The following is a 144,179-nucleotide window of genomic DNA, read 5'->3' as shown; positions in this document are numbered from 1 at the left end:
AAGGGGAAGGAAAGAAAATGAGCTGACAGAGTGACCAAGGGCCCAACCCCTTGACTGTGCTTTGCAAATAGCCTCATTTACTTGCTTCAGATCCCATGTCCCTCAGAGGGGACCACAGGGGCTAGGGGTGGCCCAGCAGGGAAAAATATCACCAGGTCTTTTGTTAGATACCTATGGTGAGGGATACTCATTTTTTAAAAATTTTTTTTAGCCTTAGTGACCTCTTCTCTTTAGAAAGGGTCAGCTTCTGAAAGTACTGCATGGTAAGAGTCAGCACTCCATGGAGAAGGCAGGCTGAGAAGCCAAAATCCAAATACATTTACTTCTCCAGGACAGAGTGAATTCAGTAAAGAAAATGAGACTTACTAAGAGAAGTAATTAGATTTTGAGGATAGCAAATCTGGCCCTAAGAGGAGATAATTATGTTAGCTTTTTTTTTTTAAGTTTATTTATATTTTATTATTTTATTTTATTTTATTTTACTTTATTTTTGAGAGAGAGCATGAGCGTTCACACACAGGGGAGAGGCGGAGAGAGAATCCCAAGCAGGCTCTGTGCTGTCAGCATACAGCCCAATGTAAGGCTCGATCTCAGGAACTGAACTGTAAGATCATGACCTGAGCCAAGATCAAACGTTGGACACTTAACTGACTGAGCCACCCAGGTGCCTCTATGTTAGCTTTTATAGGCAAGCCTCTTCACCCTTCTCAGCTTCAGTTTCTCTGTTGGTCAAATGATGGGGCTGCACTGGATCTTCTTTAATACATGGCCTGGTTCTAACCTTCAAAGATGAAATGTGCCATCTTCAAGAAGCATTCACATATGTGTGGGACAGTATCTGTCTTTGTTTGGCTATAGACTTGACATAAAGAACAAACATAATCATAGAATAAAATAGGAATAGAAAAATTCTCTCTGTTTTTAAAAGAACATTTGCTGTCAAATCCAACATTATTCACTTTCTTGATTTTATACTATGCCTGACTTCAATAATATGCTCTGCTTTGTACCAAAAGCCCAGAGGCATGAAATGGATTAGCTCTTGGAAAATTGGGAAGTGAGTCTATTTTTCTATTGATTATAAAAAGTCACATAGTCTAATAGGGAAAATTTTACAGGTACAGAGAAATCTGAAGAAGAAAACTAAAATTGCCTATAACATTACCACCCAGAGGACAGCATTGTTAATATTTTATGTACTTCATTTTTAAACTTTCCTTGGCATATAAATTCAAATATAGAAATCTTAAAACTGCAAAAAACTACATATGTAACAAGCATCCTCCATATAGAATACATAAATCCAACGTATGGAATCAACAACTGTCAATATAGATCTCATTTATCCTATCTTTTTACTTCCTAAAGAATTATAACATAGCATACAGTTGAAATCTCCTTACCCCCCTGCCCCAGGTCAGTTCCAACAACTGTTGTGATTCCATGTTATTTTTCCAGTCTGTGCTTTGGGGGCTTGTATATTACATACTGGTATCCATGAGTAATTTAGAATGTTGTTCTCTGTGCTTCTAAATGCATATAAAAGATATCATACTAAAAGTTTTATTTTTCAACTTTTTTCTTTAAAATTTTTAAATGTTTATTTATTTTTTGAGAGAAAGAGAGAGACAGAGTATGAGAGGGGGAGGGGCAGAGAGAGAGGGATACACAGAAATCGAAGCAAGCTCCAGTCTCTGAGCTGTCAGCACAGAGCCCAATGCGGTGCTCAAACTCACAGACTGTGAGATCCTGACCTGAGCCAAAGTTGGACGTTAACCAACTGAGCCACCCAGGTATGGCTCAGTTGTCAACTTTGTGATTTGTCAACTTTTTGTGATTAAACATTATATTTTTGAGAAATATCAATGTTGATACATAGAGATCTAGTTTTTATTTAAGCATGAATAGCATTTCATTGAATGAATATCCCATGGTTTATTTAACCATTCTGTGAATGGTAAACATTTGAGTTTAATGTATATATGTATATACAGTATATTATATAGTTTTTACATTATGCTTTTATCAAAACATATTTCATAATGAAAATTGCCTTGTATCATTGATGATTCTTAAAAAAACATCACTTTTGAACATTGACTGTTACTCCATTTATGGGTGCAGCAAAGTTTATTGAAATATTAATTGTGTGGTCTAGCATTGTTCAGGATAATCATTGAGCCATTCAGTATTGTGGGCCTACATGAATAGATTTGTTTTGGAGGAAATCTGTGGCATCTATGTATGGGATTCAGGCTGACTTATGATAGATTTCCAGCATTGCCTCTTACAAGCTGGGTGAACTTAGCAAGTTCCTTAACTTCTGGGATCCTCCAAATCCTGACCTGGACCAAGGGGGCCATAGTGATATCTCTCGCTCTTAGGTCTTCAAGGAGTATTATGTGCATGGAAGGTGCTCAGCACAGTGCCAGACATATCATCCACCAACACTGCTCATTATAAGTAGGGTTATTTCTAAGAGCTGTCGAGAATTAGGTTTGCTCTCTCAACTAGTTTTATCCTGGGAGACTTGAGATTACAGGTGTGTTGTTTTGGGGTTATACACATAGTCTGCTCCAAAACTTTCAAATTGTTAGGTGCACTAACATCTCCAAGAAGTCTCACTGAGATGTGGATTCTGATCAGTATCTCTGGGACACCCCAATTCCTACATTTATAAGCAGCTCTGTGGTGAGGTTGGCACTCCTGGTCTGATCAATGGCGAGGGTTGGCACCACCTTGGCCTCTTTCCATCAGTCTCTGGTCCTCTTCCACATCTGTGGGTGGGTGCACATCAGTGAGGGTGGGGTGGGGAGTGGGAAGGTGGTTGGTAAAGCTACAAGAAGACTCTCCCTCCCTCCATTCCTCCCATCCCAGGGAGGAAATTCCCCAGGGGGAGGCTAGGGGGTTTCCTGAGACTTAAGGTTGCTAAGGGGTGTCTTCAAGGAAGACTTCCCAAAAAGAGGCTTTTGTTTTTCTCTGTAATACTCCTAAATTGGTGAGTTTTTGCAATCAGGGATTCTAAGTGGAAAAAAAAAAGAAACTTGCCCTAATAAGTGTGTTATCCTGTCCTGAGTTACTAATAGTTAATTTTACCTAAAGTGGATTCACTCAGTCAACACTTTGATATTATTTAATAATCTGAAGATTTTTAGACCACCGATTAAACATAAAAGAGCAAATCTAACTTAAGAGCCTTGGATAAAGACTGAAGACCGTGAAAATGGGATATTACGTACACATGAGAATAAGAAATTTAGTCAGCCAGAGAACCAAATCCTTGCTTCTATGTATGCTGGAGGGGGAAAGGAAAAGGGAATCTCCCACTTCCTCTCTGCTTGCCCTCCCATCCCAAAGATATACCAGAGCAAAGCATACTTCCCCACTGTGCTGTGTGGCTTCCAGTTGCCCAGAGGCAGTGAAATGAAAGGGGATCTGTTGTCCCACCACATCCTCTGTGTACATTCATCTGAGATCCAGGTGGCAGAAGACCCTGGGCAGAGCCCTGGCCCTCCCCCAGTGCCTTCCTCTGACCTGTCCCCTGTGCCTTCCAGACCCTTTCCCTGAGCTGTTTCTCACTGTCACTTCCTATACTGCACACCCCTGGTAGAGGAGGCCTGCATGGGGTTCGTCTCTGCCCTCTTGCTGCCTCCAGATCATCACTGCTCCACCTTGTGTGCAGGCTCCCTCCCTTAGAAGCCCTACCCCTGCCTCTGCTCCTCCTAACTCACTATCATGTCGAATACCTCCTGACATGTTCCTAGGAGGTCTCAGGTCTCTGGGAGGACCCAGAGCCAGCCATACATAGTGCCCTAGCCTCCTGAGCCCCTGGAGCATCACCTCCTTACTGTCTGAAGCCAGCCCTCCTGTCTTCCCTGACGTGCTCCAGAGCTCTCCATCTCCACAGGTGGTACGTGTGCTCTCCCTCCACACTGAGTGCCAAACTCCTGCTGATCTTCCAGCTGCCAGTCCCTCCTGCCCCCCTCCATCTTCCTGGGGCACCTTCCTGTCACTACCATGGTCATCTGTGTAAGATGTCTCCTCCAGAGCAGCGGGGGAGGGGGCTGCTTATCTGGTATGGGGCTGCTGGGCATAGCTCAAGACATTAAAGCTCCACTGTGCAGCACGGATCCTGATAATTGAATGACCTCTGATCTCAGTGAGGTCGTCACACTTCCATGTGTCTTTGCCCGTATCTTTGTCATGTCCTTCTGTTTCTCGGGACTCTACTCATCCCTCAACCCCTTGTGTTCAGTGGATGATGCTGCCTCCTTCTTTGCTGTATTAATAGAGAGGACAAGGAGCTCTCTGTCACCTTCTGGCCCCTTCACGTCCCACTTCTCCATGATCACACTCAGCCTTATCCCTGCACCCTTCTGGGAAAACAAGACTCCCTGTCTCCATGCAAGGGCACATTTTCTTGTACCTTGGTCCTAGTTGCCTAAGGTTTGAAAGTATGTACTTAACACCCACTCCACACCCTCACCTCCACCCGCACTATGAGCTCCAGAAAATCAGGCATTGATTTTTTTTTTATTCAAGGCTTATTCTTACTCAGGAATTTCTTATTCCTATGCTCAGGTTGCCTTCAACAAATGTTAGTTCCATGAGTGAGTACTATTGACTCTCAAATCTATATTCTATTTTTCTTGCTGGCTCATATACTATTTGGCATCTCTGGGATATGCTGCAAGCAATACAGACCCAAACTGATTCCAAAAGAAGCCATTGTCTTCTTACCTTCTTTCTTTCATTCTTTTTGTTTTTTTAATTTTTTTAAAATTCATTGTTGAGAGACAGAGAGAGACAGAGTATGAGCAGGGGAGGGGCAGAGAGAGAGGGAGACACAGAATGTGAAAGCGGTTTCTGGATCCTGAGTTGTCAGCACAGAGCCCGATGTAGGGCTCGAACCCATGAACCGTGAGATCATGACCTGAGCTGAAGTTGGACACTTAGGTGACTGAGCCACCCAGGTGCCCTCATTGTGTTCTTTCTGAAATTGGTATTTGTCCAGTATTCCCATCGTCCATTGTCCCATCTAGAAATTGGGAGTTATTATTAACTCTTTCTTGACCAAATGAACATTCTCCCACATAATTCCATTTCATGTCCACTCTGTTTCCTCTCCTAGGACTCAGTAATGGGGTCCAGGCAGTACTAGTCTGCCTGATGAGGGTTTGCAGACCCCTGGTTTGTGGAACCAAGACAGGGTACCAGTGATTCTGTTTAGGCCATGAGGCCTTGGGAAAAGCCAGGGTCAGGTCTCAGGTTGTGTTGACAGATAGGTAAAGATGGCAGGTAGATCCCGCCTCCATCATGGTGTCCAGATCTCCTCAGTGCCAGCAATAATCTGGCAAGCAAAAGTTCCAAGCTTCCTCCATAATTTATAGTGGAAGCATAATCTAGATACTTCTACAAAGTAATAAACAACAATTCCACCAATTAACAGTAAATAATGACCATCAAGATATTACAAAAGAACGTACCACGTTCAAATAATATATCAAGAGTGGAAGCCATAGGTAATGTAGTATTAGGGCAGAGGAGCCTCCCCACTCATCTACAATACCAGGTCTTTCTTGACTTATGATAGGGTTATGTCCTTATAAACCTGTTGTAAGTTGAAATGTTTGTTAAGTTGAAGATGCATTTAAGACACCTAACCTACCAAATATCATAGCTTTACCTTGCCCACCTTAAATGTGCTCAGAACACTTACATTAATCTACAGTTGGGCAAAATGTCCTAATGCAAATTGTATTTTATCATTGAGTGCTGAATATCTTGTGTACTTTATTGAATACTGTACTGAAAGTGAAAACCAGGATGGTTGTATGGGCAGAATGTACGCAGGTTGTTTGCTCTTGTGACCTGTGGCTGACTGGGAACAGCTGCTCACCGTTGCTGCCCAGCATCAGGAAAGGATAGTCCCAAATGATGCTAGCCCAGGAAAAGATCAAAATTCAAAATTCGAAGCACAGTTTCTCCTGAATTTGTATTGCTTTTGCACCATCCTAAGGTAAAAAAAAATTGTAAGTTGAACCATCGTAACTTGGGGACCTTCTGTACTTAGTAGTGAAGAATGTCCAATGCTCTAAGGCAGACAAACAAATAAACTCATGCTCCCAAAACCTAAATCCAATATGAGGAGCAGTTGGCAAGAAAATCTTAGACTCCAGTCCTGGACCATTATCATAAGGAACTTTAGAAATATGAAAAATTATATATTTCTGACCAAATTGGTAAGCTCAATTCCCAAATTTAGTCAAGACCAAATAAAGCCAAGATAAAATAAAGCCACTAATAGCACCATTAATCAAGTTCCAGAAAATCAAGGGGATTTGGGGAAATGGGACTCTCAGGCTTCAGAGAATTCATGCATGACTCCAAGGGAAAAGGCGGTAAATAAATGATTGGGGTTGATAGTGTCTCAAGGCAAAGGCATCTACTTTTATTTTTTCAGGATTCTCATTGTTTCTCTTTGATCCGAGGCTTTGCACTAAAGCCCATTTTGTGTCTGAGTTGAGAAGACAGCGAATCAAGAAATCCTGCTCCAGCCTGCTCCATCTTATTTCTAGGGAAGCATTCCTGTACTCCCCAAGGAGGGCACTGCACCCAGAATCTAAGACATGGAGCTCTTTTTGCAGCTTGGCTTCCCCAACGTCCAAGCGGGAGATGAAGGGGATGGGAACTTTCAAAGGTTTCTAGATCATCTGCAAGTGACTTTGATTTGGAAGAGCTGGGAGACCACTGCCCGAGGCCATGCACCCCTGACTCAAGTCTCAACTCAACCCTTGGTGCCAGTTCCAATTACAGGGGCACAGGGCTGCAAGGGGTAATGGCTGCCAAGGGTAGTGGGGAGGCAATAAGGATGTGGGTTATATAAATCTTGCCAGTGAGAGACTTTGGACAGTAATGTAGGCCTCTGTGATTCTTCCTTTGGGCAGTTCTCTGCCTTTATAGCCACATCTCTCTTGGCAAGGGAGTGGGGGTGCCTTTTACTTTGGAACTAGACCACTTTTCTCTACTGCCTACTCCCTCTCTCTGTTTCTGCTTTATCCTTATTAGTAACCTCGTAAAACAACACAGCCCAAAGGACTTAAGTATAGTTTGAGCTCAGACTTGTCCTTCCGGTCGTGGTTGAATGCCATCATCTCTGAGCTACCTTCATGGCCTACCTAAGCCAGGTTAGGCACTCCGGCAGTGAGCTGGGTCGGCATTACATACCAACCCTTCTGTAAAATTTTGCATGTCAACCTCGCAATCACTTGTTGAGTTGTTTATCTCCCCTACCAAACCACAGGCCCTGTGAGGTCAGTGATCCACTTCTAGACACATAACCATGGGTGGGGCCCTAGATCACAGTCCCTTAGGCCAGGTCAGGCTACTTGTAGTACTACTCACATGGGGCCCAGGGAGCTCCCTTGGCCACATGATTATAGAGGACTTTAGGATCGACAGCTGGTCAATGGCACAGGGTAGTCAAATTCCTGTGACCCTGGGATGGGGTGGGGGGTGGGGGGGGGAGTTCAGTTTTTGTCCTTGGCCTCTGCGGATGCCCTGAGTTGAAGGGGCTCATCGTGGTAGAGAAGAATTCTGAGCTGCACCTGGATCGGAGGCTGACTGGAGCAAGGCTGAATAGTGCTTCTCATTGTCTCATGATCCATCACTAAAGTACAGTTCAAGGTTGCTCAAGATGGGGATTTACCTCTGCTCTGTTCCACTGATTATTTGCCTATCTTTATTACAATACCATACTGTCTTAATATTATTCAAAGTTGTTTTGGATGTTCTAGGACTGAATTTTGTATTTATGTCTGAATTTTTAAAAAGATTTTAATGCTTATTTTTTTTTGAAAGAAAGGAAGAGACAGAGCATGAGCAGGCAAGGGGCTGAGAGAGCAGGAGACACAGGATCTGAAACAAGCTCCAGGCTCCGAGCTGTCAGCACAGAGCCCAATGTGGGGTCAAACTTGCAAACCACAAGATCATGACCTGAGCAGAAGTTGGATGCTTAACCACCCAGGCACCCCCTACATCTGAATTTTATAATCAGTTTGTTCACATGTAAAAAAAATTCTGTTTCTCCACATCCTCTCTCTCCCAAAGCATAAGAGACTCTTAAAAACTGAGAACAAACTGAGGGTTGATGGGGGGTAGGAGGGAGGGGAGGGTGGGTGATGGGTATTGAGGAGGGCACCTTTTGGGATGAGCACTGGGTGTTGTATGGAAACCAATTTGACAATAAATTTCATATATTGAAAAAAAATAATAAAATAATAAAATAGAAAATAAAAAAATTCTGTTGGGATTTTGATTGGGATTATGTCAAATTTGTAGATCAATTTGGAGAGAATTGAAGTCTTAACAATATTGGGCCTTCTGATCCATGGACATGACATATGTCTCCTTTAATTTCTCTCAGCAGTGTTTCATAATTTCCAAATCTTCTTGTCAGATTTACCCCTAAGTGTTGCACATTTTATGATGCTGTCAGTGGCATTTCTTAAAAATTCATGATTTTTTATTCCTAGTATATAGGAATACAATTTTTTTTTTTTGGCACATCACTCTTGTGAACTGCAAACTTGTTAAACTACTTTTTTGTTCTAGTAATTAAAAAAATTCCATTGGATTTTCTATATAGATGACCATGTTTATCTGTGACTAGAGATAGTTTTACTTCTTCCTTTCCAAGTATTCTTTCTTTTTCTTGCCTTATTGCGCTGATTCGAACCTCCAGTGCAATGCTGATTGAAGTGGTGAGTAGACATCTAGGGAATGTTTTCAGTTGTTCACCACTGAGTATGATTTTTGGTAGGATTTTGTGGATGCCCTTTAATGGGTGGAAGAAGCTCTCTTTGTTTTCATATGTTTCTGAGCATTTTTTTTTCTTTTTCGTCAGGAATGGATGTTGAATTTTTTTCAAATGCCTTTTCTGCATCTATTGAAATGAACATACAGTTTTTCTGTTTTAGTTTGTTAACATGGAGGTTACATTGGTTGTGTTTTGAATGCTATACCAATCTTGCAATCCTTGGACAAACCCCACTTGGTCATGATGTATTCTTTTTTTTTAATACATTACTGGATTCTATTTACTGAAATTTTGCAAAGAATTTTTACATCCCTATTCTCAGGCGATATTAATCTACAGTTTTATTGTCTTATAATATCTTTTTCTGGTTTTGGTATTATAATAATGCTGGATTTATACAATCAGTGGGGAAGTATTCCCTCCTTTTCAGTTTTCTGGAATAGTTTGTGTACAATTGTCATTATTTCTTTCTTAAATGTTTGGTAGAATTAATTATTGAGTCCATCTAGGTCTGGAGTTTTCTCTGTGGAAAAATTTTAACTACAATTATGTTTCTTTATAGATATAAGGATAAATAGAAATTACCTTTTTTGTGTGAGTGAGTTTTTGGTAGTTTTCATTTTCAAGACATTTGTCCATTTCATTAGGTGAAACCTAAATTTTCAAATCTATTGACATAAATATTTTTATAATTATATTCATTTCCTTAGGATTTATGTAACAAGTTACCATGCCTTGAAACAACAGAAATTTATTGTCTCACAGTTCTAGAGACTAGATGTCCAAGATCAAGGTGTTGGGAGGCTTGGTTCCTTCTAGAGTCTCTGAAGGAAAGAAAATCTGTTCCATGCCTCTCTCCTAGCTTCTGGTGATTGCTAGCATTTCTTCGTGTTTCTTGGCTTATAGGTTTTTTACTACCATCTTTTCCTTCATCTCCACATGATGCTCTCCCTGTGTGTTCCTCTGTGTCAAATTTCCATCTTCCTATAAGGTTACCAGTCATTGAATTTAGGGCCTAACCCAATTTAGTATGACCTTAACATGATCACATGTAAAGACCCTATTTCTAGAAAGGCCACATTGACAGGTTTTAGACAGACATGAATTTTTGGGGGGAGCGCTATTCAACTAGCACAATAATTTTTCATTATTCTTTTAATATCTGTAGAATCTACAGAAATATCAATTCTCTCATTCAAGATTTTGATAATATGTGACTTCTCTTTCTCTCTCTCTTTTTTTCTGATGTCTGGTTAGAGGTTTAACAAAATTAGTAAACTTTTCAAGGAACAGGTTTTGCTTTCACCAATTTATTTCTATTGTTTCACTGATTTCTGTTTTTCTATTTCTATTGTTTCCTTTCTTCTACTTCCTTTAGGTTTAATTTTCTCTTATTTTCTAGTTTCTGAATGTAGAAGCTGAGATAATTGATTTGAGACCTAAATATAGGTGTTTAGTTCTTTTATTTTCTCTAAGTACTTCTTTAGTGGCATCCTGCAAATTTCAATGTGTTATCCTTTCATTATCATTCAGTTAAAAAATAGGGGCGCCTGGGTGGCTCAGTTAGTTAATTGGCCAACTCTTGATTTCTGCTCAGGTCATGATCTCACAGTTCATGAATTCATGGTCCACATCAGTCTCTGTACTGACAGTGGAGACTGCTTGGGATTCTCCCTCTCTGTCTGCCGCTCCCTGGCTTGCTTGCCCTCTCTCTCTCAAAAATAAATAAACATTAAAAATATTTTTTAGGGTTAAAAATCCCATTTTTTAAATTAATTAATTAATTGATTAATTTATATTTAACTATGTTTGACATACAACATTAGTTTCAGGTATACAACATAATGATTTGATAGTTGTCTATATTGTGAAATAACCACCACAATAAGTCTCATTAACATCTGTCACCATACATAGTTACAACTTTTTTTCTTGTGGTGAGAACTTTTAATATCTACTCTGTTAGCAACTTCCAAATACATAATACCCAATATTATTAACTATAGTCACCATGATGTACATTATATCCCCATGACTATTTCTTTTATAATTGGAAGTTTCTACCTTTTTCCCCCATTCACCCACTTCACCCACTGCCCCACCTCCCACCTCTGGTAATCACCAATCTATTCTTTGCATCTGTGAACTTGTCTGTCCTTCCTTCCTTTCTTCCCTCCTTCCTCGTCCTTTCTCTCATGCTTTCTCTTTCTTTCTTTCTTTTCACATATGAGATCATATGGAATTTGTTTTTCTCTGCCTGACTTATTTTACTTAGCATAATGCCCTCAGGGTCCATCTGTATTGTCACAAATGACAAGATTTCTTTTTTTTTTGAAATATATGTTATATTTTCTTTTCCATTCATCCATCAATGGACACTTAGATTGCTTCCTATCTTGGACACTGCAACAATGCTGCAATGGACATGGGAGTGCATATGTCTTTACCAGTTGTATTTTTGTTTTCTTTGGATAAATATCCAGAAGTGGGATTGCTAGCTCATATGGTAGTTCTATTCTTAATTTTTTGAGCAAACCCCATACTGTGTTCCATAGTGGCTGCACCAATTTACATTCCCACCAACAGTGCACAAAAGTTTCCTTTTTTTCACATCTTCACCAACACTTATTTCTTTGTCTTGTTGATAATAGTCATTCCAACAGGTGTGAGGTAATATCTCATTGTGGTTTTTATTTGAATGTCCCTGATAATTCATGATGTTGAATTATTTTTTTTATTATTTATTTATTTATTTATTTATTTATTTATTCTTTACCTGTTGGCCATCTGTATGTCATCTTTGGAAAAGTGTTTATCCAGATTTTCTGCCAACTTTTTAACCAGATTGTTCATTTGCCATTGAATTGTATGAGTTCTTTACATGTTTTGGAGATTGACTCCTCATCAGATACATGATTTGCAAATATTTTCACCCACTTGGTAGGTTGTATTTTCATTTTGTTTATTCATTTGTTGTGCAAAAGCTTTTTAGTTTAAAGTAGTCTTACTTGTTTATGTTTTTGTTGCCTTTGATTTTGGTGTCACATCCAAAAACTCATCACCAAGACTGATGTTAAAGAGATTACCATCTATACTTTTTTCTAGGAGTTTTATGGTTTTAACTTTTAGGCTCAAATCCTTAATCCATTTTGAGTTAATTTTCATGTATTGGTGTTAGATAGTGGTCCAGTTTCATTCTTTCACATCTAACTCTCCAGTTTTCCCAACACCATTTATTGAAGAGACTGTCCTTTTTACATGGTATATTCTTAGCTCATTTGTCGTAAATTAATTGACCATATATGCTGTGGGCTTATTTCTGGGCTTTCTATTCTGTTCCATTGATCTATGTGTCTGTTTTTTTTTTTTAATTTTTTTTTCAACGTTTATTTATTTTTGGGACAGAGAGAGACAGAGCATGAACGGGGGAGGGACAGAGAGAGAGGGAGACACAGAATCGGAAACAGGCTCCAGGCTCTGAGCCATCAGCCCAGAGCCCGACGCGGGGCTCGAACTCCCGGACCGCGAGATCGTGACCTGGCTGAAGTCGGACGCTTAACTGACTGCGCCACCCAGGCGCCCCACTATGTGTCTGTTTTTATGCCTATTCCATACTATAGCTTGATAATTATAGCTTTGTAATACAGACTGAAATCAGGGAATGTGACACCTCCAGCTTTGTTCTCTCTCAAGATTGTTTTAGCTATCTTTGGGTTCTTTGGTGATCCCATACGAATTTTAAGATATTTGTTCTATTTTTGTAGAAAATGCCATTGGAATTTTTATAGGAATTGCACTGAATCTGTAGATTGCTTTGGGTAGTATGGACATTTTTTTTTTTTTTTTTTTTTTAAATTTTTTTTTTCAACGTTTTTTTTATTTATTTTGGGACAGAGAGAGACAGAGCATGAACAGGGGAGGGGCAGAGAGAGAAGGAGACACAGAATCGGAAACAGGCTCCAGGCTCCGAGCCATCAGCCCAGAGCCCGACGCGGGGCTCAAACTCACGGACCGCGAGATCGTGACCTGGCTGAAGTCGGACGCTTAACCGACTGCGCCACCCAGGCGCCCCAGTAGTATGGACATTTTAACAATATTAATTCTTCTAATCCATGAGTATGGAATATCTTTGCATTTATTTGTGTCTTCTTCAATTTCTTTCATCATTATCTTAAAGTTTTTAGTGTATAGATATTTCATCTCTTTGGTTAAATTTATGCTTAAGTGTTTTATTCTTATTGATGCAATTGTAAACTGGTTGTAGGATCTGGAGAGAGAAGGAGATAATCTTAAGCAGGCTCTATGATCATAGTGGAGCCCAACACAGGGATCAATCCTACGACCCTGGGATCACGACCTGAGCCGAAATGGAGTTGGACGCTCAACTGACTGAACTACCCATGCACCCACTGCTATTTATTTCTAATATAATGCCTTTGTGACAGAGAACAGCTTGTGTATTCTTTGAATGATTTAAAATGTATGCAGTTTTGTTTTATGATCCAGAATATGGTGTATCCAAATAAATGGTCTATACACAGTTGAAAAGAATGTGTATTTTGCTTTTGTTGGATGGAGTGTTCTATAAATATCTTTCGGATCAGGTTGGTTGATAGTGTGCTTCAAATTTATTCTTACTGATTTTCTGTCTACTTATTCTAGCAATTATTGAGAAAGGGACATTGAAATATCTAACTCTAATTGTAGATTTATTACTCTTTGAAGTTTTATTTGCTTTTATTCATGTAATTTGATACTCTGCTATTTGGGGCATGAGTGGGTAGGATTTTTATGTCCTTCTAACGAAATAAATATTTTATTATTATGAAATAATCATTTTTGTCCATGGTAATATTTTGTGTTCTGAAATATACTTTATCTGATATTAATACAGTCCCTCCAGCTTTCTTTTGGCCAGTGTTAGCATGATATATATTTTTTCTATGTTTCTACTTTTAACTTATTTGTGTCTGTGTTTCAAGTGTATTTTTGGTAGGCAGAATATAACTAGGTATTGGTTTTTTTATGCAATATGACAATATCTGCCATTTAATTTAGGAGTATTCATTCATTTATATTTAATGTGATTATTGGTATTATTAAGTTTAAATCCATCATCTTGCTTTTTGTTTTCTGTTTGTCCTATCTGTTCTCTGATCTCCTTTTCCTCTTTCTCTGCCTTCCTTGGGATTTATTATATATTTTAAAATGATTTTATACTATCTTCTTTGTTGTCTTTGTTTTATTATTTTCGTGGTTGCTTAGAGTTTTATCTCTCTAACTTCCCTTCATCTGATCTGCATTTGCACAATCTTGAGAGTCAGTGTCTTCTGAAATTTTGTGCCTTATGTCTTTGTGTCTTATGTCTCAATCTAGTACTAGCTCTGGTTTTTGTGTGTTTATTTGCTAACTCCAACATCTGTATGAGGTTGTAGGTTAGATTTGATTGATTTATCTCTTATTGGGACTTCTATTTTCTTGCTTCTTTACATACCTGCTAAGTTTTTCTTGATGCTAGACATTATGAGTTTTATCTTGTTGGGTGATGGATATTGGTTGCATCCCCTTAAACATTCTTGAGTTTTGCTTCAAACAAACAGTTTGATGCTTTTGAGTCTTTGAAGATTTTTTTAGGAGCACTGCATCTTAAGCATCCTTAGCATCCTAAATCTAATATTCACTATTACTGAATCCCCATGACTTCTGATGTTTTCAGTATGGTTGGTGGTAACAGGCTATTTCCTGGGAAATAGTGGGAACATGCTATTCCAAGCATTCTTTTGATGCCAGGAACTATTACCTCCAATCCTTGGGGTCAGTCTTTTCCTGGCCTTGAGTAGTTTGCTTACAAGCATGTACTGATCAGTTGTCAGCTGAGGAGTTGAGGCAGGTCCTCTGTGGTTGCCAAGACTTTTCTCTCTTAGCAGCTCTTTTGTACTCAGCACTCTTCTGTAAACTCCAGAGGACTTGGTCTTCCTGGGTTCTCCATTCCATCTTCTCAACTTAGGGAGTCTGCAAGGCTCCTCCTTAATTTGAACCTCTGTACTTCGCCTTGGAAGTTCCCAGGATGAGAAACTTGAGAAACATTAAGGGTCACTTTACTTTTTATCCCTCTCTCAGAATTATTATCTTCTGTTACTTAAGTATACATTAAGGGTCATTTACTTACTTTTTATCCCTCTCTCAGGATTATTATCTTCTGTCACGTTTAGCACAGTGTCTTGTACATCTTTGTTTCACTTCGTTTATCAGTTTCTGCTGCTGTTATGTTTCAGATGGGAGGGTAAATCCAGTCCTTGCTGATTCCTCTTGGTTATAAGCAGAAGTCCCTATTTTACTCATATTAAGGCCCAGTTTTAAGCATACATACCACTTCTACTTAAAACCAACTGGCAGTAGCTACATGGAGTTCAAATTTGCGTCCCCTTCAGTCTATCCCATCAAAAACATGCTCTTGTCAAAAACGTTTAAACTCTAATTCTGTTACTTGAAAGTCAGAGCATAATTTGTCAATGAGTCATTATAAATTTCAACTGGTAGTTTCACCACACATGAATAAAAATCATCACTTTTGTAAATGTTTTATTTATAAACCATAAATATATTTAACCACTCACTTCTAGTATACATACACACACACACACACACACACACACACACCACAATACATATTTAGGGATGTTTATAGAGAGAGTGAAAAGTGCATTGGATTTTGCACAGGACACATTTGACTTTTTTAACCCAGTCAGCCAAGCTCCGCTTTCCTATCCATTCCTGTTTTGTAAGCATTAAATGCGGTATGTGAAGTTCTAGAACACTCAGTAAGTGTTAATAGCTTCCACTAACCCCACCTCTCCCCATCCTCGCTGGAACCCACCTCTGGTCCCCCATTTTATGTAATTTCTTTTGGCTGAAATAACCATGAACAATGGGATCAGGGTTATTTCTGAAATACATTGAAATCCCTTTTGGGGTGAATATTGGGTGGGTAGATTAACAGTGTCTTGTAGTCAATTTTGGGGCAGCATTTTGCCATATGGATTTGTTTTGCTTCAGGGGACGTGCTTTCCCTTAGTGGTAGATCTGAGTCACCAGTACATTTATGGAGTCATAGCTCCTCAGGGGAGCCAAGATCTTGAGGGAACTGAGAAATGGTGCAGCTCTGGCTGTCTGCTAGAGGGAGGGGTTACCTACAGAGGAAGGTGACTAGAATGGAGGTCATGGCAGGCTGTGGGAGAGCTGGATTAAGAATCTCTTGGTTACTGATGCTGGGATTGCTCTTATGCTGGGAAGAATTCTTTCCTCTTGGAGAATGTGTTTCACACAACTGGCAGCAGATAATTAGAATCATTTGGGGTTCATCTGGACTGTGACTCAACTAGTGGGGGACACAAATGCTTTCAGCATCATTGCAATTCTGTTGGCAGCAAAGAGGACAAACAGAATCTCCTGATTGCGTCCATTATCTTTTTATATATAAGACAAGGACTGCCAAGTTAAATTATGCCCACAGTCCCTGCTGCCATTAATTCACAGTTCAATGTTTCTTTTCCTCTTCATCAAAAAAAAAAAAAAATCACGCATTTTCTCTATTAACAAAAATGTGAAAGTCAGAATTAGAAAGAAGAATTTTTAAATATCCATAGTGCCTTCTACCAAAGACAACCACCATTAACATTTTGTGATACTTTTACCCATCCAAAAAAAAAAAAAAATCTAGGATGATTTTTTTCTTTCTGGTTTTTAAATAGTTGTGACCATAGTCCATATACAATTGCATGTTCTTAAGTTTTCATCCTACATTATAACAGAAATCTTCCCCACATTTATCATAAATTCTTTATAAAAATAATTTTAGTGGTTGTACTATATTAACAACTGGACTTATAACTTTTCCTGTAACTAACTTCTAGGGCCAAAATTACTAGAGAAAGGTGTAGCATGATTGGTAACATATTATTTTAAATATCAAAATAACTGTAAACATGTCCAAAGAAAGTAATCAAATGTCCAAAAGAACAGAAAGTACAAAGCAAAATTAAAAGCACACGCCATGTTCAGCACCCCTACTAACCCATCATTTTTCTGTTAACCGTTTGTAATTTTTGTTTTTCTGGAAATTACCCCTCCAGCTGTAACTAAGAGTTGTCAAGCATTCTAAACCCCTATCTAGTAATTTTAGTCCTCGTAGTCAGTAACAGCAAAAGGTCTATGTTCAACTACCCAGGTACCTAATGAATTGCCCAGATAGGTATCATGCAGCTACTAAAATTATTTTTATAAAGACTTTATAATAAACATGAAATCAAGCATGACTCTATTCTTGATTTATCAACCATGACCCATGTATTCAGTCCTCAATATTAAATTGAAGAATTTAGCTCATTTAAGGTATCCGGTACTTTTCACTCTTTCCTCCTCTCAATTGTTAATATTTATGCTATTACAAGCAGTTGTTATTTTGATGAATTTGGATTATGTACTTACACTTCTATTTCTGGCACCATCCACACTTGGGGCAGTTTATGATTCCTGCATCACACACGAGGAAAAACATGCACCACTTTGCTTCTTCCCATCTTCCTTTCCTCTTTCCTACTGCTGATGTCTTGAAGCATCACTTTTTTACATACTAGGGATGATAGGCTTTCAGCAAGGTTGCTACTGACCTGAGACTGGTTTTGGAGCTGCACTGACTCTAGTCAGGAAAATCGGAAATCCAGGGGTAGGAGAACCAGCCAATAACACACATTTGGGAGAAAGTAGGGCATAAATGACCATGCCCTGTGACTGCATCGCATGAGATGTGCTGCCCAAAACAACAGGTCAGTTGGAGGGACCCTGGCCATGCTTTCTGCTGCTCATCTTTTGGAAATCTCAGGCTTTCCTGGAGGATGTGTTCATTTGTGTTGGGATAAGGGAAACATTGGCAGTGGCTTCCTTCCCCCATCCCCCCCTCCCTGCCCTGTGTAGTTTCAGGGGCTACATAGATGGGTTGGGGGTCTCTCTGAGGTGGCTGTTCCCAGGGAGAAGATAGTGGTGGGTGCCCAGTCTCTTGATGATCCCTGGGTCCAGGACAGCTCCAGATGCTTCCTCCACTGCTGGCTGTGGTGTGGCTGGGGGAGAGGCTCAGTGATTGAGATCCTAGTGTTCTGGTCAGGAGACCAGTAGTATAATGCTTCCATCTCAGAGCTGCATGAGGAACACGGTGGCAAGTGCACAGGGTAAAGTTTGACAAACAGCTGGGAGTCCTTGTGCTAAGCAAAGCCTTGGCCTTCACCAGCCTTGGCTCCTCCTAGGTCATGTGGCATCCATGTCCTCCTGACAGGCCCACACCCATGGTCTGTTTCTGCTCATGCCCATAACTGTTCTAGGCCCTGGGAACATGAACAAAAGGGAAGAGAATCCCTGTAGGAAGCTGAAAGTCATTGGAGAAGGCAGACAATAAGCAAAACCAATGCTGTTGATGGGGTGGGGCATCAGAAGGTGGTGAGTGTGATGGAGACAGTTGCACAGGGAAGGAATGGGCATGTGGGATGGGCCCGGCCTGGATCCTGCCCTTCCTTGGGCTCCCCACTGGCCCCCTCTCCTGAATCACGTCTTCCCCACTGCTCCCTGTGCTCCTGATCCCTGTGCACAGAGCCTCCTGGCAGTGTTGGGGGAATGACGGACCTACACTGCACTGAGAAGAAGGGTGTATACCAGCTCCAGTTAGGTGCTGCTGGGAAGGAAGGGCAGGAGAGGGGGTGAGAGCAGGGCTGCCCCATGAGACCTTCTGGAGGTTGTCCCAGGCACACCCCTCAGCCATCAGGGAGACTCCTGGGTCTGGACTCCTTTTGCATGGATGAAAGGAGGGTGAATCTTCCTCTCCTGCTGGGTACAGCCCCGGAGGGTGAGCTGGGACTGGGTCCCTGCGGGGTTGCTGGCAGGCAGTGCTCTCAGCGTTATCAGGGAAGCTGCCAGCACAGGCAGAGATGGTCCCAGGCTCCCTAGCCACCAGCTCTGTCACTTCAGTCCTCAAATAACCCACCAAGCCTTGTCGGTGAGACAGGAGCCTTCCTCCCCAGCTGCCGTGGCCTGGTGTGAGTCATGTAGTAGGTGCTGACGGGATGTGCCAGGCTCTGTGTGGGTGTGACCCTGTGCTGAACGCTGCTGCCAGGCAAGGAGAAGGCCCCGTGGGTTCTGCCTGGCTGTCATCATTCCTCATCAGTCCTACAAAGAGGGAAGAGTGGGCGAGGGCTCTGGGAGGGTGCCAAGGAGGACATAGGGAAGGAGGAGAGAGCCATTGCAGGCAGGGCAGCTTGTGGACACAGGAGAGGCAGACACTGGTGAACAAAGGCACAGAGCCGGGCCTGGGCACCTGGGTTGGCAGGAGAAGAGAATCGAGATATTTCTAGGACAGCTGGGGACGTCTTTTCATTATTCTTTTGCTCAAAATAGAATTATCTTTCGAAATCAAATTTGACAGGCAGCCTAGGCGTTTTGCCTGGGTTGTCTGGAGGAACTGGCTTCCTCGCCTACAGTTACTTTTTTTCCTTCCAAAGGAAGAGGAGGTAACATTCTGCTGGTTAAAAAGAAAGTGGGAGAGAAGAGGGAGACGTGCAGTAGATGAATTTAGAAGGGTGAGGCCGGGTAAGGTGGGCAGGGGAAGCTGAGATAAAGCCCTTAGCTAGTCAGGAACGCCGAGCTACTGTGCACCGACCATCTGGGCCCTGTGTCCTCCACTGGGGTGGCGAGTCTTGGACCCCAGGAGCTCCCAGGTATGTAGCCCCACAGCACAGGCCCCTGGCCCAGATGTCACTGTGATGACAAGAAGAAAGTTCAGTGTGAAAACCAGGGAAGAAAGGAAGAGGCAGAGACAGGAAGAGGGTGTCAGGCACTTGGGGTGGGGGGTAGGGGGTAGGGAATGAGGAAGAGGTAGTTAGAGATAGCAACAGGGAAGCTAGCAGAACAGAGAGCAAGAACCCAGGCCTGCTCTAGCCACTGCTATTCTGTTTCCTCGTCCGGAAGAGACCCTTCTTTCCCTTGCTTGGGTGGTCCAGGCAGCAGATCTGGGGAGGCTCCGCACTGTCCCTGTCACCCTCTGTAGCTCCAGATTCTCCATCTGGGATGGTGTCTGTTCTCACTGTTCTCTCTGGAGCTGCTCTGGGTGAGCACTGACCCCAAGTAGGGGTCCTCTCTGGGTTTCTTGCTCTCTGCTGAGGGGGTGGGCAGCCCAAGGCTTCTCCTTTGTGAAGGTGACCAGAGTGGGCTGAGCCCTCCCTGCATGCTCACCAACAGGGCCTGGACCTAGGAAGCATGATGCAGAAAACTTACTGCTACAACAAAAACAGATGTGATTTCTTGCTTGGCCTTGAACCTGAAATGAGGAAAATACTGTCTATATCCCACATTTGGAGGATTAACAAAAATATCCCACTAAGTGCTCAGGACAGCACCAAGTACAGTGTGAACTTTCCAGAGAGAGAGCTGCCACCCCAGTGACTGGGAGTCACTGTGCATCCAGTGCTGATAGACCTTCTAAGTCCCTTGTCACTGAGGCCTTCAGCAGGTGAGGGGACTGGAATGGAACCCCCCATGGCCTGTGTTGGCCTCTCTGGAGACAGGTTCAGCCTCTTATCTTCCTGGCTGGCCCCGGCCTCTGTCTCCTACAATCCAATGGTCACCTGTGCTCAGCACTAGCCAGCCTTGCCTCTTCTCTGGACACACAGGCCAGTCACGGACCTCATGTAGTGCTGGGCTGTGCCCTGGGGAGGCTGGTGAAGATGACATGAATGGCCAAGGACAGCACTGCTGGCTAATGGTTGGGCAGAATGAGGTCCAGGGACTTGTGGAGACAAAGGACAGGACTGGCTAATGGTTGGGCAGAATGAAGTCCAGGGACTTTGGAGGCAAAGGATGGGCTGAGGTGTTCAGGGCAGAGCTGTGGCGTCTTCCTAGTTGACATGAGATGAATGGGGGGAACAGCACTTGAAGGTGTTCCAGGTGCTGGATCAGCAGGTGCAGAGGCCTGGAGGTGAGATAGTGTGGACCCACTGCACATGGCTGGAGGGCTCAGGCAGAGGATGGATGAGCTGGCAGGGAAGGTGGGGCTCACATTCCAAACAAAGGCAGGGTGGGCAGGCCCAGGGGTCTGACTTCACCCACATTATGGGGCCAGGTAGGGAGAAGTGTGTCCAGATGGTGGGCTCCTGTGCTGCTCCTCCCTGGCCCAGTCCCTCCCAGCACCCCCTGACCCAGAAGGAGTGATGGCTATCCTTCGCAGCCCCCATAGGCGCTCTCTGCTGTGCATTGAGCCGCCTGACCCCAGCTGTATGCTCTTCCCTGCTCCACTCAGAGTTCAGTCATGTCTGCTGTACCTCTGAATCCCCTTTGCACCTGGCACAGGGCCTGTGGCACACTTGCGTGTTTGTGGAATGAATCAGTGCAACAACAAAAACCTCGGAGGAAACTTTCCAAAAGGCAAGAAGGGGCTCCTTTTTAAACAAGGAAAATGAAACATATGCAGTGTTCGGTCTCCTATCAAAATTTCCTTTAAATGACAGTAAAGGAGTAAAAGGAGCAAAAACTTACAAGAACAAAGAGAACCAGGGAAGACATAATACAGGCATGCCTCCAAGACAGTGCAGGTTTGGTTCCAGACCAGCTCAATATGGCCAATGTCCAAACAGTGAGTCAAATGAAGTTTTTGGTTTCCCAGTGTATGTAAGAGTTATCTTTACACCATATTGTAGGCTATTAAGTGTGTAATAATAGCATTATGTCTTAAAAAAACCCAATTACATACCTTAGTTAAAAAATAGTTTATTGCTAGAAATGTTAGCCACTGTCTGAGCTTTCAACAGGTTATGATCTTTTTGCTTGGTGGAGGGTCTTGCCTAGATGTTGGTGGCTGCTGACGGATCAGGGTGGTGGTTGCTGAAGGTGGGGGTGGCTGTGGCAATTTCTTAATATAAGACAACAATGAAGTCTTTGGAATTGATTGAATCTTCCTTCCATGACCACATCTCTGTAGAATATGATGGTGTTTGATAGCATTTTACCCACAAAAGAACATCTTTCAAAATTGGAGTCAGTCCTCTCAAACCCTGACACTGCTGTATCACTAAATTTATGTAATATTCCAAATCCTTTGTTGTCATTTCAACAGTCTTCACATCATCTTCACCAGGAGTAGATTCCATCTCAAGAACTGCTCTCTTCACTCATCCATGAGAGGCCACTCCTCATCCATTAAAGTTGTATCATGAGCTGGCAGCCATTCAGTCCCATTGTCAGGCTCCACTTCTGATTCTAGCTCTCTTGCTGTTTCCACCATATCTGCAGTTACTGCCTCCCCTGAAGTCCTGAACCCCTCAAAGTCATCCGTGAGGGCTGGAATCAACTTTCTCCAAACTCCTGTTCATGTTATTTTTTTTTTTTTTACTTCTTCCCATGAATCACAAATGTTCTTAATGGCACCTAGAATGGTGAACACTTCCCAGAAGATTTCCAATTAGCTTTTTCCAGATCCATCAGAGGAATCACTACCTATGGCAGCTCAATCCTTAGGAGACATATTTCTCAAATAATAAGACTTGAGGGTCAAAATTTACTCCTTGATCCATGGGCTGCAGAACGGATGCTGTGTTACCAGGCATGCCAGCATTAATGGTGGGCTCAAAATATTCAGTGAACCGTTTATAAACAGATGTGTCATCACCCAAGCTTTGTTGTTCCATTTGTAGAGCACATGCAGAGTAGTTTTAAGCATAATTTTTAAGGGCCCCAGGATTTTTGGAATGGCAAAGGAGAATTGGCCTTAACTTAAAGTCACCAGCTGCATTAGCCCCTAACAAGGGAGTCTACTTGTCCTTTGAAGCCAGGCATTGACTTCTCATCTGTAGCTATGAAAATCCTGGATAGCATCTTCTTCCAATAGAAGGCTGTTTCATCTGCACTGAAAATCTCTTGTTAGGTGTAGCCACCTTCATTAATGATCTTAGCTACATCTTATGGGTAACTTGTTGCAGCTTTTACATCAGCTCTTGCTGCTTTACCTTTCCCTTTTATGTTATAAAGCTGGTTTCTTTTCTTGAACATCATGAACCAACCTCTGTTAGTATGTTAGTTCATACTTTCTTCTGCAGCTTCTTCCCTCTCTCAGCACTCACAGAATTGAAGAGAGCCAGGGCCTTCCTCTGGATTAGGGTTTGGCTTAGGGGAATGTTGTGGCTGATTTGATCCTCTACCCAGATCACTCACACTTTCTCTGTATCAGCTATAAGACTGTTCTGTTTTCTCACCATTCGTGTGTTCACTGGAGTAGTGCTTTTAATTTCCTTCAAGAACTTTTCCTTTGCATTCACAACCTGGCTGTTTGGTGCAAGAGGCCCAGCTTTTGTCCTATCTCAGAGTTCACCATGCCTCCCTCACTGAGCTGAATCCTTTCTAGCTTTTGATTTGAAGTGAGAGATTTGTGACTCTTCCTCTCACCTGAGCACTTAGAGACTGTTGCAGGGTTCTTTGAAATTAGCCTCATTTTAGTATTGTTGTATCTTAGGGAGTAGGGGACCTGAGAGGGAGAGAGATAGGAACTAGTGGTTGGTGAATCAGGCAGAAAACACAAGATTTATCGATTAAGTTCACTGTCTTATATGGGCATGGTTTGTAGTGCCCCCAAAACAATTACTATCACATTAAAGATCACCGATCATGGTCACCCTAACAAAGGCAGTAATAATGAAAAACGTTGAAATATTGTGAGAATCACCAAAATGTGATACAAACACGAAGTGAGCAAATACTGTTGGGAAAATGGCGTTGGTAGACGTGCTCCACGCAGGTTCGTCACAAACCTTCAGTTTGTGAAAAATGCAGTGTCTGCAAAGCTCAATAAAGTAAAGGGCAACAAAATGAGATGCACCTGTACCAGAAAAGAGATGCTCAGAACACTTTGGAAGCCTGGGAGTGGATGAATAAATAGTAAGTGACTTTGCACACTGGAGAAAGCTGGAAACAAATTATGTTATTGGTACAAAACCCCGGGAAGGCTCTAGAATTGAGGGTGGGGTATTGGGGGGTGGGATTGGAAGGGAGAACTAGATAAAAGTTTTGAGGAAAGCTATCCCTGATTCAGAACCCAATAATGGCCCACCCTGACTGGCTCTCTGGCCTGTGCCTGCACCTCTCCTGCTCCAGGAAGGACAAGATGTGGTTTCTGTGCCCCATGGAAATTTGGGAAATAAGGCAGACTGGTGAAATCACCAGAACCTGGTGAAATCCATTCAGTAAAGCACAACTCCTATTTTCAGGCCTCATCACTCACCCCTCCCACCACACTCAGCCATGTGGCTTGGGGACAGCACCGTCTCGTTGTGAACCTCCCAGCATCCAGGCCTGGGGCAGCCACAGGAGGTAAAGGAGGCCAGGAAGCCAAGGGCTGCCTTGTGGCAGGTGATGATCTATCTCTGAGTACTCGTTGGGCACTGAAGCAGCTGCTGGTCAAGTCTCACACTTTTCCTGGACTGCAGATGACTTTATCAAGACATGTCTGACACAGGGGGGAACTTTTAGATTTCACCTCTGGGCACACAGCTGGTCTCCCAGCCCAGCTGCAAAGCGCTAAGCTGATTGCTGGGATTGCCTGTGATGTGAACTCAGAATCTTCTCAGTGTTGCCAAGGCTGTGGCCCTCTGACCCTGCCCCTCCATGGTCCCTGCCAGGCAGAACCTGGGTCTGTGTGTGTGAGGCACCACCCAGCAGCTTGGGTTGGCAGTTGCTCTCTCCAAGCATCATCTCACATAGGACAGAGAGGTCCCAGTGTGAGGCTGGCCAAAGAAAGGAGACATGACAGCTCTTCCAGAGCTCACCTGGCCAGCAGCCCGTTTTGGAAGACTCAGGTGAACTGGATCATCCCAATGCGATGCCTCACATCACTCCCACAATGGTGTTTCCAGAGAGGAGAAAACAAGATCTCTTAGGTGTTGAGCGGATCACAGGAACCTTCTTGAGAATGCCATCTCTATCTTTCTGGTTGCTCAGATCGGGAGTCTGGGAATCATCTTGCCTCCTTCTTCTCTGGCATTTCCCACATCAACAAATGCATCCAGAATTGGGCCTCCTGGCCATCTCACCCATTTTCCTTGGTTCAAGCATCCAGCTCCCTGGCCTTGCTGCTTTCACTCCACCTGCTGTCTATATGGGCACTGCGGCCAGAGTGACCCTGTTACACCTGAGTCATATTGGATCCCTCTTCTGCTCAAACCCTCAGTGGCTCCCATCCCTTCCAGAGTGAAAGCCAAAGTCTTCATATGGCCCTTCTGGGCTTTTCCCACAGGCCACCCCCTCACTCTGCCCCAGCCAGACTCACCTCTTCCCTATGGGCACCCAGCTCACCCTGCCCTGAGGCCTCTGCTCTGTGCCCCTCTGCTGGGAATGTCCACATGCTTGATCCCTACTCCCTCAGGTCCTCCTGATATGAGCTGTGGACCATGTCCCCACCCTGCCCTCCCTATTTGGTTTTGTCCACTGGATTTGTTATTAGGTGACCAGGTTTATGTTGATTTGTTCACTGGCATTTTTGAGTCTCCCCACACTGGAACACAAACAACATGTGGACAAGGATCTCATCTGTTCAGTCAGTTACTGTACCCCCAGTGCTACGTCCCCAGCATGCACTGGGCCCTGAGCTCCAGGTCATTACCACAACAGTGCTACCTCACTGAGCTTTCCCTATGGGCAAGTGTACAGGCTTCCTGTGCTGGTCTGCATGGGGCTTGCAAGCCTACAACTTGCAGTCTTTATGTAAAGCTCAGGCTACAGGGAGGCCCAGTCATGTGGCCAGTAAGGGAGACCTAGCATCTCACCACTGCAAGGCTACCTTTCCTGATTCAAGCTTGGCCCCTAGTTCCTTGACCAAGTTATTTAAGTTTTCTTAGCCTTAGTATTCTCATCTGTAAAAGGGGGATAATAACATACCTCCCTCAGTGATAACAATGCTGATGAACAGATCTTCAAAGTGGATGGGCCAGTGGGACTGGAGTTCCTTCCTTTGTCCCCAGTGCCATTGCCCTATGGAACTTATGGATTCTGTGTGAAGATTTTTCTGAGCCCTGGGCCCTGGGCTGTTTAACACTCTGCTTTGTAAGTATCCCTGAACATAACCATTCATGAATTCAGCTGAGGTGAGGTGCAAGGTGCAAAATTGATTTCCTACAGGTTCATTGTTGACTTTAAGTCACCTTCCCAGCCCATGGCTGGCAGCAAAGTGAGAGTGAGGGGCCAGCATCTCCATCACATGCTCTGTGAGCCTGGCTTGCTTTTCTACTTGCCCTCCCAGCTGACCTACAGAGGACCAGAGACAAGCCAGTGCTGAGGGACTCCTTCCTTGCTCCTCTAGTTGCTGGGGGTGGGATTCAGGCCCCATTGCTTTCCCAGGGGTGGGCTGCCATCCTTGACCAGCTCACTGGGGGCGAGGGGGAAGAGTCACAGCATCTTTCTCAGGAGTTCCCCATCCCCCACCCCCGAAGCATGTAGATATCTTACCTTTTGAGAACCTGTTTCCTCCCATCCGACACCTACATTTGCAGACTGACCTGTCTTGGAGAGGTGGGAGTGAGAATGAAGAGTTCTAAGACCTGAGCTACAGCTGAGTAGGCTCAGCTGGATGGGTCCAGGGTGTCTGCAGAATTGGTAACTTCCTGGGAAGGACTAGGAGGCTCTGAGTTCCTCTGTCAGCCTATGGGAGTGCCCACAAATAGCTGTGCTTACAGGCCAGACACTCCTGCTGTTGAAAATGCCACCCTTTGCCTTTCACACAGGGAGTGGGGTGCTCCACACCCAGACAAATTGAGTGGCTGGGTGACATTCTCTAGAGAGGCTGTCTACCTCTTTTGCTCGTGTTGGAAGAGACCCCTGTTCTTAGGGAATATAATCAATAATATTGTGACAGCCTTGTACAGTGACAGATGGTAGCTAGACTTATCTTGGTGATTACTTCAGAACGTATACAAATGTTGAATCATTATGTTGTACACCTGAAACTAATATAATGTTGTATGACAACTACACTTTAATTAAAAAAAAAAAGACATCCAGGGGCACCTGGGTGGCTCAGTAGGTTAAGCGTCCAACTTCGGCTCAGGTTGTGATCTCGCGGCTTGTGAGTTCAAGCCCCACATCGGGCTCTGTGCTGACAGCTTGGAGCCTGGAGCCTGCTTCTGATTATGTCTCCCTATCTCTTTGCTCCTCCCCTGTTCATGCTTGTTTCTCCCTCTCTCTCAAAAAGGAATAAACATTAAAAAAAAGACATCCATTCTGTCTGTGGGACAGGTGCAGTCCTGGTCTCTGAACTTGACGGTTCTTGAGCTTTGTATGGGTTGTTTTGGGATCAGGCAGCTGTGATAGGGGGACTTTTGGTTCCTTTGTCCAGAACAAGAGGTTCTTGACTGGAATGCAGCTGGGACTGGAGATTTACCATGTGGAACATGGATGCAGACACTTCCCATGTCACTGCATTCAATGTCCACCCATTGCCGGCCCCCAGGCTAGTGGGGTCTGCTCCTTAGAGCTTGTGACACCCAAAAGCATCTTACAAAGGCTCAGGACATCACAGACAAGTTTCAGAAGAACTAGAGAGGTGCTAAAAGGGGCAAGTCCAGGCTAGGGAGCCTTGAGTGGCCAAGGGGGGCAGGGAGATGGGGAGGGTGTGGAACTGGACTGCAGACAAGGCTTTGTCGGGGCTGAGTTCCTAGGGTACCTTTTCATAGCCCTGCTTCTGGCCACTCTGGTCCTGCATCTCCTTCTGGGCCCTGGACAAGTCTGTAGTCAGTGAGAGAGACAAAAAACAGATGGACAGGTGCTGTGCTGTGTAATGTAATGGAGTTGTGATGGAAGAACTGGAGTGGAGGGATGCAGGACAGGGGACGGTACTGAAGCCAGGCTCAGGGAGGTCCAGGAGAGGCAGCAGGTGACAGCTGAGGATGAGCTGGAGCATGAGCATGTGCTAGTCAGCACTGAGCAGCTGGCAGCAGCGGTGTGGGGGCCCAGGGACAGGAGCAAAGCCTGGAATGGTAATCAGTGTGTGTGCCAGCAATACTGTACAATGAGGAGGTGTGAGCTGGAGCTAGGGAGGTGGGAGATATCACACAGGGGCTGGAGCAGAGGGTTAACAAGTTTGGACTTTATATTGCAGGGGGCCATCGTGGGATTTCAGGCCAGGCAGTGACAGATCAGATTTGGATTTCACATAGTGGAGAGGTGTGGATGAGGGTAGGGGCAGGGCGGCTGGAGGCACAGAAGCCAAGGAGTCTGTGGCCACAATTTCAGTCAGATGGGATGTGGCCCTTGACTTGATATGGAAGACAAGCCAAAGGGAGGAGTTCTTTGCAGGGGCTATGGGAACGGAGGACACCAGAAGCAACGTAGGTGAGACCTCCTGAGGGAGTTTTCTTGGGAGGGCAAGTGGGGCAGCCAGAGGCTCTCGGGTTGCCAGCTTGAAGTGTTCCCATGCTGCAAGCTTGGCAGGCAAAATGCTTAAATATTTATTACAAACAGAAATTGATGTTGGAGAACTAAATTCTCAAAAAGGAAATTGAAAGGAAAGGGAGGGTGGGCCTCTGAATTCCAATTTGTAGCGCCCGGCCTCTGCATATTTCAAGTCCTCTGAGTGTGGAGGGACCAGATGTTCAGGACGTGAGGAGGTCCGGCTATTCACACTCCAATGCTCTGCCTGGCAGCAGTTCATTATTCAGGGGCTGTGTGAGGAAGGTCAGATGCAAAGATGCTTGAAAAAAGGAAGAGTGAATGAAATTGTGATGGACAGGGGGAGGACTTGTGTCAAGCTGCTGAAAGAATAATAGATATGAGAAGTCAGTTAAGAATTGAAATGAACATTGGAAAAAGGCAATAGGTGTTTGGAAAGGCATTGACTATGAAATAAGCTATACCTTCATGTTTTTACCATCTCTGAGAACTTGAGAAAATGTCTTAATGTCTCTGGACTCTGTGAAGTATAAATAATATAATCTACAACTATCATCATCATCATTATTACCATTACCATTATCACCATCACCACCATCATCATCACCATCATCATCATCATCATGGTCATTACCATCATTATCACCATCATCACTACCATCACCATCATAACCATGACCATCATCATCACCATAATTATCGCCATCATCACTGTCATCACCATAACAATCACTATTATCACCATCATTGTCACCATGATCATTATCACCATCCTCATCATGACCCCACCATCACAGTGATGTTCATTAATCAATATCATCATTATTGTCATTTTCATCCTATTGACCACTTATTGTGTGACCGACACATAATATGATCTAGTTTTCAAAACAAAAGTATCATTATAGACTATTGTCTTATACGTTTCCTTAAACAGTTGAAGAAACTGAGGCATAATAAGTTAGGCTCAAGTTGACCGGAGTCAATAAGTGGCAGAATGGTTCTACCTGACAGCACAGCACCCAACGTCTTCTGAATTGAGTGTTGCTATGAGCAATAAATACAGTGATGTTTGGACATTGCTGGTGTGAAGCAGGTCTTATTACATGGGACTTCTTACTGCATATGTCTTACTTGGTGAACAGTGGCCGTACTATGGCCTGGTCCAGGATTGGAATGAATCAGGTTGAGCCCTGTTAAGCAGAAACAAAGTCTAAAGACATTTTGGGGATCCTGCTGTATGCTAGGCAGTGTGCTGGGAAGCACAGGGCATTGTGGCTCTTGAGACAAGCACCAAGAAGGATGTCTCCGTGCTGTGGGCTGGACAAGAAGGTGGTTCACCTGCATGAGGGACACACTGGAGGGGGCCCGGAGACCCCCTTTCCTGCTTCCCAGTGAGTCACTGACCAGTGGCTGCTGTATCACTTTCCAAGGACAAAGGTGGAGAGAAAGGAACTTGGTCAGCAACTGCAGGGGTGGTGGGAGAAGCCAAAGGCCTGGTGGCTTCTGCTCAGGTGTCGAGGTGGGTGCTTTGCAGCCATATCCAGGCTTGGGTTGGTTCACAGAAATGGCTTGAATCTGAGAATTGGTCTTTGACATTTTGAGAGCAAACGGCTAAGGAATTTGAATACATTTTAATTACTTTAATAAAGTACACCCTATAGAATGCATTTTAATGGTGGAAGGAAGGAGGGAAGGGCCTTGCAATTATTCCAGCCCACTGCATAATTTATTTCATGCACTGTAGAGTCACCTCAGATATAAAGGAATTATCTACTGTGCTATTGGCAAAGGAGAAAACAGGCAGAAAGGGAGACTTTTTTCTTATCCACCTCATTAAACGGTCTAAATTTATTTTCAAAATCTAAGTCAGAGCTTTACCATCTGAAGATGAACCTTTTGTTAATATTTTGTAAATGTACTCTTTCAGTTTTCTTTTTCTTTTATTATTTTTGTTTAAAAAAGGAGAACAAAAGGAAGCAATGGAGGATTAAGAAGTATTTGGGGGAAAGAGGGGCCTGCAGGGTATCTTGAGGGTTGTTCCATGCTGTGGAAAGTGGGTTGTCTGTGACCGGATATATGCAGGTTAAAGCTGCACCCTCCCCACAACTTTGACAGCCACTGAGTCTGTGTGCTTCAGTCTCCTTGTCTTCAAAGTAGTGATTAGAGTATCTATGTGTCAGGGTAGGAAGCACCTGGAGGGTGCTTCAGTGGGTGGCCATCCCTCAGCTGCACGAGGTCTGGGTGCTCTGAATCAAACAGAGAATGTGCCCTGTGCTCCATGGGGGTGCCTGGGATCAAGTCATTACCCTAGCACAGACAGATGTACAGTACATGTGCATGCATGCTTGTGTTGATGTGCACACACACACAGATAAAGAGTGGAGCTGGGGACATAGCTGAAGATGACCAGAGAACCCACCAACAAGCCAGGAAACACTCAAAAGGCGGTGAGCATTCCAGGGCCAGTAAGACATGTGCAAGCCTCTGCTGTCTGTGTCAGCTGTGTTCACCATGGCCAGATCCTTCTACCCCATGCACATCCCTGTGGGAAGCTCCACACTGTCACAGGGCCAAGCAGAGGCTCAACTGGCAGTGACAGCTTCTCTCTTCTTAGCCATGACTATCTATCTTGGTGAGCACCATCAATCCCATAGCCCTGTGAGGCTCTGAGACAGCTCTTGAGACATGGGCCATCATGTATGTGGGGTAGACTGAGTGCCCTTGCCTTGAGAGACACGTGGGATAAAATGGTAGCTGTGTCTGCAGTGGACAGAAGAGTGGGTTCTGGTCACATTCTTCATGGCTCTGAGGGGCCGGGTGCTGGGCTTCAAGACTCAGAGAGAAGAAGTTAGGCTCAGCATGCCACAGGCACGTTCCTATCTGTCTGGAATGGAGGCAATGCTTCTGCTGTCTGGAATGTGACTGAGAGGCATGCTCATTTGTGGTGTGCTCATTCATTCAATAGGTATTCTTTGAAGCTCACTCCCCTGGGGGCACTGTGCCTGTGAATGTGAAAGCTGAGATGCTGCAACTCCCTGCAGCCTAGTCCCCCAGGAAGGAGTTGTGTATTCCCTCCCCTTGCATTCAGGGCTGGCTTGGGACAGTGTTGACCAACATAGTAGAGGGCAAGAAGGCCCAGCCATGCAGAGAACTTAGAGAGGACTCGTACAGGGGAAGGGGTTCTGATTCCACTGCTCTCCAGATCCAAAGGCACACTCTGCCCACTACGCTGCACTCCCGGCAGCTGGAAGGATGCACCCGACACCTGTCTGGGTTCAGAGTGTTCTGAAGTTCCCAAGCTACCAAGCTCCTCAGGAGCCGAGAAACCAAGCCTCAGGAAGCAAGGTGACTTCTCCAGTGCCCACCTCAGGGCTGACCTTGCATAAAGAAATTCTTCTACCCTAGGCTGTAAAAGTGTGGAAAGTGAGGATTTAAAATTTAAGAATTTATCCAGGCAGGTGGACTTAAAAGGGGAGCTGTGAAAGAGTGGGTGGTATGCACATCTTAGGGAGCCAGGCTGTGGGTGAGAGGTCCTAGAAGGTGCTTTGATGAAGGCATGGATGTTCTAATTCCACTTGCCCCCCTTTCCACAGGGCAGTCGCTATGCGCTTTGGCAGTCCTGGCTGCAGTTTTAGAAGTTTTGTGGTGTGAGTATAGGTGAATGTTTCTGAACATGCATGTGTGCGTGTGTGCCTGTGAGTGTGCAAGGGAATGCTGGGGGCTCAGGCAAACCTGGCCTGCAGACCCTCTGCCTCCATGGTGCAGGCACTCTGCTCACTGCCTGGTTTGGGGCCAGGTTTTGAGCTTCAGCTATGGACACGCCACTGTACTTTGTCAGGTGAAAGCATGCCGAGGTAGAAGACAGGTCCTCAGAAAGTGCCTGGTCATACTCTGATGGGAGACGAGTGCAGGCAGTGACTACCTGGTGGGCAGTGTGGGGCACACCAGCACCCACAGCGGGAGCCCTGAGGGCATCAGACCCAGCTGCAGGGCAGGAGTCCTCAGGTCAGGGAGAACCACGGGAGAAGGAGCTGGAGGGCAGCGGCAGATGTAGGAGGTGATGCTGCCTGGGACAGTGGGGGTGGGGAAGCCAGAGGCAGGCAGGACAGACTAGGGGGCCCATGCACTGTCTTAAAGACTGGACCTTGTCTTGGGTGCCAGGCTTAGGTCTGGGGCCAAGGGCAGATATGTGTGAGGACTGGGTCTGTCAGCAGTGGAGGGCTGTGGAATGGGACGGTGTACGAGGCTCCTGGGGCCAGAATCAGAACAGTGGTGGGTGGGTGGGAAAGAGGAAAACAGCTAGAAAAACCAGGAGTCTCTGTCTTTAGCAGCTGGTGAAGGAGTGGAGTGGAATCTGAGATGAAGAAAGGGGCTGACGCAGGTGTGGAGAAGGGCTTCAGGCAAGACCGGACAGGAGCATGAGGGTCCTGTCCACATGCACTGAGGACCCTTCGGTCTCTTGTGGGCTGAGTGTCCCCTGGGGCGGGTCACTCCATGTCCACCTATTCTCCAGGTCCGCCTCTGGCCTCCAGAGAGTGAGATGGGATTCGGGGATGGGAAAGGATGCACTGTTCAGACACAGACAGAAGTGCCCTGTGTGTGTGCAGCTGCCGGCTGACTTGTCTCCTACTGTGTTGCCCAGCGAGCCATCCAGCAGTGTGCTGGGTGGATTTCTCCCAAGGAGCTCACCCCAGTGGAACAAGACACGAGTGTTGGAAGGAGAGAATCCCAGGCATATTTTGCTTATTACTTAACTGGAGGGGAGACTGTAGGATTTGCAGGCTATGTGTCAGTTACTGGCCAGAAGCAGTGCTACAATCCCCTACACCTCCCCAGGTGAGATGTTGAGCAACCTGTCAGCCTCCCCATGGAGGAGCCTCCCCATGGAGGAGGGTTCAGAGCAGGGCCTACCCTGGACCTCTCCATGGAGCCACTCTTCCTCCTGGGACTGAGCGCAGAGCAGTTTGGGAAGCACCCCTGTCAGTGAACTTTAGGGCTGGGAGGTTAAAGGCAGGCTTTAGCCAACAGACTCTATGCGTCCATTTTTGCGAGAGAGGAAAACAACAGTGAGAGTAGCAGCCCCAACACATCAACTGCCTGAGTTCTTCACCCAGCTGAGTCTCAGAGGGGCTGAAGCAGACTGTCCTCCAGGTCCAAGCGTCTCACCCAAGGCCAGCTGCAAAATCTCTGGGGTCCAGGACACAATGGAAAAGTGTGATGGTGACATCAGAGTATTAACACCGGGGTCTTTCTGAGTACACAGCTTGTATGGTCACACAGGCCTCATGCCCATTATATTGGCCTGACTCACACCCCACCCCCTGTCCTCTTGTCCACATCTGGTGCACAGAGCAGCTGGCCTGCACATCCAGGCTCCCTGGGCTACCAAACCCTCAATGGCACCAGAGATCCTGAGTGGTGGGGTTCTGCCAAGATTCAGGAAAACCCGGCTGCTCCATGTCAACCTAGCATGAGGTTGAGTGAAGCCTAGCATGAGGATTTCCAAGGTGGCTTTTTAGGAGGGCTGCTGACTGGGGATTCTGGGGGATGTGGGGTGGTCCACAGAGCAGGTCAATAGGAGGGAATAGGAAGGAACTGCCAGAAGGGGTGTATGTGGGCACTTCTCTAAGCCTCAGTGTCCTGGCCTAGAAGAGGTCACAGTCCGACCCCCCACCCCACCCCCCTCAGCCCCTGGGGAACCTGAGACACCTGACATCTGAGAAGGGCATCATGGACATGTTCACTGACCAGCTCAGTGCTCAGCACATGGTGGTGGGCAACACAAACCTCCTTTCTGTCCTGGATGGGGGATGGCTTGGGCTGGAGGCAACAGGAAACCAGGCCAACTGAGTAAAAGCAAACAGGAATGAGTTTTGAGGGTATCATAATGCCCAAGGACAGGATTATGGCTGCATGTCAGGTTCAATGAGAGGACAGTACCATGCTGTCTTCTTTCTCCCCTTCTCTTCTTGCACACTGGCTTTTCCATCTGGCCCCTTTGAAGGGACACATGAGGGCAGCCCTGAGATCTTCCTCTTGTGATCAGACACCAAAGAGAGGCTGGCCCAGCTTCAAGGCCCCAACCCGAGAGGGGGTCCTGGACCCCAGCTAGGCCTGTTGCCTGAGGCCAGGGGTGGGTCCTGCTAGGGCATACTACCCCACAAGCCCAGTGAGGGCTGGGGTCCCAGAGGACAGGTGCCAGGAGGATTCTCTAAAGGGAGACTTCCCACTCCTCCTACCTCAGCTCTGCTCAGTTATGGGGCCCTGAAAAACATGCCTTGTTTTGGTCTGTATTCCTAATTCCTTCCTTCCTTCCTTCCTTCCTTCCTTCCTTCCTTCCTTCCTTCCCTCCCTTCCCCCCTCCTTCCCTCTCTCTCTTTTTCTTGAGAAAGAGAGTGAGCAAGGAGAGGGGCAAAGGGAAATAGAGAGAATCTTAAGCAGGCTCTATGCTTACCATGGAGCTCGACACGGGCTCCATCCCACAGCCCTGGCATGATGACCCAAACAGAAATCAAGAGTTGGATGCTCAATTGACTGAGCCACCCGGGTATCCCTGCGTTCCTAATTTCTGATTGGAAATTTGGGTATAAAGGAAAAACAGAAATCATCTGTAATTATCCCACTCAAAGATAACTCATATTATAGCCTGACAACTTCCTTCTTACTCTTTCAAGAACCACTCTTTTGGGATAAGGACTGCAGGCTCCCCAGTAGTGGAGAACGGGAATGCTCACACACTTGTTCTCGGGAAAAGTTTGATCCCGGTGGCCTCGTGGGACATGCAAGGCACTTAGGCAGCTCTGTGCCTCTGTGCCTCAGTTTCTTCCTCTGAAATGTGGATAATAACAGTCCTTACTTCATCGGCTGTCTTTGGAGCATTCATTGCCCTGCTAAAATTGATCCAGGGTCACCATGTGAACATTGGTGCTTGTATGACTGTGCCAAGAGCTGGTGTCCCCCAGTCCCCCTCTTTGGAACTTGGAGTTCCACACCTTTGCCCCAGGAGTGGCACATAAGGGCTGTCTGCTCCAGGGGAGTCCCACTTCTCCAAGCAGTCTGTGCCTGGAGCCTCAATCCCCTCCATCAGAGTGAGAATGACTTTACCTGAGGTCAGCCCATGCTGGCCCTTTTACAGGTGGAAGCTGTTCTGTGCCCCTCACAGAGCTTCTGGGAAGGCTCATACAACACATCTTGACATCCTTGCACATGCAAACCCCAGGCTCTGCTTCTAGGGGATCCAACCCAAGACAGCTGTATGAGCTTCTTGTGTCTACCATAACAAATACCCACACACTCGGAATAGCTGGAAACAACGCAGACCGAATAGTGTATAGTCCTGCAGGCCAGGTGCCTGACGTCAGCTTCACTGGATACTAAGGTGTTACTAGGGCCGGGCTTCTCGTGGATCCTCCAGGGGAGAGTCCCTTCCCTTACATTTCCCAGGGTCCAGAGGCCACCATGCTCCTAGGCTTGTGGCTCTTCTCCCATCCTCATTACTTGTCCTCCAGCCTCTGCCTCTGCCATCAAGTCTCCTCTTTGATTCTTCCTGTGCTTACATTAGGCTAATCTGTTATCTAAATAATCTTCCATCACAAGATTCCTTTTTAAAATTTTTTAAATGTTTATTTTGAGAGAGAGAGAGAGAGAGAGAGAGAGAGAGAGAGAGACTGAGCAGGGGAGGAGCAGAGAGAGAGAGGGAGAGAGAGAGAGCATGAGCAGGGGAGGGTCAGAGAGAGAGGGAATCTGAAGCAGCCCCAGACTCTGAGCTGTCAGCACAGAGCCCAAAGTGGGGCTTGAACTCACAAACCATGAGATCATGACCTGAGCCAAAATCGGATGCCCAACCAACTGAGCCACCCAGGCGCCCCTCCCATCTCAAGATTCTTAATTTTTATCACATCTGGACGTAGAGGAGATAAAGACAGGGACATCTTTGAGGGTCATTACTCAACCGTTACTATTGTCAAAATCCTCCTTCTCAACTGTGTAGACAGGGGCACTTTGGGAGCCAGAGAATTGAAGAGGCCAACGTCTTGAGGCAGTGGTCTGGGGAGAGCTTTGGGTTGTACTCCGTCCTTTTCCTCCTCCACACCAGACATGAAATCAGACCTGGTTCCTCTGTGTGACCATCCTCCAGTGGCTCTCATCCCTTTTGCAAGCCCCAGCCCTGGCTCATGCCTGCTTTTGCCCCACTGGCCACTTGTAGTTAGTTTCCTGAGAGTTCCAAGCATGCTTCTGCCCAGGGTCTTCCCAAACACTGTTGCCTCTGCCAGACACCCATCCCCAGACTTTCCACACTTCTTTCAAATCTCTGCTCAGTTTACAAGGTGGACCCATCCTCCCTGACTCACCTCTTCTAACTGGCCCCACCCCCAGTTTTACTCGCTTTTTCTTCCTAACACTTTGGAGCAGCTGGCATAGGTTTATTTGGTTGTTTGTTTTGCTTCTGTCACCCAGGAGAATATAAACTGTTGAGGCCTGGGACTTTGTATGCTCAGTGCCTAAAACACTGCAAGTCTTAGTAAAACATCAAATGAGTGAGCGAGTGAATGAATGAATGAATGAATGTCAGATGCCTTGAAGAAAAGCTCCCAAAACATGAGATCCAACATCAGCAAGATGAAAAAGAAAATTCTGGCTTGGGATTCCTACCTCAAATCGTGGGGCTGCCTTCCCGCACTTTCAACCTCTCGCTGCCTGGGAACTGTGCCACGTGACCCCTCCTGGAGTTGACCTCAGCGACTGGGGAGGTGGGCTGTGGCTGCCCACTGAGGAAGAAGAAATGGCACTTTTCAAAGCCGGGTGGTATCAGCACCTGCACCACGTGGCTCCTTGGGCATTGTAAGCTTCTTAATGACGTTGGACCTGAAGGGAAAAACCGCACTCTGTAAATATGCTCTCCCAGACTTAAAATTAAATTCTACATTTTCCTGAGCTCTTGGGAACTGACACTGCCATTAGTCTGTAATTTGTTTCTCAAAATTCTTCTATTTTAAGAAATTAAGCAGGAGGAGGAGAGGGTGAGAAACACAAGGGAGGGAGGGGCTGGGAGAAAATGAGGACACTCCAAAGGCGAGACAGAATGGGGGGCGGGAAAGGCGGTGGTGGGGGAGGAGTGGGTGGGAGAGACCGCTGAAGCCTGCATTTTTGGGTCTTTTCCTCCCCATGCTGGCTGTGGATATTTCTAGCTGAGATGTCTTTGCTGCCAGTGCGGTGTGGAGGTCCTGGTAAAGCCAAGGCGGTTGCGTTGGCATTGGGGGACATCTTGGTGAGGCGCAGAGTCCCAGTTCCACTGGCACTCGCTGCCCGCTGTGACCAGCCTGACTGGAGCAGAGCTGCTCAGTGAGGTTAGGCAGAGCACCCTCCCCACCCAGGGCTCTGTGCTTCTCACATTTCTGCTGCCCTCTGGGAGTGTGGTAATGCTTCTGGAGAGCCGGCTGGGCCCTCCAAAAGCACATATCCCACAGCTCTTGGAAGGAATGGTGGGTAGTGGGTCCTCAGATAAGCTGGGATCAGGCTTTCCTGGTGGGTATGGACGGACCCCTTAAGGTGTCAGGAGCGGCTAGGTCCATATTTTGCCCTGGAAATGGATCCACTGATTTCCGTCACAAAGGATCGTTTCCATCACAAAGAATCACCAGGGTCAGCTGTAGCAGGTGCCACACACCTCACTGCTGACGGAGGTAGGGAATGAGCCCCCAGTGATATATTTGGGTTGAGTGCTGTCTGGGCCAAGAATAGTAAGTACAAAGGCCCTGAGGGGACATGCTCCCGGCTAGTTTGAGGAGCAGCAAGGAATACAGAGTGGAATGAGGTGGGAGGGAGAGTAGGGTAGAGGGTGAGGACAGTGGAGATGTGCTCGGAGGCCCTAATAGGATGGGCCAGATGGAGCCTTACAGGCAACTGTGGGGACTTTGCCATCACTGTGAGTGAGACAGTGGCGCTGGGTCTTGGAGAGAGGAGGGCCCCGCCTGACCTGCACTGTGGGCAAGACCCCTCTGGTGCTGTGCTGTAGGGAGACTATCAGGGCCAGGGGTTTGGAGAAGCACAGCAATGCATCAGGAGGCAGGAGAGGAGGGTGGGCTTGAACCAGGATGGCGGCAGGGCAGGCAGGGAAGTGACTGGATCCAGGTTTATGGCATTTGAAGGCTAAAGACTCAGTTGCTGGGGGATGAGGAGTGGGAGAGGACAGTGGAAGCCACAGCTGATGGCAGGCTTTGTTGGAGGCGGCCTGACAGAGGGGCAGGTCTGGGAGGAGGTGGATGCAGAGGACAGGAATGTATGATGGCGTAGGTGTGTGCATTCCTGGGCAGTCCAGGTGGGCTGCCATGGTGGTTAAGGTGGTGGCACTGTGAGTCACGCCTGGGGCCTGCCAGAGTCTCCAGGGCCACGGGGAGAAAGGACATGCTTGCCCTCAGGGCTGTGTGGAGCCACCCATTTTTGGGTCCCATGTGTGGTGACCCAGCTACCCAGGGCCTCTTTGCTGAGCAGCTCTGAGCCTCACTTGTTAAGAGGGCAGGATGCTCGCAGCTCTGAGACCTGGATCACTGGGTGTCCCATCACTGTCCTCACTTCTTCTGTCCGGACCCTATGCAGCTGGGAGCTGTGGTGGTGTTGCCTCTGCCTATAAGCAGGGCCCCCATGCTGTGCTCAGGGGAGCTGGGCCACAGACTTCCTCTCCACCCTCGGGAGCCCCCAGCCTTGGTCAGCTCCATCTTCACTCATACTGTCAAGACCCATAGTGTGTTAAGTTCCATCCTGGACCCAGGGCTGAAGCTCTGTGCTTTTGGTCCAGAAGTGAGTTCTATACTGAAAACAAATACCCACTTTGACTATGCCTCTGACATGTGGGAGGGTGTCCTCTAGCTCTGTGGCCAGTCTGGACCCTCTACAACATTGAGGTCACATGGAGACCCTGCCTCACCCCAGACTGTTCAGATCACTCTGGGCTTTGGTTTATCTTAAATTTGCATCCTGCCTTTCTTCTAAGGGTTTTCCCTTGAAGCTTCAAGTTGTGTTTTTATTGTTATTGTTGCTGTCATTTTTTACTTCTTATGTGTCTTTGTTTTACCCCAAGGCTCTCTAAAGACCCCTCATCTGCTCTGAGACCTCCTCTCTAGAGCCTTTCTCCTCTTGCCCCTGCAGTCCTGGGAGCCTGTCCCCTCCTGAAGCTCAGTGGTCCTCCTGGGTCACCTCCACCTTTTTGGTCCTTTGTCTTCATATATTTTGGTTTTCACTCTTACTTTACTGGACTCTATTAGGAATAACTCCCTACAAACACAGGTTTATTGGGGTTTTATATAGACCTCAAGTTTACAGTCATTGCATTTCTAAAAAGATATTTATTTTGGTCTCACATTTTTCTGATAATTTGGCTAGGTAAACAATTGTATGCCTGTACAAAACATTTCTGCTCAGAGCCTTGCAGGAACTCTCCTCTGCCTTCTGGAAGTCCTTTTTCTGATGTTTGACATTATTAGGACAGTTGAATGTTTATAGGTGATGTGTTCTTTTGTCTGAAGGGCTCATATCTTCCTTTAACTTCAGCAAATTTCCCTCTTAATTTTTAGATTACCTTTTCCCCTTCATTTTGTTTGTTCTGCTTTTTTGGAACTTTTACTGGTAGGTTGTTAGAGCTTCTAGATTGATCTCTTATATGGTTTATCGTTATTTTGCTAATGTTTCCTTCCCTTCTACAGTCTGGGGAATATTTTTGTTTTTATCTTTCTATTAAATTGTTCACTTTGGCAACGTGTGTCTAGTATTCAAGAGTATTTTCTTGTTCCCTGGCTTTTTATTTTTATGACAGCCTATTCTGTGGATGCCTTCCTTATCACATCCTGTTGTCCCAGAACATTAATTGGATGTCTCTTCCTACAGTTATTTGTGGAGATCTGCTTACTGAGTGATAGGTGCTTTGTTTCAGATTGCCCTTCCTCTTTGTGCTGGCCATGATCTTCCAGGCTTTCTTCTTGGGTGGTGGTCCTGGGACCACTCATGTTTGACAGCAAGGCACACAGGCTGCCTGGAAGCTCAGGGTTTGGGGAGCTGCAAGGCCATGGTCAGGAACCCCTTTAGATGATGTTGGCCATTATTTGGGGACATGTTGGAGACATGATGGCTGTCGTGGGGTGCAGACTGCCTTCATTCCCAGCAGCATGCAACACAGCTGGCCACTCCCAGGTCACTGTCTTCTGGGCTGTCTGCCCACCTCTATGGCCACCCTCTGCTGTCTGCTGTCCTGGCCTCTCTTCATCTTCCTGACCCACAAGTGTTGGAGGCCCTGGGACTTCATCCCAGTTCTCTTCTCTCCTCCATCTTAACTCACTCTCTTCAGGGTCTCATTCCAGAAATAAGTACGTGCTAACAACTCTGAAGCATGTCTCTGGAGCTCTTCCCAGAGCTTCATGTGCCCCATCCTGTTCAGGGCCTCTGAGCACACCCCTGCCCTTCTCTCCCCTGACCTTACTCATCACACTGTTCCTCAAACTAGCCAGGAGCATGTCCCCTCAGGGCCTTTGCACTTGCTGTTCTTGGCCCAGACAGCACTCAACCCAAATATACCACTCAGTGCTCATTCCCTACCTCCGTCAGCAGTGAGGTGTGTGGCACCTGCTACAACTGACTCTGGTGATTCCTTATAATGGAAATGATCCTAATTGAAATCAGTGGATCAATTTCTAGGGCAAAATGCGGGAGCTGTTGGGACCTAACACCCTGATTATACTTTCCCTTGGCCCCATGTCAGAGGCAGAGCTGGGAGGAAGAAGGGGGCATAGGTCCTGAGCCATGCAAAGGAAGCCCTATGGGTATAGGTGGGAAATGGGCAGAGTGGAGTTGATTTGCAAAAGCAAATGGGAAGATTGTTTTTATTTGTCTTCTGACTGGAAGAGAAGGAGGCAGGTGACAGGAGGGAAAGGAGTGTCAGCATGGCATGGCCCAACCAGATGTTTCAGTCCAGGAATGTGGACCGTGCCATGGCAAGAGGTTTGTGTGTAGTCACGGGGATCTTCCTGACATCCCTGTGTTTCAGTCACTGCCACATGATGATTATGGACAGCAACATGACTTAGAAACCAGAGAAAAGAGTTCAGTGGGAGGAGGCTGCCAGAGCTACTGGGGGCAATAGTCTGAAAACCACCTAGAGTTTCCCAGGAATATTGAGGAGGGCTTTAGATCTTCAGTGGAGCCTGTCTTCCATAGACAAGCAGCAGGGAGACCTGAGCTGATGTGGCAGCCGTGCCCCACCCACAGCAAACACCCTGCCCCTAGTTCCAAGGATCTGGGAATATGTTATCACATGGCAAAGGGACTTTGCAGATGTGATTTGGTTAAGGATCTCAAGATGGGGAGGTTATCCTGGATTATCCATATGGGTCAAGTCTAAGTCCTTTAATGCAACATTAGGAGTGGGATTGCCCTTTTTGGATTGAAGTTACAGGAAGAGGGCCATGAGCCAAGGGCTGCACACAGCCTCTAGTAGTTTGCAGCCAGCAAGAAAGTGTGGACCTCAGTCCTACAACCACAAGGACACTGAGATCCCCTGGAACGTAAGAAACCCTCCTTGCTGACACCTTGATGCCTGTGCAGTGGACTTCGGACCGTCAGAACTAGAAGGTAATGAATTTGTGTTGTCTTGGGCCACTGAAGTGGTGGTGATTGGTTCCAGCTGTGTACAGTAAAGGATTAGCTCTGCAGGCCTGTGTTGTCCAAACCCTATACTTTCCAAAGACCTGCAACACTGTCCCTTCTCAGCTCCTGGAGCCTAACTTCTGAGCCCTTGGAATAGCGTGCCTGATAGGAGGGTCTTTGTAGATCTTTGTATATCTGAGGCATTGGCCAGGCCAGACTGTATACACTAACAATGTGATTTGGGGCTGTCTCAGTCTGCTCGGACTGCCATAACAAAGAGTCACAGGCTGAGTGGCTTCAACCACAGAAAGTTATCTCACATTCTGGAGGCTGGAAGTGCAAGATGAAGGTGTTGGCAGGTGTGGTTTCTCCTGAGGCCTCTCTCCTTGGCCTGCCTATGGACACTGTCTTGCTGTGCCCTCACACAGTCTTTCTTTGGTACTTACACTTCCCCTGGTGTCTCTGTGTGTCCCAATTTTCTTATAAGGACACTGGTCATGTTGGATAAGGGCTACCCTAACAGCCTCATCTAACTTAATCACACCCTTAAAGTCCCCATCCCCGAATAGAGTCATATTCCAAGGTGCTGGGGATCAGGGTTTCAACATAAAACATTTAGGGGGGGATGCAATTCAGCCCATAACAATGATGAGTGCTCATTTTTCTTTGCCTAGGCCCTGGGCCACACTGTGCATAGTTTGGCTGCTTCAGGGCTAGAGACTGAGTCACTAAGGTCATTCACATGGGCTCGCCATGCCTGGGTGACTGGCCCCAGAAGACACCCTGGATGGCCACACTGCACACACATAGTCACATGTCCTCACTGGAAGAATTAAGTACTGTCCATGTGACCCCACTGGGAGTGGACACTGGACACTTATGCCCAGTCTTTTCTGGAGCCACCTTGTTGCCTTTACCCTGTGTTGGTTTTGACGCATATCCTATCATGGCAACACCCCCTAAATGTTGACATCAACAGCTTTTTTGAGTTTTGTGAGTCCTTGTAGTGACTTATCAACTGAGAAAGGTCCTGGGGACCCCCCAATACTAGTAGCAGTAGAAAACTAATGCGCATTGAAAACAAAGTAGGGCTGTGAAGCAAATCAAGGGGCAGTGGGGACAATACTTCATTAGTGAAAATGTTACCTTCCCCAGAGACCTCCGCATGTGCGTGTGGGTCCAGGCTTTTGCTGGCATGAGTTAACAGTGCTGTGAAGGGGTTCAGCGCACTTGGCAGAGTGGGTAGGGGTCTCCTTCCTGGTGGAGGACACTGTCCCTCCTCCTAGGAACAGCTAGCTTCCTGTTGTATGTTTTTCTTGGAAGGAAAAATGTTCTTAAAGGAATCTGAATCCAACTCTGTGAGAAGGGCCAGGTTCTCCCTTCTCCCAAGGAACCTTGAAATGAGGTGATGGCTGTCGTGCCAGCATCAGGATGCTTGGGAAGAGAGTCAGTGTCTGCAGTATTGATCCCCACTGCCTCTTAGCTGTTCCCAGGAGCTGTGGCAACATCAGTCTCCTGCCGGTTCTGTGGGTCCTGGTGGGTGAGCTGCATGTGAGCTGAGATGTTTCCTTGCTACTGGCTCGAGAGCAACGGAGGCTGCCACCGGGGAGACTACACAGAGCAGCTTCCCTGGTGCTGCTCAGTCACCTGCCTATTGTAGCATCTGGCCCTTTTGCTCTCCATGACTTTTCTCTCCCTTCTTCTTCTAGTTGGCTTGTGCAGGCCCATGAGCTCTGCTGTGCTGGGGACCATAGCTCTGACTCATTCCCAACTGCAGAGACTCTCAGATTTGCCAACACAGTATGCAGCCTGGGTGTTAAAACGATTAAGTCAAAGTGAACACGCCAGAGTCATGGGGTCATGAGACATGAAGTAATGGGATGGCACTTTGCAGATGGCAAAGGGTACATGGCAAAGGGATGCTAGGCAGGACGATGGAGTTCGAGAAGGTGGCCATGTGGGATAGCTCATGGAGAGAGTGCCGCATCCATAGCCCTTCCCAGAAGTTGTGCTGAGGGCTCAGGAATGAGTGAGGAGGAAGTGGGGAGGGGGACGTGGCAGCACCTCCCCAGGCAGGAGGGTCAAGGATCCAGCCTGTGGAAATATGCTGCTCATTAGGAACACACAGCCTGGCTGACCACACACTCAGCTGCTCTCTGTGGAGATAGAGGGATAGCCCGCACCACCACGCCACGTACTCTCTTCAGTGGACCCTCAGCTCTGCTAAATAAACTCCTTCCAGCTGGGTGGCCTGCCCCAAGGGGGCTACACTGACCCTGAGGTCCTGGCACATTCCTGCCCCTACGGCAGGACCTCCTGGGCTGCTGTTTTCCTCTTCCCTACCCTGACTTCTTTGGTTCTCAGGAAGAGAAGGAAATAAGCAAGCACTGAGCGCCAGTCAGGCCCTGCAAGGGTGACTTGGCACAAAGGTCTTTTCTGATCTTGGCAAGATGGTGACATCACCCTTTACTGATAAGCTGCTGAGGCTCAGAGATGGCCAGGGCAACCCAGCCAGGACAGGCTTAGGTTTGTCAGCTCCCAAGTGCCCTCTTGAATGTCTTGGTGCCTAAGAGGCCCCTGCTGGGGCCTGGGAGCCAAGGCACTCAGGCTGCTATACAGATGTGTCCGTGGAGGGAAAGAGCTGCCTGCCTGGGGAAGGTGGAGGCTGCACACTTCTCTGCCCTCCATCCCCAGTGGTCTCTTCTGGGGCTTCTTTGGTTCTGAGCAGCCCTCATACCTGGCAGTGCCATGTGCCCCTGGGCCTGTGAGCAGAGCTTCCTGTCTTACTCTGGAGCACTAGATCTGTGGCCACAGGGCTCTCCAGGCTCAGGTTCCTGGCACTGCCCCTGCCCTGGGGGGGGCCTGGTCTAGCCCCTGCTGCCCCCCTACCACCTTCTCCTCCCTTCCCCAGAACTGCCTCTCTCATTCACCCAGCCATGGTCTCCAGACAACTATCCAGGTGTCTCCCAGGCAGGAACTCCAGCGTGCCACCCTCAATGCCCCCCTCCGGCCCCCCTACATTCCTTCTCAGGTGTAGTCCTTCCAGGCCTGGGCCCCTGGCTCACTCACCTTGGAACCTCTGCCAGTTATCCATGCTGCATAAATATTACCCCAAACTTAGCGGCATACGACCCCCTTTAGTCATGCCCATGACTCTGTGGGTCAGGAGTTCAGGCAGCACATGGTGGGGATGGCCTGTCTCTGTTCCATGATGTCTGGGGGCTGGCCCAGGAGGCTTAAAGATGGAGGCTGAAGTCACTGAAGGCCGGTTGCTCACATGCTCGGCAGGTGATACTGCTGTGGGCTTGGGCCTCGGCTAGGGCTGTGGATGCACCATGTGCATGTGGCCTCTCATGTGGCTTGTCTGGGCTTCCTCACAGCATGGTAGTGGGTTCCGTCTGGGACCAGGTGGAAGTGGTATTGCGTTTTATGACCCTAACTTTGGAAATTGCCTTGTGTCACTTCCCTGTAGTCACAGACATTTCCAGATCCAAAGCAATGGAAACATAGCCCCCACTTTCTCGATGTAAAAGAACCAAAAACACATTGGAAGAAAAAGATGTGTTTTGAAAGAGATTGTGGTGCCATTTAAAAAATACAATTTACCACATTACCCACGGATGAAATGAGTTCATTCAGTCATTCATTCATTCGTTTACTCAGCCACAGTGTCACAGCTCCTCCTGTATGCCGCTGCCTACTAGCCACCTGAAGAACAATGGCAAATGCCACAGACACAGTCCTAGTAACCTTGGAGCAAGCAGTCTAGTGGGGAAGGCTGACAGAAAACAGACTAGAGTTCAGTGCTTGTGTGGACCAGCCTTTCCCCCATATTGGACATTGTTAAAAATCTTCTGGTTCCAAAAGTCTTTTAACTCACAGGTTGAGTCCTTAGCAAGATTCACAGACCATTGAAGCCCCTTACTCATCTCAAATACTCCCCAGCTCTGGTCCATGGGAGTTCTGGAGGGAAGCAGAGCTGGCCTTGGCAAAGTGGGAGGGTGGGTGATCCCATAGGAGGGGAGAGGAGGAAGCAGCAATGGAGCAGTGCACTCCGGAAGATGCCATGGGTACCGGTGGACTGGCCTCAGTACTGGAGTGAGCCAACTCTGTGACTCTGCCCCACAACAGGTGGGCAGCCTGAGCTTGCTCACATCTTATTCAAAACATGTCATTGAGGATTAGACAAAGCAATATGCAAGAGTTAGCCTGGTCTTGTAACCACTCTGTGTAGTTGTAACTACCTTTAGCAGTGTGGTGAAGCTTATGGTTCCCTTCTCAAATAATGGTTTTAAATGCATCAGATAAAATCCATAGGGTTATAAAGGAAGCCAGTTATATTGAAATACAGTTATCGAAACATTTAAAAGGCAAGTTTGAGTTCCAGCAGCATCTGTGTTTCTCAATTAACATGTTGTATAGAAGATTAGCACGGGTCTAATGATTACCATAGTTTCAAAGTAATGATGAGGTAGGTGAAGGATATTTTGAGATGTCTGTGGCACCTGCTGCATGAGAGGAAAATACCAGTGACTTCTTCAGGTGGCAGTCACGGTACTGCTAACCTTACTCTAGTTTGTTGTTCATATTCATGATGAAAGGAAGTGCTGATTTCACTTAGAGCTTGGTGAAAAAAAAGATAAAATGTTTTTGTTCCCCTGTTCCCACATTCAGGGGTCTCCTGAATTCTATCCTTAGATGCCCCAAGTTAAGGTTTCCTGAGGTTTCCCTGTGTTCCCTGGTCAGGGAGGCACTGTGTTGCCAGTGCTCAGTAAATGTTCCAGAACCTTCTCTGCTGTTGCTGCCCTGAGCCCCACCCACGGTGGGGAATCCTATTCCACAAACCCCTTAGTTCAGTCTGAGCTCAGGCAGCAACTCTCAGGATGGCCACGTTATGCCCCCCAGAGACTGATTTTCTCCCTGCTCTGAGCAGAGGCTCCTCAGATTACACTGACATTTGGGGCTTGGGTTTCAGCCACATTTTCAAATTTTTCTTTTCATTTGCACAGAAACCTGAGAAGTCTCTGTGGTCTGTTCGCATCATTAATCATTGTGGGACTCCTGTGCTTGCATGCCCAACTGGGAAATCTGTTCTTTGTTTCATTTTCCTTCTTGGATTTTCACTGCCTCTGAATGAGGATTGGACAACTCCATGCTTCTCTGTGCTGCGCCTGCTATCACCCCACCAGGCTCCTCCTCTCCCCTCCCCTGCCCCCTTCCGCATCTACCCCTCCCTGTCCTGCTATGAGGAGGGTCACACACACACACACACACACACACACACACACGTGAGCATGCATACAATTTATTTGTTCTTTCCAAGAACTGGTTGGCTTACTGCAAAAGTGCTAATTAGTTGGGGTCAGATTCAGTCGCCAGGGAAAATTACACAATGGAGATAAATGGTTTTGTGGAGGTGAACATGAGAATTGCTCTGTCTGGGCTTTCTCTCTTTCCTTTTCCACAAAAAAATTTAGAGAAGACACAAGACTGAGACCTGGCTTTCGAAAGCTATTATGGTTTGATTCTAAAGGGGCTTCTTAACTCCATGTCCCCATCTCCTCACCATCAAGGCAGTCCTGTCCTGGTGGGCAGGTTTTTCACTGCACAGGCGCTGGCCAAGCAGGGGCTGAAATCCAGTCTCTTCTGTTGTTTTTCGCTAGGTCTAACCTCCAGGTCTAGAAGCCTCTCTCTGGCTGAGACCTTGGCCTCCCTACTGCAAGGCAGAGCTCATTCATCCTGTCTCAGACATCTCTGCACATGTCAATCCAGAGCAAACTGACCCTTCTCCTAAAGAAGGTCAGTTCTTCCCTTGGACTCACCTCTCCAAATACTAACCACTGGCCCAGACTCCTCTCCAGATTGATGAGGAGGTGGGGGAGGGGCCTTGTATTCTGTTAGTAAAAGTCCAGGACCTCAAGGAAGTGGTCACATACTTGCAGAGTTTCTGCTTCTTTGCCTGTATCTCATTCCATCATAAATAGGAATACATCATGGGGCCTCACTGAGCCCAGCTGGGTGGGATGCTGGCAGGCTTTTAGAACCACACACACACACACACACACACATACACACACACACACACACACATACACACACACACACACACACACACACACACACACACTTCTCTAACTGAAGAGTACTCTGTCTCTAAACCCAGCTCACATTCTGCATTCAGAATCAGTTGCTGTATTGAGTCTCCCCCAGGGCAGTGGGTGGGCATTCACCACCTCAGCCTCATATTTGCATAACTAAAAGAGCCACCCAGGGTTTCTCTGGAACAAAGGGGGCAGTTGCACCTCGAGGTTAATTCCTGTCTCCTCTACAAATGCAGAATGTGCTGGTAACTTTTGAAATGGCAGATTGCTTTTAGATCCAAATGTTCATTGTAAGGATCACCCCTACAGGGACTGCTTGGGACAAAAGCAGAGAAGGATCAATGCATTTCAGATAGGATCTCCTCTTCTGTCCTCATGCTCTTTGGTGAGAAAGAGCTGGAGTCCCAAGTGGCCCTGAGGTCATCCCTGGTTTTTTTGTACCAGAAAACAAGGAGTGCATCCTAAAGGGGCCTCCTTTCATTAGGGAGTTTGGTTTTATCTTGGGAAAACAGTGTGTTACTCATGTTACTGGTACTTGGGCCTGGTGATTTGAGTCCAGCTTCTCCTGTGCAGAATGAACATGGCCAGGTCATCAGGCACCCACCCTGTGTGTTCAGGTTTGAGGTTGCTCTGTGGAGCACTGGTGACAGAGGAAGCCTTTGTTAATTATATGGAAGGGAGGGGTTAAAAAGCAAAATTCATTTGAGTAAATGAAAAGATCTGATTGACTTTATTCAAGGACTCATGAATCAAGCAACATTCCATCTAGCAGAAAGGAAGGGATGAAATTGAGGGCAAAGGGCAAACTGACACTCCACATACTGTCCCCTCCAGGTGGGAGTGGGGTGTGTGTGACATTTCTCAGACACTCATGACTGCCCAAGAACAAAGAAAGGAAAAAGCCACTGGTCAACTGATATAGATCACAGTCATGAAGGACATGAAACTCCATCAGCTTGTTAGGTCTTAATGATTTACAACAGAAGCACAATCTTGAGAATAGTCAGAACTGCAGAAACCTATAGTGTGCTGGAGCCCTAATGTCACCTTCCCCTCCATAGGATAGAAAACCTTACATAATCAGTCACTCCTCACACTTTGAATGCAGCTCTTTCTGTGTATGGGTTCTGTCCCCGGGGTTTAATAAAATCACCTTTTTGCACTATAAAATGTCCCAAGAATTCTTTCTTGACCATTGGGCCCAATGCTCCCACATCATATTTTGGTGGCCCTGATACAGGGATTCTACATCTTCCTTCATCTGGGCTTCGAGCTTTGATGCGAACTTAGTGACTACTACTTCCTCTTCCTTACTTTCATTCTAAGGGTATTTTGAGGAGTACGGTCTTATTGAAACACTCTCCTGTCAATTGCTCAGGCTGCAATCCTCTAGCTCATGGCTGCTCTAGGGGGAGGAGAAAGCCTGTTTTTCGGCTGGAAGGTAGTGCCCTGACCAGAATGGTAATAAGACCCAGAAACTTGATGCTCTCTCTTTGTTTCTGTACTTAAAGTTGTCTGTCTTGGGCACAGGACAGCCACCTAAGTCCCCAAGGCAGGTACCAATCTTAAGACTCCCATGTGAGGTTTCCCCCTCATTGGTCTAATGTGATCCCCTCCACATCTAGTTAGTTTTCACTGGAGACTAAGGTTTCTAAGAGTTAAATTTCTGCTAAATGTAATTAAGACCAACGGAAATAAGGAAAGCAACTCAGTATGTAAAAGAATAGGTGATGTGTAGATAAAGATGTAAGAAATGGGAATACATTTTTGTCAAGGTAAAATGAAGTAATTCTGTCCTAAAATGAGACTAGCTGTTTGGAAAGAAAAGGCTTGAGACAAAATCTGAATGAAAAAGAAAGTTGTAGAGGATTTGTGAAGGGAAATCTTTGGAAAGGAGTTTTATATGCAGTTAGGATGGACTAAAGTTGAAATGAAAATATTTTAAAAGTACACTGGTATAAGATTGAAATTCTGCTTTACTTTCTATTAAAAAGACAAAGTTTTCTTGGATTGTTGGTTTGCACTCGATAAAAAAAATGTAAACAAAGTTTTTTTCTTTTCTTTGCCTGGAAAACCAAAGTTTCTATGTTTTGTCTTTATCAGGTCTTTGGTTACTTAAGATAGTTAAAACTTCTCAATGTTAGAGGAGCTAAGTTTTGCTAACAACTATATACCCTTTATATATGCCTTTGGAATCTCTTATTGCCACTTTGGTTAAATAAATAATTAAATTTTAAGTTTTATAATGATCCATAATCCTATGTAGGCATGTGCTTTATAACTTTCTGAGTGTTTTAACAACCTTTCCCAAGATGTGAATTGTAAATGAATTCTTTGACCAATTAGGCTTGTTTATGTGGTATGTTAAGTTATTTGGAAAGCAGTCAAACAAATAATGATAATGTTTTGGCAATAGGTAGTCACTGAACTTTCTGATTATTGAAGTGTCACAGAAATAACTGGATTTCCTTGTCAGCTATATTATAATGAACTGAGGAAGATGATTCTAGTTTTGTGACTCTTGTTTGAAACATTGCTGTTTCTGTGTTTGCTCTTCCAGATTATGACAGGATAAAACATTGCTTTGTGAACAAATTGAAGTATTTACCTTTTCTCTCTATTTGAATACTCTGAAAGTCAGAAGTGCTCAGTGAATATTCTTTCTTTCATGGCAATTACAGCTGTTTGCATAAGTTCAATGAGAATCTGTTCTCCTTGTAACAGGACACCACTGGAAACATCTGTTACATTACCAAGGCTTCTGACTGGAATGTCATGTTTGAGAGATATACATAGACTCAGATATGACCATGCAGTTTTAAGAAACTAAGGTTGACTTTTATGAAACATGGAGGCTCTTGGAAATGTTGGCCTGACACCTTGCTTACAGAGTCCCAGCAGCCTTACCAGGTGAGTAAAGAATGTCACTTCTTGGCAGATGCAGGAACTTTAGGATATTTGGGGGGTCTTGAGAAGAGGAATTCACCCAAATCCACAGGGATTGCTGGCAAATATTTGGCTTGGCTTTTGATCCAGAGAAGCTACTAAAAGTTCAATCAAGATTCCTTATAAAAAGCTCCAGCAAAGCCAATTTTAAAAGTTCTATGTAATCAATTACCATTCTTGATGAGCTAATGAAAATACTTAGGCATTTGATAAAATTGAACTTATTTTTCCAACAAATTAGTCTTGATTTGGGTATCTTTGGAAATAAGGGTGATTTTGGAGAGAAAAAGTATGTTTCAATAATACATCTTTGCAGATGCCAAATTCTAGATCTGATGGTCTTGAAATGTTTGTTGTTTGCCTAAGCTAGACAACTTGAGATAAACTTCAGAGAAACTGCCACAATAGCTCATGTGTAGACAAATGTCTTGCTTGTTATTCTGTGGGGATAATAACAGGACCCCATGGGCATATGATTATTTGAACAGCTGGAAAATGGGATGGATTCCCCAGTAATTGTATAACTCAGCTATCACCTTGACCAATTCTGTGTGGCTGGATGACAAAACTGCTCCTTAAAAGCTGGAGCATACCCCACTCCATGGGGCTAACTGTGGACCTGTGGAGATAATGGATGGCCCCATTTCTTTATGATTGGATTGGATGATGCACTTGAGGATGCCCACATTCCCAGGCAAATCTTCTCCCACTTGCCAACGATTCCTTGTAATTAGGATATTGTTAAAGTTAGACATCAAACAAAGAGGGCTTCTTGATGGTTTATCCCTTAGCCATATTTGTCCCAGGATCCACCTCTATTGATATAAAATTGCAAATAGAGGCTTTAGCCAACCATACATTGGCCACCTTTAACCAGATCCAACTCGTAGTCACCCACAAATTCAAAATGTGGTCCTCCAAAACCTTGATATCCTGGCTGCAGCTCAAGCAGGAACCTATGCTTCATGAAAACAGAGTAATATGAATATACTCCAGATTATCACAGAAATGTGACATGATTACTAACTGATGTGAATACTCAAATTGAGGCTCTATAGAATCCTTCCCTCTCTTTCAATGATTGGTCAAGTTCCTGGTTTAGGGGAGGACTGCTGTCAACTATTAAGGGTCTCTTTGCTGGGCTTCTCATTCTTATAGCCATACTAATCCTAATATGTTGCCTTTTTCAATGTTTTTCCACTTGGTACTGAGACTACTTCACTACGTTAACTTCACATCGACAGATGGGCCTTACCACCCACAGAGATACTTCTTTGCTGTCCACATTGGACTCAGCTGCCTCCACCTTATTAACTCCCCTATACGTCCCTGACTTCCAATGTTGACCCATAGGTAGGGACATCTCTATGACCTTATTCAGCAGGAAGAAGCTACACAAGATGGGACTTTTTGTCTTCAACAACCTTAAAAATTTAAAGGTCAAAATTGTTCAGGGGGGGAAATGATGAGATAACAAAAGGCAAGCTGAGGGATAAAGGCAAACTAATACTCCACAAACGGCCCCCCACCCCAAGGTGGGATGTGTGTGACATTCTCCAGGCACTCATGACTGCCTAAGAAGAAAGAAAGGAAAAACAAATGGTCAGCTGATAAAGATCACAGCCATGAAGGATGTGAAACTCAGTTTGTCAGGGTCTTACTGATTTACAAGAAAAGCACAATCTTGGGGTGAGTGGGTGGCTCAGTGAACTGACTGAGGGTCTGACTCTTAATTTCAGCTCAGGTTTCGATCTTACAGTTTGTGAGATCAAGCTTAGCATTGGGCTCTGTGCTAACATCCAGACCTTGCTTTAGATTATTTTTCCCTCTCTCTCTGCTGCCCTCCCTGCACCCACCCCCTGCCAATAAATAAACTTAAGGAAAACAAATAAGAGGTGTCTAGGTGGCTCAGTCGGTTAAGCATCCTACTTTGGTTCAGGTCATGATCTTGCGGTTTGTGGGTTCAGGCCCTGTATCGGGCTCTGTGCTGACAGTTCAGAGCCTTGAGCCTACTTCAGATTCTGTGTCTCCCTCCCTCTCTGCCCCTCCACTGCTCGTGCTCTGTCTCTCTTTCTCTGAAAAATAAATAAATATAAAAAAAAGAAAAGCACAATCTTGAGAATAATTAGAACTCTAAACTTCACAAACCTATAGACTCAGTTTCTTGGAACCCTAATGTCACCTTCCCCTCCATAGGATAGAAGACCCTATATAATCACTCTTCACACTTGTAATGCAGCCCTTTCTGCCCATGGGTTCTGTCCCTGTGCTTTAATAAAATCACCTTTTTACACTGTAAAATGTCTCAAGAATTCTTCCATGACTGTTGGGCTCAACAATCTCACATCAGAAGGAGCCTGGAGGAACTGTACAAAATGGAAGCTTTTTCAGGCAGAAGGAGGTGGGATAAGGAAGTTATTAGAAAAAAAAAAGAATTCTTTCAGGCAAGGTCAACTGCCTTTGGGGACAGCAGGGTTCTATCAGGTGGATTACCTCACTAGTGCCGACCAGAAAATTCCAGACTGACTGGTTACAATTACATTCCTGGAGAGGCTGAAACCGCAATTAGGTTAGACATTAAGTCTTGGTGTGGTGACATGGGCTTAGCACAAGTTACTCAATTTGGAGCCTGTTGCTTCTTTTTCTCTTTTAACAGAAGGAAAAGAGAAGGAGCAGGTGGGTGCAGGTGATGCTTCTCTGACTTAGGAGTGTGTCTCTGAGATCTGGCTTGGACCTGAAGCCTGGACACAAGCCACTCTGCAGACATGTCACCCACCCATAGAAATAAGACATTTGAGACCTCATAGAAAGAAGACATGTGGAGACACCCCCAAAGGGAGCAATTCAGGGTGAAAACAGCAAAGCCCTTTTCATGATCTGTTTGAATTACTGCCTTCTGTCCCAGCTCGCCAGTTCTCACATGGGACCAGATGGGAAGGTGCCATTGGGAGACCCAGCCTTCATGCCAGGTGAGCGCCAGCTGTGCCTCTGCTCCTAAGCCCAAATGAGGGCAGAGAAGCCCTCTGGCCAGCGGCATTACTTATCTTCCTTAGATTCCTGGGCAATCTGGTCCTGCATCTCTGCTGTGAGAAGGGGTAGGCTAAGGCTGGAATCATCTGGAGGCCTCCAGGAGGAGCCACAGAAGATGGCAGGTGTTTCATGTGGCTGCACTAAGGGCTCTCATGGCCTGGGTCCATCCTAACAGGCCCTTTTTTGACCAATCCTGGGAAATCATGTCCACTGCATTTTATTGATTACAGGTGAGTCCCAGCCCCACTCCCTAAAGAACTCAAGGCTCTAAATGGGAAGAGCATCCAGTAAACTGTGTAAAAGAGCAGGTGGGGTGGGGAGCACACTGTGGTATGATTGGAAGATATACTCAGTGGACAGCATTGCTCCATCCCTCTGCTCAGGATGTCCTTCCTTCTGGCCCACCTGGAGTCAATATTTCCTTTCCACAGCTCAAAAAATCCACAGCTGTGATTAAACCATATTCTCCACCCACTTTGTGTCTCCATTTGAACAGCTAAAAGTACTGAAGGAAGCATATGAGCCCCCTGGCTGGTCTCACATTCAGTTGGCAAATCCTGGAACTGGCCTGGCCATCATGCAGTATCTCTTCATCCTTTCCTATGGGAAGGACTTCTCTTCCCTTTCACCAACCTGAGAGGTAAGCAGAACCTCTGTAGGCAAGTTCCCTGCAGGCTGCCCTCCTGAGAAGAGGTCAGAATGAGGGCTGCATTAAGGCCTCCTTCTGGCAAAAGGGGAAGACAACTTCAGAGGACCATCTTCCTCCTCATAAAGTTGTCTCCATTGGGTCTGGGATTCAGGCTATCATCCCAGGGAAGGGTCTGGAACCACCTAAAAATGAACGTTGTGTAACAGAAGACCCTACAGGTCAAGGGGCCATGGAGTGAAGCTGTTGTAAGCAACACCTTGGCAGTCCCCTGATCTTGCCAAGGAAGGGATGGGTGTATCTCTAACCAAGCAGCTTAAGACCCTGAAACCTGAGGGCCAGGTCCTCTCCAGGAGTCTGGTTCAACTCTGCTGACTGTGGGTCACTTTCCCAGGCTGTGAGAGGACAGGTGAGCAGGCACCTGCTCCTGTTTTGAGCTTTGAGAGTGCCCCTCCCCATTCACTGTTCCAGAAACGTTGGCCTCTTGCTGCCCAGTCATGTCCCTGACTGGAGGACACTGCTACATCTCTTCCCTCACCTACAGGCCTTTCACAACTCTATGTGCAAAGGTGGTGTGACCTGTTTTTGTAGCCAATCCCATATATTAAGCTTTTATCCCACCAATAAAAGTCTACTTCTAACATACTCTCTGCTAACTAAGTGTCACCTGGTTCAGACTTAGTGATATCTTTGTAATTGTTTCTGTTTCTGATTAGGGTCTCTTTAATGCTACCTAAGCACCCAAGGGTATAGACTAAAGTTGACTTCTGGCACACTCTTCTCAAGTGTTTTAAAGTATGTTATAGTCAATATAAAATACAAGGAGGAAATGGATGGCTCCAGTCTTACCTTCAGGTTCTGACAAGTGCTCCTGGAAGAGTGCTTGCGTGTGTGTATACATGTGTGCATGTGTGTTTGTGTTATAGCTGTTCATACAGACGGTGCCCATAATAAGCTGGGTAACTTGGAAGCAGTGGCTGAGCTGTCTGGGTAAGTGGATTCACAGGTCTGACGTGGGGGTCCTGGCTCTGATGACTTTCTCTGAGCTCCCAGCAAGATGGAGGAGGAGCAGGGGGAGGAGAGGTGGTGGCAGTTCGTTCACTCCTGGGTAGAAAAGAATGTCTTCCTGAGGATCACTGCTGTCTTCTTCTAAAGCAGCCCTGGCCATCCATTCCATCTGATTCCATGGGCAAACAGGGATGCAGGGAGGGGGTACATGATGTGACTTCTCCATGAGAGGAAGCCTAAGGACTTGCCCCCCCTCCATTGTAATGCCTTAGTGTGTCAGTCTGAAAAATCAGGGGGCTGGACTCTGATCCCTCCCAGTTCTGACATTCTGAGCATATGGTCTGCGGTGGCTGTTGTGTGGGTTCTGGAAGATCTGCATGTGTTGGGAAAATAGGCTTCAGAATCAAGAGTATGCATGTAGCTCTGAGTGTTGATGGAAGGCTGAGAGAAGCATACTCCCTTCTGCTCAGTAGCGTCTGGGCAGTTTCCCTTTTCTGTGGGAACCTGCTCACCTTCTGCTTTTCCAGTGAATACATTTGCAACTTTAATATTGCGTTGCTGGGGATTTACTTGGTTCATTTAACAAAATGATTTACTGTGATGGGGATTGTTTGCTACTTGGCTTCCCTGTGATAGACACCTGAGTCTGTGCTCTTCTGCAGAGACGATTGGGAAGGGACTCCCATCAAGACCCCCTCTTCCTGCCACCATGAATTGTGTCATGACAGACATTGGTGATATAATTCCAACCAATGCATTCACCTTTAGAGCCTTGATTTAAGAACGCCCACACAGATATGACAAATGGCTAGTGTGTAATTTTGGCTAGCAGAATATATGCCCCCAGAATCCAATATATTTCTTAACCTCATACAGTTTAATAGAGGCCAGTGTGAATTTGCTTGAGACCTAACACCCATAACTCAGTCTGTTTTTTATAGCTAAACTCTGGAAATGAACTAATGTCACCGCAGAGCTACAGATTTGCAAATATATGTTAAGCTAAGCCTGCTTTGCAGAGAAGGGTGTCATCCTGAACATCTCTTTAGAGCGTGTTGGGTTTGCCAGTCCTTAGATGTGTGAAGGAGCGATGCCAGTTGAATGCATGAGGCCAGCATGGCCGTACTCTCTGGCGGTCTTCTCTCAGGGAGGATTGTCATGTCTTAAACTCTTGGGTCTGTTTGCCTATAGACCAAGGATAGACTCTCCTAGGGACAAGCTAAAAGATTCTCCACAAGCAGTGAGGGCTTGGCAGGCAGAAATTCACCTTTGTTTCCCAAACTCTGGCCCCTGGCAAGAGTCTGGCCAAGTAGAATGGCCCATTGACCATGCTGAAGGAAGCTTCATGGCTTGCTGGGTACTGCTGGCTGCAGAGCTGAAGCATCAGTATGTGAGTGGCCTGAAGACAAGAATTACAAAGTGGTTCTGGTGTGTGTGGCCAAGGCATGGTGGGATGTTGGCTAAAGCTGAGAAGTAGGCAGGCACGTGACCAACTTCTCTACAGGGGTCTCTGAGTCCCTGGGAAGAAGAGAGGGGTTTTCTGGAAGCGTGAGGCTAGCTCTGCCTGGATGGAGTGTCCTTTCCTCACCTACAATACATCTTTAGCACAGCCCCTTTGTCTTTGTTCATCCCACCTCATTAGATAGACTTTTCTAGAGGGATTGGATCTAATTCTATGATTGGATTGTGACAATAGCTAGCACATGGCTGGCACTTCCTAAATGTTTAATAAATAATAATAATTATCCTAATGATAGGCCTTCTGCTTGCTGACAGTTTCTGCCCTCCTCCCTCCCACGAGCTGCCAGCTCTTCTGAGGGTTCCTTCCTTCCCCTTTGCCTTCTTCACAACTCGGTGGCCACGATCTAAGCCTCCCCTTTGCACTTCCCCTCCCTGGAGGAATCTTTACAACTGTCATGGGCAGACACAGGTCTCTTCCCTTCTAGGATTCATGCTCTTTCTTTTGCAACATTTGTGAGCTACCACAGGGACCCTTGCACAGCTCACAGGACGACCCAGAAGGAGAGTAAACCTCATTTAGTGTGGAGCCTGAAGGAGAGAGTGTTTTCTGGGATGTTCAGAGCAAGTGCCAGCTTCAGCCCATGGAGACCTGTACCCTGTCTCCCAGGGGGGTCACAGGCAGGGTGGGTAAAGCTAACAATTACCCACAGTCCTGCTGCCTTCATTTGAAGACTGTGTGAATAGTTTGTAATTAGCAATTCTTTATTGTTGCTGCCAAAAGGCTTGGAAACTGTCTTATTATTTCCCTCTTGAGTAGAGGCTCTCTTCATGGATTGAGCAATTGGAGGCTGCTGTCTAGGTTTTGCTGGACTATTATTTGATTTCTGAATTTTTTGGAACCTGCATAGTAAAGTTTCAATGGAAATATGTGGCTATTATCTGAGCAGCAATGCAGCTTTTTCCAAATAAGCAATTCTTCACGTATTCACTTAAAAATGTTTATGAGAGGTTGTATGTGATGGTGAAATGTATATGTGTGTGTCAGTTTTGCTGGGACACAGCATTCAGATATTTGGTCAGACAGTATTCTGGGTGTTTCTGTGAGGTGTTTTTTGATGAGATGAAAGCAGTTGCCCTTCATAGTGTGGGTGGGCCTCGTACAATCAGTTTAAGTCTTGAAACAGAACAAAAGCCTGACCATCCCCTCCCCAGTAAGACAGAATTCTTCATGCCAGATAGCCATGGAACTGGGACATCAGCTCTTCGTTCTACAGCATTTTCTACTCTACAGATTTTGGACTTGTAGACTCCATAGTCACATGAGCCAGCTCCTTATTGTAAATGTCTCTCCTGTTGGTTCTGTTTCTCTGGAGAATCTTGGCTGATACACTGTGTGATATTATGGAAACAGCTTGGGATTGAGTTAGACCTTCAGCTCCTCTATTCAGCACTTGGGACCCTTAGGTAGGTCAATGAAGCTCTCTGAGCTTGATTTTTTCTCACCTGTAAATAGGGGATCTATCTTATAGGGTTGTTTTAGGAACTGGGTACTCAGATGAGCACTAGTGTAACACGCTAATGATGATACATGACTGGCACACAGCAGGCATAAAGGAAAGTAGATTGCTTTCTCTTTCTCCAGTCCTGTGTTAAGCATCAGGATTGATTAAACCTAGCTCTGCCACTAGGGAGGACACAGATCTCCCTCCATCTCTGCCACGGCAGTGGAAGCTGCAGACACTTACTGGGGGTGCACTCCAGGCAGGGAACACCTCTGGTGCCTCATGCCTCTATTGGGAGATACCCCTGGGAGATCCAGTGTCCAGTTTGCCATCAGCCATGCCCACTTTTCCTCATATTTCACCTGTATTTGGACCCTGTGTTCCAGCTCTTTTAAACTTTGTTCTCTACTCTGCAGGTGAACAACTAGCTAATTCATTGGCCTCATCCTCAGAAAGCAGAAGGGGATCCCTTGTTCCTACTTTTTCTAGGTGTCATTTCTAATAGTGATGCCCTGGAGACTTCCATGTGGCATGAGTCTGCACCCACTGACATCACTACTGATAGACACTTCAGGAAAGGGATGGGGCATTGGCTTCTCTGTCCACTGCATGGCCACCTCCCCAGTACAAGTCCTGCTCTCTCTGACCTGATCTGCAGCCCCTGTTTGGCCTCCCCCTTCTCCTTGCTCTTGTCTGGCTCAGCTGTTCTCTACAAGTCACTGGAGCCATCATTTGAAGTTACAAGTCTGAGCACCTCATCCCCATTCTTAAAACCATCCAATGTCTTGTTCTCAGGGATAAGACCAGAATCCTTAGAGGCTTGAGGAGCAGTGGAGGACACGACCCTGTCCTCTCACACACCACCTCTGTCTCCCACTGTCCAGAGGGCTCCTCCACCGTGTGTCCTTGCCTTTCCACACAGGGGCTTCACAAGGGCTTGGTGTTAGGGATTCTTTCTCACCATCTGGGTCTGATGATCTAAGAGAAGATTTTAATCTAATGTTTTAATTCTTTTAGTGATACAGGTTTTTTAAAGCTTTTTATTCTTTTTGAGCCTATTTGGTTAAGTATTATTTTACTAGAAATTTGTAAGTTATTTGCTTTACTATTTTTAGACTTTTGCTGTTATCTGTAGTTATGTCCCATTATCAATCCTGAGATTTTTAATGCCTCCTTTTATTAATTTTTGATTATGCTTGTCAGAAATTTGTCTATTTTATTAGCTCTTTCAATGAAACAACTTTGGATTTTTTAAAAACACTATTTTCTGTTGCACTATTTCTGTAGTTATTGCTCTTATTTCCTTTCTTCCTTTTTGGGTATATTTTGCGATTATTTTTCTAACCTCTTTGGTTGGACATTTGACTCATTAAATTTGTAGCTTTTATGATTATTATTAATGCAAATGTAACATACCTATTGTATCCTACTTCAACTTGCTGATTTTTAGAATTCTGAGTTGCTGATGTCGAATTTGCCAACAGTAACATTTATTCATTTAAAGTATATATTTTACTGAATTTTGATGAATATACAGTCCTGTAACTACTATCACCAAGGTATAGAACATTTCTATCACCCCAAAAAGTTCCTTTACGATGTTTTGCAATCAATGCCCTCCTCCCATCCTAGCTCTTAGCAATGACTGATCTCATTTCTTTTTCTTTATTTTGCCTTTTCCAGAATGTCAGATAAATGTTAACTCACAGTATTACCATTTTGTGTTTGATTCCTTTCATGCACTCAACAATATTTGTGTGATTCATCCATGCCATTGCATATATCAATAGTTCATTTCTTTGTATTGCTGAATTGCTAAATAATATTCTGTTGTTTGCATATGTCATAGATATTTATGGATTCATTAGTAGATGGACATTAGGATTGCTTTCACTTTTTGGCTGTTATGAGTGAAGCTGATCTTTATGAGGACAAATGCTTTCCCTTCTTCTGAGCAAATGTACAGGAGTAGAATTGCTAGGTTGTAAGTATATGTTTAACTTTACAAGTATCTGCCAAACTGTTTTCCAAAGGGGATGTACTATTTTCATTCCCACCAGCAATATATGAGAATTCTAGTTGTTCCACGTTCTTGCTGATGTTTGTTATGATTATTCTTTATAATTTTAGCTATTCTAGTAGCCATTCTAATAATGAATGGTATTTCATGGTAGTTTTAACTTAATTTCCTGTATTGACTGAATTGTGTCTCCCCACCAAATCCATATGTTGAAGTCCTAACCCCCAGTATCTCAGAGTGTAACTGCTTTGGGTGATAGGACCTTTAAAGGGGTGATTAAGTTAAAATGAGGCTGTTAGTGTGGCCCTAGTCCAATCTGACCTGTGTCCCTGTAAGAGGGGGAAATTTGAACATATTAAGAGACACCAGGGATGCACACATATAGAGGAAAGGCCAGGTAAGGACATGCAAGAAGGCTGTCTGCAAGCCAGAGAGAGAAGCCTCAGAAAAACTGACCCTGCTGGCACCTTGATCCTGGCCTTGGATCCTCCAGAACTGTGAGATGTAAATTGCTGTTGTTCAAGCCACCTGGTCTGTGTTATTTGTGATGGCAGTCTGAGCAAACCAATACATTTCCCTAATGAAGAATGCTATTGTGCATTTTTGTGTGCCATTCATATATCTTTTTTTGGTGAAGTGCCTGTTAAAATAGTTTGTCCATCTTTAAAAATTGAGTTTTCTTATTATAGACTTATAAATATCCTTTATTTATTCTGAAAAGGTTCTTTATCAGATTAGGTAGATAGATACAGATATAGATATAGATATATATCTGTATGTATTCCAGTCTGTGGCCTGACTTTTAATTTTTTTTAAATGGTATCTTTCAAAAACAGATTTTAATTTTGACGAAGTCTAATAAATCATTTTTTTTCATTTGTGGTGTATGATTTTTAAGTCTCATTTAAAACATTATTGACTAATCCAAGGACCCAGAAATTTTTCTCCTATGTTTTCTCTTTTGAATTTTAGCTTTTGGTTTTACATTTTGTTTTATGCTTCATTTCAGTTATTTGTTGTGTGCATATGATGCAGGAGTCATGATGCATTTTAAAACGCAGACATCCATTTGTTCCAGGATCATTTGCTGGAGAGACTATCCTTTCCCTGTTGAGTTACTTGGCATGCTGGTTGCAGATCAATTGATCATATACGTGTGGGCCTTTTTATGCACTCCCAATCCTATCTATTGCTCTCTGTTTTCTATCCTTATGCCAAGACCACATGGTGTTGATTACTATAGAGTATTTAGGTCAGGTGTGAGATTCCTCCAAATTTCTTCTCTCTCTGGCTCTCTTTTTTTCAAAAAGTGTTCATGGTTATTCTAAGATCTGCTTTTCAATAAAATTTTTAGAATCGGCTTGCTAATTCTAGAGGTTCTTAATGAGTTTGCCTTGAATTTGGATCAATCTGGGGTTAAATGCCATTTTAACAATGTTGAGTCTTCCAATCCACACATTACATTTCTCCATTGTTTTAGGTCTTATTTAATTTCTCTCATCAGTTTGAGAATTTTTAGCATACAAATTTTTCACATATTCTGTTAGATTTATCCCTAAGTATATGACATTTTTAATGACACAATAAATGATTTTTTTAAATACATATTTTAATTTCCAGTTGTTTGCTGCTAGTCTGTAGAAGTACAGTTGATTTTCTCCTCAACTTCCACTCTCTTCCCCTCTCAAGGCAGACTCTCCCTAGTTCTTTACAGTGGACCTGAGACCCAGTTCTGATTCTTTGTGGGGGAGGGGGCAGCAATTAGAGCACTCTTCTGTATTGGTGTATGTTAGCTATCTTTTCTTTTTTTCTTTCAAACTTCTCTTTTGAAGACTTTGATGAGGCCTTGCTCACAGTGGCTAGATGTGAAGGAAAGGCAGAGCCCCCACCGCCCCAGTGTCTTCCCTGTCCTTTTCCAGCTCCTCCCCACCCTGGTGGGGTCATAGCTTCACATCCCGGACTCTATTGCAGTGCTGCAGAGTGTCGGAGGGAAGGACAAACATCCACAGTGGTAGCATCAGCTGACCATGAACTCAAGCCTAAACCTGGAGAGCTTTTTAAAGACACTAGGGAGAAGGAGTACATTGAGTTGTTGACTGAACTGGTTTGGGATAAAAGGAAATTCTGTTTTAGACTGATTTGTTAGGTGAGTTTATTGTGGAGACAAAGGTTTTCTGAGATGATGTCCAATAAAATCCAGCATCTGCAGGAATAAATAATGGACAAGACACTTAAATAAATGGTGAGCCCGAGAAGAAGGCTTCTTGATTGGCAAAGTGTCTTTATCAAAGGCAAAACCTTCTTCTCATGCCCGTGTTCAACTTTTTGCTTTACATTGCTTCCTCTGGTGGGTCTCAGACAGGTAGGGCTCATCTGCAGACTTTCTGCTGCTGGGTATGCATGTCTGCTGTCATTCTTCCAGGTGGAAGACCGCCTTCTGATCCTTGTTGTCCGGACTCAGAAACTTCTCCTCTGGACCTTGATCAGTACTCTGTTGGAGTAGGCTGCTCACACATTTGTCTCTCTCCTTGGAAGAAGTACTGGCCTCCATCATCTCAGGGTTTCTGATGCCTCCATCGTGATGCAGACATGTCATGTTCACTGGATGGACACAGGACATTAAAGGGCCAGACAGGTTGGAGACTTGGCCTGTCTGGATTTCTAGACACTGAACACCTTCCTGTGACAAGTATTCTGGACCTCCCAAGTGCTGGATGGATGAGCACTAGCTTGACAGCTTTGGAGTTTTCAGGGACAGCTAGCTCATTAGAGGTTAGAAGCAAGATGGGGTTACAAAGGACTCATCCAAATGGAGCACAGGATGCAGCAAAAATGTGGCCAGGAAGACCTGTCTTCTTCCTGGGGCCCCTTACAGGTTTCTAAGCTCTCTCACTGCTGGTCTATCTGATCTTCCGCCAGCCCTGGCACTTATAGGCAGTCCCATTCAAAGTAAAGAAATTGGCATTTGCATCACACAGCTACAAATTAGTTCAATGGGAAAGAAACCCAGGTCTCTGGCCTCCTTGTTCAGTGCTCTTTCTAGCAGCAAGCAGGGGCTAGAGACAGGGCAATGTGGCAGAGTGGATAGATACAGCCTCCTTGGGCAGCAAATCTTGATGCAGCCCCAGCTCAGTCACCTCGTTGAGTGACTGTGGGTGAGTGACTTCACCTTTCTACATCTCAGTCTCCCCATCTGAAGCAGGGGTAAAATAATGTCCACCTGAAGATTTCATGTAGGGCATAGTGAGAGATCAAGAACATCTGTACTATTTTGTTTCCTTTGGCTGCTGTGTTTAAGAAAGGGCATTGACCATGGGTGTAGTACCTGGGGTTGCACTGGAATTGTGGCAGGTGAAGAGGCCAGGCTCTCTGTGTGCAGGTGCAGAGTGGAGGTGAGGGGTGACACATGCAGATATACCTGTGTTCTTGAAAAGCTCAGAGGTTGGATCCAGTTGCAGGAGGCTGGCTTGGGTTCAGGAGCATCCAGAGGACTGTATCATTGATCTCTGGTAGTGAGTATGCTGTTCATGCATGTGCTTAAGCAGAAGTTTCATGAGAACTCACTAGGAATGCTGGGGAGGGAGTTTTGGGTTTTTGAGTTGACTAAATCCAGTAACCCTAAAAGCCTTTCCAGACCAAACATATTTATTCATTTCTATGGTAGGCTTAATAGTAGCTCCTCAAGAGGTCCACATCTTAATCCCCCAACCTGTGAATGCATATGTTAATGGAAAAGGGGAGTTAAGGCTGCTAATGAGCTGTCTTTAAGGTGGGGATATTATCCTGGATTACCTGGGTGGGCTCAAGGAGTCATGGGATCCTCACAGTGGGAGAGGGAGACAGAAGGTGAGAGTCAGACAGACTGTGAGGAAGAGTCCACCCACCTTTGCTGGCTTTGTAGACAGAGGGGGGATGGTGGACCAGGGAATGCAGGCACCTTGAGAAGTCAACAGGGCAAAGACACAGACCTTATCCTACAGCCTCCAGAAAGGAACACAGTCTCGGCAACACTGGATTTCAGCCCAGTGAGACTCATTTCAGGTTTCTGGCCTCCACAACTATAGGATGATAAATCTGGGTTGTTTTAAGCCACCAAATTTATGGTAATTTGTTACAAATGCAATAAGAAATGAATACAATGTAATTTCCTATGTAGTGAGAATTTTGGTTATAATGGGAAAATAGCAACTCCTTCAAAACCTACAGCTGTGATAGGCATTTCCAGATGGTTGGGCAAGTACACATCAGTAATAGTAATTTGACAAGAAACAAGGACCATGGCCCAGGCAGGGAGGTCTGAGGAAGACAGCCATATCATGGTAGATTTGAGGCAATTCAAAGTGCTCTATTGCTAAGCTTTGCAAATGGTTGAGCAAATAACACAATAACAAAAGCCATGTATTGGTTCTTGTGTATAGGACGATGGATAGTTCATGAGCCAGGCCTGGCAGTTCATAACAGGGTCCCTGGAATGCAGCTTTACAATTTGGAATTAGATGGTAGGGTCTCAGAGAAGGATGTTCCTTTGTCCTCTTGTCCAATACCTCAGACCCTGCACCACATTTCAGACAACTGCTCAGAAGCCAGATCTCCTTTGTCCTTGCAGGGCACCTTAGACAAGTCACAAGCCTCTCAGGAGCTGGTAATGATAGCCCCTTCCTCCTGTGGTCTGTGCAGACATTTACATGGTGTACTGCATCTGGAATGTTTTGTCAAGGCCTGGATCATACAGCAAGAGCAGTAATTGTGTGGAGTCTAATGTAATCTTCCCAGAGATCTTGAAGGATAGCTGTTACAATTATAGCTTAACATTAGGGGTTGGGGACCCAAGACCCGAGGACCAGGTCATTGGATTTGGATTTGGCCAATGGGTCACACTCAGCTACCTGTCCCTTTTCCCATGACACCTGTACACAGTTCCTCACAAATCTCTGGCAGAATGTAAGGCAGCTGGTGGAGAGTTTGGGGTCTGAGTCCCTGTGACCCGGAGACCCTAATGCTGAGATGCCTAATACCATGGCCATATTCTTCTTCTCTGTGCAAGTGTTAAAGGAAAAAGGAAATTCCTGAGATTTACTAAAGATGGCAAAGCAGACTATTAAAGGAGGGGTGTGGGAAGTTGATAGGAGTAGGGACCACTATAATGGAGTCTTGCAGTGGGAACAGGGATTGGACTCAGCTTACCTGGGCAAGTGGGAATGTACAGCCAAGGAATGGGGGTGGCGGGCAGTGGATGGAAAATTAATAAGAAGAAGCTTCAGGAGTTGAGGAGGGGCTCTGGCTAAACCAATCGAACAGGACTCTGGCTGAAGGCAAGCCTGGGAGACCGTGGTGCATGAAGGACATAATTAGTTATGCAGGGTGGTCTGATACTGAGGGTGGGGGTTCTGGTTAGATGGCCTAGCAGAATTCTTGCTAAAACTGGACAATGCACAGAGGAACAAGGAAGTAGGCCTAGTTGGAAAGGTCAGAGGGGGCTGGGCCGTTTGACCAAGGACAGAATCTGTGTCACAGGCAAAGCTATTCCCCGTGCCAGCTAGGTGGACAGGTCACCTGCAATACTGGCCAGGGACTGACAGACTCCCTGTGCAGACTGGGACAAGAGGCTGGGCCTGGAGAAGAGCTTCCCTCATCCAGTTCCATGTCAGAGCCAGGAGGACCCCCACTGGACAATTGATGGCCTGGACAGAATGTCACTGTTGTGGTGAATACATACACTTGTCATCACACAGAGTCTGCTACTACACAGGATCTAAATGCCCATGGTGACAGGAAGCTCGAGGCTGGTCCACACCTTGCCATGTGTCCAGCTATGTGGAAAGCACTGGTGCCTGTGTGCCTGTGGTGACATTTTTCCAAGACATTCTGGGGACAGAGAAAGTCTCTCTTTTGTCTGTCTGTCTCCCTCTGTCTTTCTGCTTTATGAGGTTTACTCAGGTTTGTAAAGGCTAAAAGTGAGTCACAGCTAAGCTTGCAAAGTCCCTGGTGAATGGAATGTGGCACGGGGCACAGAGTCAGGAGAAATGGGGCCTCTCCCTGCTTGAGCTGTCACATCAGGAGGTGGCCCTGGGCCAGGTAACTACTCTTCCATGTCCTTCCCATCTGTGCACAGCCCACAGGGGCTGCCCCATCTCATGCACAGAACCACTATGGGTCTTGTGTAACTTTGGGAAAATGGCAAGGAGTCAGAAAAGGAAGGAGGAGAATCTAGGAAGGGAATTAGGCCATTTTTTGGGTCAGAGTCACAGTTTGTGAAAAGTCTCCCAGTTATGTAAGGCTCCTGAGTGCCTGGTGCTTTACATAGGCTACCACGTTCAATTCTTACCACCTTCCTATGCCCTAGAGCACACTACTTCATTCCTAGTGAGGCTCGGAGAATGGCAGACATTTACCCTAGGACACATAGCAAGTGAATGGCAAAGCTGGGAATTCAAGCCCAGGCTTATCTGAGTCTCAGACTCATGCTCATGACCTCTCTGTCCCACACCATCCAGGTGGGCTTTACTTGAAGTGCAAGTCCTCTCCAGGCAGCTTTGAAAAGCCTGTGCCAATTTGAGGTGTGAACAGCAGAGTCTGTGCAGTGGGAAGGAAACTAAGCTCCTCCTACATTTTTATTTCTTTTTTCTTTTTTTTTTTCAACGTTTGATTTTATTTTTGGGACAGAGAGAGACAGAGCCTGAACAGGGGAGGGGCAGAGAGAGAGAGGGAGACACAGAATCGGAAACAGGCTCCAGGCTCTGAGCCATCAGCCCAGAGCCTGACACGGGGCTCGAACTCACAGACCGCGAGATCGTGACCTGGCTGAAGTCGGACGCTTAACCGACTGTGCCACCCAGGCGCCCCATATTTTTAAAAGCTTCTCTTGGTGGCAGATGCTATGCTTGGTGCTGGGGACACACACCAGCAGTTACTGATCCCCGTCTGAGGAGCTTGCAGCATGGTGGGGTGAAGAGACCCAATCAGGAAATTGCTGCAAGAAGCAATGGCATGGAACTCTGGGAGCACAGAGCAGTGTGGTCCTGCATAGGACCTGGAGGAACAAGACATGAGTCCAGCAGAATGAGGAGGAGGCGGCCATAGCAGGGAAAGTAGTGAGGAGGGTAAAGACCCCAGAGAGAAGCAGCATGTCCTGGGGGGAATCACAGGCTGTCAAGGTCCCACGTTCTAGCCTGGAAAGGCTGAGTCAGGAGACTGTGGGTTGAGGCAGGACCTGAGGGCTTTGGATGTCTGGGATTTCTAGAGTGGACAGAGAACCAGAATCTCCTGGGAACTTTCAGGATGACAAATTTGTAGGTTGCTTCCAAGACCAGCTGAGTGGGAATCTCTGGAGAACCATGAAGGGCCTGGGAAGAGTGGTGGTGTGTGCACCTGTGTTAAGAGAGGGACGACCTGAGGAGATGGACTTCGGAAGGATCATCTGGACAAGTGTGAGCCTAACCTAGGGAGCCATGTGCTCAGAGACAGGAAGAGAAATCAGGGCTCAGTCTACCTGAGCATACACAAGGTCTGGACAGGGGTGCTGCCGTGGGAGTTGGTGATGGGGTGTTCCGAGGAAACATGTATGAGCACAGAGCCACATTTGGGGCCCAATGTCACCTCTGCTGCCTCTTCATTCATGAGCTAACTTACATAAACTCCTAAATGTCAGTGTCCTCGATTGTAAAATGAGACACAAATGTCTACTTGCTGGGACTGTTGTGAGGACTGAATGAAGAAAATGTATTTAAAGGGTGCAGTGCAGTGCCTGGCATTCAGGTGGTGGCTTGTGTTAGGACATTGATTAAACCTGGGTCTTTATCAGATTTCATCTTGGAGGGTTGGCCCATGCACTGGGAGCTTTCTCACTGGAGTGCAGATGTTAAATACAAGATGCACACACCACCACTCTCCCTCTCACCTCCAGATGTTGTTAACCTCTTAATGCCTGGTTTCCTACTGAGCTCAGGTCTGCACAAAAACCTTCTCCCTGCAGCATCCTCGAAAGCCACTGTCTGTCAAGCAGACCTGAGGTCTGGAACCTGGGACATTTGCCAGCCCAGTACTAGACCTTCAGTAGGCCCCCAGACCCCTCTCTGTCCCTTCATGTTCTCCTCGGTGCCACAGGGCTGGAAGCCTGCGACTACATTCCCTAGATGACTTCTTGGCTGCTTTCCAGTTAGTCCTGCCCAATGGGAGGCCCTGGCAGGAAACAGGAGGGCATAGGAAGAGAGAAACCATCTTTTTCTCCCCTTTATGTGATGCTGCCTCTGGCAACTGTAACAGGTTCCTCGTCTACCTCTGCTCTCCCCACTGACCTGCCCATCAACTCCAGCAGCAGGAGCAGGAGTGTCGAGTGCTCCTGCAGGCTTGGTCACACATTACTCATGGGCTCTGGCTCATGCACTGTCCACAAGAGTGAGGGCATCTCATTCACTGCTAAGTGGTGGGGACGGTGGCTCCAATAGCAACAGCAGGGGCAGCATGTGCTCTGAGCCTCAGAGGTGTGGTGATCATGGCTACAGCTACACTGTTTCTTCTCTTGCTTCTCCAGCTCCAGAGCTATTAACAACTCCCCATGGTTATTAGCATCTGGGTAACCTCAGCTTCTCCTCCTAATTCTGCAGCCTTTCAACACTTTTGTGACTGGCACTCCATATTACATTCCTGCTCTGTGCATCTGACTGGATGCTGGGTGGTATTATAACTACTATACACCGTGGGCTTCGAAGTCAGGCAGAATTGTGGTTAAGTTTGGACTCTGCTCCTTGCTAGTTGTAACACCTGCTGCAAGTAGACCCCAGGAGCTAAAGGCGCTGATAAGACAGAGGTCAGTTTTGTCTCCCACAACTGTCTGAGTTCCAGGCCTGCAGACAGTTCTGCTGCAAGTGCTTATTTAGGAACTCATGATGATGAGTAAAGGAGGATGTGCATAAGGTTCATACTACACTGCCTGGTCCCAAGGAACCCTCAACCAAGGCCATATGCCCAATGTTTACACTGGATCTGGCCCTGGTGGGCTCCAGGAATGTCAGGTGAACATCATCTCCAGGGGGGAGAACCCAGGTGTGCCTGCTTCTGGTGTCTCCCTCTGATTGTTACAAGTTCAGTGTTCAACGTGAGCCGGGAGGTGATGTCTCCTTTTGTCTATTTACGCATGAGTCTTTGTTTACAGCTCTTTGGGTTTATAGTTACAGGCTGCTTTCAAACTGGAGCCCAGGACAGGGAAATTACACCCTGTGATGGAGCAGATGGTGGGTGATGATGGAAGCGTTCCCCATCCATCACTGTGGATGGACCAGGGCTTGAAAGGTGTGATCTGCCACTTGTTTTAAAGGGCTCCTATTCCTTGGCAGCCTGGAAATTGGGGGGACCTGGCCTCTGGAGCACTTACAGTAAGTTACCACTTCCCAGCATGGCTTAGGAGTGGTTGCCATGACAGTAGGTTTGTGCTACTTTCTTGCTTTCAAAGGAAGCTGGGCTGCCCAAGAAAATGAGGGCACCTCCTTCCTGGAAGGTTGGAGGCCTTTGTTCCCTGCTCCCCTTCCCCCTCCAAGAATGCATAGGGCCTCATTATGCTGCTTCTGCCTTTCACAGTATAATTTGGATAACAAAAGAGAGGCACAAGATGGATTGGAGCCATTTCATTTCTTGGCATCATGGCCGGAACATGAACTTGCTTCTCAGGCTCTGATTAATTTGCTCAAGTGTAAGCTCACAAAGTCAAGTTTGATTCTACTCCTCTGGGTCAAATAGCTCTTTTCTCATTTTTGCAACTAACTAAGTAACGAAGTAACTAACTGGCTAACTCCCTCCCTCCCACTTGGTTCCCTTCCCTCCTCTCCTTCCCCTTCTGTTCCCTCCCTCCCTCCCTTCTTCCTTCCTTCCTTCCTTCCTTCCTTCCTTCCTTCCTTCCTTCCTTCCTTCCTTCCTTCTACAAACATGCACTGAACACTTTCATGCTGAGCCCTGCTCTGGCTGAGGTCACAGATACACATAAATAAGGCCATATGGCTCCATCTGAAACTTTACCACCTGAATGGGGCACATACATGAAAAGGTGCACTTAGGATGAGAAACTCTAAGTGTTATGAGGAAGGCAGGTATTTGCCTGGTTGCTGTGGAAGCCCAAAGTGAGAAGGGCCAAAGTGCCTTAGAAGGCACTATGAGCTGAACCTGTCTCCAGTGGACTGAAAGGGAGAGTCTTTGGGGAAGCACAGAGTGCCCAAGATTTGGGGAGTGAGTGATGTAGAAGGTCAGGTCAGTAGGGTACAGAGTAAGCCTGGTTAGTCTGGTAGGCTCTGACTGCCAGAGGCCTGATAGTTCAGCATAAGTTATCTGGGTGCTGTCTCCTGGCACTTGGAAGCCACTGAAGGAGCTTGAGCATAGGCTAGCTATGGCTAGATCAGGCAGCCATGTGCAAGAGAGGTTTAGAAGGTCCAGACTGGGAACCCAGGAGTGAGCTGGATGGGCCAAAGGTCCAGGGAGGTCATGGCAAGGAGGATGGGGTGGCTTGGGGCCAGGAGGGATGCAGTTTGGCCTTCTTCTCCTTCCATTCTATATCCAAGAAACACTAAGCCTCTATTCTATATGAAGCCTGTGCTGGACCCTTTACTCCAAAAAGCCTACCATTTAACCCTTTCAACACCTGAGAGGAGGTGAGGACTTCTCTTCTCATTTTAAAGATGAAAAAACTGAGCCTTGCAGAGATTGAGAAAAATGATCATACAACTAGTGAGTGGCAGAATAACAATGAGAATATAGGTAAGCTTCCCCCGCTTCAAAGCCCATAGACTGCAATGAAAACTGGAATTTTCCATGGTACTGCATCCCATTCTCAGTAAGTGTTTGCTGGAGAGCTGAAATGAGCAAACGAATGCCTCACCTCTTGCTGAAGGCAAGGCCACCAAACCCCGCAGGTTCTGAGCTGGGCTTATCCAGGGACCCTCGATTTCGGCAGTGCCTTCGGGGAGTTCTGGGCTTCATCAAATGTGGGAATGACTGGAACATTTGTTTCTCCTCCCAAGGGATACCAATTATTGGAATTAAAATGCCTGTGGCTCCAGAGGGCCCTTAAGGAATGAAGCTAAGAACTGCCAGCCTTGTGAGGGGCTGGGAGTGAGTACCATGGGGCAGGCAGGTCTTCTGTCTCTGTCTACTTTTCTACTCATTGTATGGTTCTGATATGGTTAATGTCATGTCATGTTGAGTCTTACCACAATAAGCCCTATTTTACAGATGAGGAAACTGAGGCAAAGAGAGGGTGATATATAGCCAGCATCACTAGCTGGTAAATGATAGTGCTGGGATTCAGTCTTACCACAAAGGGTCAGTTGACTCTCCCCATGCTGAAGGCTGGTGCTGACCCTGCCCACACCTGTGCAGCTATCACTGTAGGTTCCTTTGGATTGCTTCTTCCAAGCCCCTGAAGTCAGAGGTCAACTCTAGGTTGTTCCACTGCAGGTGGATAACTTTATAGGTTTTTTCTGTCACATTTGGAACCGCTCTCCATCTCAGAGGCCATGTCTGTGAGCATCTCAGGCTTGCTTCCTCCTCTCTGTCTCCTACAGGGCCTGGCCAAGTCCCAACCTTGTGCATCACTTGGGACTGGAGCTATCCAGCATAATGGTGGACAGCTATTTCCACATCAATCAACTGAGTGGATAAGATGGACTATGAGACCTCAAAAGCTGCCCTAACCTATATTTCTAAGGCTCCATGGTCTGAACAGCCATCCAGGGATGAGCTCCTACACCCCACCTCCAGGCATGACTATGGATTCCTTTTCAGGGGGTAGGATTTGCTTTTCTGATTTCCAGAGGAGCTCAACTGAGTGCAAAGGCAGTCCTAGAATTTAAAACCCTCACACAAGTTAAGAAATATGTCTTACAGAAAACTTAAGCATTGTTTTTGATAAATAGATCTGGCACAATAGGACTGCTATTGCTGTCAAAAAAGAGTCGGTACCTGTCTCAATGTCTGGCACTGCAGTCCCCTCCCTCAGTGTTCCTTGCAGGGACCTATGCATTTTTAAGAATCTGACTTTAGCAATTTCCTAGTGGACATGGTCTACTGAAACCAATCTACATTTCAGGACACACTTGGTGATTTGAAAAAAATCCTAACTTTTATCACTTTCAATGAGTAATTTATTGAAATGCTTATGTGCTTGAATCAAATTTCTCTTCATTCTACTTCTATAGACACATTTTTGGAGATTCTCTTTGACCAGAGAAAGCTCTGGTTGTATTGAAAGTAGCCCTTGTCTGTCCTATGCCCACCATGATGCTGAAGGGGACAGTGCAGAGAAAGAAGGTGCAGATCAGGGCAGAACTGCTTCCCTAGTGAGACTCCTGAGACCCCCCCCCCCCAACCCCATCCTTAACCCCTTACTACCCGTGTTTTCCATTTCTATAGTTTTGTTATTTCAAGAATGTTAAATCAGCAGACTCATACAGTGTGTAATATTTTGGGATTGAGTATTTTCACCCAGCATAAGTCCCTAGATTGGTGTATATATCCAAGTTGGTGCACATATCAGTAAGTTTGTTTCTATTTACTGCTTGGTAGTATCCCATGGTATGGATGTACCAGTTTGATCAACTGGTTATCCATTGAAGAACACCTGGGTTGTTTCCAAGTTTTGGCTGTTATGGATAAAGCTGATAAAAACATTCATGCAAGGCTTTTATGTGATCCTGAGTTTTCATTTCTCTGGGATAAATGTCCAAGTGTGCAATGGTTGGTTTGTTTGGTCATTGTATGTTTAGTTTTGAAAGAAATTGTCAAACTGTTTTCTAGAGCTGCCATCCCATTAACTTCCTACCATAATATATGTTTTGGTCCAGTTTTTATACATTCTCATGAGCTTTTGGTGTAGTTACTAGTTTTAATTTTGCATTTTGATAGATGTGTAGTGATAGCTCATTGTGGTTTTGTTTTGCATTTCCCCAGTGGCTGGTGACACTGAACGTCTTCTCATGTGCTTCTTTGCTGTCTCTATGTCCTCTTCTGTAAAATGTCTGTTCAGGTCCTTGCCCATACTCTAAATGGATTTTTTCATTTTTTACTGTTTTTCTAGGTACTAGTTCTTATCAGGTATGTTGGTTGCAGATATGTTGTACTAGTCAATAACTTGTCTTTTTATTCCCTTAAAAGGATCTTTCTCAGAACAAAAGTTTTTAATTTTAATTTTCTTCCTTTTTGGTGTCAAGCCTAAGACCTCTTTGCTTAGCCCTACATCCCAAAGATTTTCTTTTTTTGGGGGGCTGGGTGGGAGTTTTATAGTTTTACATTTACATGCTAAAATCCCTGTTCCAGTTTGTGTTAATTATTGCACACGGCATGAGGCTTAGGTCAAGTTTGTTTTGTTTTGTTTTGGCTTGGTTTTGCTTATGTATGTCTAATTGTTTACTGAAAGGTTCCTTGATTACATTGCTTCTGCACCTTTGCACAAAAATCAATTGGGTACATTTACTACAGTCTGTTACTGTGTTCTCTATTCTGTTCCATTGTTATGGGTCTGTTCCTCCACCAGTACCATGCAGTCTTGATTACTGTGTGGTTTGAATCAGTTTGAATCAGATAGACTGAAAGCTCCTAACTTTATTCTCTCCCTCTCTCTTTTTTAATGTTTAACTCTTCTTGTTCCATTCCATTTTCATACAAATTTACCATAAAAATCTGTAAAAACCATGCTGGGATTTTGATAGGAATTGTAACAAACATGTATGGAAATCTGGGGGAGTATTGACATCTTCACTATGTTAAGATTTCTAGTATATGAAAATGGCATATCTTCCCATTTATTTAGATCTTCTATGATTTTTTTCATCAGCATTTTGTAGTTTTCAGAATACATCTATACATGTTCTGTTAGATTTACACTTAAGCATTTCATTTTTGAGTCATTTTAAATAGTATTGTATTTTAAAATTTTGTTGTTCAAGTGTTCATTGTTAGACTATAGAAATATAACTGATTTTCATATGCTGATGTTCATTCTTGTGACCTTACTAAGCTCATTTATTAGTTATAGGATTTTGGTTTTGCAGATTCCTCAGGAATTTCTACAGAGATCATAATGTCACACATACATAGTGACAGTTTTAGTCCTTCGTATTTTTCCTGTGTTCCTTTTCTTTCTAAGCATATTCAGTGGGTAGGACTTCTAGCACCATGTTGAGTAAGAGTGGTGACAGGGGCTGTACTTGCTTTGTTTCCAGTCTTCAGGGGGAAAGCCTCAGTCCTTCAGAATCAAGTACAATGGTCCCTGTAAGTTTTTTGGTAGATGATCTTCAGCAAGTTGAGGAAGTTCTACTCTATTCCTAGATGTCTGAGAATTATTGTCATGAATTGAGGTTGAATTTTGTCAAATGACTTTTCTGCACCAATTAAAATGCTAATGTAATTTTTCTTCTTTACCTTATTAATATGATGGTTGGTGTTGATTTTTAATATTTGAACCACCCTTGCATTCCTGGAATATACTTCACTTGTATATACTATTTCATACATTTCTGAATTCTATTCACTAATATTTCATTAAGATTTTTTTGTCCATATTCAGGAAATGTATCAGTCTGTGGTTTTCCTTTATTGTACTATGCTTTTTTATTTTTACTTTTAATATTGAGGTAACACTAACCTCATAAAATTAATTGGGAATTAATTTTCTCTATTTTTCTCTATTATTTTCTCTAATTTCCTCTCCTATTTTCAGAAAATATTGTATAGAATTAGCGTTCTTTAAACATTTAGAATTATCCAATGAAACTATATTGGCCTAGGGATTTTTCAGGGGTAGTCCTTAACAATGAGTTCAATTTCCTTACTAGTTATTAGCCTCTCCAATTATCTATTTCATATTGCATGAGTTATGGTAGTTTGTACCATAGAGTTTTTTTTTTTTAAAGAATTGACTCATTTCATCAAGTTGTCAAATTCATATATAGAGAGTTGTAATATTCTCTATATTTGTATATTCTCTTTATTTGTAATATTCTCTTATTACTCTTTGATGTCTCCCAGGTCTTTGGTGATGTCTCCTATCATTCCTGTTATGGGTAATTTGTGTCTTCTTTTTTCTTGCTAGAGGTTTGTCAATTTTATTGAACTTTTCATAATACCAGCTTTTTGTTTCTCTGTTGGTTTTATGTTTTCAACTTCACTGACCTTTGTTCTTATCTTTCCTTATTGTTTCCTTCCTTCTGCTTCCTTTGGGTTTATTGTGCTTCCTTTTCAAAGTTCTTGAGTGGAGAACTTAGATAATTGATTTGAGACATTTTCTCTTTTCTTAGTGCTATAATTTCCCTCTGAACACTGTTCTATGAACTGAATTGTGTTCCTCCACCAAATAGATGTGTGGAAGATACAGGCTTCAAGGTGACTATCTTGGAGACAGTACCTATAAACAGGTAATTAAGATTACAGAGGTCATAAGGGTGGGGCCCTGATTTGACAGGATTAGTGTCCTGCTAAGAAGAGTTATCAGAGCTTCCTCCCCTCCCATTGCTATATGAGCACACAGTGAGAAGGCAGCCATCTACAAACCAGAAAGAAATCTCTCACCAGAAACTGAATCAGCTGGCACCTTGATCTTAGACCTAGCCTCCAAAACAGTAAGAAATAAATTTCTGTTCTTTAAGCCACCTAGTCTGTGGCTTTTTGTTATGGTGGCCCAAGCAGACTTCCATATATATATTTCTTTAGCTCCATCCCACGAATTAGATATGTTGTATTTTTAGTTTCTTTAACTTCAGTGTGTTTTTAAAATTTCCATTGGGATTTCTATTTTACCTATAACTTATTTAGAAGGTATTGCTTAGTTTCCAAGTGTTTGGGGACTTTTCTGTTATCTTTATGTTCTTTTATTTCTGTTTTTTTTTGTTGTTTTTGTTTTTGTTTTTGTTTTTGTTTTTTTTTTTTTTGTACTGTTGTAGTCAGAGAACACATAATATAGAAGTTTAATCTTTGGAATTTATTGGGATTTGTTTTATGGCCCAGGATATGGTTTAGCTTGGTGTATGTTGCATGGGTGCTTGAAAAGAATGTGTATTCTGTTTTTGTTGGGTGGAGTTTTCTGTAAATTTTTATTAGATTTTCTTGGTTGATGGTTTTATTGAGTTCTATTCCTTGCTGTTTTTGTCTTTTGTTCTATCCATTGTTGAGAGATGGGTGTTGAAGTCCCAACTTCAAAACTAAGGATTTGTCTATTTCTTTTTTCAGTTCCATCAATTTTTGCCCACTGTTTTTGCAGCTCTGTTGTTTGATAAGGACACATTTAGGATTCATGTCCGTCTTCTTGGTGGATTAACCCTCTTATCATTATGTATGTTCCTCTCTGTCTCTGCTAATTTTACCCAGAGTAAACTCTGAAGTTTATTTTATCTGATCCATATAGTCACTCATTCTTTCGTTTGATTAATGTCTGCATGGTATATCTTTTTATATCCTTTTAACACCAACCTCTCTATACCATTATAATGAAGTGAATTACTTGTTGAGAGCATAAATTTGGGTTATTTTTTATCCTCTATGTCAATCTCTGACTTCTAATTGCAGAATTTAGAATATATACATTTAATGTAATTTTGACATGTTAGGGTTTAAGTCTATTGTTTTAATTTTTGTTTTCTGTTTGTTCTATTTTTCATGTCGGTTTTTTAAAATTTTTTTCCTTGTGGGATATTTAAACATTTTTTTAGAATTTTAATTTATCTATAGTGTTTTTATTATATATTACTGAATTATAATAGACATACAATGTTATATTACTGATTCAACAATTCTACACACTACTCAATGCTCACTATGGTGAGTATGTGTAGTCACCATATGATGTTATTATAATATTATTGACTATATTCCCTGTGCTGTACTTTTCATTTCCATGATTTATTTATTTTATAAATAGAAGTTTGTACCTCTTAATCTCCTTCTCTTATTTCACCCATCCATCCCCCCACCCACCTTTCCTCTGGCAACTCAGTTTGTTCTCAGTATTTAAGAGTCTGTTTGTTTTTGTTTGTTTATTTGTTTTGTTTTTTTATATGATATGAAATCATATGTCTGACTTATTTCACTGAGCATAATGTTCTCGAGGTCCATCCATGCTGTCACAAATAGCAAGATTTCATTTTTTTTTATGTCTGAGTAGTATTCCACTGTGTGTGTGTGTGTGTGTGTGTGTGTGTGTGTGTGTGTATCACTTCTTTTTTACCTGTTCACTTATTGATGGGCATGTGGGTTGCTTTCATATCTTGGCTATTGTAGATAATGCTGCAATAAACATAGGAGTGCACATATCTTTTTGAATTAACATTTTCATTTTCTTTGGGAAAATAGTAGTGGAAGTACCAAATCATATGTTAGTTTCATTTTTAACTTTTTGAGGAGTCCTCATACTGTTTTCCATAGGGGCTGTACCAACTTGTATTCCTACCAACAATGCATGAAGGTTCCCTTTTCTCCACATCTATAGTATTTTAAGTACATATTTTGGATAGATATTTTTGTGGTATCTCTATGTATTAAGTTATATATACATAACAAATCACAACCTACAGTTGTCCACACTTTACCAGTTTGAGTATAGAACCTTCTCCTTTTAAGTTCTTTTACCTTCCCAGATTTGTAGTATAATTGATTTACATACATCCTTTACACACATTTATAATTCTGGCTCAACTTTCAAACATAATTTAGAACATTTAGAAGGAGGAGAAAAATGTATTATACTTATTAAACTTATTATATTTATTATACTTATTAAACATCTACTTATATGTTTTGATTCTTTACTTTGTGCTTTTTCCCACTCTAATGTAGGAGCCTTCTTTCCAACATTTCCATTCTGTTCAGAAAACTCCTGGTAGCCATTTCTTTCAGGTAGACTATTGGTAACAAATTTTCTTACTTTTCCTTTGCCTGAGAATGTCTTGATTTCTCCTTAATTCCTGAAGGATATTTTCTCTGGATGTGTAATTTTGAGTTTTTTCTTTCAGCATTTGAAAAATGTTGTGCTATTTCCTCCCTAGTTTGTAATGACAAATATGCTGTCATTTGAATTGCTTTCTCTGATAGGTAAGGTATAATTACTCCCTTGCTGCTTTCAATATTTTTTTCCTTGTCTTTACTTTTCAGAAATTTGATTATGATGTGTTTTGGAATAAATTTCTTTGGGTTTGTCCTGTTTCAAATTCTTCAAGCTTCTTGAATTTTTTTTTTTGTCAAATATGGGGAAATTTTAGCTATTATTTCTTCAAATACTTTTTCAGTCTTATTCTCTTTTTTTTTTTTCCTTTGGATTCCAACGATATGAGTATTATATCATTTGCTATTATCTTGTATGCCTCTGAGGCTCTGTTCATTTTTTTTTCAGTCTATTTTTTTCTTCTATTGTTCTGATTGGGTAATTTCTATTTTACCTTCAAGTTTATTGGCTTATCATCATCATCATCATCATCATCATCATTATATTATTCTCTCCATTTTGCTGTGGAGCCCATCCATTGATTTTATTATTTGGGATATTATGTTTTTTAGTTCTATAATTTCTTTTTGGTTCTCCATTATACCTTTTATATCTTTGCTGAGAATTCCTATTTTTCATTTGTTTCAGGCATGTTTATAATTATTTACTGAAGTACTTTTATGATAACTGATTTAAAATTTTCATAAGATAATTCAAACATCTCTTTCATCTCAGTTTTGATATCTGTTGCTGTCTTTTTTCATTCAAGTTGACATTGTATTTGTTCTTGTTATGGCAAGTGATTTCCAACTGAAACCTGGAAATTTTTGGTATGGTAATTTGGCCCTGCACTAGACCTTTATTGATATTACTGTGGCTAGGAGGGTAGGAATGATTCATTACTATTCCCCAAGGGCCACCATTGAGGCTAGGGGTGTTGGCCTCCTTACCATTGGGCAGTGGCAAAAGTCATGACTCTCTGCAAGGCTGTCTCTGATCCCACCCTTGAAGACAGGCAAGGGTACCTCTTTTCTGTCAGTGAAGAGTGGAAATCCAGACTCCTGCATGGTCTCTACTGCACTGTGGTGAGATCTTACTGCTCAGGGCAATGAAAGACTCAGACCTCTCTGACAACTCTCTGATGGAGGTTAGGTTAAAGTCTAGGCTCTCCACTGGCTCTTGCTAGTGTCCATGCAGTATGACCACAGTTTTCTGTGCTGTTTGGCTGGAGTTGATTGGTTATTGTCTAAAAGTTCTCTGTCTTGCTGGACAGCCCCTTTGCTGGTCTTTGATTAGAGAAAGCAAGCATTTATTGGGAGTTTGAGAAATCTGTGCTTATTGTATTTCTGGTAGTCAGCTTCTTCTACTACAAGTCTGGGATATATGAGGTAAAAAGAAAACCTAAGAGGTATAGCACTGTTTTCCCATGGGTCCCTCAGTCAGTAGCTCATCTTCTGTTTTCTCCCCACTGTTCAGTCTTCTGATGTGTGTTTTATATATGATGTCCAGGGGCTTTAGTTGTACTTAGCAGGTAAACATCTGGAGAATAGAGAGAGATTTATTTACTTCATCTTCCCTGAGGTGGAGACCCTGAAGCCTGTGTGTGTATAGTCTTCAAGCTAATAATGGTTTTTACATTTTAAAGGATTCTAAAAAATTCAGAACAAAATATAACAGACAAAAGTAACTGTAAAAACAAGGAATATGTGACAGAGACCATATATGGTTCATAGAGCATAAAATATTTACGATTTGATTCTTTGCCAAAGAATTTTATTGACCCTTGTTTAAAGTTAAAGCCACTCAGGTGCCCCATTCCTTGTTTAGACATAAGCTAACTTTTATTTTACTTTTTAAAGTAGGCCTCATGACCAGCATGAAGCCCAAAACAGAGCCAAGCACAGACTCTGAGATCAAGACCTGAGGTGAGATCAAGAGTTGGGATACTTAACTGAGTCACCCAGGTGCCCCAACATAAGTTAAATTTTAGAGCAGAATTAGTGTTATGACATTTTACTTATGTCATTCTCAGTGCTTTCATTTGTTTCTGTAGATCCAGGTTTTTGTATCATTTTTTTTCTATCTGAAGAACTTCCTTTTACATTTCTTTTAGAGCAGGTATACTGGCAATAGATTTCTTTGTTTTGTTTGATAAACATGTTTTTATTTTTCCTTAATTTTAACAATTTTTCTTTTTGAGAGCTGGGAGGGGCAGAGGGAGAGGGAGAGAAAGAAACTTAAGCAGGCTCCACACCCAGCATGGAGCTGGATGAGGGGCTGGATCTCACGACCATGAGATCATGGCCTGAGCGAAAATCAAGAGTCAGGTGCTTAAAACACAGAGCCACTCAGATGTCCCTTTCCTTAATTTAAAAAGGTATTTTATTAAATATGTAATTGACTCCACCCACCCCTTTCAATCCTTTAAACATGTCACTGTATTGTCTTCTGGCTTGTATAGTTTCTGATGAAAGTCTTCTGTAATTCTTATATTTTTTCCTCTGTATGTAGTGTCTTTCCCATCCCTGTGGCTGCCTTCAAGATTTTATCTTTATCTTTGGTTTTCAGGAGTTTAAATATAATATGTTTATATTTTTTAGGGAGTGGGTATATTTATTCTGTTTGATATTCTTTGAGAGTTTGGATCTGTGGTTTGGTATCTGTCATTAATTTTTGGGCATTATCTGTTCAAATATGTTTTTTTCTGCACTGTTCCTCTTCTTTTCATCTGGAATTTTGCATTTATATACATTAGACTGTTTTATGTTATCCAACAGCTTTTAGGTGCTCTATTTTTTCACTAATTTTTCTTTTTGTGGTTTAGTTTACATAATTTAGATGGACCTATCTTTCAGTTTACTGAGTATTTCCTCAGCTCTATTGATCCTATTATTGAGCCCATGAAAACACTTTCGATTCTTTTATCACACTTTTCATTTTTAGCATTCCCATTATTATTTCTCATAATTTTTATGTCTGTTGAAGTTGTCCATCTGATCATGCAGGCTGAATACCTTTTCCACTTGAATGTTTAACATGTTAGTTATAGTTATTTTACTTATTTATTATTTATTTATTTATTTATTTATTTATTATTCATTTATTTTTGAGAGAGAGAGAGAGAATGAAGGGGAGGGGGCAGAAGGAGAGGGTGAAAGAGAATCTTAAGCAGACCCCATACCTAGCTCAGAGCCCAATGAAGGGCTCAATCTAACGACTGTGAGACCCTGGCCTGAGTCAGTATCAAGAATAGGATGCTTAACTGACTGAGGCACCTAGGCACCCCATATGCTTTTTTATTTTTAAGATGACATCTTTTATAGGACAGTGGAGACTAATGTAACTAGTGTTATTGCCTGGAAACGGATATTCTCCCTCTCATTTTTCTGAGTCGTTAGTTTGGAATTGAGTCATCTAAGTTGAGCTGTGTTTGGGTTTTCTTATTGCTATGGTCACTCTCAGTCCAACAGGGTCTTTAAATTTTTGTAGTGTTATCTTATTTTAGAGTGAGGTTGTCACATTAGTCCATGTTCAACCTTTAGCAATTCATTTAAAGTTTGAAGGGTGTCCATTGTCTGCTGCAAATAAACAGGGGGTTGTGTCCTGTCTCTCCTTGGAGTTACCTGTTTTTATTTAGATTTTGGGTTAGTTGTTTTGTTCTGCAATCTCAGATCTCTTATTTACTCAATAAAAGTTGTGATTTCACAAATTATTGAGAATTTTTTGGTTGCAAGATGAGAGCAATGCTCTTTCAGTTTCTTACATCCTGATCTGAAGCTTAAAATCTTATGAAGGCCATTTTGAGTCTTTGATCTCTTATTCATGGCCTGCTCAATCTAATTCAAGTTATGTAACTTCTTCTACAAGCCATAGTTTTCTGATCTACTAAAGGAAAATAGAAATACTTACCTCATAGGATTGTTGTTTAGGATTAAGTTAAAGATAAAAAATATGTATGGCCACAGTGCCTGACACAAAACAGTACATTTTAAATCTCCTCTGCTTTCTATCACCTAATGAAATAGATTAAGGATGTTTTACAAGTAGAAATTATTTTAAATTATATTTTTGTCAACCCACAATACAAACAACATAACCTCATTTGCCTGTTTTAGTCAGGGAACGAGTACCATTCTCATAAATTTGGAGAGAATTTTTCAGAAGACTGAAATCTGCCGTTGGGGTTCGAAGTAAATGGTTGCTTTCCTGGCCATTTCCTTTCAATTCTCTCTGCAGCATCTCCTGACAGATTGCCTTTGCCAGTGAACATGCTGTCTACTGAGATAGCTCTTCCCTTTGAAGCAGCTCAGAGGGGTCCTAGGTTTTCTTTGTTTGAGCTGAACTTCTGTGTCTCTGACTCCCCCTCTTTGGTTCTGATGATAGTTCTGAATCCTTATTGCCATTATACCCTTGATTTATGTGAAAATAGCTCTCACATTCTCTCTGACTCTTCTTGCCTTTGGGAGAAACCTCCCAGGTTTTAATTTTTATTCATGTGACAGGATGTCCTGATTCACAGTCACATGCCACCAAGTTTCTTCTGCTCAAGTTGTTCTACAGGTGGGACTCTATGAACTGAGCCTCCAGGTGAGGGCTGACCCAACCTGAGTTGATCAAGATTGCAATTTTGTTGATCCAGACACTATTGTGCAGCCCAAGTTTGTGCTAACCTTTGCAGGGTCATTATTTCTGCTACTCCTTGAGTAAAAGCCCTAACTGTCTGTATCTTCCCCATCTTTTATTCATGCAGTTGGATTTTAGCCCCAAGAACATCTGATATTCATCTTTGTTGACTGCTATCCTATTCTTCAGCACGTCACAGTCATTTTGGGTCTTTGTCTTGTCCTCCATCACATGCTTTCCTCCCTATGGCTTCTTTACATCTGTGAACCTGATAAGCTTAATGGACCCATCCATCCTCTAGTAAAGGCCAGATCCAGAGGACCTGAACAGGAAGCTAGGGTTCCTTCAACCACTTACTGTCCTGCCCACCTCAAGGCTTTGGGGAAGCCTGCCTTGACCCTAGCTCTGGGTGGCCTGTCAGGCTCATAGACATAACCAGCACTTTGGTTCATGCTCCTGACAATTTACTTTCTTTGTGGTCCTTGTTAATGCTCCTTGGGTTTTTCTATCAGTGTCTGCTTCTCCCCAGTACCTCCTAACATAATTTTCCTGGTGTTCTCCTCAGGCTGTCCACTCCCACAGTGGTGGAGGGACCTTGTTAAAGGGGATCTGCCACTAAGACTTTCCCTAAGTTGTTTTCAGATTCTTTGCACCAGTCCAGCTGACTTTGAGTTCATCTGTCCTTCTGAGTTCCAAGTTCTAGTCTTATAATTCCTCTTTTTAGTGTATGACTGCCACCCTCCCCCCTCAGTCCTTGCATACCCCCAAATTCCAGTCCTAGTTCATGTCCCACATCATCCCTCACATATTTCTTGAAAGCAGGTTTCACACAACTTCATACAAGCCAGTGATAATTCAGTGACTAAGAGGACAGTGGAAAGGATGAGGTCTGGGGACATTTGCCAGAAACCGCCCCCAGGCCATCTGTATGGGTTATGCATTATAAAAGGTGACTGGGACAGGTCATAACTGTCCTACATCACCTGACTCATTGTAGGCTTTCCTTCTACCCCTTTACTTCTGAGGTCATTTTCCAGGAATGACAAGACAGAATTATAATAGGAAATGGGAAATCCTGCTTTCCTTATTTCCTCCATAAATTTTATGTCATCAGCCTGAGACTTCAGTTCTGACTTTCCTGAACTTGCTGTGAAAAATAATACTTCCCCAGTACCTACTCTTGTAGTTTAGACATTTGAACTTATTTCATGCTTGCCTGGCTTGAGGTTCTCTTTTTCCCTTTCTTGGTCTCAGAATCGCTCCTTGTTTCTGAGCAAGATAGAACAAAATTAAGAGCAGTACAAATTAATATAAGAATTTTCTAATGAGGAACAAGAATGAAGAATGAAGATCAGTTTATTATAGAAAAGGCTAAGGCATATTAATTTATTTTACAAGTAGGGGAAAAGAGAGGGGGAAGAAGGATTTGTGAGGTAGCTGGGGATCAGAGAAGGTGGAGGGTAGAGAGAGGGGAGAAGGAGGGTATGTGAGGTAGCTGGGGGTCAGAGAAGATAAGAGATAGGGAGAGGGGGGAAGGAGGGTCTGTGAGGTAGCTGGGGGTCAGAGAAGGTGAGTGTAGAGAGAAGGGGAAAGTAGGGTCTGTTAGGTAGCTAGGGGCCAGAGAAGGTAGGGGGTAGACAAAGGGGGGAAGGAAGGTCTGTGAGGTAGCTGGGGGTCAGAGAAGAGAAGAGGTAGAGAGAGGGGGGAAGGAGGGTCTGTGAGGTAGCTGGGGGTCAGAGAAGGTGGGGGTAGAGAGAGGTGGGAAGGAGGGTCTGTGAGGTAGCTGGGGGTCAGAGAAGGTGAGGGTAGAGAGAGGGGGAAGGAGGGTCTTTTTAGGTAGCTGGGGGTCAGAGAAGATAAGAGGTAGAGAGAGGGGGAAGGAGGGTCTGTGAGGTAGCTGGGGGCCAGAGAAGGTAGGGCAGGGGAGCGTTAGGAGACTCTTAAGGTGAAACTTCTTTCCCTGACATTCAGTGCTCTGCTAGGGTCCTTTCTTCCTGGCTCCACTTGGCTCTTTTTTCTTAAATTGTGCATGTGTCTGAAACCAGAGCACCCTTCTTTCAGTTCATTTAGGAGATATGTGCAGGTGGAAGCTATAATAGTGCACTTTAAAGCAACTCACAAAGTTATTTATAGAACACCAACTATGTGCCAGGCCCTTGTAAAGTTCTGGGGATTCAGGAAATGAGTAACATAGTCCCTTCTTCAAGAAGCTTGGGGTCCTGTGGGGACTATGAGCCAATAGACATCCAGCAATAAGGGGTGTGGGCATAATGTAGTGGGGGCAGGAAAGGGTCAGCTGGGATGCATCAGGGAGGCTGCTATGCACAGCAAGGAGCCTGAGATCATATTATTGTGCCAAATGGCAAGAGAAACTGGATTCTTGCATTGACCCATAGGCCATTCTTCAGGGACACATGTCTCCCCTGAAACCCTAGCCCTGGCCTCTGTCTCCTCATCTGCCACCCAGCAGACACTTCCTGTTCCTCCATATTTAATTTGTCCACAGAAGCCCTTCAGCTGGTGATCTGGCAATCTCAAGTCTCCCCACTGGCAAGTGCAGAAGGGGATAGTAGCAGGGGGAGAGGGATGGGAGCAGCAGGACTTCACGCTGCTGGCAGAGAATAAGTTGGCACGCTATCTGGTGAAGCCTGTAAGGGCAAAGATGCCTGCAGCCCCAGCATCCCACCCACAGATCTCTTCTCTGGAGAAGCACTAGCACAGGCCCCAGGTGGCACAGGACTGTTCTTTTCAGCATTACTGCAGCGCCCCACATTCCAGCAGTAAACAGATGGATAAATGAGGGCAAGTGCATACAGTGGGGTGCTGCAGAGGAATTAAAATAGATGTGCACTTACCCACATTGGTTAGTCTTATAATCATCCTGTGGAGAAAAAGGAGCATGTTCCAGAGAGATCTAGGCAGTGTGATACCACTTATACACAGATGAGAACCCAAGAAAATACTTTACGATGTTTCTGGATGAATAAATATGTAGTAAAAACATCGAAACATGCATGACAATGACAAATAGTAAGTTCCTGATGGCCTTTGGGGAGGGAGGGAGGGGCAGGAGATTGAGGAGAGGTCTGCAGGAGACTTTGAGTGTGTCTGCAATGCCCAATTTCTTAAAAGAGAGTCTCCACTTCACACATCACTAGCTACTGACCTTTGTCTCTCTTCCCTTTTATAGCTGAGTTTCTCTGAAGAATTGTCTAGACTTTCTGTCTCCTTGTTCTCAAATCTCACACATTCCTCCATTTACCCTCATCTGGTGTCTGGCCCTAACAAGACATGGAAGCAGCTGTTGCCAAGACCCCCAATGACCTCCAGGTCACTCAGTCTGACAGGGAGCAACAAAACGTTGTGCACACATGCGCATGCACATGCACACACACACACACACACACACACACACACAGTTTCAAGCATAGGAAACAAGTGAATGCATCATCCAGTTTTAGCAAATCTTAACATTGTTTGTTATCTGCTTCTGACTTTTTTCTAAGACCTTCCCTCCCCTCTCTCAGCCCCATCAAATCCATTTCCCTCTGCAAGCTCCTGGGTCCCGTGCTCTCCTCCATTCCACTGCACCATCACCCGGGCTGTGGCGGCCACAGGGTGGGATAGCCTCCACAAGGTGATTCCATCCAGGCTCCACCACTGACCAGCCACATGACCTGGACAGGTTGTAAATCATCTGTGCCTCAGTTTCCTCATCCTGGGTTTATTGGGGGGTTAAATGACCTAACACATGGGAAACCCATGGCACAGAGCAGAACACAGAGGTGAGCATCCATCATGGCACACTGAGGTTGTGTGCACTCTCTTTCTGGCTACTTAGTGGGCATCTGGGGTGCATATGTCCATTCTCCCACCTTCAGCATTTCCCATCCTGAGGGCAGAAGTGGGCTTCCAAAACTCAAACCTGGATAGGTCACCACTCCGTAGGCTCCTTTCCACTGTTTTCAGAATGAATGGTCAGCTGCCTTGCCCACCTCATCCACATCACCTTCCATTCATAGACTATTTGTCAACAAAACTCCCCTCCCTGCAGGACCTTTGGATGTGCTGTTCCATTCTCTTGGCCTTTCTTCACTCCCAACGTGTTGCCTTGTCAGGCTTGAGCCCTTTTAGACCACCAGCTGAGGGTCTGTTTGTGTGATGGGCTTTCATAGTGTGATGTGTTTTGTTTACAATGTTTGCACAGTGTGTAATGGTGCAGTTGTTAATTTATTCAACAATAAGTTGCTGAGCACTTACAGTGTGTCAGGACCTGTGCATGATGCTGGGATGTGGCAGGGAGCACAGAGGCCCAGGCCCCATGTCCAAGGCACCTTTAGTCCCTTAGGAAGCAACACGAAGCGGGCAGCTGGGAGTACCGCAAGGCCTCAGAGGAGAGATGCACACGTCACAGGAGTGTGCAATGGGGGCTGACCTAATTGGGAGCATCCTGAAGCCTTCTCTAAAATAATCTGAAGAGTGAGTCATATCTACCTAGAATGAAAGGGGAAAGAAAAGTCCAGGCAGAAGGAATAGCATGCTCAAAGGCTCTGAAGCAGGAAAGAACATGACATTTTTGAAATATTTTGATTTAAAGGGCAAGTCATGGAGATAAAAGCCTGAGGGATAACAAGGAAGAGTGGTTAGGATGCTGGAAGGAAAGAGCATCACAGAGGAAAGGAGCCCTAAGGACCTTCACTGAAGCAGGGTCAGTGATGATTCCTGCTGTAGAAACAAGTGTCAGCAGAGCAGTAGGAGCAGTAAGAGTGGGGTGTGAGTGCTTGCCATCCACTAGGGAGGAAGACCATCCCCTTCCTTTTGCTGTTTGTCCTCTGTGTGTGGCCTCAGACTCATGTATGTTGCCTCATACTCATAAGATGGCTGCTGCTCCTCCAGGCCTTGCCTCTGAGTTCCAGAATGGAAGACAGAGGTAGGAGAAGGGATAAAGGGCTTTTTCACAGGGAGGTTTTACTGTGATTGTTGCAATTGTCTAATTGAGGAGGCTGCCTTCTGCTGAAACTTTTGTTTACATCTTACTGGCTATGGAGACAGTGCTATCCCTATAGGCTGGGATGTTATTTTTAGTTGGGTACATCACTACCTCTAAAAAGACATGTTTTTGTCTTAGAAGGAATTGTCTACCCCAGAGGAAGTAAGCTAAGAACTGACTTGGGGCCTCTCAGAGTTCTGGGTGGTCTTTGAGAGAGGGGTTTCAGAGCTGGTTACTGGAATTAGTCTCTAGCAGGGTCCAATTAAAGAGAGAGCGCCCATCACTGGCACGTGGATTCCAATGAGCAGGAACATCCCCAAGATGGCTCATCCTTTTTCTCTTTCTGCACAAGAATTCCGGGGCAGTCGTGTACCTGAGGGGTTCAAGTTAAAGCTTTGTTATTCAAAACAGTATTTACTCTTTTTTAAGTTTATTTATTTATCTTTAAGTAATCTCTATACTCAATGTGGGACTCAAGCTCACAACCCTGAGATCAAGAGTCAAATTCTCTGACTTAGCCAGAAATATTTACTCTTTTTAAAAATCATCAAGCCAACCTGACCAAATTGTGTCAGGCAAAAAGCATGAAGAGTGAGTGGCATGAAGAGTGAGAAGCATGACCATTGGCAGGTGGGCCATTCCTTAACCTGCAACAGGAAGAGCCTGGTTGGTGGTGAGACCACCCCCCCCCCCCCCCCCACCAGCTGAACCTGCTTGCTTTTCAGAGTGTAGGGCTGGAGACAGTGATCAACGTTGGAACTGTTGTGGGCAGTGGCCCCATGAGGGAGAGGAGCACCCTCCCATCCTCAGACAGAGGGGTGTGTACTGAGGTGGGCAGAGAGAAGGGTGGGTGCTCACTCACAGAGGAGGGTGCCCTTCTGTTATCCACTCACATGAAGAAAATGAAAGAACAACTTGCCTGAGGACACACACCTGAGTTCAATTTAAGGACACAGTATACGCAAGAGTACTGAGGTATGCTTTCTGTCCCTTCTTATTGCACAGAAGTGCCCCCTTTCTCAGGAAGCCCTCCTGGACTGCTGGGGCCCACACTGTTCTTTTTTTCTCCAGCGGTCACTTGGGCCTCTGTGCCCCAAACAGGTTCATACCTGGGGGTGCATGTCTTTAATGAGACTGATGAGAACAAGTGAAATAGCCTGTTTCTCCTTTACTTAGGGCAGAACAGCTGGGTTGGTGACAGCAAGCTGAGGGAGGGTGCTCTGAACACCAGTAGACATGCCTGCAAGCTTTACCCCAGTCTGCCTTGCCTAAGGGCCTTCGGCAAACGCCCACTGGGGACAGTGCTTCCTTCTTCCTCCAGGGCCTTTTCAGATTGCATTAGGTTCTCCAGAGAAACAGAACCAGTAGGATGTATATGTATGTATGTATGTATGTATGTGTGTGTGTGTGTATGTATGTAGACACATACACATAACAAATATGTATGTATTTATTGTTATAGGAATTATATTATATATATGAATATATATGTATTATCCTTGTTATAGGAATTGGCTCATGCGGTTATAGGGTCGAGAAGTCCCACAATCTGCTGTCTGCAAGTTGGAGAACCGAGGGAGCCGGTGGTATAATTCAGTTCAAGTCCAGAGGCCTGAGGACTGGGGGGCTGATGGTTTCAGTCCTGGTCTGGGTCCAGGTACTTGAGAACAAGGAGCACTGATGTCTGAGGGCAGGAGAAGATGGACAGCTCAGCTCAGGCAGAGAGGAAAGAAGTTTGCTCTTTACCTTTTTGTTCCCTTCAGGCCCTGATGGAGTAGATGATGTGTACTCACACTGGAGAGGCCATCTGCTCAGTCTGCCAATTCAAATGCTAATCTCTTCTGGAAACCCTGTCACAGAAGTAATGTTTTAGCAGCATCTGGGCATCCCTTAGTTCCGTCACAGTGACAAGTAAAATTAACCATGACCAGATGGTGGTCCTGGAGGTGCTGACACTGGGGCAAGTGGGCCCAATTTCACTGGTCCCTGGACACATTACTTCCCTCCCAGTTGGAGAAGTGGCTGAGCAGCAGAGGGCACTGGCCTGTGGTTGAGGGAAATTGCCCAAAGTATGGGGACACCAGGAGACACCCCAGCTCTCTGGGACAGCCTTTCAGGCAGGAGCCTGGCCCCCACCTCCCTGGATTCCCGAGTCCTATCCTTTCCCTCTCAGCCTGTCCCCTCCCTTTCTCGGTCTAGGTTATGAATCCTGGCCACCTGCCAAGTGCTTGAAGCTTGGCAAGGTGAGTGGACCCTAGAGCTGCAGATGCCCCGATGCTGGTGTTTTTCCCAAGCCCTTCTGGAGGCTTCAGGGCTCAGCCAGAATCAAGAGCCTTAGTTGTTTCATTGACTCACATGCATTTTCCTGTATCAACATGCATGTCTGGTTTGGATGGCTACCACATCTGCCAGGTGGCAGTGATGTGGCAGTTCCTCTCCTCCACCTCCTGTTAACTCCTCCCCTCACTCTCTATCTCCTCCTCCACCTCCTGTTAACTCCTCCCCTCACCCTCCATCTCCTCTCCTCCATCTTCTTCCATCCACTTAGGAGAAGATTATTAAGAACTTCCAGTGTGGCAGGCACTGATTAAGATCCTGGGGTGCGGCTGTGAGTAAAACAGCACAGCTGCTAAAGCCATGGAGCATGTATTCTGGTGGAGTGAGATTGACAAGAACAAATACATGAATAAATGTGAAATACGACAGGTGGGGATGGTGCTGTCAGAAAATGTGGAAGGAAAACACAGTCATGAGCTGGTGTTATTTGAGTGAGCTGGCAGGAAAGAGTGGTCAGAAGGTGCTGACAGAGGCCTGGGGCCTGGGGAGGACTCCACATGGGCTCTGGGGCAGAGGGACAGCAAGTGCACAGTTTCTGAGGCAGGAGCAGGAGGGGTAGCGGCACCTGCTCTTTCTTTTTCCTCTACTTCTCTTCCTGTTGTGCTGTCAGGAGGCTGGGCTTTCTCAGAGGGCCCTGTGGAGCAGCTCTGAGCATTGGATGAGCAATGGCTGATGTTTGGTTTTATGGATCGCCCTGGCTGCAGTGTGGGGAGTGGATTCCAGGAGTGGGTAAAGCAACCCTGGCAGAGAAAGCTGTGGAGGGCTGGCAGGCAGCAGGGAGGTGCTGATTCAAAAGAGGCACATTTAGGAGGCAGAAGAGACAGGGTGACTCCAGGTTTCTGATCAGTTCTGCTGACCCAAGCTCACATGATTTGAGCTGCCCATGGGATGCCCAGACGAAGTGGCCAAGGAGGCTGGTGGAGGTCTGGGTCTGAGGACCACAGAGTTCATTCCAAAGGTAAGGCCATGGAGTAGGGTGTGGATGTGATTGCTTGGAGTATACAGTGGGAAGGCTCCCAGAGACCTGCCTTGTGGCCTGAAGGGTGTTATTGGAAACAGACTTTCAGTGAGTTAACTAATCCAAAACCAAATCCATCCATCCATCTATCCTTCCTTCCATGTATCCACCCATCCATCCAACCACTTGTCTATCTATCCACACTTTCTCGAAGTTAAGTATTAAGAATTGCTTGTCTATTCCGAGGAGCTGTTTCCTTCTCTGTGACTGACACTGTTCCCCTTTTCTCTTTAACCACTAGAAAGCTCAGAAACAATATATATTATGTATTTAGTTAAGTCCTTTATAGTTGAATTTCAGTTCTATTTTTCCTGGCTTTGGCTTCACAATAAATATATAGCACATATACATTCATACATATATATATGTTTTCTTAACCCTAATTATTAAATCTAAATGTACCAGTTTAAAGTATAAATTTTCTATGAGTAATCTTTAATGTTGTGTTTAATGAGAAATATTTTACAGTTAAAATTTATACAGCTTACAGAATCTCCATTTGGAGTGGACAGGACTTGGCCAGGTATTAAACAACATGTTAATTTTCAGTCAGGGAATTTAGGATTTAGTGGTGAGTCCAGTTTACTACTATTAGTAAACATACTTATAATTAAAATAATCATTATATTTACAAAATATTGTCCTAGATTTAAAATGTCCTTTCCAAGATAAAGTGATTTCATACTTATATGTTTCTGTTCACCTAGGGTGCCTGTATCTCTGTTACAATTCAAAATCACTTTTGGTAGTGGGGGGAGATGGTAAATTTTGCTAATGCAGGAGATTAGGCAGCAGCACTAGATGATGTTATAGGTTCTAAATCCAAGGGGCTTTAGCCAAATGATTTAACCTCCCTTCCCTGTGTCTTTTTAGGGGTATAACTAGCTGTGACCATGAAAGATTGTTGGGATCATGTAACAGCAGATACAAGACATGGTCTATTGGGGCGCCTGGGTGGCTCAGTCGGTTAAGCGTCTGACTTCAGCTCAGGTCATGATCTCGTGGTTCGTGAGTTCAAGCCCCTCATCAGGCATCTGTGCTGATGGCTCAGAGCCTGGAGCTTGTTTCAGATTCTGTGTCTCCCTCTCTCTCTGACCCTCCCCCGTTCATACTCTGTCTCTCTCTGTCTCAGAAATAAATAAATGTTAAAAAAAATTAAAAAAAAAACAAGACATGGTCTATAAATTCATGCAACACCTATTTCCTGGGTTCCTTCGCTGTGTCCAGGTACTGTGCTGGGCTCTGAGGATGCGCACTGACACTCAGTGAATCCCATTTCTTGTCTGTGAAGTACACTAATAGCCTTTATACTTAGGTGACCTTGTTGATCTGGACTTCTCAAAGGCTCTTGGGGTGCTGATTAAAAGCAAAGTTACAGCATATGAACCTCTATGGGTAGGCTCAGGAGTTCACCTTGAAAATGAGTTCAGAATGAGCCACTGAAGAAGGGTTGGAGCCAGTTATTTCCTGCCTCATACACCCCCTAACTGAATAGTAAGGGCATACAGGACAGGGTTTTTATAAGCAAATCTGGTGGGCAAAGATGTGGTGACCCAGTTCACTGGGTCCTGAAGAAGGTAAGATGAAAAAGAAAGAGGTCATGTCCTTAAGGGATTCAGTCTGTAGGAGTGACTGGCAAGAGGCAGCAGGGTGGGTGAGTGGGTGCCAATGGAGGCAGAGCAGGCAGGGCATCAGGATGTGTCATCCACATGAGGCACCTTTCAAAACAAAGGCTGTGATGTGATTCTGGGACAATAGATGGACTTCTCCTTATTCCTCTTGTAAGTATAGATAAAAACCATGGGTATTATGTATAAAATAGACATACAAAAATTCTGAAGGTGGAGAGAAGGCAGACTGATAGGGTCCTTGAGGACCAACATGGTCGCAAGTTCCTGGGTTTTCTTTTTTCTTTATGTGTCCTGGAGCGGGGACTGGGTGCTGGAGAAACTGGTGGCCCAGAAATACCAATGGACACAGACAATAAAAAGCTCCAAGAAAAACGTACTCTTCTAGCTAAAGGACAAGAAAGGAGCAGCCTAACAAGAAAGAAAGCTTTTAGACAACAATTCTCTAACCCAGTGAAATAGCACAGGAAAAAGCTATGTCCCCTCCTCTCAGCAGAGACCATGTGGGGAACCTCAACTTCTGCAAACAGCAGCTACAAGATGCCCCTCCTGTCCTCCCACCCCTGGGGTGGTGTCAGTTCAGGCAGTGGGGACCTGGACTTCCACCTCCACCTGGTGGTAATAAGGTAGTATTCCCATCTTACCATTGGCACAATGTCAGAGGAAGCCTGTTAAAACAGAGAATTTAATAACTTCCAGAGTCTCAGCAAAACTCCCAAATGTGCAGGATACAATTTAAAAACAATCTTCATACCAAGAATCAGAAACATCTCGGTTTAAATGAGAAACGACAATCAACAATGCCATTGCTGAGATGACAAAGATGTTGGAATTATTGGACAATAATTTTTAAAGCAGCCATTATAAAATTCTTGACAAGTAATTACAAATATGCTTGAAGCAAATAAAATATAAGAATGCTTAGCAAAGAAATAGTAGACAGAAAGAACCAAATGGATCTTTTCGAATTGAAAAATATAATAACTGAAATAAACAGCTCAGTGGATGGTGGGGGGAGCCTTGGTGGCTCAGTTGGTTACACATCTGGCTCTTGAATTTGGCTCAGGTCATGATCTCCTGGTCATGGGATCAAACCTCATGTTGGGTTCTGCACTGATTGTGCACAACCCGTTTGGGATTCTCTCGCTCTCTGCTCCTCCCCTGCTCATGGTCACTCTCTGTCTCACTCTCTGCCAAAATAAATAAATAAACTTTAAAAAAAAAAGGAAAAAACTCAGTGGATGGGTTCAATAGGAGAATGGAATCTATAAAAGAAAGGATTGGTAAACTTAAAGATAGAACATTAGAAATTGGTCAACATGAACAACAGAGAAAAAGAGTGAAAAAAAGAACAATCAAGAACATGTTGGACTTGAACAAATGATCTAAAACTTGTGTTCTTAGAGTTTCAGAAAGAAAGAAAAAAGACAGCAAGACTAAAAAGGGTTTGAGAAAATTAATAGCTGAAAAACCTCCAAATTTGGTAAAAGACATAAACAGATTTAAGAAGTTGAATAAAATTCAAGGAAGATTGTGATGATTAATTTTATGTGTCAACTTGACTGGGCTAAGGGATGGCCACAGTGTTGGTAAAAGATTATTTTTAGATAAGTCTGTGTGGGTGTTTCTGGCAAAGGATACCATTTGAACTAAGGAAGATCACCCTCCCCAGTGCAGATGGGCATCATCCAATCTGTTAAGGGAATAAATGGAACAAAATGGTGGAGGAAGGGACAATTTGCTCTCTTCTTGTGCTAGGAGAACATTGATATTCTCCCTGCCTCAGAAATCAGCTCCCTTGGCTTTTGGGCCTTTGGATTTGGACTGGGACTTTCACTATCAGCTCCTCCTGGTTCTCAGGCTTTCCAATTTGGACTGGAGTTGTACCATCAGTTTTCCTGGGACTCCAGGACGCCACTTGCAGATGGCAGACTGTAGAACTTCTTACCTTCATAGTTGTGTGAATTAATCTCTTATAATAATTCTCTTTCCATATATCTAATATATATTTATATACTATATGTTGGTTCTGTTTCTCTGTAGAACCCTGACTAAACTCAAATAAATTCATTCCATGATACATTATAATCAAACTCTTAAGAACTAAAGACAAAAAAAAAAATCTTTAAAGCAGAAGAGAGAAATGACACCTTACTTTTAGGGAAAAACAATGAAAACAATGGTATATTTCTCATCAGAAACCATGGAAACCAGAAAGAAGTGGCACAACATCTTTTAAATACTGGGGGAAAAAACCCTGTTAATCCAAAATTCTGTATACAGTGACAATGACCTTCAGCAATGAAGGGAAAATTAAGATATTCTCAAATGAAGGAAAACTAAGAATGTCACCAGCACACCTACCCTAAAACAGTGACTAAAAAGAGTTATCTAAACAGAAATAAAATGAAAGGGGTGCCTGGGAGGCTAAGTCAGTTAAGCATCTGATTCTTGATCTCAGCTCAGGTCTTGATCTCAGGGTCTTGAGTTCAAGCCCCACATTGGGCTCCACAGTGGGCATGGAGCCTACTTAAAAAAAAAAATTAAAAAAATAAATAAAAGTATAGAAGTAGGAATCTTATACATCAGGAAGAACGAAAGGTAAAAGAGCAAAAATATAGGTAAATATAATAGACTTTTCACTTTTCAGTTTCTAAATTGATGTGTTTTTTTTTTAACGTTTATTTATTTTTGGGACAGAGAGAGACAGAGCATGAACGGGGGAGGGGCAGAGAGAGGGGGAGACACAGAATCGGAAACAGGCTCCAGGCTCCGAGCCATCAGCCCAGAGCCTGACGCGGGGCTCGAACTCACAGACCGCGAGATCGTGACCTGGCTGAAGTCGGACGCTTAACCGACTGCGCCACCCAGGCGCCCCTCTAAATCGATGTTTGAAGTAAAATTATAATACTATCTGATGTAATTCTCAAGCATGTAGTGGGAATATCTAACACAATTCTGTTATAAATGAGGGAAAGTAAAAGTATTTAAATGGAGATAAAGTTCCTACATTTCATTTGGATTTGGTGAAATATTGACACAAGTAGACTGTGATGTTATGTACGTATAATATAACACATAGGGTAACTATTAAAATATCAAATACAGACACTCAAAACACTATACATATACATATCAAGATAGTATTCTAAAGAAGATACAGATAGCTCACAAGAAAGCTGGATAAAGGAAATAAATGAAATAAAAAGGACAAAACAGAAAAAAAAAATCAAAATGTTGGATTTAAGTCCTGTAGTTAAGTAACAACTACACAAAATGTGAAAGGACTAAATATACCAATTAGGAGACAGAGATTGACAGAAATAAAAATACAACATATCAAAATTCATGGGGCAAAGCTAAAATAGTGCTGAGAGAAAAATGTATAGCACTAAATATTTACATTAGAAGAAAGGTAATGTCTCAATTTAATATTCTAAGTTCCCACCTTAAGAAAATAGAAAAAAGAAGAGCAAAATAAACCCAAAGCAAGTATAAAGAAGTAAATAATAAAGATAAGAGCAGGAATCAGTAAAATTGAAAACAAGAAGACAACTGAGAAAATCAAAGGAACAAAAAGTTGGATCTTTGCAAAGTTCAATAAAATAGACGAACCTCTAGCAAAATTGGTAAAGAAGAAAAGAGAGAATACATAAATTATCCATATCATGAGTGTAACAGGATATCTTTACAAATCATAAAGATATTAAAATGATAAGGGAATACTGCAAACAACTCTGCAGACATAAATTTGACAACTGAGATGACATGGACGCATTTCTGAAAGCACAGACTCCCATAACTCATCCAATATAGAGTAATAATTTGACTGACACTATAACTAGTAAATAATTGAATTTTTGTTTGTAGTTTACTTTTTTTAAGTTTATTTATTTATTTATTTTGAGAGAGACAGAGGCAGCATGAGTTGGGGAGGGGCAGAGAGAGAAGGATACAAAGAATCCCCAGCAGGGTGTGCATTGTCAGCATGAAGCCCAATGTGGGGCTTGAACCCATGAAACTGTGAGATCATGACCTGAACCAAAACCAAGAGTCGGACACTTAACCAACTGAGCCACCGAGGCACCTGTAAGTAATTGAATTTTTAATTAAAAATATGCTCCCAGAAAATCTTCATATCCAGATGATTTCACTGGAGAATTCTATCAAAGATTTAAGAAAGAATTAACACCAGTTCTATACAATCTCTTCCAGAAAATAGGAAAAGGGGAAACACGTTCCAATTTACTGTATTGGGCTAGTTTATTCTGATGCCCAAACTAGACAAAGACAGTAAAAAAAGAAAACTAAAGTTAAATATCCCTCATGAATATAAATGCAAGAAAATTTAACATAACATTAGCAAGTAAAATTCAGCAATGTATAAAAAGAAGTATGCATCATAACTAAGTGGGACATATTAAAGAGATGCAAGGCTGGTTCAATATTTGAAAATGAGATCCATCGTATTAACAATAAAGAAGATATATCATAGAATTATATCAGTTAATGCATAAAAGATATTTGACACACATTAATAGTAAAAAGTATCAGAAAACTAGGAAGAGGTTGGAGTTTCCTAAACTTGATAAAGAGCATCTAAAAAAAATGTACAGCTAACATCATTCCTAATAGTGAAAATCTGAATGCTTTCCTCCTAAGATTGGGATCAAAGCATGGATATTCACCCACATTATTCTTATTCAACATTGTGCTGGGAACTTTTGCTAGTGCAATATAGCAAGAAAAGGCCATCAATCAGAAAGGAAGAAATAAAATTATTACTATATGCAGGTGATATGATAGTCTATGTAGAAAAATCCCCAAGGATTAACAAAAACTAGAACTAATAAGTGGGGGCAGCAAACTTGCAGGATGTGAGGTCAACATACAAAAATTAATATATCTTTATAAACTAGCAATACACATGTGGGAATGAAAATTAAAAATATAATGCCGTTTATAATTGCTTAAAAGAATGAAATACTCAGGCATAACAAAACATGTACAGATCTTGTATATTGGAAACTTTAAAAGTACTGAAGAAACCAAAGAAGATATAGGTGAAAGGAGAGACATACCATTTTCATAGACTGGAAAGTTCAACATTGTTAAGATGTCAATTCCATCCAAAATCATATATAGATTTAACACAATTCATACTAAAATCCCAAGGAAATATTTTTGTACATATAGACAAGATTATTCTAAAATTTATATGGAAAAGGAAAGGAAACAGAATAGATAAAATAATTTTTAAAAAGAAGAAAGTAGTAGGAATCAGTCTACCTGATTTTAATATTTGTTATGCTACAGTAATCAAGATAATGTATTATTGGTGGAAGAATAAACACATTGATCGACAGAACAAAATAGAGAATCCAGAAATAGCTCCAAACAAGTATAGCAAATTGATTTTTGACAAAGGTGCATAAGGTATTCAATGGAACAAGGATAATCTTTTTAATAAGTGGAACTGAAGAAATTGGAAATCCATAGGCAGAAAAAATAAATTTTATGCCAAAATTAGCTCTAAATGGATCATAGGATTAAATGTAAAATGTAGAAATATAAATCTTATAAAAAAAAGGTAACTGTGGAAAATCTTTGGGACGTTAGCCTTGGTGAAGAGTTCTTAGACATGACACCAAAATTAAAAATTAAAAAAAAAAATTGCTCTGTGACAAATCATGTTAAGGAGGATGAAAGGACAAGCTGTAGACTGAGAAAAAAAAAAAAACTGCAGGCCACGTATCTGACAAACAACTCATATCTAGAAACTTAAAGAATTCTCAAAAAACATTAAACAAACAATCCACTCAGAAAATGGGGAAAGGACATGAAGAGATATTTCACTGAAGAGGATACAGAGACTGCAAAGAAGCATACGGGATGTTGAGAATCATTGGCCAGTAGGAAAATGGAAATTAAGACCATAGGATGATGAGATCTAATTTCTAATCCATGTTCTATTATTGGAAAAGGTAAATAAAAAAAAGTATCAACAATATGAAATGCTGATGAAGATGTGAAAAAACTGGATCTCTTACAGTTGCTGATGGAAATAGGAAATGGTTTATCCACTTTGGAAAATAATTCGGTAGTTTTCGGATTTTTATTATTTCAATTTTATTTTATTTTATTTTTTAATTTTATTTTTTATTTTTTAAAATTTACATCAAAATTAGTTACTATATAACAAAACAATGATTTCAGGAGTAGATTCCTTACTGCCCCTTACCCATTTAACCCATCCCCCATCCCACAACCCCTCCAGTAACCCTTAGTTTGTTCTCCATATTTATGAGTCTCTTCTGTTTTGTCCTCCTCCTTGTTTTTATATTATTTTTGTTTCCCTTCCCTTATGTTCCTATATTTTGTCTCTTAAAGTCCTCATATGAGTGAAAGTCATATGATTTTTGTCTTTCTCTGACTGACAAATTTCACTTAGCATAATACCTTCCAGTTCCATCCACATAGTTGCAAATGGCAAGATTTCATTTTTTTGATTGCCAAGTGATACTCCGTTGTATATATATACCATATCTTCTTTATCCATTCATCCATCGATGGACATTTGGGCTCTTTCCATACTTTGGCTATTGTTGATAATATTGCTATAAACATGGGGATGCATGTGTCCCTTTGAAACAGCACACCTGTATCCCCTGGATAAATGCCTAGTAGTGCAATTGCTGGGTTGTAGGGTAGTTCTATTTTTAGCCTTTGAGGAACCTCCATACTGTTTTCCAGAGTGGCTGCACCAGCTTGCATTCCCAAATTTGGCAGTTTTCTTAAAAAACTACACATAACTTACCCAACATTCATTTTGGGCGTTTAGTCAGATAAACATTTATATTCACACAAAAATCTGCACAGGATGTTCGTAACAGCTTTATGTGTGATAGCCAAAAACTGAGGACAATCAAAATGTCCTTCAATAGGTGAAGAGTTAAATGTGGTACATTCATCCTAGGAAATACTTCTCAGCCGTGCCAAGGAACTAATTACTGATGTACTCAACATTTTCAATTGTCCTTAAGGATATTTGACTGAGTGACACAAGTCAATCTCAAATGGTTACATACTTTTTAACATTTTTTCACACTTTATAGGACATTCTCAAAATGATAAAATTATAGAGATTGAAACCAGATTCCTCACTGCCAGGGTTAGGAATTTGGGAGTGTGTGTGTGACTATAAAGGTTGTATCACAAAGGAAATCTTTGTAGTGATGGAGTTTTGTATCTTGGTTGTGGTGATTGTCATCTGAATCTATACATGAGCTAAGAGAGCATGTGACTATATTCACACTTTATAACAGGGTCAGTTTTCTAGTTTGATATCATTCTATTATGTGGAAAATGTAACTTGTAGAAGACTGGGTGGAAGGGTACAGGGGACCTCTCTGTACTAGTTTTGGAACTTCCTGTGAGCCTATAATTATTTAAAAAAATTTTTAAATGTTTATTTATTTTTGAGAGAAAGAGAGAGAGAGAATGTGAGTGAAGGAGGGGCAGAGAGAGAGGGAGACACAGATACCAAGCAGGCTTCAGGCTCTAAGCTGTCAGCATAGAGCCTGATGTGGGACTCGAACCCATGAACTTGAGATCATGACCTAAGCCGAAGTCAGATGCTTAACTGACTGAGCCACCCAGCCTGTCCTGTAATGATTTTTTAAAAAAAATTTATGTAATTATTTTGTGTGAGTGTGAGAGAGAGAGAGCAGGGGAGGGATAGAGACAAAGAGTGAGAGAGAGAGAGAATCCCAAGCAGGCTCTGCACGAGCAGTGCTGAGCCTGATGAGGGGCTCAAACTTACGAACTGTGGGATCATGACCTGAGCTGAACCAAGAGTCAGATGCTCAACTGACTGAGCCATCCAGGTGCCCTCAAATCTATAATTATTTTAAACATGAAAAATTGAAACAAAAAGAAAAAAACAAATGCTCTGAATAAACCAATTGGGTTTTCTCCCCAACATAAGGCTGGAGAAAGCCATATGAAATGGGAACTCACAATTACCAGGTTTTTTCTTTTAATTGGAAGGGTCTTGAAAATCACAAAAGGATGATGTAAGCATAGTAATAAGGATATCCAAGCAAGGGTAGGACAAAAGTCCTGGAGCTTTGACATGAACCAAGGAAACAACCAAGGAGCAGATGGGAAGGGTGAAATCCAAAGAAGGCTGACACCTTAGAGATAAATGTAACATAAGCCTGCCCTGGGAGTTAAAAGTCCGCAGACCAGCTGTAGAAGATGCAGGGAAGCAGAGGGGCAGCAGGCCTGTCTGGCTTTGGCAGTGGAGGCCTCCTGGGAGCTGCTGGCCAGAGCAGGCCCATCCTGTGAACAGGCACTTCCTACTTCCCAGGCTCGGGCTTGTGTTGTGCTAAGAGGGGACCCCAGCTCACTCCCCTGAACCTCTCCCATCAGAGGGAAACCATGGGCAGGGAAGGCCCAGTTGCTGGGATCTCTGCACAATTAACTATATTTAGAATGCTGCCCTTTGCCCTTTGGAAGACACAAGTTACATAGGAGAGACCTAAAGAGACCTACAGAATCACCAAACAAAGGTGGGGAGGAGCAAAACATGGGTAAGGAGTAGACTTAATTTCATGAAAGGGTGTGAGAATTTCTAAGAAATGCATCTACTGCTATCAGATACATAGATGTTTTCAACATTTTTAAGAACAGACTTAACAGTCATGAACAGGTTGACTCCACCCATTTCTATCCTGTGTATGTCTCAATACATTCAGTAAAATGAAAAATATTGACTAGAAAGAGTTAGGGTTGACATACAATTGAATGAAGATCTGGTTTTTAAGACACTCCAAAAACCAAATTTTGTAAAATTTCATATTATATCAAGCACCCTGTATATTGGTCACCATTACAATTCAATCCAAACAACATTTGCGGTGCTCCTACTGTTTATTCACACCTACTTCCACTTCAGGATTAGGTGGGGGGTGAGAACCCCTGGCTGTGGGTGGGGAAAGCTGCCTGGAACCCTGTGGTTGGCAGTATCAGACAAGGGCCCCAGGGTCCCACCTCCTGGCAGTCACCTCCTGCTGGTGAATGGGCTGGACCCAGTGACTCGATTCTGACCCCTGGATAAGTGAAACAATGGCATGTTGTGTCTATGGCCAGGCTGGGATTCTCTCCCTGTTGCCTTCTAGGCCTTTAAACTTGGACAGAGCAAGCTGCCCCATCAGAAAGGTCCACATAGGAAGTTGCTGAGGGTGACCTCCATCCAGCAGCCAGCAGGAAACTGACCTAACTCAATAGGCAGTGAGGACCAAGCCAAGTGAGTGAGCTTTGAGGCAGCCGCTCCCGACCAGCCTTGGGAGGACCACTCCCGTTGCGTGTAGCCTGTGAGTGACCCTGAGGTGCCCAGATGATCTTGCCCTCTCTCCTGCCCCACAGGAGCCACCAGATGATAAATGTGTGTCATTTGGGTGTAATTACTGTTACACCCAAAGTTACTGTTTGGGTGTAATTCATTATAAAGCAGTAGACAATTAATCCAGATTTTAAGACTTTTGTATAACACAACTGAAGAGTATACCTATGGTCAAGTGGCCAGATGCAGACTACATGACAAGAACCAGTGTACTCATTGCTGTCTGACAGCCCTGTTTGTGCTCTTCCTGTCCCAGGGCGACACCTTGTGTGGTGGGTGGTGTGTGTATCATCTATGTACCCTCCTCTCATGTGCTCTCTACAATGACACAGATACTCCTTACCTTGGATCTGGTGGGCCTGTGGCCACAGGGGAACTGATGGCATTTAATTTCCTTGGCTGGGTCATACAAGGCAGTACAGGACACAGTCTTTGCTCTGTCCTGTTGAGGTGTTCACTGGGGACCCCAAGCTACCACACTGTGAAGAAGCCAAGAAGTCACACAGGAGGCCACATGCAGCGCTCCAGCTCCATCCCTGGTTAGCAGCCAACAGCCATCACCATATATGGGATGCAGGAGGACTTCAGGGGTTCCAGCCCAGACTTTGAGGCCCCAGGCTGATACCAGGTGGTGCAGAGATGAGCTGCTTTTATGGGCCAATGTCATTATTATTTTAATTCACTAAGTTTTGGGGTGGTTTGTTGTGCAGCAACAGGTAATCTGTGTGTGTGTGAGTGTATGCATGTCTGCATATCTGTAGAGGGAAGGCTGATCACCCAATTCCTGCAGATTCTGAAAGGCCAGGGCCCAGGCAGCAGATGTGCTAGTCCACGGCAGAACAAGCCACAAAAGGTTGAATACTCTGGCTCCCCTCCCTAGAGGCTGCTCCTGAATTCTAGGGCTGCATCCATTCACCTGCAGGACTCCTCCAACTGAAACCAGGACTAGGCTGAGCATGGGAGCATCCAAGGATCCTCTGTGGGGCAAGAGTAGAGGACAGCATGGCTGGGACTGGCTCAGCTCTCCTTGGCAGTCATCAGTGTCTGCTCTGAGCCTAGGATGCAAACCCTGCTCAGCAAAACAGGCCTGTGGTGGCTTGCAGTGGAGATCCTCTCTGGACTTGGAGGGGTGTCCCCTGACAGGTCCTGGAGATGTGGTTTCCTTGTCTCATATCTCTGGGGATCTTTCTGTACTTTGTCCACCAGGGTCTGTGGCAACCTGCCCCTTCTTCTGGCTCTGAGTTAAAGTCTTGCCAAAATTCTGCAAACATGCACTAGAGCCCTGGAATATTTCAGACAGGGTGCAGCACTGGGGGGTCACCTGTGAGCTGTAAACAGAGAGAACATAACACTGATTTCACTCAAGTGTCAAGGCATGATTTGGGCTTAACAGTGGTAATTGAAGGATTGGGATGGTGGGAGCACTAGATTGCTCAGAGAAGGGCGATAATGCAATTCAAGGTAACAGATCTGGGGGGAACATAAAATCTACCTTTCAGGTGACAAATATGGTGGATGGTGGCAGCGGAGAGTCAAAGTGCAGAGGTATTCCCTGGATGTGTGACCAGGGCAACAGCAGCAAGCAGATAGATATATGACAGCAAACTATTTTAAGGAAAGAAATCTGGAGCACAATATTGTCATTCATCTATTCACTCATCCACACACAGTTGCTGAGTGGCCCTGTGGCCCAACACCACTCCAGACAGTAAGATACAACAGTAAGCAGATGTAATCTTATTTCTGCCATCACCATGTCACTCTTCTGGGGACCAGACACAGAACAAAGGTTTTAACAAATAGTTAAACTCAAAATTTGAAGATTGTTATGAAGGGAACAATTGGAGGCTGGATTTGGGTGGAGCTGGGGAAGGTTTCCATGAGGGTGTGGCACTGGTACAGAGGGAGGGGACCCTCACCACCATCATCTCAACCTCAGCCTTTCCTCCCTTCCAAGGCTCTGGACATCAGTCTCTTCCCTTCGGCTTACCCTCCAGACAGCGTGTGGTGGGCTCCTTCAAGATGCAGAAACACACATTCAGAGAGATTTTGTAGCTGTATTAGCCAGGGATCTTGATTGTGGGCAAAAGACACAGGCTGGCTGTTTGAGGAAGGAAAGAGATTTATTTCAGAGATATGAGGGGCTCACAAAATCACCAGGAGGGCTGAGAACCAGATTTAGCAGACGGGCTGGGATGAGGGAGGCTGGGCACCAGGACCACGGCAGGACACACCATGGAGCAGCCTGGAAAAGACCCTCTGGTGCTGCTGCTGCCACCCCCAAGCCTGGACCACAGTGTGCCCCATATTGGCGCTGGGAGCCAGGAGTCACCCTGCTATCTTTCTCTCCTGGAAGCTGAATGTGTCTGCTGACCCTGCAGTCCTCCCACACAAGAATGGCCTGAGGTCACTGGCTCCCTATTTTAAGTGAGCGCTTGGGGTTCTGATTGACTGAGGCAGCCGTGTGTTCCCGGAGCAAGGCAAGTGAGTCCCTAGATCTCTCATTCTGCATCCCAAGTGCATGCTGCTTCTCACCCAGTCCCAAGAGTGAGGTTTATCTGCTGCTGGGCAGCCCCTATGCCCAAATAGCACATTTCCACTCCAGGTGAATCCATGGCTGGTAGAGGCAGGCGCCATATGTGTGTGGCTCACCAGGAGCCCACTTGCTTTTTCTGGTGCCCCACAGAGCGCTTTGGTGGGAATTAGCTCTGTGGTGTGTGTGGCAGGGCTACACGTCTCATTTTGCATTGTAAAGTATATATATTGCATATATTTGAATGCAGAATCGGCTCACCTATCAAATTAAAGAGGCTTTCAAAACACCCTACTTGTCTATTGATTATGTGGGGAGAAAAGCACTGTGAGAGCGAATAAATTGATCTAACATTTCTGGAGGGCAGTTTGACAAGATGTACGCAAAGCCTTACAAATAAAGCCCTTGACTTAGTTGTTCCCTGCTTGCGAAAGTAGCCTAAGGAAATAATTAGGGATGATGACCCAGACTTACATTGATAACAGAGGATCCAACATCCACGTGTTGAAAAGGTTATATCAGCTAAAATTCATGTGGGAAACCCAACCCCATCATTAGCGTAGGCAAGAAGACAGATGTCCCTGCACTTCTGGGGGTAGGCTGGGTCTCAGGAAGGGCTCCGTGCAGGGCTCCTCCGAAGTTGTCAGGATCTGTTTCCATTTTTACGTGTCTCAGGGTCACTTCTTGTGTTTTGATTCTGATCCAAGGTAGGATTTCTCATGGCTGAGAGCAGTTCCCAGGGCGCTCGTGTAACACCCAAGAGGGACAATCATCTCCCCCGTCTTCTAAGAACATGGCCTGACGCTCTCTCTGGATGGGCTAGGTCACATGACCTCCCTGAGCCAGGAGGGGGCGGTCCTCCACCTTCAGGGCTCTACAGAGGCTCGCTTCCAGCCGCACCCACATACAGGCCCACCTGGGGAGGGGCATCTCCTATAAAAAATTAGGACTGTGGTTGGAGAAAGGGAACAAGAATTCTGGGGATCAAACTGAAACCTAAAAAGACAGGGAGAAAATGCACTTAAGTGTTTATGGCAGACACTTCTTGAAATGGGGTTGATTGACTTTTCGCTTTATGTTTTTCAGTATAATCAGAAAAATAAATATATCTGTTTAAAATCATGGAAAATCAGAGAAGGGAGGGCGTGGTGGACATGGCAGCTGTAATCCTGTAACTCCGCCCATCTCTGGAGGTAGCACCGCACCCTTGTCCCTTTCTCCCATGCCTGAGTCCATCCTTACAGGGGAAGACCCTTGTCTGCGGGCCTCAACAATCAGGGTCAGGATCAGGACTTGAGTTTGGAGAAAGAGGGAGGGGCTATTCTGTGGCCCTGCATCCTGTGACCCCAAGGACACAGCCTGCACAGGGAAGGGTGTAGTGGGTAAGAGCAGAGAAACAGGGGTCCTGAGGGGCCCTGCTGTAACCGTGGAGAAAGCCCTGCTGAAAGCCAGTCCTCTGTTGCCCCTTCTGTTGCAAGAGGCTGTACATCTTTTATTGTTTCAGCCAGTTCAAATTGCATTTCCTTTTAAGTGAAACTGGTATAAATCCTCCTTCATTTGGGTCTATAATCACCTCTGTTTATTTGAGTACAAAATTGGCCTGACGTTTAAAGAGACAAAGGGGAATCTTTTGCTGGTCTCCTAACGTTAAGGAGGATGTGAAGAAGAGGGAAGGCTTGAATTTCCAGAAAGGTTTCCCACCCTCTGCAAGGATCCCTTTGGAAAGACACAGCCCTACCCCGAACAGGTGGTGGGGAACAGGAGACTGGTCAGCAACCACAGACCCCAGGAGGTGACGATAGCTAATTCTGGACTTGCTACAAGGGTCTCAGCCTTTCTTTGCTTCAAGTTTTTCCTTTGTAAGATGAAAAAGTAAAAAAAAAAAAAAAAAAAAAAGTAATAGTCTAATATTATGTGAAAGATAGCTCAGTTTTGTTTGGTGAGAACCAAACTATACCAACCTAGCAGGAGTTTGAAAGCCAAAGCTGTATGGATCTTCCTCTGTACAGCAGACAGGCTCAGATGGGCCTCTTATGGCTTTATCTCCAAAGGCCAAACCCATCTTAGGGTTCAGGCTCATTTTTACTCTTGCAAAACCCAGTTAAGGAAAATTATTAAAGGCCTGTCCAGTAAAGTGCTATAACTACACAGAAGTGGACACAAGAGTGGCTGTAAAAATGTGGGCACTGCTGGCAAGGGGGTCTCCCTCATGATTCCCTACTGGGCGGGGGAATCTTACTTGCACTCAGCTCCACAGACAGTTTTTATTTACTGTATTGGCTGACTCCTTGATCAGACCCTCACGCCGCAGAGGACATGTCCTCTGCTGCTGTCCTAGCCCTCACAGAGAGCCTGGGGCAGAAAATGGTTAATGAGGGCACAGAGCTAAGTGATGTAAAGTTCCTTCCCCTGCACTTGAGGCAGGCCAGGTAAGGCAGAGGTTTATCCCTGCAGGCCTGGTTGCTCCAACAAGGCAGTGTTCAACTTCCTTCCTGATGGTTTTCTGTAAACAATATCTCCTCTGGACCCAGAGAATCCTGCTAGGGTGGATTGGGGTTATATTTCAATCTGACCATAAAACCACACATTAGGAAAGGTATCTGATCAATTAGTTCTAATTAATTATGAACAAAATGTGTCTCCAGCTGTGGGATGTGGTTTGTTTCCCATTTGCTATAATTAGAAAAGTCTAGTGACTGTATAAAGAGAAAATATCTATGTGAAAGAGAGGAAAAAGGAAAAAAAAAAAAAACAACCAGGTGGTTGGAATGAGTATAAAATGGCGGCTAGAATGTTGTAACCACTTCCTGTAGATGTGCAATCAGCTTCCTTGACCCTGAATATAGCTCTGTGATGCTATTCTGGATGAGTGGAAGGCTCCTAGCCACAGCTTGGCTCCCCTACTCCATTTCTATCAGGCTTTCTCTCATGGCCATGCAGGCATAGGTAGTGGGCAGGAGTCTGCTCCTTTGAGAAGCCTGGGGTAGGACTAGTGGGCATAACAGGACCTTGTGACCCAGATCATTCTGGTCACAGAGCTGCTGCCACTGCTGTGGGGATGTTAGAGTCCCTGGGTTAGAGCCCTACCAGGACAGGGAAGCCATTCTCAGCAAGGGGGAAGACAAGGGACTCCCGGGGACATCAGGTATCAAGAGAATCTGTCACCCCCTCTGTGGCCTCCTTGTCTTCATGTCATGGAAAAGTAATGCTTTTACTGCTAGGCACTTTCACAGACAAATTAAACCTGACTCATCTGTGTCTACTGTCTGTTATGTTTTGGGCACTGCTGGGCGGCCAGCAAAGATGCCAGAAGGGATATGGAGCCATGTGAAGTGGTCCAGGGCAAGAGAAAAATGAGTTCAGAGTTCATTGCCCCTTCTTTCTAGGTGTGTGACCTTGGACAAGTCACACAACCCCTCTAAACCTCACTTTGCTCATCTGCAGTGGAGCTTTGAATCCCAGTCTTGAGGTTACTGGGAAGACCCAGGGCATAGTGAATGGTGTTAGTGTGCAGTGTACAGGTGCTCACTAAGCAGGAACTTTCAGTACATTTGTGATTGTACACCAGGTGTCAAGGAATCTCCATTTCCATTTTGCAGAAAATGGTTCTCAGCCCAGAAAGTTTCTTGATGTTTCTTCTTTGCAAAAAGAGTGGTGATTAGCCACACTCCCTGGACTGCTGCATTGCTGGGTGCAGCAGGAGGCTGCCATGATCCTGCAGCAAGAGAGCTGTGTGAAGATGGACCCTTAAGCAAGTGCATTAATGGAGACTGAGGGTTTCTGGGAGGGGACCCCAGGGCAGGAACAGCCAGAGCCAGCCAAGTGTGAGCAAGAACAACTGGGACCCACGGGAATCAGACAATGTAAGTGGCAAATCCTGACTGACAGAACAGAGGCAGGCCCCTTGGTCCCACTGGCCAAGGGCTGTCACAGTGCTTTAATGAGGGAAGCAATGCATGCAAACCCGATACAGGACTTGTCCCAGAGTTTGCCTGCTCCCACTCTGAACCATCCCTCTATTGTTTTAGGTCTTATATTTAGTATTAGGTTAAAGAAACCCTCAAGGTACTGCTACTTCTCAACCTGTATTCTTGGGGGTACTCATTAGTAAGTGGTGCTAACAATGATGGAGAGAGTATTCTCTGATCACACAAGCCTAATGACCCATGGCTAGAAAAGCCTCTGAAAGATCCTGTTTAACATAGCTAAAGCTGGTGTGCCCCCAGATCCATGCAGAGGCCCCCCCCCCCCCACCAGGGCACCATGCCAGATCAGGCCTCAGGGCCAGAGGCAGGCTATCCTGCATGGAGGCCAGCAGCCTCCTCCCTGCAGAGGAAGGAGGATGCATCTAATGGCCTCATGTCTGCGGTTGTCTGTGATTCTTGGCCAGAGCTGACTGATTGTAGGTCAGTGACACACATTGTAGAAACCGCATCTCTGGTGGCTCCTTTGGAAGTGAGATGGGAGATCTCTGGGTTTCCACACACGTGCAGGAATCAGTAAGGTGTAGAATTTCTTCTTGTGCCAGCTGTATCCTTCAGTCATTTGTTCAGCAAACATTTGCTGTTAGTACTACGTACTCTGAACCAGGTCTTGGATGCTCAGAACTGCGTAGCACTTGGGCACTCGTCATGAGGCACTCCTAGTTTCATGGAGGAGGGCAGAAATGCAGCCATAATCATCAACTTTTTGAGCCTTTTTTTGAGGCAGGCATTGTGCTGAGTTCTTTACACACATTATCCTATTTAATTTTGCTACAGCTCTGTCATTTTCTCATGTTACAGATGAAGAAATTGAGGCTTAGAGAGAAATTGAGTGTCCATTGACTTGGCCATTCAACCAGTGGGGACAGAACCAGCCCATCAAACTGATGCCTATAACCACTGTGTCTACAACTTTCTTACAGTCAAATGTGATAGGTGCTCAGTAGCAAACTCCAGGAGGTGTAGTGGGTGGGAAAGGATGAAAAGGTCAGGAAAAGCTTCCAGGAAAAGACTCCTAAGTCAGTCCTTCCCTCCCTCCCTCCTTTCCTTCCTTCCTTCCTTTCCTCCCTCCCCCCTCCCTCCCTCCTTCTTCCTTCCTTCCTTCCTTCCTTCCTTCCTTCCTTCCTTCCTTCCTCTTTTTTTCTTTCATTTAACCAATATTGAATAGCTACTATTCTAGGCAGGCACTATTCTAAGCTCTGGGATGTAATAGTAAACAATATTCGTTTAATAACAACAAGAAAGCCCTATTTTTTTTTTTTTTTCAGAAGAAGAAACTTAGGCTCTGGAAAGTAGTGTTTATAGCACACTCATTTTATACCTTGGGGTTTGTGCCCTGCCCAGGCTGAGTTCCCAGGGAGTGGATTCTGTCTGTGTCTTCTTACCTTACTTATCCTTACCTTGGAATATCCATTCCCTCTGCCCCCTCCAGGCCTTTGCATGTGTCTGTCTGTGCCCGGAACTCCTTTCACCCACTTTAGAAGGACAATGGCTATAAGAATGTGGTCTATGATTCTTAGAATAAATTCTCTGGCCACCCATGCTGTCCAGGGTGAGTGGATGAGGCCTTGTCTATCTCTGGAGATGTGTGGAAGGCCATCCATGAGGGGTCTCCAGATACCCTTCCATGAGAGGGACAGCTCTTTCTCTAAGGCCCAGTGTGTCCTAGGAGCTCAGGCCCTGTTTTGTGCCTGGCATTGTTCTACACCCTTCTCTGCAAGGACAATTACAGCTCTGCTCCTTTAGAGGTGAACTTGTATTCCTGTGGGTAGGTCACCTTGACTCCTGTTCAGTGTTATCACTGTGGCCTCTATACCCATCTCTGTGTGTGAATTTAAGTTTGTCTGTGTGTGAATCTTCGTTCACCATTTCTATACGTTTGGAGGAGACAAGGAGTGGACAGTGGATTTCAGCTTTACTCCGCATGTTGTGAGGAGTCCCCAGGTTCCTGTTTTCATTCACTTTTTGTACATGTTTTTCTCTCCATGCATCTGGCACTTTCTTACTGCCTACCTAGACATTTTTGTATTATTAAGGTAGATATGTCCTGAAACCGAGCAGTGAGATCTGGTTGAAGCTTACTTCTGGCTCAGATCTATCTTGTGCAGATGGGCCAGTGCCCTCTGCTCTAGGCAGGTGCTCGGAGACCCAGACTCTTCTCAGCCTCTGCCACTGTCCTCATGGAACTGGCATCCTCTCCATTCAGTCCAAGTGATTTTTTTGGAGCCCATAGGTGACATCTCAAATAATAATTTAAACTCTTATTGCACAACTGTTATTTTAAACTTCTTATTATTATGATTTTTGCATTCCCAGGTAATAATATAAGCCACCCTGAGGAGAGATACCTCTGGAGGCCTGGGGGCTCATCTGGATGCTCAGAAGGACTGGCTTAGCAGATGGGTGGTGGTTAATTTTATTTGTTAACCTGCCTGGGCCACAGTACACAGATATTTGCTTTACCAGGTCTAGATGTTACCTGGAGGGTGTTGTTTTTAGATGAGATTAACGTTTAAATCAGTAGAGTTTGAGTGGAACTGATTACCCTCCATAATGTGGGTAGCCTGCACCCAATCAATTGAAGGCCTTAAGATAAAAAAATGAGTAATCTTTGACTAAAAAGGAACTCTTTCAGTAGACTGCCTTTGCACTTGAACTGCAATGTCAACTCTTCACTTGGTCTCCAGACTGCCTGCCCACAATATCAGATTTTGAACTTGCCAGATCACAATCCTGTGAGCCAGTTCTTTGAAATCTCAATCTCTTTCTCTGTCTGTCTGTCTCCTGTTAGTTCTGTTTCTACTGAGAGCCCTGAATACTATGATATGGGGAAAAGGATAGGCTAAAACCAATCCCAAAGCCCTATTTAACAAGGTCACTTCTTCACTGTTACATGGCCCCAAAGGTGATCTCTGCCCACCTAACCCCATAAGGATAGAGAACAATACAGGGTAAGGATATCTCTTCACTATGACATTGGCCATGCAGCATGCAGACCATCTGGTATGATAACCTCCATTTTATGAATGCTCTGTGTGGCCCCAGTGATGTGCATCCTGGCCCCTTAGCATGAGTTATAAGTTTGTGACCAATAATGACAGTGTTCAACATCTACGATGTGGTGGCTACTTTTATGCTTGTTCTTTTATTTCATCACTACAACTACCCAGCAAGGTAGTTCTCTTATTCATTGTTTTTCAGATGGACAAACTTACTCTCAAAGAAGTTGGGCAGCTCCTTAAAGATTGCATCACTATCTCATGGGAGCTCAGAGACTCAGACCAAGAACTTTCCCTTCTCATTCTGTCTCCCATGATCTTCGTTGGCTGTTTGAGGGCTGTGTGCTAGGAGCATTGTAATAGCAGACTTAGCTCCAAACCAAAGGGAAAGTAAGTCTTTTATGGTGGGCAGGTGCAGGATTGGCTAGTGGGGAGACAGTCTGGACACCAGGTTCTTGGCTCCAGGAAATCTCATTTCATAGATAAGAACCTGTGAACATTAGCAGTTCTGTACTTATCTTGTTTTGGCTGTTTTAATACTGAAAAATAATTGAGAGGAAAGAGAAGTGCTTGTTTTTTGGGGGGAGAGAGAGAGATCTTGGTCCTTCTTTTTCTTAAAAATAAATTATTCACACCTATAATAGTTTTAGAGTTACAGAAAAGTCACAAGGATAGTACAGAAAATTCCCATATACACCACACCTAATTTCGTCTGGTAAGAACTGACTTAATATGGCCCATTTGTCACAATTAATGAACCAATGTCATTACATTAATATTAATTGAAGTTCATGCTTCACTTAAATTTTCTTGGTTTTTCCTAAACACGCCTTTTCTGTTCCAGGATCCCACATCGCATTTAGTCATCAAGCCTCCTTAGGCTCCTCTTGGCTGTGACAGTTTCTCAGACTTTCCCTGTTTGTGATGACCTTGACGGTGTTAAGCGTAATGGTCAGATATTTTGTATAAATGTCCATCAGTTGGAATGCGTCTGATGCTTTTCTCATGATTAGCTTGGAGTTGTGGGTTTTGGGGAGGAAGACTGCAGAGGTAAAGTACCGTTGTCACCACATCACATTAAGAGTATGATACTGTTAACATTACCAGTAGATACCTAGGGGTACCTGGGTGGCTCAGTCGGTTGAGTGTGTGACTTCAGCTCAGGTCATGATCTCACAGTTCATGGGTTCGAGCCCCACGTCAGGCTCTGTGCTAACAGCTCAGAGCCTAGAGCCTGTTTCAGATTCTGTGTCTCCTTCTCTCTCTGCCCCTCCCTTGTTCATGCTTTGTCTCTGTCTCAAAAATTAATAAAAATTAAAAAAATTAAAAAACAACAACAACAGTAGATACCTCACTGTTGAGGTTAACCTTGATCACCAGGCTTGGGTCATATTTTTCAGGATTCTTCAGTGTATGGTGACTTTTTTTTCTCCCTTCTCATGCTACACTTTTTGCAAAGAAGCTACTACTCACAGCTCATACTTAAGGAGTGGAGATTACATTCCATGTCCTTAAGGGTGGAGTATGCACATAAACTATTTGTAATTCTTATTCAAGGGGACTTGCCTTTGTTTGTTTGTTTAATCAGTATGGACTCATGGATATTTATTTTACACTTTGGGTTATAATCCAATATTTATCTATTTACTTATTTATTTGTTTGTTTGTTTATTTGCTCAAATTGTTCCAACTTTGGCCATTAGGAGCTTCAGTTGGTTCCTGGATCCTTTTGACATAGCCCATCATTGTGTGTATACTTATGTGTGTGTGTTTTAGTACTTTAGTACTTTCTAGCATGATAAGATTCTCCAGGATTATCTTACATATTTCCTGCCCTAGTCCTAGAATCACTAATTTATTCAGGGATCCCCAGTTCCTTTTATTGGAGGATGTATTAGAAACCAAGATCCAGGTTCTGGGTGTGCTCATTGCTACTGGGGTATCACTGCATCTAGACTTCCTCAGCTGATGGAGCAAGAAAATACATGTGTGTATCCTAACTCCTATATATATGCATATCTCTATATTTTTCTATATGTATCTATCATAAGCTAAACATGAATTCAGACTGATGCCTCCAATGTTAATGAATTATCACATAGATCATTCTAGCTGTCTCCCTTTGCTTCTTGATAACTTCCCAAGTGAGAGAAGTGAGAAACCTGGCTCCTGCTGTACACCATCTATTTACTTAATTTTTAAGAAAACAACTTCCTCAGGTAGAGTATGGTGCTTATGTGCAGGTCCTTTTGCCTTTAATCTTACAGCCTCTACCCATTTTCAATTACTTAGAGCAGCACCTTTCCCTCCTGTCACTAGGGAGAAACAACTTTCATGAGGTAGTTTCATACATTTGTATTACAACTGGATTACAATTGTTAGAGTCTGCATTCCATCCTGTGCCCTGACCTCCTAAACGATTTTTTAAAATAAATTTGTAGTCCTTATGGTTTACTCTTCATATTTAAAGTTTTGTGGGTTTTGATGAATGTCCAGTGTCATGTATCCACCATTACATTATACAGAATAGTATCATTACCCTCAAAAATCCCCTGTGCTTTGCCTACCCACCCTCTGACCCACCTCGCTAAACTCCTGGCAATTACTTATCTGTTTACTATCTATTAGTTTTGTTCTTTTTCCAGAATGTTATATAAACAACCATATAGAATGCACCATTTTCAGATTGGCTTCTTTCAGTTAGTAAAATGTATTTAAGATTCCTTCATGTCTTTGCATACATTCAATTTTGTATGGGTTCATTACAAACTGACGATAACTAGGCCCTCTCATTCTCAAAAGTAATCTTCAAACAAGTGTATATATTGCAAAAGAAGTCCAATTCAGTGAAAGCATCAGTCTTCACACCTCTACCTTGAGCCCCTCACCAAGGGGAAGATCTCCAAGCATGCCTGCTTCTACCACTAACTCTCTGCTCTAGACCTTTCTGAGGAGGGGTGGGAGCCAACATTCACCCTCTATGGCATGCTGAGGCAGAACTCAGAGAGCTCCTCAGGAAGACACTGACCATCACTCATTGTGTTAGCCAAAACAAAGGGGAGACTCTTCTCCTGCCTACCAGGTAAAGACTGTACTCAGCCTTCTCACTCTATGCCTTCACCTGGGTGAATTCCTCCCTTTGATAGTTAAATCCAGCTATTCACTCAGTTATTTGTGCATTGAATGTTTATTATCTGTCATATATTGACCACTGGAAGATGCATGGATAACCATAGAGACATTGCTCCTTAACCTAGAGGAGGTAATGATACAGAGGAATCAGATGCTAGACTTTTTCACAATTTCAGTAAAGAGTGATAAAGCTTTGCATGCTGGCATAGGAACAAATAACTTTGTACAGGAGTCCAGGAAGACTTTTGTGATCTACTTATGTTTTAAAGGATGAGAAGGAGATGGCTTTGTGAAGAGGGTGGAAAAAATGTCTTATGCATAGAAAAAGATATACAAAATCCAGAAGATAAGACAGCTTGGCTTTTTCAAGCCATTCTTTTGGCAAGAATGGGGCACAGAATGAGTGAGAGAGAAGTAAGAAGGAGGTCAGTGGGGCCAGTCCAGGTCAGAGCATCAGGGTCCATTTAAACCTTCCTAGCAACTTTAGAGATTTTATTTTAAAGTTGAACACAAGCTTCTGAAGAGTTTAAGTAGAGATGTGACCTTCTCAGATTGTGTTTCTGAAGGATCACATTACTATTAGGACTGGGTGGGACTGCTACTATTGGTTCCAAGGTGGGAACCAAAGAGGCCAGCTGGGAGGTCTTGGTCATTGTCTAGGTTGGTGATGAAGAGGTTGTGGATTCAAGAGGTGCTCATCACAAGGAACTCTTCCCTAGGTCCCACATGGAGCAGCCCTCATTCATGTCTGCAGGGAGCCCCCCTCTTGGTGACACTTTACTCCCCTTATCATGCTTTACGTTGTCTTCTAGGTGCTGCCTGAGATCACGTCATCTCAATCACTTCGTATCAGTCATATTATATTTTCTGCAACACTGGTTTACTCAGCGGACTACAGTTGCTAGATTACAAGTAGGGAAGAGTTTCATTCTCTCCTACTGGCCCCCAAACACATCCCTTTTCTCTCCTCACCACCTACTGGCATCTCACATTCTATAACCTTCTGGTGAGTTTCAGGGGAAAAACATTTAGCCTAGTTTAAGTTAACATTGTGCTCACACAATGAACTTGAGTCTTTACTTCCCATTTTTCTGGGCTGACCTGTGGGTTGGAGTTCATCAGTAAAGAGAGGATGGCCATTTGTCTAATTCTCTTGTTCCATCTCTTCCTTGTCCCCACTCCATTCTAGTTCCTTCAGACTTAGAAGCAGGAAAGACCCAAAAGGACTTTTGTCTTGGCTGGCTCTCTGGGTGGGTGGTTCTCCTTGTCAAAGCCTTCAGTCACAGGGAGCATCCTTTATTGTTTGGGAGACTCATGAATGAGTTCTTTGGGCACTTCTGGCAGGACCCTCTGTACTTCATATGTTCTAAATCATAACCTCCACTGGGGAGCCTTCTCTCCTTAGGATGCAGCCCTTTTTGGTTATGGCTAATACAACTGGAGCCCAGATGATTCATAAAACTTGCCAAGGGCCTCCCTGACAGGAAAACTCCTAACATTCTCATCCCGCTTGATCTTAGCAAAAGTGCCCAGCCCTCCCTCCTTTCTTTAGGTGGTTCCAGTCATGCCTTTCTCCATAACCCAGGGGATAGTTGTCATGTTCTCCCAAGGACTATTGGGACTTCTCCTAAGACAACATGGGACCCAGAAGACTTGAAACTCAGCTCTTATCCAGCTAGGATGTAGAGTCCCCATAGAGGACAGTCCCAAACTCTAAAAACAGTTCTCTGGTGGAGGCAGTGGGGCTCTCATTTGGCTTGGACTCAGATAGGAAGGAAGCCATAAAATTCTCCATTTCTATAATCTTCAAGAAACCTTTGCCCATATGGAATTTATAGGTTCTCTCACATAGGTTACATGTGGGTGAAGGGTCAAGATATAAGGGCAAGGACTGTCTAGTGCTTAGTTGTGGAATATGGAAATATCATCCATTGGTTTTAGCTTGAAGCTTGAAATACCAGGACAAGATCCATGGCAAATCATCCTAAATTTTAAATTTACTACTAGAATTATGAGTCCAGTAAGGGCAGAGGATTGGCTTGTTTTCTTCAATGTTTCTATTAACTAGAGCAGTCACAGCACATAAAAAGTAGAACAAATGAATGCACATGAGCTCGGTAACTCCATGAAGATGGATGCTAGAAGAGATTGGCACCTCTGGCTAGAAGAGATACTCACCTCTGGCTCTTGGTGATTACCACAGTTTTCTAAATGTCAGTTTAGAAGAGACTCAATTCTGGGATATGGGTGGGCAGCAAACTAATGTTTGGCATGTGGGTGAACAGGCTGAGGTCTGGGGGTGGGCAAGAGTGGATTTGGGTCTGGGATTTGAGTTAGAAGCTATGACTCCTCAATCTGGGGTTCAGCTGAGGCTTCTTTTAACTGGACCTAGGCAGTGCTATTGGTTATCTTTTGTTTATTTGCTTTGTGCAGGTACAGCCCTGTTGTCTAATCAATCTGTTTTGGTCCCTACATCCCCATGATCGATTAGCCAGAGGCAGAACTTTTTGATGGCTTCACAAGTGCTGCTGCTTGTTGTGGTCTCATGTCTTCCCAGCCTTGGACGTATATCAGTGCTATTGGCTTGGCTTTTGCCATGCTTGCACTAGGTACCTCTGTTTCAATAAGAGACCTTGTTCCTCCTGCCCCTCCTTCCACTCCTGTCCTACAGGGAAGAGCTACACAGGTGCTTTTCAAAGATCCAACATTCCTCTCTCCAATTCCTCCCGGTCATAGGAGTGTCCTTTGGACTCTTCTGAAAGATGCTGTTGGAGTGCAGTTGACAGGGTTCCTATCAAGACCTGTGGGGATCATGCTAACAGTTAGTTTTGTGGATGCTGATAGGAAAGACCCGACTTCTGGACCAGAGTTGAAAGATTATATTACTCACTGTAGAAGCAGCAGCCAGAGCCTGAGCATAGTTTTGTCAGTTTTTTTGCCCCCTAGTCCCATGGAGGACGCAATGCTACACAGGCAGTGGGTTTGTGCTGCAGCTGAAAAGCCCAGGCTTTTTTGAGCAAGTAGCGAGCATTGCAGCAAGCAGCAGTTACATGGTAGTTGTGGTCATGGTCAGGCTGTGGTCACCCTGACCTGCCTAGGTGGCTCGGAAATTGCCCAGCATTCAGAGGATGATCCACCATGTAGTACGTCACCCTCAGCAAGACTGCATGGGTGCCAGGCCCATGGTGGACTGTCATTCTCAAATGGCACATATTATCAATCCACCCCAACATTTTTATCTCCTAAAATCTCTTGAGGACATCCCTTACTTCTCAGCCTTATTGTATATGGGCTATTCCTGAGCTGAAGTTCCAGTGACCATCTGAGCTAACAGGTAGGACTATTCCCAGCCACTGATGCCAGCACTCTGCATCCAGAATGTGGGTGGGGAGCCCCGAGAAACAAACTTCTCACACCTGGGATTACACTTTCTTTGATCCATCACCTATATTCATGACTATCCATTTTCCCTTGAGTTTTACTAATGTAAATTAGCATCTTGCAATACTTCAGATGTATTGGCTTCCAAGTTTTGCCTTTTTAGGTGAACCTGATATTTTGGACTCTGGGGAGTTGTTGGATTAGGGCATGAGAAGAGTTGGGGTCTTTGTCCCTAGCATGGTTGTTAAAGAGCAGCTAGGCATGGCAGGAAGAAAATGGGAGGATAGCAAACCAGGTCCCAATATCCTCAGTGATGGGAGAAGGCTGTACACTGCTTAATCCCATTTGGCCTCACTTGGGCCTTTGTCCCAGGAGAGGCCAACGTGATCTTAGGGAAGCAAAATTCAGGTCATGCCACCTCTGCTCCATTGCTTTCTATCACATTCAGAATATACCATCAGCTCTACCCTATGGTTGGTGATGCTACCCTGTTGTTAGCCCAACCTCATTTTTCTCCATCTCATTCATTCTGCTTTGGCCATGTGGGACTTCCTCATGCTTCCAACATAGCATGCTGACTCTCACTCTCTCTGTAAATGTCCCTTCAACATAGCTAACATGAGCACCTCTTAGTTGTGTTCTAACACCATTTTATTCATGGCACTATTTCCAAGTGAAATAGATTTACTGATTTACTGGTTTCTTTTGCATTGACACTACCCCCCCCCCCCCCCCCCCCCCCCCCGCCCCCGCCGCAAGGTCAGGTCATTTGAGCAGAGACCTGCTCCCATTACTCACTGTTGGATAAAGCTGGAATTCATGTGTGGGATGGTGGTATGGACAGGTTCTGTTGGCCACACTGTTTATTTTTGCAAAAGCAGCTGAGACTCCTCATGACCCAGTGTGTACCAATCTCAGCATCTCCAGGATTGATGTTGCCCTGTCTCATTGCCTTCTGCTTCATGCATGCCCTACATGCATGGCCAGTGCCTTAGCCCAGACACTCTGCAGTCCTGTGAGATGCAGTGCCCAGTGGCTGTCAGGGAGGTATCTGTATCTAGCAGCTCTCCCCTCATTCACACTTTCAGCAAAGACGGCAGCAGGAATAACACTGAGTACTGCCCTTCTGAGGCTTACAGTGTGTGCAGACAGGAAAGCACTACAGGGTTAGATAAACAAATAATTATTTGAGCTTCATTTCTTTCTTTCACTTGGACCCCTCACCAGGGATCCAGAGGGTGTTTAGTAAGTTTCCTCCATAGGGATCCTGCCAGACCTGCCTGCTCCTAATGGAACTCAATGCCACAATTTCTGCCTACCACCAAAACAGCTATGACCTAGATGCTTTTCCCACAGAGCATGGGACCTGAGAGCTGATCTGACTCCTGAGCACATCCTGATGCTTCTGGCTGGTCATGGCTTGATTCTTGATTCTTCCCAAATAACATCTATACCCTGAATGTGTGGAAAGGACACCAAAATAGAAATTGGCAAGTTGAAATTCTAAGCCTCAATCTGGTCTCTATTAGCTGTGTGACTTTGAGCAAATCACTTATCCTCTCTGAGCCTCACTTTTTCATCTAGAAAATAAAGACAGAAACATCTCTAAATACCTTTTAGGAGAAGGCTAAGTAGAAAATAAGAGTGTGCACATGAAATCACTTTGTAAATGTGGTTGTTTAGCATTCAAAAAGCAAATAATGGGCATTTCTAATCCTTTGGGTTTGTTTGTCTTGCCCCCATTACGGTGGGACTTGGCATTAGTAACTCCAGGTTAGAATCCTGGCTTGGTCACAGGATGGGAGTCTCAACCTTGGCAAGGCTTGTTTTCCCATTGGTGGAATAAAGATAATACCAACAGCATAGATCTATGGTGATGGTGAGAAATAATAAGCTCTCATTATTGTCCTTGGTTAGCTCTGCAAGCGCACAGGGTTCTTCCTTTCTTGCAGTCTCTTTGGGGCTTATTAAAGATTCCATGTCTTTCTACTCAGGCCTTTGCTAAAGAAGCAACATCTGTCACTTTCAGCTCTGAGGTGGCCTGAGAGCCAGTGGAAGGAGAGCACACAGCACAGGGGACAGGCTTCCCAGCCATTCCTCGATCTGGGAGCAACCTCTCACTTGCCAGCATGGCCATGATCATGGGAATAATTCTGCACGATGGGAGGGCAATGAACAATCATGCTGATAAACAGATGACTGTGAGTAGTGAAAGATGTTTCCAGCAAAGCATTCTAAATACAGTATTTATGGACTCAAGTTGTTACTGGGATATTTATAGACTGGATGCAAATGTAAAACATATGGTGTGCTCTTCCAGAAATATTCCTTCAAGTAAGCTATACACAGTGCTCAGCCATGCTGCTCTTTCATCTGAAGATGCTCTTCAGCACATATGTAGTGAACGTCACTCCACTTTGTAGAAAATAGGGTGGACAACTGTCTCTCAGGGCACTGTCTCTCGGTAAAGTCTCTTTGACTGACATTGCCCTGACCCAGACTTCAGGTCCCATACAAAGGTGCTCTGTTGTGAAATGCATGGTTGAATTTTTCCTCATCTTCCTGTTTCCTGGCATGTGGAGATCACTGTGGGGAATGCAGCAGGAAATGACAAGTACAGGTTTAAGAATAATCGGGAAGAAGGTCCTTTGTGTTGCTAACCTTCAGTTTGTGTGTGCAGGCCTGTGAGCTGGGTGTAGCAGGATGTACCCTGTGTCAAGCCCCCAAGGCTACTGGAAAAATGTGGCCCTTGTTTAAAGTGTTCTCCACAGTGTCCAGAATCAACACCTCGCCAGGGACACATCATTTTCTGGGACTGGTGGTTTCCAGACACCATGCAGTTAACGCAGGGTAAGTGCGTTCCAGTGTGAGCAGCACGTGGGTGCATTCTATACCAAGCAAAGACAGTGTGAAAACACAAACCATCCAGCAGTCATGCTGAGCAGAGTGGTGGTTCCTTTACAGAAGGTTTCTTAGACTACCTAATTTTCTTGGGCATGAATTTTCCTTTTGTAAGAATAATACACAAAACATTTTAGGCTTTGAAGCAATGGGGGAGTATAAATTAATACAAGCCTTTTGGAAAGTAAATTGTGCTAAGCATCAAAGCATGGCTCTGATTTTAGAATCAGCATTTTCATTTCTGGTCACTTTCCTACATAAATAATCTCCTTATAGACATGGTTTCTTGCTAAGCGTGTTATTAAGATTGCTGTTCTGTATGTGTATGAAAAGACAACAGAGAAATAGCAAAATATTCAGCATCAAAGAACTCACTCAGTAAACTATTACATAGCTACTAAAAGACTATTGTGTAGCTATTAAAATTAGGTTTATTTGAAATTAGATACAAAATGGTATTTTATGATAAGTATGAAGTTTTTAAAAGTAAGATGCAAAATAATATATATAAAAGCACAACTACAAATTTAAACTAAAGAATTTCAAATTGGAAAAAAGACATCTAAATGGCCTATTAGTGGGTCCTTGGGGAAAAATCCAAGCTTACTACTAATGGATGGCGTAAAAATGAGAAAAAACCCTGGTAATTATTTTTTACCTATTAAGTTGACAAGGGTTTAGTCTTACACTGTTGGTGGGAATGCAAACTGGTGCAGCCACTCTGGAAAACAGTTGTGGAGGTTCCTCAAAAAATTAAAAATATATCTACCCTATGAACCAGCAGTAGCACTGCTAGGAATTTACCCAAGGGATACTGGAGGGCTGATGCATAGAGGCACTTGGACCCCAATGTTTATAGCAGCACTTTCAACAATAGCCAAGTTATGGAAAGAGCCTAAATGTCCATCAACTTGACGAATCGATAAAGAAGATGTGGTTTATATACACAATGGAATACTACTTGACAATGAGAAAGAATGAAATCTGGCCATTTGTAGAAATGTGGATGGAACTGGAGAGTGTTATGCTAAATGAAATAAGTCATACAGAGAAAGATAGATACCATATGTTTTCACTCTTACGTGGATCCTGAGAAACTTAACAGAAGACCATGGGGGAGGGGAAGGAAAAAAAAAAGTTCGAGAGGGAGGGAGCCAAACCATAAGAGACTCTTAAAAACTGAGAATAAACTGAGGGTTGATGGGGGGCGGGTGGGAGGAAGGGGAAAGTGGGTGATGGGCATTGAGGAGGACACCTGTTGGGGTGAGCACTGGGTGTTGTATAGAAACCAATTTGACAATAAACTTCATATTAAAAAAAAGTTGACAAGGGTTTAGACAACAATGAAAAAAATACTTAATGCTGATGGGATATGATAAAGCCAATGCATTTTGTTGTTATTTGTTTTGCTTTAGATTATCTAGAACATAGTATCCTTGCTTTTATTGCTTAACACTTGTTTTTATACATATTATATCTAAATAATTTCAAACATATTATTAGTTAGTTGACATAATATAAACATAAAGATATTAGTAGAAATTATTTGTTTGAAATATTTGTTGATGGGTCAAGAATTGAATAACTGACCTCTATTTTATTTTAAAAAATAACAGCCTTATTGGGGTGTAATTCACATACCATATAATTTGTTCACTTAAAGTGTATTGTTCAATATTTTTATATAGTCACAGTTGTGTAATCATTATCACAATTGATATTAGCGCATTTTTATCAGCTCAAAGAGAAATCCCATACCTCCTAGAAGGTACTCCCTACTTCCTCCCTCAGCTCTAGATAACCAGTAGCCTTCTTTCCTTCCTTCCTTCCTTCCTTCCTTCCTTCCTTCCTTCCTTCCTTCCTTTAATGTTTATTTATTTGAGAGAGAGAGTGGGAGAGAGCAAGAGTGGGGGAGGGGCAGAAAGAGAGGGAGACACAGAATTCAAAGCAGCTCCAGGCTCTGAGCTGTCAACACAGAGCTGGATGCAGGGTTTGAATTCATGAATGGTGAAATCATGACCTGAGCCTAAGTCCCACGCTTAACCAACTGAGCCAGCCAGGCGCCCCTAACCTACTTTCTGTATAGATGTATCTATACAGGGCATTTCACGTAAATGAAGTTGTGTAATATGTGATCCCTTGTGCCTGGTTTCTTTCATTTAGTATAATGTCTTTAAGGTTTATCTGTGTTGTAGCATTCATCAGTATTTCGTTACTTTTTTTTTTTTTTTAGTATCAAATAATATTCAACTGTGTGAATATGCCACATTTTACTTCTGCATTCATCATCTCTCAGATGGACATTTGAGTTGTTTCTACTTTTTGAGGATTATGAATAATGCTGCTATGAATGTTGGTGTAGAACTTTTTGTGTGAACCTATGCATTCTCATCTATCTATCTATCTATGGAATTTCTGGATGATATGTTAACTCTGTGTTCAACATTTGTACGAACTGTCAAACTGTTTTCCAAAATGGTTGAACCATTTTACATTTTCACCAGTGATGTATGAGAATTCCAGTTTCTCCACATCCTCATCATAATTTGTGTTGTTTTTCTGTTATTTTTTAAAATTGTAGCTATTATAATGTAAATGAAGTGGTATCTTATTGTAGTTTTGATTTGCAATTCCTTAATAGTTAATGATATTGAGCATGCTTTAGTGTACTTATTGGCCATTTGCATATCTTTGGAGAAACATTCTTTTATGTATATTATATATTCTACATTAAAATATAGTCTTTTTTCTCATTTTAATTGGGTTATTTGAATATTATATTATCATTGAATAGTGAGAATTCTTTATATCCAAGACCCTCATTGGATACATGAGTCACAAAATTTTTCTCTCATCCTGTCGATTGTTTTTTCACTTTCTTGATATTGTCCTTTGAAACACAAAATTTTAAAATTTTGATAAAGTCCAATTCACCTATTTCTTTCTTTTGTTACCTGTGGTTTTTTGTGTCATGTCTAAGAACATTTTGGCTAACCTGGGATTATGAAAATTTACTTGTGTATGTTTTCTTTTCAGGGTTTTATTGTTTTAGATCTTATCTGTAAATCTATGATGCATTTGAGCTAGTTTTTATGTATGCTGTGAAAAAGAAGTCTAACTTCATTCTTTTGCATGTGTATATCCAGTTGATCCACTATAATTTGTTGAAAGATTGTTATTTCCCCACTGAATTGTCCTGACATTATTGTAAAAAATCAATTAATTGTAAATGTAGTAAGTTTTTTTTTTTAATAGAAAATGAGTTCTACAATTTTCTTTCTTTTTTTTCAAGAATGTTCTAGCTATTCTGGGTCCTTTGAATTTCCATATCAATTTTAGGATCAGTTTATCAATTTCTGCAAATAAGCCAGCTGGAATTTTGAAAGGGATTGCATTGAATCTTAGATAGATTAAGGAAATATTGCCATCTTAACAATATTATATCTTCAGATCCAAGAATGTGGGTTATCTTTCCACATATTTAGATCTTCTTTAAGTCTTTTCAATGTCTTATAGTTTCCAGAGTAAAAACTTTGTACTTTCAAATAAATTAACTTGTTAAATTTGTTCTTAAGTATTTTTTTTTTCTTTTTGAGGCTATTATAAATGGGATTGTTTTCTTAATTTCACTTTTTGGATTGTCCATTGCTAGTGTATAGAATTACAACTGACTGGGGTGCCTGGATGGCTCAGATGGTTGAGTGACCCTTGATCTCAGCTCAGGTCTTGATCTTGGGACTGTGAGTTCAAGCCCCACATTGGGCTCTGTGCCAAGTGTGAAACCTGCTTAAAAAAATAGAATTACATTTGATTTTTATTTCTTTTTTTAAAATTTTTTTTAACATTTATTTATTTTTGAGACAGAGAGAGAGAGCATGAACAGGGGAGGGTCAGAGGAAGAGGGAGACATAGAATCTGAAACAGGCTCCAGGCTCTGAACTGTCAGCACAGAGCCTGACCCAGGGCTCGAACCCACAGACTGGGAGATCATGACCTGAGCCGCAGCCGGACGCTTAACCGACTGAGCCACCCAGGCGCCCCTACATTTGATTTTTCTATATTGATCTTATATCCTGAAACCTTGGCAAACTCATTTTATGGTTCTATAGATTTGTTGAGAGGATTTTCCTTAGGATTTTCTAGATATAAAATTATTTCATATGAAAATAGAAGTAATTTTATTTCATCCTTTACAATATGGATGTTTTTTAATTTCTTTTTTGCTTTCTCTCTCTCTTCCTTCCTCCCTCCCTCCCTTTTTCCCTTCCTTCCTTCCTTCCTTCCTTCCTTCCTTCCTTCCTCCTTCCCTCCTTCCCTTTTTCTTTCTTTCTTTCTTTCTTTCTTTCTTTCTTTCTTTCTTTCTTCTTTCTCTCTGCTTTAGCTGGAACTTAAACACAATTTTGAATAGAAGTGGTGAAAACAAGCATCTTTGTCTTGTTCCTTATCTTAGGAGGAAAGCATTCAGTCTTTCACCATTAAATATGTTAGTCGTGGTCTTTAAAAAAATAATGTTTATTATCAGGTTGAGGAGATTCACTTTATTGCTAGGTGGCAAGTGGTTTTATCATTAAAATGTGTGAGTTTTGTCAAATGCTTTTTTTCTTTATGTATTGATATGATCATGTGGTTTTTGTCCTTTATTCTATTGCTGTGGTATATTACATTAACTGATTTTTATTTGTGAAATCAACCTTGCATTCCTAGAATAAATGCCAATTAGTCGTGGGGTGTAATCTTTAAAAAATGTGGATTCAGTTTTCTAGTTTTTGTGAGAATTTTTGTGTCTATATTCATAAGAGAAGTTGGCCTGTTACTTCTTTTTACTGTGATAACTTTCTATGGTTTGGGTATTATGGTGAAAATTGTCTCATAGGATAAGTTGGTAAGTATACCATTCTCTCATATAAAAAAAAAATTAATGTTTATTTTGGAAAGAGAGAGCAGAGTGCAAAAGGGGGAGGGGCAGACAGACAGAGGGAGACACAGAATCCAAAGCAGGCTCCAGGCTCTGGGTTGTCAGCACAGAGCCTGATGCAGGGCTCGAACTCGCAAACCATTAGAGATCATGACCTGAGCTGAAGTTGGATGTTTAACTGACTGAGCCAGCCAGGTGCCCCCTCTCATATTTTTTTGAAAAATTTTGTGAAGAGCTGTCAACTGTGAAGGAGTATCAACTTTTCCTTAAATGTTTGATAAAATTTGCCGGTGAAACCATGTAACCTGGGCTTTGCTTTTTGGGAATTTTTTAAAGTACTAATTTGATCACTTGCTATAGGTCTATTCATAGGTTTTATTTTTTCTTGTCAGTTTCAGTAGTTTCTATTTGTCTAAGAGTTTGTTATTTCATCTAACTTATCTAATGTAATGGCACAATACTGTTTATAGTACTCTTTTATAGTCTTTTTTATTTCTGTAAAGTTGGTAGTAATGTCCCTACTTTAATTCCTAATTTTTATAATTTGAATCTTCTATTTTCTTTTCTTTTGGTCAGTCTAACTAATCATCAATTTTATTGGTATTTTCAAAGATCCAACTTTTGGTTTTGCTGCTTTTCCTTATTGTTTTCTTATTCTCTGTTCCATTAACTTCTTCTCTAATCTTTGTTGTTTCTTTATGCTTGCTTTAGATTTAGTTTGCTCTTTTTCCAGTGTCTAAAGGTATAAAGTTAGGTTACTAATTTGAAATCCTTAAAAAATGTACATTTACAGCTATAATTTCTTATCTGAGCACTGCTTTGGTTGCATCCATAAGCTTTAGAAGACTGTATTTTCATTTCATTTATGGCAAAACATTTTATAATTCTATTGTGAATGCTTCTTTGATAGTTTATTTAAGAATGTGCTGGTTAAATTTCCACATATTTGTGAATTTTCCAAATTGCCTTATGTTATTTATTTCTAATTTCAATCCACTCTGGTGAGATAACAATTTATATAATTTAAATTATTTAAAATGTACTGAGGCTTGTTTTCTAGCTTAGCACACATTCTGTTCTGGAGATATTGCATGTATCCTTGAAAATAATGTCTATTCTTCTGTTATTCAGACATGCAGATGTCTATTAGTTGTTTTTCAGCATTGTTCATTTATTCTAATTCCTTCTTAATACTCTGCCTAATTGTATCCATTATCAAAAGTTTGGTATTGGCCACCTCATGCCGGTCAGAGTGGCTAAACTGAACAAATCAGAAGACTATAGATGCTGGCGAGGGTGTAGTAAAATGGGAACCCTCTTGCACTGTTGGTGGGAATGCAAACTGGTGCAGCTGCTCTGGAAAACAGTGTGGAGGTTCCTCAAAAAATTAAAAATAGATCTACCCTATGAACCAGCAATAGCACTGCTAGGAATTTACCCAAGGATTCAGGAGTGCTGATGCATAGGGGCACTTGTATCCCAATGTTTATAGCAGCACTTTCAACAATAGCCAAGTTATGGAAAGAGCCTAAATGTCCATCAACTGATGAATTGAAAAGGAAGATGTGGTTTATATACACAATGAAATACTACTTGGCAATGAGAAAGAATGAAATCTGGCCATTTGTAGCAACGTGGATGGAACTGGAGGGTATTATGCTAAGTGAAAAAAGTCATACAGAGAAAGACAGATACCATATAGTTTCACTCATATGTGGATCCTGAGACAGTTAACAGAAGACCATGGTGGGGGAGATGGGGAAAAATAAAGTTACAGAGAGGGAAGGAGGCAAATCATAAAAGACTCTTAAATACTGAGAACAAACTGAGGGTTGATGAGGGATAGGGGAGAGGGGAAAGTGGGTGATGGGCATCAAGGAGGGCACCTGTTGGGATGAGCACTGGTTGTTGTATGGAAACCAATTTGACAATACATTATATTTAATAAAAAATTTTAAAAAAATTTAAAAAAGTTCGGTATTGGATTTTTCAACTATTATTGTAAAAGTGTCAAAAAATTTTTGGCAATTTATCAGGTTTTGCTTTATGTGTTTTAGGACTTTATTGTTAGGTACATATATATTTATAATTCTTATATGTTTTATATATACACATATTTTATGATAAAGTATTTGACTTTGCCTAAAGAGATGTCTGGTCTTTGCCTTAAGCTTCTGGGAAGTAATCTATGTTAAATCTAATAGAATTATGTTTGTTTAGGTTGAAAGCTGGCCACTGACATCTTAGTATGGGCCTGGTCACACTGACAATTTTAAGGTAGGGACTAGCCATATCAGAAAGACCAATCATGTGATACAAGGTGGGAGGTTTGGGTTATCTGGGTCATCAGTCATTCTAGATACTAAGCTCAACCATGTGGGCAGTCAGTAAGTCAATTATGCCTACATAATGAATTCCCAATAAAAACTCTGGAAACAGATCAAGTGAGCTTCCCTGATGGACAATACTTTGTAAAAATTATTACACATTGATGTTGGTAGAGTAACACATTATGACTCCACAGGGAAAGGGCATCAGAAGCTTTGAGTTTGGAATCCTTTCATATTATGTCTTCTATGTCACTTCCATTGGTTGTTTTTAATCTGTATCTTTTCCCCATAATACATTATAATTGTGAGCGTAACAGCTTTCAGTGAGTTTTTTGAGTACTTCTTTTGAATTATCAAAACTTAGAGTGGTTTAGGCAAAGCTCCAAACTTGCAGTTGGTGTCAGGGTGAGGGCAGTCTTGTGTAGGATGTTCCCTCAAGCTTTGTAGTTTAGCGAATTCTGAATATATATACCCAATTTGAAAATCTCTGCATTTTGATTATATTGTATAATCTGTTCTCATTTATTATTGTTGTTATTTTAAAAATATTTATTCATTTTTGAGAGGCAGAGAGACAGAGTGCAAGCAGGGGAGGGGTAGAGAGACAGGGAGACAGAATCTGAAGCAGGCTCCTGGGTCTGAGCCGTCAGCACAGAGCCCAATGTGGGGCTTGAACTCATGGACCACAAGATCATGGCCTGAGCCGAATTTGGATGCTTAACCAACTGAGCCATCCAGGCACTTCTATTGTTGTTATTGATATAGTGGGAATTACAACTTTTTTGTTTTTGTTTTCTGTATGTATTATGTCTTTCTGTTTTTTTTCTATTCCTCCTTTACTATTGTCCTTTGTATTAAGTGAATATTTTGTAATGTAAAATTCTAATTCCTTTATTTTTTTTCACTATGTGATTGTTCTGGGGACCATCGTATACATCTTATAGAATTCATTTCAGATTTATCAAAAGTTATTCAAGTGAGATATAAAAATCTTACTCTTACATATATATCTATTTCCTCTTTCCCTCTTTTGTGCTATTATTGTTATATATTACCTTAATATATGTTATAAGGTAAAAAATACATTTTTATTACTTTATATAATTTTAAGTCTTTTAAAGATGCTGAGAGATGTAAAGGGGTAGGCATATAGTTGTAGTTTGTTAAATTTACTTTCTTTTCTACCATTTCTGATTCTCTTCCTTTATTTCTATGGATTGGGGTTACTACCTGTTGTCATTTCTTTTCTCCAGTACAGCCTTGCTCTTCCTCCCTTCTTTGTACTGCTATTTTCAAACATAATTACATTTATATATGTAATAGGCTCAACAATCCAATTATATACCTTTTGTTTTGTACAATTTATTTTAAAATCAGTTAGTAGAAGAAAGAAGAGATATACACCCATGCTGTCTTTAATGATTACATGACTTAACAGTGCTCTTTGTTTCTGATGTGCATTTGAATCCCCAGTTGCTTTTAGCCCAAAATACTTCCTTCAGTATTTCTTATACGGTGGGTCTGTTAGCAACAAATTCTCTCCATTTTTCTTTTAATATCTTTACCTTACCTTCATTTTTGAGAGATAGTTTTGCCAGATATAAGATTTGTGCTTGACAATTTTTCTTTTTTCTTTTATTACATTTTATACATTATCCCACTGTACTCTGGCCTCCATTATTTCTGATGATGAATCAGTTTTTAATCTTAAAACTGGTTCTAGTGTGGTTTTATTCTTACTGTGGTCCACATGTTAAGTGATGAGTACTTTTCCTGTTCTTAAGATTTTCTCTTTGTCTTTCCACATTTTTCTATGATATGTCTGGGTGTGGGTCTCTTTCAATTTGAGTTCTTTAAACTTCTTGGATTGATGGATTAATGTTTTTCTTTAAATCTGGCAAGTTTAATCACTATACCTTTAAGCATTTGTTGTTCTTTTCTCACTTTTTTCTACCTTTGTTATTCTAATTATGTGTATGTCCATGTGCTTAATGTTGTCCCACATTTCTCTGAAGCTTTTTTCTATTTTTTTGAGTGTTTCTGTTGTTTTAATTTTTTTCATTTTTTTTATTTATTTTTTTTATATGAAATTTAGTGTCAAATTGGTTTCCATACAACACCCAGTGCTCATCCCAAAAGGTGCCCTCCTCAATACCCATCACCCACCCTCTCCTCCCTCCCACCCCCCATAAACCCTCAGTTTGTTCTCAGTTTTCAACAGTCTCTTATGCTTTGGCTCTCTCCCCCTCTAACCTCTTTTTTTTTTTTCCTTCCCCTCCCCCATGGGTTCCTGTTAAGTTTCTCAGGATCCACATAAGAGTGAAACCATATGGTATCTGTCTTTCTCTGTATGGCTAATTTCACTTAGCATCACACTCTCCAGTTCCATCCACGTTGCTACAAAAGGCCATATTTCATTTTTTCTCATTGCCACGTAGTATTCCATTGTGTATATAAACCACAATTTCTTTATCCATTCATCAGTTGATGGACATTTAGGCTCTTTCCATAATTTGGCTATTGTTGAGAGTGCTGCTATGAACATTGGGGTACAAGTGCCCCTATGCATCAGTACTTCTGTATCCCTTGGATAAATTCCTAGCAATGCTATTGCTGGGTCATAGGGTAGGTCTATTTTTAATTTTCTGAGGAACCTCCACACTGCTTTCCAGAGCGGCTGCACCAGTTTGCATTCCCACCAACAGTGCAAGAGGGTTCCCATTTCTCCACATTCTCTCCAGCATCTATAGTCTCCTGATTTGTTCATTTTGGCCACTCTGACTGGCGTGAGGTGATACCTGAGTGTGGTTTTGATTTGTATTTCCCTGATAAGGAGCAACGCTGAACATCTTTTCATGTGCCTGTTGGCCATCCGGATGTCTTCTTTAGAGAAGTGTCTATTCATGTTTTCTGCCCATTTCTTCACTGGGTTATTTGTTTTTTGGGTGTGGAGTTTGGTGAGCTCTTTGTAGATTTTGGATACTAGCCCTTTGTCCGATATGTCATTTGCAAATATCTTTCCCATTTCGTTGGTTGCCTTTTAGTTTTGTTGGTTGTTTCCTTTGCTGTGCAGAAGCTTTTTATCTTCATAAGATCCCAGTAATTCACTTTTGCTTTTAATTCCCTTGCCTTTGGGGATGTGTCGAGTAAGAGATTGCTACGGCTGAGGTCAGAGAGGTCTTTTCCTGCTTTCTCCTCTAAGGTTTTGATGGTTTCCTGTCTCACATTCAGGTCCTTTATCCATTTTGAGTTTATTTTTGTGAATGGTGTGAGAAAGTGGTCTAGTTTCAACCTTCTGCATGTTGCTGTCCAGTTCTCCCAGCATCATTTGTTAAAGAGACTGTCTTTTTTCCATTGGATATTCTTTCCTGCTTTGTCAAAGATGAGTTGGCCATACGTTTGTGGGTCTAGTTCTGGGGTTTCTATTCTATTCCATTGGTCTATGTGTCTGTTTTTGTGCCAATACCATGCTGTCTTGATGATGACAGCTTTGTAGTAGAGGCTAAAGTCTGGGATTGTGATGCCTCCTGCTTTGGTCTTCTTCTTCAAAATTCCTTTGGCTATTCGGGGCCTTTTGTGGTTCCATATGAATTTTAGGATTGATTGTTCTAGTTTCGAGAAGAATGCTGGTGCAATTTTGATTGGGATTGCATTGAATGTGTAGATAGCTTTGGGTAGTATTGACATTTTGACAATATTTATTTTTCCAATCCATGAGCAGGGAATGTCTTTCCATTTCTTTAAATCTTCTTCAATGACCTTCATAAGCTTTCTATAGTTTTCAGCATACAGATCCTTTACATCTTTGGTTAGATTTATTCCTAGGTATTTTATGCTTCTTGGTGCAATTGTGAATGAGATCAGTTTCTTTATTTGTCTTTCTGTTGCTTCATTGTTAGTGTATAAGAATGCAACTGATTTCTGTACATTGATTTTGTATCCTGCAACTTTGCTGAATTCATGTACCAGTTCTAGCAGACTTTTGGTGGAGTCTGTCTGATTTTCCATGTATGATATGTCATCTGCAAAAAGCGAAAGCTTGACTTCATCTTTGCCAATTTTGATGCCTTTGATTTCCTTTTGTTGTCTGATTGCTGATGCTAGAACTTCCAGCACTATGTTAAACAACAGTGGTGAGAGTGGGCATCCCTGTCGTGTTCCTGATCTCAGGGAAAAAGCTCTCAGTTTTTCCCCGTTGAGGATGATGTTAGCTGTGGGCTTTTCATAAATGGCTTTTATGATCTTTAAGTATGTTCCTTCTATCCCGACTTTCTCAAGGGTTTTTATTAAGAAAGGGTGCTGGATTTTGTCAAAGGCCTTTTCTGCATCGATTGACAGGATCATATGGTTCTTCTCTTTTTTTTTTGTTAATGTCATGTATCACGTTGATTGATTTGCGAATGTTGAACCAGCCCTGCATCCCAGGAATGAATCCCACTTGATCATGCTGAATAATTCTTTTTATATGCCATTGAATTCGATTTGCTAGTATCTTATTGAGAATTTTTGCATCCATATTCATCAGGGATATTGGCCTGTAGTTCTCTTTTTTTACTGGGTCTCTGTCTGGTTTAGGAATCAAAGTAATACTGGCTTCATAGAATGAGTCTGGAAGTTTTCCTTCCCTTTCTATTTCTTGGAATAGCTTGAGAAGGATAGGTATTATCTCTGCTTTAAACGTCTGGTAGAACTGCCCTGGGAAGCCATCTGGTCCTGGACTCTTATTTGTTGGGAGATTTTTGATAACCAATTCAATTTCTTCGCTGGTTATGGGTCTGTTCAAGCTTTCTATTTCCTCCTGATTGAGTTTTGGAATAGTGTGGGTGTTCAGGAATTTGTCCATTTCTTCCAGGTTGTCCAGTTTGTTGGCATATAATTTTTCATAGTATTCCCTGATAATTGCTTGTACCTCTGAGGGATTGGTTGTAATAATCCCATTTTCATTCATGATTTTATCTATTTGGGTCGTCTCCCTTTTCTTTTTGAGAAGCCTGGCTAGAGGTTTGTCAATTTTGTTTATTTTTTCAAAAAACCAACTCTTGGTTTCGTTGATCTGCTCTACAGTTTTTTTAGATTCTATATTGTTTATTTCTGCTCTGATCTTTATTACTTCTCTTCTTCTGCTGGATTTAGGCTGTCTTTGCTGTTCTGCTTCTATTTCCTTTAGGTGTGCTGTTAGATTTTGTATTTGGGATTTTTCTTGTTTCTTGAGATATGCTTAGATTGCAATGTATTTTCCTCTCAGGACTGCCTTCGCTGTGTCCCAAAGCGTTTGGATTGTTGTATTTTCATTTTCGTTTGTTTCCATATATTTTTTAATTTCTTCTCTAATTGCCTGGTTGACCCACTCATTCGTTAGTAGGGTGTTCTTTAACCTCCATGCTTTTGGAGGTTTTCCAGACTTTTTTCTGTGGTTGATTTCAAGCTTCATAGCATTGTGGTCTGAAAGTATGCATGGTATAATTTCAATTCTTGTAAACTTATGAAGGGCTGTTTTGTGACCCAGTATATGATCTATCTTGGAGAATGTTCCATGTGCACTCGAGAAGAAAGTATATTCTGTTGCTTTGGGATGCAGAGTTCTAAATATATCTGTCAAGTCCATCTGATCCAATGTCTCATTCAGGGCCCTTGTTTCTTTATTGACCGTGTGTCTAGATGATCTAGAGTGTTTCTGTTGTTTTTAATGTAGAATAAGACACATAACATTTCATGCTGAAATTCATCTTTTTTTTAAGTTACTTGTTTATTTTGAGAGAGAGAGAGAGAACAAGTGGGGAAGGGGCAGAAAGAGAATCCCAAGCAGGCTACACACCACCAGTTGCAGAACTTGATGCCGTGCTCGAACTCACGAACTGAGAGATCACAATCTGAGCTGCAGTTGGATGCTTACCCCACTGAGCCACCCAGGCATCCCTGAAGCTTATCTTTTAAAGACAAAGTATGTGCTCTGCCCGTTACGGTAGAATCATATGAATTTAGTTTTCAGTTTTTTCTATTTTTATTCAGTCTTTTTTTTATCTGTACTTTGAATTTCATAATCCTAATTGATCTACCTCCAAGTTAGCTGATTCGTTCTTCTGCCAGTTTAAATATACTTTTGAGTACCTCTAATAAATATTTCATTCCTATTATTGTAATTTTAACTTCACAATTTCCTTTTGGTCTTTAAAAAAAAATAATAATTTCTAGGTGGCTCAGTCAGTTAAGCCTCCGACTTTGGCTCACAATTCATGGGTTTCAGCCCTGTGTCAGGCTCTGTGCTGACAGCTTAGAGCCTGGAGCCTACTTCAGATTCTGTGTCTCCCTCTCTCTCTCTCAAAAAATTAAATAAACAAACTTATACAAATAATAATTTCTATCTTTTCACTGACATTTTGTATTTGATGAGGTATTGTCATCATACCTTTCTTTACTCGTATAATTGTCATTTCTTTTAGTCCTTTGAATGTATTTGTAATAGCTGCTTTGAAGTTTTGTTAAATCTGACATCACAGCATTTTGGGACAGTTTTTGAGCCATTCTTTAAAGTTTGTTCTGGCCCCACTTAGCTGTCTCTTTTCCTGATTCTTTTTAGAAAACTAGCTGGCCTACAGTTTATCTTTTGTTTTTGTGGAGCTACCAGACTCCTCTTAATTGCTTATTACTGAAATCTCCATTGTTTTGGAGAGTACCCTTAGTCCTGAACTTCCCCACGCTCTTTAAATAAACTCAGTTCCTTTGAAAGAATCTTCAGAGTTCTCTGTTCATATGATCTGTCTTTCCCCTCCTACTGTTTTAGAACTGGGGGAGAGGACAATGGCCCACTTCTCTCAGAATGACATCTTTGCGTTACATGCAGGTTCTGGGATGGAGTTGTGGTTTCTGGTTTTCTTGGCTTTCATCTAATTTAGGGCGTAGAATCTCTTCCCTACAAGTCAACTGGAATGAGGGCAATTGGGAATCCATTAATTTTGGCCTGCTTCACCTGTGGTAGAGCCTGTTGGGAGTGGGGAGAGAAAATTCCTGATCTCTTGGATTCACTTGCCTTGAATTTAGGCTCTACAACACAGACAGATAATGTGTTTCTGACCAAAAGCTAGGGGGAAAGAGAATGCCATATCCTTGACCACATTTACCCAGAGTGGAACTTGAGTTGGGCTGAGTTGGAAGAGAATGATAGAAAGAGTAGGTTGTGGCTCCGAAGTCATAGACTCACTGCTTTTGTAGAGATTTCATAGCTTTCTTTGCATAAATGTTTCTTCATTTGCTCTATGCCCTTGGAGCACTTACCACTGAATATATATATATATGTGTATATATATATATATATATATATATATATAAGCAGTAATGGTTATTTTCCTGGGTAGTGGGTGGATGGAACTCTTCACACCTCAATTCAGGAAGTGCATCCTCTGAGGCCAATAATTTTAAACCCTGTTGGTAAGGTTTAGGAATGTAGTTTGACAATATATGTCAGCTCCTCAATAAAGTTCTTGCTTTTGATCTAGTAATTATTCTTCTAGGAATTTACACTGAAGAATTAACCAGAAATGCAAGGATTTGTGAATAAAATTATGAGATAATTATTTTTTGATGGCGAAAAATGAGTCAACCTAAAGATACCAGTAGTAGAATGGTCAAATAAATTATGATACAAGTATATTAGCTAAGAATTGTGCTCCTCAATCTCTGGGATGCAAAAAGAGATATCACAATTCTTCATCTGTTTTAACTCAAATTCAAATCTATTCAGTCTTTTACCTTCCAGGAAGCAGGAAATTCAACCTCAGTCTTTCTTGGGGCTCCATATTCCCAGGTCATTAAGTGTAGTCAAGATTACTCTCTGGTCCTCCAGCCCCGTGGTTATCAGCAATATGCCCTTTGGTCGCACTTGAGGAGCCCCTGAATTGTGGTGGTTCTCTCCTTTTCTGTTACGCAAAGAAGAAGAACATTTTTGTTGAGGACTCAGGACTCTGAACTTAAAGTTCAGTCACTTTAGGGCATCATATGATACTCTTCTCAAAGGCCCTGACACATTTACAGGTCTGAATATTTTCAGAATTATTTTCTGCTCCAGCTCTAAACTGGGGGAAACTCAATCTCATTCTCTCTCTTTCATCCTTGTACATACACACACCATCCCTGGAGACACCTGTGGCAGAGCCCAACCAGAGCTTTATTTACCACCAACATTAGAGGAACTTGAATCTAGACAGCTCATTACCTTGTAAAGCCTCACTGATGCCTGACCCTAGACCTCAAGTTAAAGGCCAGACTCCCCAGAATAGCATGTGAAGCCTCTCCAGTCTACGTTCCAGAGGCTTACCCAGGGAGGCAAGGGAAATTGGGCTGGAGCTGAGGCTATTCTATGTCAAGCATCTTCTGGGGGCCTGATCCTGTGTAAGGATCAAGGATCCTGATACCTAGATGCCATTTTAAAGAAGATCTTTCCAACTCCAACATTCAGAATTGAAGTCCAAATAGTTTTAGTATTTCTAGAGTCTTTTACTTCTTCCTCTCTCTTCCCGCCTCATGCCTTCTTCCATTTTCATTTTATTTTATTTATTAAAAAATGGTTTTGAATGTTTATTTTTGAAGGAGAGAGAGACAGAATGTGAGCAGGGGATGGACAGAGAGAGAGGGAGATACAGAATCCAAAGCAGGCTCCAGACTCTGAGCTGTCAGAACAGAGCCTGATGTGGGGCTTGAAATCACAAACCACGAGATCATGACCTGAGCTGATGGAAGTTTGGAGGTTTAAATGACTGAGCCACCCAGGCACCCCTTATTTTGATTTTAAATCTGTGATCCATGTTGGTGAAATAAGAAACTGAGGTAGAGTTCCAACTTTATATTTTAAAAATTATTACTCAGTACTCTTAACATCATTTATTAAATAATCTGTCTTTGGTTCCTAATATGAAATGATACAGTTGTTATATAATAAATTTTTTATACTTTTGGTGTTTTATTGTGTTATATTAACCTGTTTACAAAATGCTTCTCCACAACATTATTGTATTATTTTTACAATTTTATAAAATCTCTGATTAGGCAAGTCTATCCTTATCCTAACTGAAATTTTCTTCAGTATTTCCTTAATGTTGCTTATCTGTGACTTTTACAATCATTTTGCCTAGCTTCAACAAATCAAACAAATAAAAAAATAGAAGTTTAAATTTTAAATTATACTTGTTTATTTAAAAAATTGACATGTTTATAATATTCAGTTTCCAGTCCTGAGAAAGGTGGTTTCCTCCATTTATTCCAACGATTTTTGCCCCTTTGCAGAGTGTTATGGCATTCTTCCTACAGGTGTACAGAGTATGTTTCAGGTACTCAAGTCCTTTTAAGCTATCTCTAGATATGGAATGGGTTAGATTACTGTTGTGAATCGCTTCTGTTTGTCATATTTTCTAACTCTACTGTAGGTTTATAAAAAGACCTGCTTTACAAAAGATTTTGTAAGTTTGTTTTTTTAACCAGCCACCTTAGGTCAATTCTTTTATTGTGTGTAACTTTATGTTGATTCTCTGATTTTCCAAGTATAAAAAGCATGTCAGTTGCAAGCAGTGATAATTTTGACTTTGGACACAAATGCATATATCCCTCACTTTATTATTATTCCAGTTGCATTACTTGGTACTTTTGGAAGAGGTTTAAAGAATAATGGGCATTATGGAGGACACGTTTTATCTGCTGTTCCAGACTTTTCAAGAGGAAGATGGTTCTTTTCCTTTTCCTTAATTTCTTTACCTCCTACCTCATCTTTTCTTAATTCTTCATCTCTCTCCCCATATTCTGTTTCCAAGTCTGACCTCCATGATGCATCTGATGTAGACCCTCCTCTGCACCCCCAGGATCCTTACCTCAGCTCAGGCATTTCATCTCTTTGTTGATCCCTGCTGCAGTCTCCTGCTGGTTTTCAGGTCTCTAACCTGGGTAGAACCTGAGCTGGTGGTGGCTCATTGACCGGGACCCAGGTTATTTGTGCCCTTAGCAAGAGAGAAAAGGAAGATGAAGATTTTAATTTATTTCACCCAGGGCTTCTTTCCACTTTTGCCCCGGAGCAAGAGGATTTTGATTTTCCTTTTCTCTAATTCTAGTGGATTCCAAACTTGGGGAAATCAAGTATATATGAAGAAAAAGAGATTTCTGGTGACATGTTTCTTTTTTCCAAGAAAGAGACAATTCTTTATTTGTATATCCTGCCTGATTCTGGGGACAAGAACTGTACTGTCCATATATGCTCATCAGCAGTGCTGCCCCCAAATGTGTCCTCTACCTGCTCACTCCTTCCCAGACCTGCTCTAGACAGATGCCTGGTGGGAAGGGCTCACACAGGTTCCCAGGGAGGGGTTAATAGACTAAGTCACATAGGACCCTCCACCAGATCTCAAGTTTAATAGGAGCTGTACTGTGGTGCAAAGTAAGCTGGTTTTGCAGGGTCAAAGATAGCCAGGCTTCACTCCCGCAGTGCTTCTTTCAATTTATGTGCATTGGGGCAAGCCATGTTAGTCCCCATCTATCTTGTGACTATTATTATGCATGAAAGGTGTAGATTTGGGCATTACAAAATGCATGTACATCCCAGTACTATTAGTTGTCCTGAGAGGATAGCTCTGGGGACTACAAGGCTCATTCTTGTCCATCATGAGGAATAAAGAGCCTTGCCAGCACTGCAGCAGGCTGCTTGGCAGTGTTGGGGGGCATCAGGCTTCTTCCCTGCAGGCAGCAGATGACAGCTGTGCTGCTTCCTGCTCTGCCTGTGCAGAGGGTTGGGGACCCCAGACATCTGCACCAGCCCCATCATCACTCAGGGGCAAGGGAGGGCTGCTTCCTTTAACCCCTGCCAGCATGTCCTCCTGCTCTGGATCACTTGCAGAGCACTTGCTTGCTTTCTTGCATGAACTCACTCCCTCAACCAGAATGTCCAAAGCCTGAGGTCTGACTCATCACAGAGTGTGGTGTCCTCCCAGTCATTGCCTGGAGTGGGGGCCAGACAGTCAAGCGGGGGTGATGTGGTGGAGGGCAGCAGAGGGCACAGGCGAGGTCTGCTTACCCAGGAGGTGGCACAATCTGCATTGTAGGAGCCCCCAGTCAAAGGGAGTTGTGGTGGAGGTGCAGAGTGGGGAAGAAGTAAGAAGTGAGAGTGTTTTCTCTTTTAAGGAAGTCATCTGATGCAGCTGGGAGGCAGCTGGCAGGAGCAAGGGAGGGTGAGAGGAGACTGTGCTGTACTGTGGGGAATGCAGTGTGATCTCTGGTAGATCCTTTCTCAGACAGGGCATCTGGGGGCTGAAAGGAAGGAGCACAGAATGTGAGGTCTGTTCTCCCTGAAGCTTCTGTGATCCTACTGGACTCCCAGCTCCTCCCCATCCCTGCCCCCTGCCCCTTGTGCTCCCTCTATGCTTGTGCCTATTTAATATCAATAGACATAAATGATTTCTTATTGAATGTCATTTGCAAATCACTAGTTTGCGCTCCAAACAGCACTTAATGTCAATTACTTTTTTTATACCAATTGAAAATCACTGGTTTGCAGTTCCAAGCCTCTCTTAATGCCAATTACTGCTCCGAGTGCTGGCGACACTCATCCGAAGCTGGATTTTTCTAAGCAGTAACTTGCTCTTATGGGCTCCATCTGGCTCCATTTTCCTGAGGAGAGCTGCCATCATCTTGTGTTAACCCTTACTCCCTCTCACATACAAGCAGACAGAATTCTGTCAATGTGGTTTGGCCAGCAGAGGGCTCTTTGGAGGCCCAGACAACCAGGGTCATGCTGATCATTGCTTTGACAGCGCAGGCAGACCCAGAGATACTTGGGCAGGGAGGGAGATGTTGGAGCCGTGAGTGTCCCAAGGCATCCCCACCCCTACCCCTGGTCCCATATCTCTAGGAGCAGCACTGCTACCCTACCCTGTTCTCCTAGCCCAGAACCATCATCCATTTCCATGGAGACTTTGGAGGCTACCTAAAAACAAGTTTGCTGTATGGGCAGAGGAGGGACGCTGACTTGCTCAGCCTGGTAGAGCCCAGCCCTCAGCTTGGAGATCCTGGTTGGATGGCTGGATGCAGTGGGACACAGTTGAGTGAGGCACCAATTCATCTCTTGACAGCCACCTTCATGCATTTGGGCCAAGTGCTTTACCTCTCCTCTCCCTGGTGTGTAAGCTATGCAGGGGGGGGGGGATCTTTTCATGTTGCCCTAAAACCTTGGTTTTAAGGATTAAGTAGAAACTGTGCCTGAACTATCCAGTGAGTTACCAGGCCGAAAGGAGGTGGTGCAGGAGTGGTAGGAATAGGTACCAGCAGTGCTGGCTCTGTCAGTGCTTGATGCTGTCCCTGGGCTGCAGGGACAGCAAGGACCAGAAAGGAAGCTTGGGGGCCTTTGAGAGCTGGGGAGGCTCTGGCACAACTGTGAGTGCACCCAGAAGCTCTGGTCAGCAGCTGGAGTCTGATCCTTACACTGCCTGTGAGGTAATGGCAACAGCCCAGACCTAAAGTCATTTCCACAAGGAGAGGAGGGAGACCAAGCAGGAGGAGGAAGATAAAAAGGGAGTCAGGAGAGGAGGAAGAGAAATTGGGGAAGACAGTAAGAGGAGGGGGTGTGAATGTTTTTTTTCATCTGACGCATTGCTGCTTCCCATCTGAGGTGTGTCTGTCTTAGTGCTGGCAGACAGATAAATAATGATAAGTTTCAGGGACAAAGATCTAATATTCATCCTCAGAAAGGGGTGACACATTGGGGACAATGACCTAATTGGAAATGCCATATTTTGATTAATATGGAAATAGGTTTGCTATTATTAGCACACAATGGGCCAAGGAATGTGCAATGGGATGTTGACAAATAGCAAACGCATCCTTCTCTCCCAGGGCCACATATTCTGCTGCTTCCAATGTTTCCTGCTCTGTGACGTCTGTTACCCAGCTGTCCAGGATGGCTATTGTGATCTGCCACCAAACCTTGTTAACAGCCAGTACAATAGTGGGCCTGAAGCTAATCAGGAATTACTGGTCATGGAGACCAAGAGGGAGAAGAAAGCCATTCATTGAAGAATCCTACTAAATGACAGCCTTTGAGCTGGCTGCCTTGTAGCACTACTTCCTTTAATTCTTCTAACAACTGAAAAGGCAGGCATGATTATTACCATTTGCAAGGAGAAATTGGATGCTCAGAAAGGTTAGCTTAGTGCTTTTCAGACTTTAATGTCTATCCAAGTTACCTGAGAATCACATTACAATGCACATTTTGAATCAGTAGTTGTAGAGCAGGGTTGGACTCTGATCTCTGACAAGTGTCCAGGCAGTACTGATGCTGTTGGTCTGGAGATCACACTCAGAGTACTGAGAAGTTGGGTAATCTGCCTCAACCACACAGCTGCCTGCAGGGCAGAGCTACAAAGGACTGCAGTAATGGGCAGCTGTGGAGAGTCAGGTGTGCCTGGCTGAGGTACTGGACTTTAATCCATTTATAGATTGGACCCTAGGAGATTGATGAGGCCTGAGCTGCCTGGTCAGTCAACCTAACAATAAAACTGTAACTCCTGATGCATGGGATGGAGACATCAGCACAGGCATGCTTGGGGTGGACTTCTCCAGTGGGCAACAAAAGAGCAAGGACAGTTTTAGATAACACTGCGGTGAGATGGAGGGGAGAAGTGCTCTAATTCTCAAATTTTCCTTTCAAAATAATTTTTAGTTAAATTTTTGAGGTATATTTTATGTCACTAAGAAGGGTACTAAGAAGTACCCATTTTAAGAGTATAGTTTGATAACTTTGACAAATGTACACACCATTTACCCACAAATACAAATGAGGTAGAAAACATTTCAGTGTCCCAAAAATCTATTGTGCCCCTCTAGGCAATCAAACCAGTGACCTGTTTGCTTCATCCAGTAACTTCCTTCTTTCTTTTATTGCCATGTAGTATTTCATTGCTTGGATATAGCACACTTGCTTATCATTTTCCTATTGATGGCTATTTGGAATGCTTCCAATTTTTGCCTCTTACGAATAAACTTGCTATGATCACTGATGTAAAAATATTTTAGTGGACATGTTTTTGTTTTCCTTGGGTCAATTGCTGGGTTACTTAAATGAACACCATATTGTCCTTGGTGAAATTCTTCAATTTCTAATTTCCCTACAATTCACTCATTTATTCATTCACTTAGGAAATATATTGAGCACCTACTATTTGTTGGGTACTACCATCTGGATAAAAGGATTCAAACTATTAAAATAAGGAAAAAACCCCTTGCCCTCATAGAGTTTATTAGGGGAAATAGAAATAGGAGCAGGGCAGGCAGACGAGGGTGGACAACTAGATAAGGAAGTTGACTGCATATCCATCATCCTTTTATTGATGTGTATGTTTGTTTGTTCACTATCTGCCTCACTTATTGGAGTGTAAGCCTCTGAGAACGGAGATTTTGCCTGTTGCTTCACCATGGCATTCCCTCTACTTAGAACAGAAACTGGTACTTATTAACATTTGTTGAATAATTGAATGAATGTATGAGTTAAAGGATTCATTCACTGCTCAGTGTCCTAACCTGGGCACTGTGATGTTTGGTCCTGCCACAAAATGAAATAAGATATAGTGCTTCTTCTCAGTGAGTTTCCCAGGCATTAGGGAAGAGAAACAAGTGATCATTGCATGATAATACTATGATAAAAGAAATCCATGGGTAATGGGGGAATACAGAGGAGGCTACCTTATGGGCACTCAAGAAACGTGTTCTTCAGGAGTTGTTCTTGATGGTGGCAGAGGAGTTAGGCAGAGAAGCTGGAAAAAGCAGTGTAAAACGCAATTGTTAATGCAATTACATAGATGCCTAAAGTGAGCACTATGTGTTAGGTAAATTATATGTGGTTATATGTGGTTATAGTCGTGTAGGTGGAAAGGATGTGGAGGAACAATGCTGAGACAGCTCACCTGAAGACTAAGAAAAGAACTTTGAAATTTATCCTGAGAACCATTGAAGGGTTTATGTAGTAATGGTGAGAGACATGATCAAATTAGTGTTTTAGAAAAACAAAAACCTTGGTTGGCTTTCCATTAAATATGGCAGTATAAATACACATACTAAACTCTACTTCCTTTTCTATACTCACTAAAACAACAAGGGAATTTTTTAATGCACAAACACCCACCAGAAAGCTTACAGTGAAAAAGACTTTGATAATGAAATAAAACAGCCAGAATTCTCATACACTGCTGGTGAGATTGTAAATTGATACAATCAGTTTGGAAAACAATATGACGGTATCTACTAAAGCTGAATATATACATATTCCATGACACAACATTTCCACTCCTGGGCATATACCTAACAGAAATGGACATATATGTTTACCAAAATACATGTATAAAAATATTCATATCAATAATAGCCTTCAAATTGGTAACTACCAAGGGTCTATCAAAAGT

At 43.3% G+C, this 144,179-nt stretch overlaps 1 long non-coding RNA gene across 4 annotated transcripts; it reads left to right on the top strand.

Annotated features, from left to right (window-relative positions):
• Nucleotides 1–50,738: 50,738 nt before the first annotated feature.
• Nucleotides 50,739–121,486, top strand: LOC123379072. Of its 4 annotated transcripts, none has more exons than XR_006583061.1 (6): nucleotides 50,739–50,928; nucleotides 53,870–53,933; nucleotides 54,018–54,224; nucleotides 54,491–54,634; nucleotides 120,641–120,812; nucleotides 121,292–121,486. It is a non-coding gene; the product is annotated as an uncharacterized LOC123379072 (long non-coding RNA). The 4 variants fall into 4 exon arrangements; XR_006583060.1 differs by having other exon boundaries at nucleotides 120,606–120,812; XR_006583063.1 differs by lacking the exon at nucleotides 120,641–120,812 and having other exon boundaries at nucleotides 121,292–121,485.
• Nucleotides 121,487–144,179: the final 22,693 nt, after the last annotated feature.

The sequence above is a fragment of the Felis catus genome, chromosome C1 (genome assembly GCF_018350175.1).
Source record: "Felis catus isolate Fca126 chromosome C1, F.catus_Fca126_mat1.0, whole genome shotgun sequence".
Taxonomy (NCBI): Eukaryota; Metazoa; Chordata; class Mammalia; order Carnivora; family Felidae; genus Felis; species Felis catus.
The sequence above is the reverse complement of the archived record's forward strand: the minus strand, read 5'-3'. Positions and strand labels throughout refer to the sequence as shown.